The sequence below is a fragment of the Dryobates pubescens genome, chromosome 34 (genome assembly GCF_014839835.1).
Source record: "Dryobates pubescens isolate bDryPub1 chromosome 34, bDryPub1.pri, whole genome shotgun sequence".
Classification (NCBI taxonomy): Eukaryota; Metazoa; Chordata; class Aves; order Piciformes; family Picidae; genus Dryobates; species Dryobates pubescens.
Window position 1 is genome coordinate 3,805,074 of NC_071645.1, and position 141,751 is coordinate 3,946,824.

The following is a 141,751-nucleotide window of genomic DNA, read 5'->3' on the forward strand; positions in this document are numbered from 1 at the left end:
AGCAGACCACTGAGATTGCTGCTGTTGTTGTTGTTTCTATTTCTACTCCTTTTCAAGTTTTCCAGTGCCAAAATTCCAGTTCACTGTGGGGCTCGTGGTGGTCTTGCAGGGTGGCGCAGCTCTGAAGCCATCTCCACACCCCTCCCTGCACCAAGATGCCCTGAAATCACTCAACAAATGGCTCATGGGAGGCCTTTCTCTGCTCCAAGGCCCTACCTGCTCCTCCCAGCCAAACCTTGTGTAGGGACAGGGGTGGGATAGCCAGGGAGGAAAAGTAGGGAGGTGGATGAGGAAGGTAGAAGAGGGAGGTTCATGACCAGCAGATCGCTGAGGTTTCTGCTGGTTGTTGTTTCTATTTTTGCTCCCTTTATGTTGTTCCAACTTCAAAATTCCACTTAAAGCAGAAAAAAAAAAAAAAAAAAAAAAAGAGAAGAGAGCAGGGGGGGTGGGGGGGGAAGCAAGCAAGCAAAAGAAGCCCTTGCCTGGAATTTCTTTCATGCCCTGTTCTCAGCCTGCGTGCGTATTTCCCAACGCGTTGTCAAGGGTTGCGTTGACTCAGCGGGGACAAGAGCCAGCTCTGGTTTCTATTATCCATGATTAATGCCAGGGAATATGTTTAGACTCCCAGGGCTTACACGTTGCTCAGGGACTTGGGGAATTTTTGGTACCAGCTCTGGTCAAGCCCTTCATTCCTAAGGGGGCGCCTGGGTTCACGTTACCAGCCGGCGTTTTGAAGTCCTCTCCCTGGGAGGGTGGGAGAAGGGCAGTGGGGCAGGGCACCCAGAGACCTGGGGGCTGCTGGGGCACCTCCCACTTTCTTGGCTCTCTGTAGAGGATTTCTTCATACTCAGGCCCTGGTTTATTTGTGAGAAGCCCAGTAATGCAGTGTGGGGAGGAATGGGAGTGAGTACTCTCACTTTGAGTCCTGTGTCCAGTTCTGGGCCCCACAATTTAAGAAGAACATGGAGACCCTTGAAGGTGTCCAGAGAAGGGTAGCGAGGCTGGGGAGAGGCTGAGGGAGCTGGGGTTGCTTAGCCTGGAGAAGAGGAGGCTCAGGGGAGACCTTCTTGCTCTCTACAACTACCTGAAGAGAGGTTGTAGCCAAGTGGAAGTTGGTCTCTTCTCCCAGGCAAGCAGTGCCAGAATAAGAGGACACAGTCTCAAGCTGTACCAGGGGAGGTTTAGGCTGGAGGTGAGGAGAAAGTTCTTCCCAGAGAGAGTTGTTAGCCATTGGAATGTGCTGCCCAGGGAGGTGGTGGAGTCCCCATCCCTGGAGGTGTTCAAGAGGGGATTGAGCAGCCTTCCAGTACTTGAAGGGGGCTACAAGAAACCTGGGGAGGGTCTTTTAACAAGGGCGTGTAGTGCTGGGATGAGAGAGAGTGGATTGTAGCTTGAGGAGGGCTGGAGATTAGGAAGCTTGATTTAGACTGGAGATTAGGAAGAAATTCTTGACAGTGAGGGTGGGGAGACACTGGAACAGGTTGCCCAGGGAGCATGGGGATATCTCCTCCCTGGAGGTGTTCAAGACCATGTGGGATGAGTCCTTGAGCAACCTGGGCTGGTGGGAGGTGACCCTGTCCATGGCAGGGGGCTTGGAACAAGATGGTCTTTAATGACCATTCCAGCCCAAACCATTCTGTGGATCTCTGAATATTCCTCCTTTCATCTCTGCTAGCAAAGTCCTAGGGACATCCAAAAACCCACTTCCAGGACCAGCATTTTCCTCACCCCCAGCACTTTCAGCTGACTCCAATCCCTAGGCTCACTACATTCAATTTTATTTTATTCCTTAGAATTTTATTTTGCTTCACTTTTCCCTCTTGCTTTCAAATTCCAAACTCAGCTGCTGGCTACTCCCAAATCCTAGCTGACAGGGGGGATTTTAGGAGGCATCAGGAAAACTGGGAAGATCTTCAGGGCCATGGGGTGAAAGCAACTCCAACCCATGTGCACCAAGCTCGGAGTTAGGATTCTCCAAGCTCCTATGTTTGGGCTTCAGAGTGAAGCCTCATCCTGGCCAAAGGACCCATGGCAATCCCAGGCACGCTTGGAAAGCTGTCCTCGTGCTGAAATTAATTGGATTATCCCTGGGAGGAAATGTCCAAGCTCCCCAAACTCCTTTTTCAACAGATGTTCAAACAATAAAGCATTAAAAGATGAAGTTTCCTCTTCCAGGTAGCTTTAGCTGTCAGAGACGTAGAGGTGAAGTTTATCCATCTGCTCCTGATGGTATAAATCCTTCCCTGGGCTTCAGGCCAAGGCAGCTGCTGTTGAGGGACAGAAAGATGCTTGGAGAGTGAATTCCTGCTGCCCTCACGCCAGCCACCTGGACCTACAAGGGGAAAAACCCCAAGTGCCTCAAAACCTCATGGGCTTGCCCCACTTGCAGCTGCTGGAAACAAGACTTCTTCCTGCCCAGGAAAATAAGAAGGCTTTGGAAGTGCAGGAGCTTGATGATCTTAAAGGTCTGCTTGACCACCTTAAAGGTGAACTTCGTGACCTTAAAGGTCTACTTGATAATCTTAGAGATCTCTTCCAACCAAAATAATTCTGTGAATCTCTTCTAAGTCACTCAGGGTGAATTGGTGGCATCACCTCAGCAAGTTAGTTACCATAGTCATAGATTCAGTCAGGGTTGGAAGGGACCACAAGGATCAGCTAGTTCCAACCCCCCTGCCATGGACAGGGACACCCCACACTAGATCAGGCTGGCCAGAGCCTCATCCAGCCTGGGCTTAAACACCTCCAGGGATGGGGCCCCAACCTTCTTGTAGGCCCCCTTCAGATACTGGAAGGCCACAATTAGGTCACCTTGGAGTCTTCTTTTCTCCAGACTGAACAGCCCCAACTCTTTCAGTCTGTCCTCATAGGAGAGGTGCTCCAGCCCTCTGCTCATTCTCGTGGCCCTTGCTTGGGTCACCTCATGCTTCATTGCTTGGTCAGGCATTGGAACAAGCTGCCCAGAGAAGTGGTGGAGTCACCATCCCTGGAGGTGTTAACAGCTTAAGTAGGCCTGGCTCTTCAAGACAGTGGCCACAGTAATGCTGGGCTGATAGTTGGACTTGATGATCTTAGAGGTCTTTTCCAACCTCAATGGCTCTGTGATTCTCTCTTTGTTTTCCCCAAAGCCTTGGATGGCCACCAAACCCTCCAGTCGTCACACTGGATTGCAAGCCCTTTGGCAAGCTCATTGTGATTTCGGTCTCCACCTTTTCCATTTGCACCTCCACCCTCTTCCTCCTGCCAGAAAGATCCTCAGGGCTGCACTGTCTTTGGAGACGGAGATTTCTGCCACCCAAACTATCAGCACAGCATTGCCTAAAGACCTGGGGGAGCTGCCAACAACCAAATCATAGGTGAGTTACTTTCCCAGTTACTGATCACCTGCTTCACCTGCTTATCCTTCTGCCAATCACTGATGGGTAACCCCTCTCCACTTTCATCTTATCTATGTTGCATTATCAGGTTCATCTCAGAAGATGCAGCTCTTAGTACCTCCCTCTGGTCAGCTTCTGAGGGTGGCAGCTCTCAAAAGCAACATCAGGGCTCGGTTTTGCAGGCAGAAAGGGCAACAAGATGTGGAAAGGATGGAAGAAAGACCCCCTGGGCCATGCTGGGAAAGCTCCATGGATTGCAGACTCCAGCACCTTCAGGAGAGAACGCTGGTGGGATATTTTGGAGGGCTGGCCAAAACATGTTTGCATTTAATTTAGCTCCTCTCCACCCCCAGAAAATGGTTAGTTTTCAGCTAAACCCCAAACTCTGCCCAATTTCTGCCCACACAGTGAGGATTTCAGTGTAAGGCTGTGTGGATTCCTTCCTTCCCCTCCTGCAACCTCAATCCTAGAATGTCATTGGAAAGCAGAAAACCTCCCAGTGTATCCCAAATCCCAGAAAATTGTCTTGGGGGATTATTGCCTTTTCCAGGAATGCCAGTTATGCCCTTTCCAGGCTTTTCTTTCACTCAGGAACTCAAGAAACCAAGGAGCTGGCAGAGCAGTGGAGCTGCAGGGGAGACATGTGCTGCTCCTCCGAGTATCCGGCGTGGAAGAGGAGAACTAGCTGGGGCTGCCTTGGCCCCTTCAACCCTCTTTGAGGTCATGGTCCCTTGTGTTCATCTTCCATTCCTGGAAAGCAAATGGATATTGTCTTCTCCATCCTGACTTTCAAACCAGGCTTCTTGCTTCCCAGCCCACCCCATGCTCTGCTACGCAGAGCCTGAGCGACCAGCTCAAGCTCCTCTGCTGCTGGGGCTGAAGAACCAACACTGCCTCCTCCCAGCTGTCCTCCTAAGCAGTAACACAACACACAACTGCCTGCTTCCTGCTGACTTGGGCCAGACCTCTTGTCTGCTGCTTGCCCCCCCTCTTCTCATGTCCTTCATGAGGGGAGAGAAAGTGGTGGGAAAGTAATTTCCCAGGGCACCCAGCTGGCTGCGGCAGCGTCTTCAGGCTTGGAACAATGCTTGGAAGGGAAAGATGGGGGGGAAAAAATAGACTGGGATGACGGTGAGAGGACTCATCCAAGCAGCAGCAGTGCATAGTTTGTGGTGGAAATGTCCCCAAGTTATTTCCTACAGCAATCTGGTTTAGGTTAGGCAGCCCTGCTAGCAGGCTGAGATCTTCACAGCTCCAAGTTCCTTTGCTGGACTTTCATTCATTTACCACCAGCTTTTCTTCTACAGGCTTAGCTTTTCCCAAAGGAGATCTACTGGCTTCCTCCCTGGCTGGTTTTCAAAGGGATGCTCCCAAAAACACATCTACTGGTGATGGATTCATCCATGGGAGGTCACCATGGGACTCCTCAGCCGAACGTGCAGGGCTGGCTTCCTACCATCCTTCCTATCCCTGTGTTGGGGCTTCAAGAAGGAGTCAGAGACAGTGCCAATGATTTTGGTGGCTGCAGTTGGGTGAGATGAAACTCACAGGGAGGGTTTGTCCAACAGAAATTGGGACATGCATGGCTTGGACCTCTCCATGCCACTGGGACGTGACAAGGAAGCGAGTGGACAACTGAGCCTGGGTAATTCTCCAACAACTCTCAGGGTTTGGTGTGGGGGAAAACAGAGAAAGCAAGAACTGAGTTTCCATTTGTCAGCATTTCTAACACCTGCTGGGACATGAACCGTACCTACTAAGTGCTTTATGAACATGTCAGCCCTTGCAGACTGCCTTCATCCTGCATAGGAAGTGCAGAAGGGGAAGCACCACCATTTTTTCCTTCTTACACCTTGCTAAGCTTAGACCTCCCCCATAGCTCCACCAGCTCCTACTCAGAACATAACTCATAACTCATGTCCTAAATCTGGGGGCCTCATTTTGAGTGGCTTTAAGCAGCCCTGCTTCTCCCAGCTGATGTCACCAGAGCTCTCCAAAGAGCCTCCTCCTCAAAGCATCTGGAAGCTGACTGCACAGAAGTCGGTCAGTCAAAAACCACAAACCTTTTTTACCCACCAGCAGCAACTTCTGTTTATTTCTGTAGCTACATCAGCCCAGCATGAAGATCTCTATGGTAAAAGGAATGCCTGAGAAAAACTATCAATGGGTCAATGGGTCAGTTGTCCATCTAAAGATCATCTAAATACAGGAGGGATCTGCTCACAGAGAAGGATTCAGGTCCTCATGCCAGGCAGGGCTGGAGTACCATTGCAAGCTCCATGCTGCTTCTCCCCCCATGCAGTTTGGTGGTGGTCAGGGTAAAATGAGCTCATTTTTCTCGTGGTCAAGACAAGATTTGAGGTTAAATTCATTCAATCCTTCTTGTGTCTGCTCTCCTGAACTAATCCAGGCCCTGGGTCATCTCCACACATGCACACGGGGCGTGAGGAGCAGCCTGCAGCTGCGTGCAAAGCCATGCAGCGAGAGCAGGCTGATTCCTATCAGCTCTGCTTGTGTGGTTAAGCAAGTTTGAATCATCCACCAAACTGTTTATTAAACTAATTGAGCTAAAATGTGCAACTTCTGGAAGCAGCCTGCACTCTGGTTTCTTCCCCCCCCCGCCACCCCCTTCCTCTCCTACAAGCCTGACCCTCATGGTGGGAGAACCAAAGCCTCCAGCTGTCAGGGGATTCCTAAACCCACACATTAAACTTTCTTGGCTGTTTCTGCTCAGAATCACAGAATCATTTTGTTGGAAAAGGCTTTCAAGGTAGAATCATGGAATCAGAGAAGTGTTTGGGTTGGGAAAGACCTCTAAGGTCATCGAGTCCAACCCTAGCTCTAACACCAGCATGGTCATTAACCCATGTCCCTCAGCACCACATCTCTGCCTCTTGCCAGTTCTCCCAGGGGAGGTTTAGGTTGGACATTAGAAGAAACTTCTTCACTGAAAAGGTTCTCAAGGGCCACTAGGATGGGCAGAGGGCTGGAGCACCTCTCCTGTGAGGAGAGACTGAGGGAGTTGGGGCTGTTCAGTCTGGAGAAGAGAAGGCTCCCAGGACACCTAATTGTGGCCTTCCAGCATCTTGAGGGGGAGCTATAAGAAAGCTGGGGAGGGACTTCTGAGGGTGTCAGATAACGATAGGACAGGGGGGAAGGAACAAAACTAGAAATGGGTAGATTCAGATTGGATGTTAGAAGAAGTTGTTCCCCATGAGGGTGGTGAGAGACTGGCACAGCTTGCCCAGGGAGGTTGTGGAAGCCTCATCCTTGGAGGTTTTTGCAGCCAGGCTGGAGGTGGCTGTGAGCAACCTGCTGTAGTGTGAGGTGTCCCTGCCCAGGGCAGGGGGGTTGGAGCTGGTTGATCCTTCAGGTCCCTTCCAACCCTAACAGTTCTACGATTCTAGCACTGGCAGAGGCTGCCCAGGGAGGTGGTTGAATCCCCATCCCTGGGGGGGGGGGGGGTTACAAGCTGCAGAGATGTGGTGCTGAGGGATGTGGTTCAGCATCAGCCTTGGCAGAGTTGGAGAATGATTGGATGATCTTAAAGGGGTTTTTTTTCAAACTAATTCCATGATTGGAATATCCACAGCAGCCAGCAGTTCCTTGGATCCTCAAGCCGTCCAGCAGCCCAGGGAGTGCCTTTCACTGGCCTTTATTTATTTACTGAGCATCTCATCCCCTCTTTCTCCTCTTTCCCTTGCTGGCATGAGGCCCTCCACACTATTTTTATCGTCAGGGATTGGATCTGGCATGAAAAGTGCTGCGTGGGACCTCACAGAAGCAACAGGACCTCCAAAACCTGGGGGGGGGGGGCAGGGAGGGGAGAGAGGGGAGGAGGGGGAAAAATAAACAGACACGTTCCCCCTGTGCCAGGCTGGGGGCTGGTTCTCATGGGGGGGAGGGAAAAGCCAAAGGCAGGTTGTGCCAGCTCTGTGCTGAGAGTGACTCTTCCCCCATTTGCTGGTTTTTTTTGGTGGCTTCATGATGAAAAATGAGCCCCCAGTGATGCAGAGCCTGGTGATTTATAGGGAGCTCTGCTCCTACAAGAACTTTCTGCTTGCCCAGAGCAGGGAGAAGGAGGGGGTTGGAGAAGGGGGTTTGGGTTGGGGGGGGGGTCACCGGGAGAGGAGCAGGAGCTGACAGGAGAATTGGAAGCAGATGTCGACGGTGCTCCTGCAGAGGGCTGTAAAATGCCTCTAAACCAAGCCAAAAAGGGTCACCTTCACTCAGGGTATGGGATGTGGTGCCTCCAGCTGCCTACACCATCACTGAGGGGCAGCCATTGACTCCATTTGGAGTGGCCTTGAGCCCAGCAGACTCTGAAATAACAGGATGGGTCCAAGCTGGATGAAAGGATGCTGTGCAGAGCAGAGTTTGGCTTTTGCACATCATTGAGGGCCCAGATCCCCCAGGTTAATTTTTAATCCTCCATGTGGGCTGTCTGCTCTCTCTGCTGTTCCCCCTCTTCCCAGAAAAGCATTTTGGGGACCCAGGGGGATGACTTTGGAAAACCAGAACCACCAGCAAATGCTGCTTGTAGGCTGAAGTGCCCTGAGCTCTTCAGACAGAATGCCAGCAACCTTCCCACAGGACCCTGATCCCTATGGAGGATCCCAGCCCCCAAGGAAATCCCAGCCAACATCCCTCAGTGACCTCTGTCCTGCTCTCCTGGGAGATATTTGGGGTAAAGATGGAGAAGGCTGCCAGAGATGTGGGCATGGGCTAACTCTTCAGCTCTGGTTTGTGCTAGCCAGGTGTGTGGGTAACTGGAAAAGGCTTTGAAGACACAGCCTGGCAATGGTGGGGCTGGCAGGAGCAGCCATCCCATCCTGCTCCCAAACAGGGATCCTTGGTGTCCATGTGGGCTTTTTAAGCCAGACAGGGAAGGCTTGGAAAACAGGTTTGCACTCAGGGAAACCTAGGCAGAGAGGGTGCAAGAGATCAGATGTCCCAACAGCTCCACAAGTCACACCTTCTACCTCATAAACCTCCATAGCAAGACACCTGCCAGTCCCTCCTGCCCTGTCTGATGGGCAGCAAACCCCTTTCCTGCTGCCAGACCCTTCTGACTGATTCCTTGGGTTCATCTAGCAAAGCATTTGTGCCCCTCAAACAGAGCCCATGGCATGAGGACATCACCAGCTGGGAGTTTTGCATCCCTGAGAGGATGAATATTCCCCTCTCCAAAAGAACCCCCTTCCTCTGCCAGGCTTTCAGCTCTGCAGCACTTTGCTCTCCCTTCCATCCCTCCCAGCCCACGCAGCTGCTGGCTCCCAGCTCCTTGTGAGCCCCAGGGCTGTTGGGATTGGGCTCAGGGCCCTGGGCTCACCGGTGGTCTGTGGTGGGCATGCTGGTGGTCTGCACTGAGCCAAGGGATTGCCTGGCTCTGGCTTCCCCTCCTCATTTCCAGCTGGCAAATGTCATTAATGGAAGCTGAGAATCCATGGCAGAGTTCCTGCCATGCCTCTTCCAGGAGCTGAGTGGGAGGAGATGAGAGGGAGGGGGCCAGGGGTGACCCTGAGCAGGAGGAGTAGAAAGAGATGGTGGGTTTGGGGTGCTGGGAAGGGTGAAGGAGAAGGGGATGAGAGGGAGAGGGGAGTGTGGGAAGGCAGCTGAGAAACAGCACAGAGCTGGGTTGTGCTGTGGAGTGGGAAGCAGCAAGGCTCATCACTCTGGTTCCATCAAGGAGAGGGAATTAGGACATCCCAGTGTGATCCCATGGAAAGGTGCTGCTGTCTGAAGGAAGAACCTAGTTCAGGCCAGCATGGTCAGGGCTGTGAGTGTCTTGTTTCTGTCCCCAAAACATCACAGAATCACAGAATGTTAGGGGCTGGAAGGGACCTCGGGAGATCATCCAGTCCAACCCCCCTGCCAGAGCAGGATCACCTAGAGCAGATCACACAGGAACACATCCAGGTGGGTCTTGAATATCTCCAGAGAGGGAGTCTCCAAGATGCTGCAGTAAAGAAGGGTATACAGCATTTTGGGGAGCAACCTTACACCAGAGATGTGGCACTTTGGGGAGCATCCTTATCCCAGGCATACAGCACTGTGGGGAGGATCTTTATCCCAAGGATGCAGGATCTTGTGGATCATCCTCATTCAAGGGACACAGGATTTGGGGAAACATCCCTTCCCCAGGGATACAGCATTCTGAGGGACATACTTACCCCAGGGATACAGCATTCTGGGGAGCATCCTTACCCCAGGGATGCAGCATTCTGGGGCGCATCCTTATCCCAGGGATACAGCATTCTGGGGAGCATCCTTACCCTAGGGATACAGCATTCTGGGGAGCATCCTTACCCTAGGGATACAGCATTTTGGGGAGCATCCTTACCCCAGGGATGCAGCATTCTGGGGGACATCCTTACCCCAGGGATGTAGCATTCTGAGGAACATCCCTTCCCCAAGGATGTAGCATTCTGGGGAGCATCCTTACCCCAGGGATGCAGCATTCTGGGGGACATCCTTGCCCCAGGGATGCAGCAGTTTGGGGAGCATCCCTTCCCCATGGATCCAGCATTCTGGGGAGCATCCTTACCCCAGGGATGCAGCATTCTGGGGGACATCCTTGCCCCAGGGATGCAGCAGTTTGGGGAGCATCCCTTCCCCATGGATCCAGCATTCTGGGGAACATCCTTGCCCCATGGATCCAGCATTCTGGGGAGCATCTCTGGCCCTGGGCTCCCCAGGAGACAGCTGGGTGCTGGCAGGCACACGGATCCCCCCTTTCCCAGCAGCTGGATTTTGGCCTCCCCCCTCCCCGCCCCCGGGGCAGCCTGGCACAATGGCTCATTGTGGGACCAGCTTTTAAGCGAGGCCAGGGAACGGCAGCGCTGGGCCGGCGTGGGGGGAAAGGCCGCTGGAGGAGCCGGAAAGTTGCTGTTGGACCACGTTCAGAGGGCTGGGAGCAGCGGGAGGGAAGCGGCTGCGGAAAGCAAACAGCTCGTGGGACGGAAAATGCTGACTCCAAAAGGCAGCCCTGGCACCCCCGGCACCACCCCCAGGCAGCATCGCCCCGGGCACGATGGAGGAGAAAAAAAAAGGCTCCAAGGGGCTAAGCACCTTTCAGCAGCACTAAACCTCCAGCTGTGCTGGTGGAAAGCCCTTGCTGTCCCCAGGATGAGAAGAAAAGAGCAGCTAGCAGGGCAAGGGAGGTTCTCATCCTCCTCTGCTCTGCTCTGCCCTAGTCAGGCCACATCTGGAGGACTGGACTGGACTCCCCAGTTCATTAGAGAGAGAGGAAACTACTGGAGAGAGTGTGGCAGAGGCTCTGAAGATTCTGAGGGGCCTGGAGCATCTCTTTGAGGAGGAAAGGCAGGGAGACCTGGGGCTGTTTGGCCCAGGGAAGACAGCCTGGGAGGGGATCTGATCAATGCTCAGCAAGAGCTAAAAGGAAGGGCAAGAGAATGGGGCCAGAGTCTTCTCCATGGTGCCCAAAGGTCAAGGGGCACAAACTGGAACCCAGGAGGTTCCATTGGACCAGAAGGAGAAACTTTGCTGTGGGAATGCTGGGGCCCTGGGGCTGTGACCGTGGCAGTGCTGGGCTGATGGTTGGGCTTGCTGATCTTCAAGGTCTTTTCCAATATAAATAATTCTATGAATAATTCCATGCTGCTTTTCCCATGGGAAGAGAATCATAGAATCAGCAAGGCTGGAAAAGACCTCAAAGACCATCAAGTCCAACCTGTCACCCAACACCTCATGCCTACTAAACCGCGGCACCAAGTGCCACATCCTCTTGAACACCTCCAGGGATGGTGATTCCATCACCTCCCTGGGCAGCACATTCCAATGGACAATTCCTCTTTCTGGGAAGAACTTTCTTCTCACCTCCAGCCTAAACCTCCCCTGGCACAGCTTGAGACTGTGTTCTCTTGTTCTGGTGCTGCCTGCCTGGGAGAAGAGACCAACCCCCACCTGGCTACAACCTCCCTTCAGGGAGTTGTAGAGAGCAAAAAGGTCTCCCCTGAGCCTCCTCTTCTCCAGGCTAAGCAACCCCAGCTCCCTCAGCCTCTCCTCACAGGGCTGTGTTCGAGGCCTCTCCCCAGCCTCATTGCCCTCCTCTGGACACATTCAAGAGTCTGAAGGTCCTTCTTAAATTGAGGGGCCCAGAACTGGACACAGGACCCAAGGTGTTTTATATCCCTCCCCAAACTCTACTTCCCCATCCCAAATCTCCTGAGCAGGTTAGTACCCCCAGCTCAGTGTGGGAAAAGGACATGGTGGGATAGGGCAGGGGGGTCAAGTGGGGAGTGTTTGCTTTGTTGCCTCCCTCAGTGCTTCCTTTGGGGGAGCAGAGAGTGGGGTGCTCAGGCAGTGAGGCCATTAACTGCTGCCCTCCATTTCCATAGGGGGTACCCCAGGTGCCCTGGGGAGGGTTGTCCCCCAGCTGGTATTTTTAGTGCAAGCTTTGAAGCAGTCATCTGTGACTGCTGGGGTGGGGATGAAGGACGCTGGGTATCCACAGCTCAGCTTCCCCTTCAGTTTTTCATTCCTCTCCTTTCCTTTCACTTTGGAAGGACCATCAGCATCCTCTTCTGCAAATACTCCTTTGCACAGGGGGGAAAACCCTCCTTGAAGTGTTGGGGCATGGTCACCCCTTTGGGTTTTTAAGCTGCTTTACAGCCAGAAGCCACCAGCTTGGAGCAGGCAGCCAGAGACTTGAAAGCAGCGGATGGGAAAGGAGCTGCACTTGCTGTTTATTTACCCAGGGCAGCCAGGACCTGCCGAGCACGAGGCCACATTGCCTGGCCCAGCAGCTCCAGCTGGGATAAAAAGAGCTTCAGCAAGATCAAGGTCCCACAGCAGCGTGGCAAATCCGAGCTCCACTCCTGCTTGGAGCTCTGGGTGGCCAAGCCAAGAATGGAGCAGGTTGGGTGAGACAGAGCAGGCTGGGTGCTGTCCCTAAAGCTGCCCCCGTTTTGGGCTCTCACCCAACCTCTCTGACAGACCCTGGTGTCCTGTGACTGTGGTGAGGACCATCAGAGCTGTGCATGAACACAGGAAGTTTCACTTAAGGGAAAACTTCTTCAATTGGAGGGTGCTGGAGCCCTGGAGCAGGCTGCCCAGAGGCTGTGGAGTCTCCTCTGGAGAGCTTCCAAACCCACATGGACACTGAGATCCTGGGCAAGCTGCTGTGGGTGACTCTGCTTTAGCAGGGGGTTGGACTGGGTCCACGAGGATGATCAGAGGGCTGGAGCACCTCTCCTGTGAGGACAGACTGAAGGAGTTGGGGCTGTCCAGTCTGGAGAAAAGAAGGCTCTGAGGTGACCTTATTGTGGCCTTCCAGTATCTGAAGGGGGCTACAAGAAGGCTGGGGAGGGACTTCTCAGGATCTCAGGTAGTGATAAGACTAGGGGGAATGGAATGAAGCTGGAGGTGGGGAGATTCAGGCTGGAGGTGAGGAGGAAGTTCTTCACCATGAGAGTGGTGAAGCCCTGGAATGGGTTGTCCAGGGAGGTGGTTGGGACCCCATCCCTGGAGATGTTTAAGCCCAGGCTGGATGAGGCTCTGGCCAGCCTGATCTAGTGTGGGGTGTCCCTGCCCATGGCAGGGGGGTTGGAACTAGATGATCCTTGTGGTCCCTTCCAACCCTGACTGATCTCCAGAGGTCCCTTCCAACCCCAGCCATGCTGGGATTCTGTGGTTCTTTGATTCTCCACCCCTTGTCCTTCAGTCCTTCCCCAAGACATCTTGCTTCCTGGCTGGCTGCAAGCTCAGTGGCTATAAATGGAGTTATTGTAAATAGTCCTTATCCTGGATTCATCCGTTGCTTCCTCTTCAGGCTGATGACTTGTGCACCCTCCTTGGTATTCTGAACACTTCTGTCTACTCTACTTTGTGCTGATTCAAGCAAAGCAGTATCAAGGATGTTCTCCTCAGGGAATTTCCCACCCCACAAACTCCCCAGCCCTATGAATCAGCGTCGTCTTCTGGCCCATGAACCTCTCTGAGATGGAAAGAGGATGCTCAGTGAGCATGAGCTGGTGGCTGCAGGGCTTTGGGGATTTGATACATCTACTTCACAACAGCCTGCTGAAGAAAATGCTGCTCTGAAAGTCATTTGGGGTGGCAAACCACAGATATCTCAAGCTCACTGTAAAAAGTCTTTCCAGTGAGGGTGGGGAGACACTGGAACAGGTTGCCCAGGGAGGTCGTAGATGCCACCTCCCTGGAGGTGCTCAAGGCCAGGCTGGAGGAGCCCTTGAGCAACGTGGGCTAGTGGGAGGTAGGAAATAGATTATCTTCAAGGTCCCTCCCAATCCCAAACCATTCTGTGGATCTGTGGACTGCAGAGTCCTTTATAATTAGCAGAGATAACAATGATGAATCTCTGAGGCCTTCAGCAGTCAAGCCTAGTTGAGAGGTGTCCCTGCCCAGGGGCAGAGAGGTTGGAGTAGATGATTTCTGAGGTCCCTTCCAACCTAAGCCATTCCATTCAATGATTCTATGACTCTATGATTCTATGACTCTGATTCTCTCATTCTATGACTATGATTTTGATTCTATGACTCTATGATTCTGACTCTATGATTCTATGACCTTATGACTCTATGATTCTATGATTCTGTAACTCTATGACTCTGATTCTATGATTTTATGACCTTATGCCTCTGATTCTACGATTCCATGATTCTGATTCTATGACTCTATGACTCTAATTCTATGACTTTATTATTCTATGACTCTGTGATTCTGATTCTATGACTCTATGACTCTCATTCTATGATTCTATGACTCTATGACTCTCATTCTATGACTTTATTATTCTATGACTCTGTGATTCTGATTCTATGACTCTATGACCCTCATTCTATGATTCTATGACTCTATGACTCCAATTCTATGACTCTCATTCTATGACTTTATTATTCTAGGACTCTATGATTCTGATTCTATGACTCTATGACTCTAATTCTATGATTCTATGACTCTATGACTCCAATTCTATGACTCTCATTCTATGACTTTATTATTCTAGGACTCTATGATTCTGATTCTATGACTCTATGACTCTCATTCTATGATTCTATGACTCTATGACTCCAATTCTATGACTCTCATTCTATGACTTTATTATTCTAGGACTCTATGATTCTGATTCTATGACTCTATGACTCTAATTCTATGACTCTGTGACTCTATGACTCCAATTCTATGACTCTATGACTCTCATTCTATGACTCTATGACCCTCATTCTATGATTCTATGACTCTATGACTCTCATTCTATGACTCTATGACCCTCATTCTATGATTCTATGACTCTATGACTCTCATTCTATGACTCTATGACTCTCATTCTATGACTCTATGACTCTCATTCTATGACTTTATTATTCTATGACTCTGTGATTCTGATTCTATGACTCTGTGACTCTCATTCTATGACTCTATGACTCTGATTCTATGACTCTATGACTCTCATTCTATGACTTTATTATTCTATGACTCTATGACTCTCATTCTATGACTATGACTCTGATTCTATGATTCTGACTCTATGTCTCTAAGCTCCCACGACTCTATGACTCCGATTCTACGGTGCTGACGATGAAAGACAGGAAGAGTTGGGTAGGGCTTTGGAAGCTTTGGGGTGGTTTTTATGCACCGTGTGCTCCTTGAAGTCCGCAGAGGAGAGCCAACAAAAGCCAAGGACACCAGGGCAGCTTTTATGAATTATTCCTCTTTTTAATTTCACATGGTTTAAAATACGATATGAAATAAGGCTACAGCATATAAAAAACTCTCCAGCAAAATGATGTGCCAGCATCAGCAATTAAAACAAAACCCCATCCCTTCCTTTCCTTTCCATCTGGAATTCCAAGGCAGGAGGGACTCTTTTTTTTTTTTTTTTTGGTCTTTCTTTTTTGTCTTTTTTTTTTTTTTTAAATCTTTTCTATTTTCTTTTCTCCTTTTTGTTCTTTTTTTTTTTTTTTGTATCCTCTTTATAAAACAGAAACAAACCCACGACTCACAGGGACAGACACACACACACACACACACACACATCGCTACATCTCTAAGCTACCTCAGCTCAGTTTTTGTTCAAAAAGCACCTGCTTTTTTTTTTTTTTCTTCTCTCCTCTGTTTTGTTTCTTTTTTTCCTCTGTTTTTTTTCTTTGTTTTGTTTTTTCTCCTGTTTTTTTTCCCTTTTTTTCTGTTTTGTTCCCCCCCCCCCCCTTTTTTTCCCTTTTTTTCCCCCCTTCGCTTTTAAAGTCTTTTTTTTTCCCCTCCCTCCCTCCCTCCTCCTCTTTACAAAATATAAATTATCTGAAAATACAAGTTGGAAAATAGTCAAACAGCACAATATAACTCTCTCTCTTTCTCTCTCTTAGTTTGTTTTGTTCTTTCTTCTAAGATTATCAGCTTAAAAAAAACCCACCCCAAATCCCACATGTAATAAAACCCCAACCCCCCTTTTTTTTTGTTGGTTTTTCTTTTTATGTGACTGAGGCAGAGCTATTCCATTATAACATATAGGCATACATAGACTTCTCAGTTATTTCGACCTCTTTGGAATGTAGACATCAGCTCACAGGTGTTATCTAGACCCTGCCAGAGAGCAGAGCAGGCCAAGGCAGCTGAAATTCTGCAGCTAAGCCCTCAAGCTTGGCAGAAAACCCCTCCAGCACAGCAAGAGGCAAGAGGATGGGGATGCTTCCTGCAGCACCTGAGTTTATCAGCGCTCAGGGACCTCTGTTTTGGAAGAGATGTTGGTTTGGAATGATGTGAGGAGGCTTAACCTTAATTATCTTCTCTTTCTTGCCCTTCCTGGCTACTTCACCACTAGAAAATATCACCAAAAGCACCTGAGCCATTCCAAAACAAGACACAATGACCCCAATTCCACAAGCCATGGGTAGCTGTTGTGGGTGAAGCTTGCTCCCTGCAGAGAAACCAGCACAGGAGTGAGCTTCAACCCCAGGAGATCTCAATCATCCTTCCCAAAGCCATGGATAACTGTTGAGGGTGAAGCTTGCTCCATGAAGAGAAACCCGCACAGGAGTGAGCTTCAACCCCAGGAGATCTCAATCATCCCTCCCAAAGCCATCCTTCTGGGTGTGAGTTAACCAAATTGCCACAGCCTGGAAGAGGAGGAGGTCAGAGGGTTTGGGTTCCAGCATGTCCCTCACCAGAAGCCAACAAGCAATTAAAAAGCAGGAAGAAATAAAGAGCAACAAAAGCACATCTGCAATTTTCCAGTGTATAAACAGCACACAGCCCTCTCCAGGACGGTCTCTAGGTTGGGAATAAAAATTAAGAGGAAAATAGAAGGTGAGGAACCTGCTCTCCCTTGGATTGACCTTTTCCTGCTCCACTCACACACAGGCTGTGAGCTGGGCTGGTGAACAGCCAGGAGAAGGGATGGAGAAGCTCCGGCCAGGGGCTACTTCCAAAAATCTGAGCTGCTTCCCACACCTTGCCCTTTCTAACCTTTAAACCACCTTCCCCAAATCACTGGGAACACACAGGTTTGGCTTGGAAACTGGGAAGAAGTAAGCCTGGAGGATCAGATGAGGGATTTAGCCTGGCAGAGGGATGGAGTGGTACCCAAATCTGTGGTTCCTTCTATTGGGAGGGAAGGTTTGTCCCTGTGTTCTGCTTGAAAAAGGCACTTTAGCTGCAGGGGAGCATCTAAGCAAAGCAGGAGGCATGTCCTGGGGCACAGAGTGGTAGGAAATGAGATGCCTGGCCTCCTGGCAGCACCTTTTCTGAGGTTGTAAGGGGGATTCATCAAAGTACTACTAGAAGTAGCCTGTGGAGGGTAAGCTAAGGGCACTTTGCAGCTGCAAGTAGGACAGCAACCATGAACGCCTGGCAAACCCCATCTGACTGCAAAAATTCCAGCCCAGACAGCATGTCCTGCTGAGAAGCTCTTCAGCTCCTCCTCCCCTGCACATTTCTGTGCTGTCACATCTTGCCTAACTCCCTTTTTACCCTGCTCAGCCCTGGTGCCTCACTGGTGGGGGGAGTTTCATCCCCGATTCATTTTCCTTTCCTCTCTCCAGCTCCTCCAAGCTGATTTCTCCCTGTCTGCCCGAGGGGCTGAGCTGAAGTTTAACTCCCCAGTGGGCAGTGTCCCTTTCCTCCTTTGGTGCATGCTTCTTTCACCTTCCTTTCATCCCCTTTTCCTTCCATTCCAGCCCACTCTTTTCTTTCCATGTGCTCACTGGGATGATAGACAGCCGCAGTGCCATGAGCACAGCCCAACTAAGAACCTCCCTTACCCCAGCCACCATCTCCTCCATCTCCCTTTGGCTGGAGCTCCTTCTTAGTCTATTCCTCTCCCCTCCACCATCACCTGTTTAAGAATGCAGCAGTTCTGGAGCTGACTTGCCCCAAAATGACCAGCTAGAGGGATACAGAGGTGCCCTGAAACAAATGGAGCCCAGCTCCTCTGAGGACCACTTCACCCCAGGGTTCAGCTTCCCATCCAACACTGTCCCTGTGCACAGGGGTTACATGCCCAAATATTTTGTCTCTTTGCATGCAGTCCTGTGTTGCTGACCTGATAAAGGGAATCCTTTCAGTTGGAAAAGATCTTTAAGATCATCCAGTCCAACCAGATCAGGCAGGCATCACCCAGACAGCATCCCTGGGAGGTCTTCTCCCCACCTCCCACACTGTCTCACAGTGCCTCTGAAATGAACTCAACCATCTAAACCACACAGACAAGACAGACAAACAACACAAAAAGAAGCTACTTTTGGTTCAAATGCTTAATACTGTCTTTAAAAAAGAAAACACCTGCTGGCTCTCAGGGCTGAAAGACCCCAACTGGGCAGCTGGATCCACACGGATCCAGCTTCAGGGCTGTGTCAACATAAGGAACTGCTCACCACCCCACCCTCTAACTCCCCCTGAGCCCATCCCGAAGACATCATGAGCCACAGGGCATCCCAGAAAGTGCTCAGTGCAGCAGGAGCCACCCCAGATGCAAAAGGTTCAGAGGGGAGATGGAGCAGCTCCCCCTGGGATTGATCCTGAGCCCATTTTGGGCGAGCACAGGAGGCCTCTCGTTCACCCCAGTGACATCAGTCATATGCTTCATGTTAATCACACCCCAGTTTGCAGGGCTGGGCTTACACAGAGTAGTAAAGAAGCCATTTGCAAGGACAATTTCCTCCCTGTGTGGTTTACACACATGGCAATAAAGATAGAGCTGGTCAAAAGAGGAAGGAAAAAAACCATTTCCCTTTGGTTTTTCAATGTTTTCCTGATCATTTTTGTTTCCCCTCCCCAGTCAACAAATTGCTTCCATGTACCACTTTGAAAGCATGGGAATGGTTCTATGATTTGATGATTCTGTGATTGGATGACTCTCTGATGCAATACTTCTACAGTTGGATGGTTCCATGATTCAGTGATTCCATGAATTTCTCCTCTTCCCTCTTCAACATAAAGCACCAAAGCATTTCTGCAGCCAATGAAAACAAACAACCCCAAGTGATTTGGAAAAGGCAAAAAAAAAACCAAACAAAAAAGATGTGTTGGCCACATCTCCTGGTTGGTTTCATGCCCTCAAAAGGCAGAAAACCACCCAAGAAAAGTGGGAATTTCAATCAGCTTCACCAGCAAACAGCCAAGGAAAGAGCGCGGGGCTGGGAGCAAGAGTGGAACAGCCCAGCCAAGCGTCACCGGGAGCCACCTTTGGAGTTAATTTGCCTTCACACCTGAGTTGGGAGATGCTGAGCTGGAGCTTTGCCCCTCTCCAGCAGGGTCTAGATAACACTCATTCCTTCTCCTTCTCTCCCTCCTCGCTGCCAGAAAACCTCTCTGCTGGCGTAACAGGTAAACGAGCACACACACACACACGCACGCGCGCGCACACACACGCTATTGCAATACTGAGACCATCTTAGAGCTTAAGACTATTGAAAAACAACAGTTAAAAAAAAAAAAACAGTAAAAAAAATACTGGCACAAAATTTAATAAAATAAAAATCTTTTAACACCCCCTCCAAAAAAAAAGAGAAAAAAAAAGTCTTGATCCCTCCAAACCAAACCAAAACAGAAGTCTGCCTTGCGTAGAGAAGCCAACAGCAAGGCTGTGGAACAAGAACAAAGGGTTCTTGGTTCTGTCCTATATTGCCCCTCCCTGAAGCAGGAATATTTCTCCCCCACCCCGCCTTGTTTTTGGTTTTTTTCCCCCTCCCCTGTTTCCCAGTAGAGGTTTGAAATCCTCAGCTCCTAGGGGATAGCATTTCCTGCACCGGTTTGGGCCCTGAAGGGATCCGCTGGATGGGTTTTTAGCTCCGTGGGCAAAAGGGGCCTGGGAGGGGTTTGGTTTTGAAGTGAGCTACATCGTTCCGGCTTGCTTAAACCCCCAGGATTTCACCTCCCCTCCCTCCCCTCCCCCCCCTCAGAAAAGAAACCCCTCAAATAAAAATGATAAAGCTCATCTTTCTCCAAACCCAACTTCTCAGCTTCTGGCCCGAAGTTTGCCTTTTCCACCACTCTCTCTCTCTCTTTCAATCTCTCCCTCCGTCCTCAAAGCATCGACTCGGAGTCGCTCTTGGCAAACAAACTCAACCGAAACAACACCCAAGAAAATATTACAGCGAGAATAAAAACAGCAACCGAAGAAAAGAACCAAACAGAACAAGTCCCAGCCAGCGGCTCCTCCATCAGCCTGGCCACCTTCACTCGTCGGCGTCTGGCTTGACGTCCAGCATGGCGTGGAGCTCCTCGGGGGTGTAGCCCAGCAGGCTCTGCAGGTCGCAGACGAAGCGGTAGACGTAGCGCTTGCCGGCCGTCTTGTGGATGATGTTCTTGTCATAGTAGTAGCGCAGCCCGCGGCTCAGCTTCTCGTAGTTCATCTTGGGCTTGTTTTTCCTCTTGCCCCATCGCCTGGCCACCTAGGGGAGGGGCGAGGAGGAGAGTCAAGGGGAAGGTGGATATTGCGGGGAGAGGTCAGGCCGGCTTCACCGAGCAGCCTCCTGGATGCGAGGTCTGTGCCTTTAAGGGTAGGGCGCGAGAATTGAAGGTGGGGGGAAACCATGAAATGAGAGAGTCATAGAATCAGAGTCATAGAATCAGAGTCATAGAATCATAGAGTTAGAGAATCATAGAATCAGAGTCATAGAATCATAGAGTTAGAGAATCATAGAATCAAGAGTCATAGAATCATAGAGTCATAGAATCATAGAGTCATAGAATCATAGAATCAAGAGTCATAGAATCATAGAGTCATAGAATCATAGTTATAGAATCAGAGAGTCATAGTCATAGAATCATAGAATCATAGTCAGAGAGTCATAGAATCATAGAATCAGAGTCATAGAAACACAGAATCATGGAATCATAGAGTCACAGAATCACAGAGTCACAAAATCATAGAATCAAGGTGACCTTTGAGGGTCCTTTCCAGTCTGATGCAATCTGTGACTCTATCAAGACTCAAGAGAAGGCCACAACAATGATCTGAGGCTGGAACTACTCTGCTGTAAGGACATGCTGAGAGAGCTGGGGTCCAGCCTGGAGAACAGAAGTCTCCAGAGAGACCTTCTTGTGGCCTTTCAAGGACTTAAAAGAAAGCTGGGGACAGAATTTAAGCAGGGCCTGTTGTGACAGACAAGGGGTGATGGTTTGAAACTAAAAGAGGGAGATGCAGACTGGAGAGAGAGGGAAATTTTTCATGCTGAGGGTGGTGAGACCCTGGGAGAGGTTGCCCTGAGAGATGGCAGATGCCCTATCCCTGGAAGCATCTAGGTCAGGTTGTTTGGGCTCTGAGCAACCGGCTCTAGTTGCAGATGTCCTTGCTGACTGGGGTGGGGGGTGGACTAGATGAGCTTTAAGGATCCCTTCCAATACATTCCATGACATGAAAGTTAGGGAAGGGGATGAATGTCCCATCTGCTCCCCAAAACCAGCAGGAATCCCTCCCTCTCTATCCACACACATCCTTATTGAAGAGCTTTGGCACCAGGCCTCTCTTGACTGTACCTCAGCTACTTCCCACCAACATTGGACACCAATTGCTGCTTCCTGGCTCCTCCCTGCAGCCCAATTTTTAACCAGTTTTCTGCTGGGCTCTGAATCTTGGGAACTTAATCACCTCAAAGCCCTTTTCCAACCAAAATGATTTTATGATTCTATGGTTTCTTTGGCCTTCCCTACAGGTACCCAAGACCAGGACAAGTCCTGAAGGGAGGAGGGGAGGGTTATCCATGTTAACATCCCAGAGGGATCTGGGCTGGGCACTTAATTCTGGGGCATCCTACCTCATCTGGGTCAGAAAGTTTGAATTCCCAGCCATCACCCGTCCAGCTGATGAAGGACTGACAGGACTTGTCAGTGAGCAGCTCCAGCAGGAATTGCCACAGCTGGATGGGTCCACTGCCTAGAAAGACAAAGAGAAAAAGGGAGAAATTAATGACAGGGAAACCAGAGCTCCTTCTGCACCAGAGAGAGATTAAAAATCACATGCAAACAGTGCTCACTGGAAAAAAAACAACACCAAAACCTTTTGTCAAAGAATCATAGGGTCAACCAGGTTGGAAAAGACCTCAGAGCTCATCAAGTCCAACCTATTACCTAATACCTAACACCTCCTGACAACTAAACCATGGCTCCAAGTGCCACATCCAAGCCTTTTTTGAACACCTCCAGGGATGAGGACTCCACCACCTCCCTGGGCAGCACATCCCAGTGGCCAATTGCTCTCTCTTTGAAGAACTGGGGATCAAAAATCCCCCATCAGACCCCCGGGGCAAAACCTGGGGCGGAGGTGACAGCTTGAGAGTTCAATCCTGCAGGTAAAAGTGCTTCCTACTTGCAGCCACAGCTGACTGTTCATGCACTGGAATGCTTCACTTGGAGTTACATAAAGAGGATTATTTTCCTGGCATCTGAACTAGGAGGAGTCATTGTCTTGGCACAAGAGCATCCCCCTTCCCTCTGGGCCAAAAAGCAGTTGGCCATGGTATGAACTCCAGCAGACTCCTGCTTCCTGGCCTTGACTCCTTGCTCTGTGGCTGTTTACCCAGGGAAGGGGGGGAGACCCAGGTATGAAAATCATTTGGCCTCTTTCCAGGGCATGCTGCAGCAGGAATGGGCTACACCAGCCCTTGGAGCTCAGTGTGGGGAACACAAGGGCTGGCTGGCTGAGGGCTGGTGGATCTCCCCACCGTGGTCTTGGCAAAGCCCTATGCAAATCTCCCTGTGGTTGTGGTTCCCCTAATCAGACAATCATTCAGCTGGAAAAGACCTTTAAGATCATTGAGTCCATCCATTATCTAACTCTACCAAGCCTGGTGCTAATCCAGCTGGAGAGCCACAAGCATCCCATTCAGCCTCTCCTCACAACTCCACACTCTTCTTTCCGCCCCCCCCCTCCCCCGGGTGCTAATTTTGGCCACCAGCCATTTGCCTGGGGGCCCTGAGCCACATCCAACCTGCAGCACCCTGCTGACAGCTTGGTTTGTTGGCTGGATTAACAGTGTGCATGGAGGGATTTCGTAATGCTTATCTCTTCTTTGTGCTCATGTCCCAATCAAAAGGTGGAGGAGATGCCCTCAAGCCAAACTCTCTTTGGATGAGCAACTTCCAACTGTGGCCGCACCCAAAATATTGCACTTAGCTCCAGGCAACATGTTTCAGGAGAAGCTTTGCCCTGCTTTAAATGCAGCTTAAAACACAAGCTGAAATACCACTCCCAAGGGTGCCAGGGAATGGAGGTAACTCCAGTTGGCAGCCACCCACAAGTGGTGTTCCCCAGGGCTCCCTGCTGGGGCCAGGCTCACTGCAATACCTCTGCCAATGATCTGGACAAGGGGCTCACAGAATCATAGAATCAACAAGGTTGGAAAAGACCTCAAAGATCAGCAAGTCCAACCTGTCACCCAACACCTCATGACTATTAATTATCACAGGGCATAGAGTAGGACAAAGCAGGGAGCTCACAGCACCTCTGCTGTAAATGGGAAGGTGACACTCAGTGGGGAAAGGCTCCAGCCCTTGGAGCTTGCCAAGACATTGACTCTGTGACCACACTCTCCAGCAGGGATGGATTTGGGTTATCTATGCCAAAACGAGGGAGGAAATTCAGATGATGCTTTCTTCACTTCCCATCTGAATGGGAAGAGCCAAAAGCCTGGCCTGAAATGCCACCACATCTCAGTGCTTCAAGCTATTTATAGCAGGGAGTTTTAAATACAGAGAAAACAGTGGGGGGAAAAAAGGTTATTTTGGCAGCCTGAGGTCCTCACAGGGAACTGCAGCTGAATTGACCTGGGGGAGCTTTCTCCTGGCCCATCTGATTCCACACACACTGAGATCATCCAGCACCCAAATCAGGTTGACAGAGAAACAGAAGACAAGACTAAGCAAGAGCAGGTTCACCACCAGGTTCACTGATTCTCTCCAGCCCAATCAAAGAACAATTCCCTTTCTGTCCCTTCTCCAAACTAAGACTGATGGAAAGCTGTCACCTAAGTGCCACACAAAACAGCAGGGCTCAGACCCACAAAGGGAATCTACACAACTGGGATGAAAGGAGGGTGGAGGAAGGTGGAGCTTGGTCTCTTCTTCCAAGGAGTAAGTGGTAGGACAAGTGGAAATGGCCTCAAATTGTGCCATGAGGAGGTATAGGTTGGACATGAGACACAATTTCTTCCCCAAAAGGGTTGTCAAGCCCTGGACCAGGCTGCCCAGGGCAGTGGTTGAGTCCCCATCCCTGGAGGCGTTTCAAAGCTGTGTAGATGTGGTGCTGGTGGACACAGTTTAGTGGTGGCCTGGCAGTGCTGGGTTAATGGTTGGACTTGGTGACCTCCAAGGTCTTTTCCAACCAAAACAATTCCATGATTCCAGGTTCTCAGCTAAGGAACTGCCTTCCAAATGTCACCTTGGGCCACTCTGGTTCTGCAGAAGCCTTCAAGCGTCATTAACCCTGGCTGGTGCAGCTCATGGCTTGGCTGCCAGCTGGCACGGAGAGGCATCAGGAAGCCCAGGAATGTCTTGTCCTCTCTCCAGCAATGAGGTAGGGTTCCTGTCACCGTGCTGGGTGCTGCTTTGTTGGGTATTTTGGGATTGGGAAGGAAGCAGTGTCATCCTTGGAACAGGGATTCCCCAGGTCTATTCTGGGCTGCCTGCGGGACAGGCGTAAAACCCCAACTTCTGCCGCCTTGGACGAGCAATTATGTCAAGAATGTGTTTACTGCTGGGCTCCAGGCATGTCCCAGCTCCTCCACACACACACCCTGCCAGAGGGGAACAGCAGAAGTCCTGCAGATGTGCTGCCGTGGAACGGCTCCGGACCGGCATGAGGTAGGCCACGAAAGGGGTGGCAAGAAGCAAAGCCTGGCACAAGCCCCAGCCTGCTCCCCAAAGCAGCTCTGGGGAGAGGGCAGGAAGGTGAAAGGCTGAGGGAAGTGGGGCTGGTGCGTTGCCTGGCGGGCCAGCAGAGCTGTAAGGAGTTTTGGGAGGGCTACTGGTAGAGATGAGCTTCTTTTGCCTGCTCTGCACAGCAGTAAGGGGCATAAAAGGGCATCAAGGTGACCCTGGGCTCATGAAGAGTTTCCACCCCACCGATGCTGCATCCCCAAAGCAAGCTACCATGAAACTGCCAGGCTTGTCTCTGCACCCCAAGCCTCCACCCTCACAGGAGCTGGGAGCAAGGCCCATTTTCCATCTCCTCTGCTCCAACCCTTCCACATATCCCCAGATGGGACTGGAAATCCCCACCAGGATGCCTGGTCCAGATCCCTTCACGGTGCAAGCGCTCAGGGCCTCACCAACTGCCCCAAGGCCGAGTGCCTCCCAGCACGTGCCCTGTCGCCTTGGCTCTCTCCAAAAGCAACCACCACTGCAGTGTTCTCACAGCCTCCTTTTGGGATGCAGCCCCGAGGCTGGAGTGAACACAAGCCACCCTGTATGGCCCCACACATCCAGGGGGTTCCCAGAGCAAGGGCAGCCCCAGCTCCACAAAGGACAAGGCGAGGACTCAGAGGGTGTTGGGATGTGCTCCCACTCTGCCGTGACCTCCAGCACCCGGGAAGGCTGCTAAGAATAGCACTGCCCCAGGGGCTCGCCTGCCTGCCTGGGCCACAATGGGGACCCTGTCTGGCCTTGGGTGGCACTGAACAGGGTCCTTCAGAGGGGAGTGTCACACCCCAGGAATTCTTCTGCGTCAGGGGGAAAATATGTCTCTTAAGCCGGATGAGGGCCAGCTGCCCTGGTGGGAATGGCTGGCTGAGTGGTGCCTTCTCAGCACCAGTCTTCTGAAGGCACCCATGGGTGTCCCCAGAGCAAAGGGTTTGGTGTCATGCCACCCCTGCACCAACCTCCCTTGGTCGGGACTGGAGGTCATAGAGTCGCAGCATGGGTTGGGTTGGAAGGGATCCTCAAAGCTCCTCCAGTCCAACCCCCTGCAGCCAGCAGGGACATCTGCAACGAGAGCAGGTTGCTCAGAGCCCCAAACAACCTGACCTGCAATGGTTCCAGGGATGGGGCAGCTCCCACCTCTCTGGGCACCACCCTCAGTGTCAAGAATTTCCTCCTTCTCTCCAGTCTAAATCTCCCTCCTTTAGTTTCAAACCAAAACACAGGACCTGCTAAAAAATCTGTCCCCAGCTTCAAGGCCACTGTGGTCTCCCTGGAGCCTTCTCCTCTCCAGGCTGAACAACCCCAAGTCTCTCAGCCTGTCCTCACAGCAGAAGGCTTCCAGCCCTCCCATCATGGCTGTGACCTCCTCTGCTCCCACTCCAACAGGTCCCTGCCTGTGCTGTGCTGTGGACTCCAGGGCCGGCCCCAGCACTGCAGGTGGGAGTCTCACCAGAGCAGAGAGGCAGAACCACCTTGCTGAACCTTCTGGCCACAGTTCTCCTCCCACCTTCCTACTCATTGGTTCTGGAGGGATTTGAAACCAAGCTGTGCACAACGGCCACTTTCACTGCTGCACTGCTGGGGGCACCACCCAGCTGGGGCAGCCTGGCATCTGCGCTGGACTGGGGAAGGCACCACCCAAACCACGTCATCTCTCCAGACGGTTTCACACCCCCACTCCTCTCAACGGCCTTGTTTGGCTTCATTTTGCCTTCTTTCAAGCAGTAAGAAGACAAAGAAAGAAAGAAAAACACCCTCCCCAAACCCCCTCCCTCCCCACCCCCCAGCAGCACACCTAAGCTCCTCACCCTGTGGTTTGTGGTTCCAACCCAACAAAACAACTGGGCATAGCAACAGCTCCAAAACAGCCTTCACCTCACCCAAGAGCCTGCCCTGCCCCAGCCTGCTCCCATGGCACTGTGGCACTGAAGGTCCCCAGTTTCCCCCACTGCACTGAGGGACAACAGAGCTCGTTCCCATGGCTCCCTTGTTGGACCAAGCTCAACCCCAGCTCTTGCCCAGAGTGGTGCTGGTAGTCAGGACACCATGAAGTGCTGGCTTTGCAGGGGTGAGATGGCAGCAGTGGAGCTCAGACAGAAGCACCTCAAAGAGCAAGCATGGGGAATGTGAGAAAGGAGCCAGAATGTACCTTGCTTGGGTGCCACATGCTTCTGGCCACATTCACAGACAGAAGAGCAGCCAGGTGGCCACTCTGGCCACTTCTGCTTTCCTGAAGCACCTCCTCTGTTTCAAGGATGAACATGCTGGGGGGGTCTAGTCTCCCTCCAGAGGCACGTGGCAAAGCACAAGGGGCTTTGTGAACTTCACATCTCCCCCTGAAGGTGGTTCTGTAGGTCAAGAGTTGCTGTGCAACCCTCCAGTTTGTTGCTGGAAGGAGCCACAAAGCCACAGTTGCTGCTGAGGAGCAACTGCTGGTGTCTGTAGCAGCTCTGGTGGGATCCAAGCTGCTGTCACAGATGGGCAGTGTTGCATGGGGCTGATTTCACTGTTGCTTGCACACGGCTGGCAGGTGGAGCAGAAGGCACCAAACCAACCCTGAGCCCCAGCCTAGAGCTCCCCACCTTGGGGAGGTGAAAAGGGCAGTGGAGCCCATGGAGTTTCTGCACCAAAAGCAGAAAGCAGGCAGGAGCTGCTGGCTTCTCTCACCTGAAGCCACCCTGCAAGGGCAGGTAAAGGCTATGACCCAGAGGTCACAACATCCCTACATGGCACAGGGGCCAGAGGTGCCAGCAGGAAGGATGATGATGTTTCTAGGAAAGCTGCTGCACAGACTCTGGGTGTCAAGGACAGAGAGCAGCCCGGTGGAGTAGGACTTGGGGGCTCTGAGCAACCTGCTCTAGTTGCAGATGTCTCTGCTGAGTGCAGGATGGTTGGACTAAATGAGCTTGAAAGATGCCTTCCAACCCAAACCACGCTGTCGTTCTGTGATCACCAGTCCAGGAAGGCAGCTGCTGGTGGGTGCTTGGATGCTGATGGGCACAGCAAATCCAGGAAGCTCCCTGGTGGAAGCTTCAAGCCAGCAGCACAAGCAACAAGACAAGGGGAAGCAGCACGCAGGCTCTCTTGGAGAAGCCCACTTTCTGGGGCACCACTTTGACTCTCTTGCCAAACAGCAGCTGAATGCTTTCACTTCTGTGTCCCAGATAAGCATCACCCTGAAGCAGAGGCTTGCAGAAGCCTTCAGGCTCTACACCACAGTTTGGACAGGGCAGATGGGTTGAGGAGGCCAATTTGGGCCCTATCAACATGGTGCTGTGAATGCTGATAGCCAGGGTCAGGGTTGAGAATGGACTGGGCAAAACCATGCTTGGGTGAGATAGTATCTGTGAGAGGTGGCTACTCCCTGCAGTACCTTCTGCCTGCTTTCAGAGCAGCATGATAAGGATGATAGCATCAGTCTGTGCTAAGAGAGACCTCAGGTCATGTGTGATATTAGCTGGGAAGGGAGCAGTAACTCTTTAGGTGCTGGGGTGGTCTCTAAAGACACCAGAACTCTCCTAACCAGGTCCATAAGAAAGGACAGCAGCAGAAATTCAACATCAGCCTTGCAGAGGAGAGCTCAAGGCTTGGTGGGTGCTCACATCGCCCTTCCCATCCTTCTTTCCTCCCTTCACCTCTCAAGCACCAGGGGAAGGGCTCTGCTCTGCCTCTTGAGCTCTGTGGAGCAGCAGCTTGGTACATCACAGCTCTGCTGAGGTGGCAAGGCAGAGCTGGAAAACTGCAGCTTGCAGAGGCCATGCTGAGGGCCTACACACCACAAAGCAAACATCAGGGCTCTGCTCTGTACACCCACACAGGTGCTTTGGGGTGCTCAAGATAACCTGAAAACACTTCAGTCCCATGTGGCTATGGCCAACCACAGGGTCAGAGAGAGGGTCTGAACCTCTGCTGGACCTGTGTCACCATGAGGACAGCAGGACAAGTAGGTCAGAGTCACAGAAAAAAGAATATAGGGCAGAAAGGTCAAAAATCAATGTGGTCAGACCCACACTGTGGGACCTCTGTCTTCTCTGCTACATTTGCTGGAGGGGGTCCAGAGAAGGACAAGAAAGCTGGTGAAGGGTCTAGAGCACAGGTCTGGTGAAGAGCAGCTGAGGGAGCTGGGGTTCTTTAGTATGGAGAAGAGGAGGCTGAGGGGATACCTTCTGGCTCTCTACAACACCCTGAAAAGAGGTTGGAGCCATGTGGGGCTTTGACTTGATGATCTGAAAGGTCTCTTCCAACCCAACTAATTCTAAGAGTCTATGATTCACTCACATAGTGCCAGGTCTCATGAAGGATCCTGGTGGTCACAGTAGCTGTCAGAGGCAGTGGCTTGCAAGATGCAGCTATGGCAGAGCTGCAGGCAGGGCTGTGGGTGGCAGAGAGGCAAAGTTGAGCTTGGTTTAGCCCAGCTGGGCTCAGATGTGGAGGGATCCACCATTCACACCAACTTTGCACTGCTGCATGAATGATGGAGCTTAACCCAAGCTCAGAGCTCAACACCAGGTTTAGGACATCTGCCAGCAGAGAAGACACAGCCTGACACACCACCTGCCTACAGTTCATAGAACCAGGGAATGGTTTGGCTTGGAGGAGACTTTTCAGGGTTGTCTAGTCCAAGCCCCCTGAAGCCAGCAGGGACATTTTCAGCTAGAGCAGGTCACTCAGTGCCTCATCCAACCTGACCTGGAACAGGGTTTCTACCACCACTCTGAGCATCCTGGGCCACTGTCTCATCACCCCTGGCATCAAATATTTCTTCCTTTTTTGCCTAAACCTTCTTCCCTACATCTGAATTGAACAGATACAGCTCTGTTCCCAAGCCGATGTCAAATAATGCCTTCCTGTAAAGACTCCAGCTGGCCAAGAGCTGCCCCCAAAGCTCGAGGTGTCCAGAGCCGGCTCTGCTTGCAGCTGTGAAAACCAAAGCTCACCAACTCCCCAGCAGTTACATGTTTGGTTTGGTTTTTTTTCTTTCTCCTTCTAGAAGAAGATAAGAAAATTGCATCAACTTCTATCTGAGCAACCATAGCAACTTGTTCATTTAGGTCAAGATGTGGGGGGGAGATAAGGTAGCTCTGACAAGCTGCTTCTGAGCTGGGCGAAGAACACATCAAAGGCCAACGGAGCTTCCGCCAGAATGCACCTTCTCAGCCAGGCATGCACCTCCTGGGGCAGATACCATCAGAGATCTGCCCTGCCTGTGCCAAAGCACTGGGCCACCTCCCCTGGGCCACCAGCAAAACAGGCACTTGGCAACGAAAGCTGAACAACGTCGGCAAGCTCTTAAAAGTCAACCCACAGAGCCCTGGCGACGCGGGACGTGGTGTCCCCCAGGCTTCACACTGCCAGCTCTGAAAGGTGCCCAGCATAGAATCATCTTGGGTAGAACCTCTCCATCAGTGGAGGGAAGAGGTCCTTGGGTTGCCCACTGTCTGTGAGGGAGGGGTTTTGGGGTGTCTCTGAGGTCAGCCACACGTGGGGGCACAGGGCTCAGCCCTCCAGAGCTGTGTGGCATAGACTCACAGAATTGGCAGGCTTGGAAGGGACCTCAAGGATCAGCCAGTTCCAACCCCCTGCCATGGGCAGGGACACCTCACACTAGATCAGAGGTGAAGCTTCCACCACCTCCTTGGGCAACCCATTACAGGAGCAAAGGCTGAGAGCTCTGGGGATGCTTAGCCTGGAGAAGAGCAGCCTTAGAGGGGTCTGATCAATGCTCAGCACAAGCTAAAGTGTGGGGGGCAAGAGGCTGGGGCCAGACTCTTTTCTGTGGCACCCAATGAGAGGACACAGGGCACTGGACACAAACTGGAACCAGGAGGTTTCTCTTAAACTTAAGGGGAAACTTCTTCAGTTTGAGGGTGCTGGAGCCCTGGGGCAGGCTGCCCAGAGAGGCTATGGAGTCTCCATCTCTGGAGGGATTCCAAACCCACCTGGATGTCACGAGCAAGCTGCTGTGGGTGACCCTGCTTCAGCCTGAGGGTGCTTGGATTGGATATCTCCAGAGGTCCCTTCCAACCCCAACCATGCTGGGATTTGGGGATTCTGTGCCTGTTGGGTGCTCCACTGGTTGGTGGATGTGTGCTTGAGGCACCATTTGAGAAAGGGAAAGCAGAGGTCCTGGTTGCTTTGGGACCCTGGGCTGGTAAATTCCCTGCTCTGCTTGCTTGGAGGCTCCACCTCCTCACCAGAGCTGCAAACAGAGCTCAGACTTAAAGTTCCTCTGCTCTAGCTAATAGACAACACTTCCTCCTCTGAGCAGACTAAAAGCAATGTAAAGCAAAGCAAAAAAGAAGAACCTATGAGTTCTGCCTTAGAAGCCTCACACTTCATGCTCAGCTGGCCCAAGAGGTCCAGCACTTCTGGGTAGCCAGCCTGGCTTAGTTTTTGTTTCTGCAGAAACACACCAGCTCTGAGGGTTCCCAGTTCTCCCACATGAACTAAACCAACATGCCCTCACTCATTCTTGCTTCCACAGCAACCCCCCTTTGCTTTGCACTCATCCAGGCCCCCTTTGCCCAGAAAACATGAGGTGCTGACTGGTAGAGGTGATAGAGGACATCTCTGGAGTCACGGATCAGCAGAGATTCAGAGATTCATAGAATGGTTTGGGTTGGAAGGGACCTTAAAGATCATCCAATTCCAACCCCCCTGCCATGAGCAGGGACACCTCCCACTAGCCCAGGCCCAACCTGGCCTTGAACACCTCCGGGAAGGGGGCATCCACAACCTCCCTGGGCAATGTGTCTCACCTTCCAAAGATTGTTCCTCATGGTAAATGCAAGCTGTGCTGGTTTGACAATGAATTCTTGCTTAGCAGCCTTTGGAGCAAGCCAGCAATGCTCCAGCTTAAGGACATTCAAGTGATTACTACTTCTGGAAACCTCTGGTGTTCCTCTCCCCATTTGAAGTCTCTCAAGTGAAGCAATGGACACCAACAAAACCCCTGCTTATTGATCACACCGAAATACCTGTGCCAAGGAATTGTCTTCCCAGCTCCAAAGGGGCTTGGGAATGAGGCAAAGGAAAATGTTAGGCAGTGCAGAGCTGGAAGCCTGCTCTGGCATTGGAGTAAGGGAATTGTCCCCTTCTCCGTGGCACAAATCCAAGGACACTCTTTGGGGTGCTAATATTCCTTGGCAAAACACCGGCTCCAGACTCCAGCGTTGGCTCCTTGCTGATGGAGGGAGCTGGGAGTGCTGCCTTGCTCTGGGGGTGGCTCTTTTCCATCAGCTACAAGGAAACGTGGAGGGAAACATCTAGCCTGGAAAATCCAGCTCCTGGGTTTGCCTCCCATGCCTCAGTTTCCCCAGCTGATAATCACAGAATCTTGACATTGTTTTGGTGGGGAGAGACCTTTAAGACCACCGAGTCCAGCCGTTAACCCAGCACTGCCAGGTGACCACTAACCCATGGCCCTCAGCACCACATCTCCACAGCTCTGAAACCCCTCCAGGCCTGGGGACTCCACCACTGCCCTGGGCAGTCTGTCTGAGGGCTTGACAACCCTTTTGGGGTGCATAACATGCAACCAAGGCTCCTGCCCAGGCACTGGGTACCCAAAACACTCCCCCAGGGTGTAAGGGCAAGGCAAAAATAGGGATAAAGACTGCAAATTGTCCTCACTGGTCTCTTTTCCTAGGCACTTCTGTGGCATGCTGGAGCATGGTGTCTCAGGGCAAGACCTCTGCTACCACTTGTGCCTCTCTCCACCACATCCCCCCCACAGCCAAAAGCCATTCAGGAATGGCAGAGCACACTGTGATGTTGCACAGACCTGGTGGAAAGAGGCTCGCTCAGCAGGCAGGGCTGAGCTCTCCTTCCAACTTCAAGCTGCAGCGACAAACCACTTCCTTTTTTACACATAGCTCCTAAAATTATCTCCCCACCTCTCTGCATCTCTCTCTCTCTCTCTCCCCCTCACAAAAAGCTCAGAGAGCTGTGCGTGGGAGGAGATTTTGGGGACAGTGGCACCTCAGGATCTGCTCTGAACCTTTCTGGTGATCTTTATCTGCCCAAACTATTCTGCTCCACCACAGCTGCTGCCAGCTGGGGCAGGAGAGATCAGAATGTACAAGGGAAAGGGGAGCTGGCAGGAGGCTGCCCTGTGGCTTGCACTTCCAGCACAGGGAAAAGACATGGCACAGAAGGACTGGAAAGGATTATCTCAGTTTTAGCTGGAAGCCACATCCCACCAGGTTTCTCCCCGTGGAGATGCCAGATTGCTGGAGGGCTGTCATATGAAAAGCAGGAGTTTCCATGGCCTATCACCTCATCTTTCCCAGGGCAGGGAATGGAAAATGTTTGGGTCTGGTTTGGCACCATCCCATCTCTGCCTCACACCAAGGTAAAGAGCAAACCCAAGTGCTTCCTCCATGGCAGAAGAGAAGATCACTGCACATCACACACAGCGATGCCCAGGGTGGGAAGCCACAAGCAGGCAGCCAGCACGTTGCATGACAGCGCCAGAAGGGGAGATGAGGGCTCTCTGCTACCTCATGCTCTCAGCAACACAAAGCAGGCACCAACTCTGGCCAGACCCATCTAGGTGTGAATGAAAATACGAGGCATCAGATGCCCACATTCAGCCAGGTCCTACATCCTCCACAAGGGCTGGAATGCCCAGGCTTGAAGGACACCTTCATGAGGATGAGCAGAGGGCTGCAGCTCCTCTCCTGTGGGGACAGACTGAGGGAGTTGGGGCTGTTCAGTCTGGAGAAGAGAAGGCTCCCAGGAGACCTAATAGTGGCCTTCCAGTATCTTAAGGAGGCTACAAGAAAGCTGGGGAGGGACTTTGTAGGGTGTCAGATAATGATAGGACTGGGGGGAAGGAACAAAACTAGAAATGGAGAGATTCAGATTGGATGTTAGGAAGAAGCTCTTCCCCATGAGGCTGGTGAGAGCCTGGCACAGGTTGCCCAGGGAGGTGGTGGAAGCCTCACCTCTGGAGGTTTTTACAGCCAGGCTGGATGTGGCTGTGAGCAGCCTGATGGAGTGTGAGGTGTCCCTGTCCATGGCAGGGGGTTGGAACTGGTTGATCCTTGAGGTCCTTTCCAACCCTGCCAATTCTGTGACTCTATGCCACACAGCTCTGGAGGGCTGAGCGCTCTCAAGTGTGCCCCCATGTGCGGCTGACCTCAGAGACACCCCAAAACCCCTCCCTCACAGACAGGACCTCTTCCCTCCACTGATGGAGAGGCTCTACCCAAGATGGCCAGCAGAAAGGAGGTTTCCTGAGGAGCAGGAGCCTACCTGTGTAGCCAGCCAGGGCGGCAGCAGGAATGACAGGCTTGTCCTTGTTCATGTCAGCCCGATCCCGAACATAGTCCTTGAAGGTGCCCTTGGGCTTGTGGTTGGGCAGGGCAGCAGGGTAGTCCTCTGAGTCGAAGCTGTCATAGGAGGGGACACGCTGCAGGCTCTGGAAGGAGGACTGGCTGCTCCAGGACTGCGTCAGGCGGTCGCAGCTGTCGTAGCTCTCTATGCTCTCAAAGGAGTCCTGGCCGCCCAGTTTACCTGGCAAGAAGGGGAAAGGGGATATGAGATCTGCCTGGGGAGTTTGCCACAGCCAGGACAGCTGACCAGGCAACCAAGTACATGTGGTCACCCCACCGTGCCTCATCTCCAAGCAAACTCATAATGATGGCCTGAAATTGGGACACTTTCATCATCTCCATAATTCTGAGCAGGACTATCTGAGCCCTGGAGAAGTTCAGACAGCAAAGCAAGGCAGAAGCAAAGAGAAAACCCAAAGTCCTCACTCTCTACCCAAGAGTGATGCCTGGGGCTAGCTGCAAATTGTCCTCTGTTTCAGAAAGGCAATGGCTGATAAGTGGTAACCCTCTTTAGGCAGATACTGAAGGCTCAGTTCAGGTGGCAGCACATCTTGCTCTTGTTGCTGAAGGACATGGGTCTCCAGTAGGTACCATATTGTATCTGCCAGCCCCATGTAAATGCCACTCAGGCACAGAATCACAGGATCACATAGAATGGTTTGGGTTGGAAGGGACCTCCAGTGCAACCCCCCTGCAGTCAGCAGGGATGTCCTCCACTAGATCAGGTTGCTTGTTGAGCCTGACCTTGAATATCTCCAGGGATGGGGCTTCAACTGATTTCCTGGGCAACCTGTTCCAATGTTCCACCACCCTCATGGTGCAGAACTTGTTCCTCATATCCAACCTTAATCTCCTCTTCTCTAATTTCCAGTCCCTGCCCCTTGTCCTGTCACTGCAGGCCTTTGCAAACAGTCCCTCTGCAGCTTTCTTGTAGCCCCCTTCAGGTACTGCAGCAATTTTGGTTGGAAGAGACCTTTAAGATCCTGGAGTGCAACCATTAATCCAGGGGCACTGGACACCCAGCTGCTTTACTTTTGATGTTTCCTGTGAACCTACACAGCAGCCTTTTACTGCCATATGTTACAACCAGCTTCCACCCCCAAATCCCCAACCAGCAGCAGATTTGATGGAGGAGGAGAGCAAAAGGCTGAGAGCTCAAACAGCTCTTTTTTCCCCGTTCTGGTAAGGTGAGCACAGCTGGGTTAGATCAAGGCTGCTCTCTGGGGTATTTTTAGTAAAGACCAGAACAGAAGAGGCCAGATCCTCAGCAGTGGTATGCTGCTTTACACCCACTGGAGCCAGCACAAGCCTACCCTCTGTGCTGAAAGCAGAGAGCTAAAAAAAGGCTCCACAGAGCAAACTGCAATCTCTCTCTCTCCCTCTCTCTGATCTCCCCGTACGCTGCCGATTGCTCAACATCTTTACTGACAAACCCAGAGCGTAACAGGATCATTCAAGTTCACTCATTTCCCAAACTGGGCTAAAAACAGCTGCTGGGGATTGTGCAAGAACTCCTGGAGAAGTTTCCACTGGCAGAGCTACCAGGCAGCTCGGGCCCAAGCGAGTAAGTCCCAGGGGAGCAGGAACGTGGAAGGACGCTGGCACGCTCGCCAAATATTTGTTGTGTTGTAGTTTGAAGAGCACTTGCTGCAGAAAGCCTCCAGTGCTGTGGGCTCTCTACAACTCCCTGAGGGGAGGCTGGAGACAGGCAGGGGTTGGTCTCTTCTCCCAGGCAACCAGCACCAGAACAAGAGGACAGAGTCTCAAGCTGCGCCAGGGGAGGTTCAGACCAGATGTTAGGAAGAAATTCTACAGAGAGAGAGTGATTGCCTATTGGAATGTGCTGCCCAGGGAGGTGGTGGAGTCACCATCACTGGAGGTGTTTAGGAGGAGACTGGATGGGGTGCTTGGTGCCATGGTTTAGTTGATTAGGTGATGTTGGATGATAGGTTGGACTCGATGATCTTGAAGGTCTCTTCCAACCTGGTCTATTCTATTCTATTCTATTGAAAAAAAAATGAGTCTGCCCTGATGGCTGGCCCAGAATCACACTACAAGTGTGGAGCCATCAGCTTGAGTCTGTTGGAAGTATCCAGGCTGCAAGCTTGGTTTAGTTCTTTTGGTTTTGTTTCAGAATTTCCCTTTAGGCATTTTGGGATAGGATGGGATAGGATAGAATAGAATAGAATTAACCAGGTTCGAGATCATCGAGTCCAACCTATCACCCAACACCATCTAATCAGCTAAACCATGGCACCAAGCACCCCATCCAGTCTCCTCCTAAACACCTCCAGTGATGGTGACTCCACCACCTCCCTGGGCAGCACATTCCAATGGCCAATCTCTCTTGCTGGGAAGAACTTCTTCCTAGCATCCAGCCTAAACCTCCCCTGGCACAGCTTGAGACTGTGTCCTCTTGCTCTGGTGCTGCTTGCCTGGGAGAAGAGACCAACCCTCACCTGGCTACAACCTCCCTTCAGGGAGTTGGAGAGAGCAAGAAGGTCTCCCCTGAGCCTCCTCTTCTCCAGGCTAAGCAACCCCAGCTCCCTCAGCCTCTCCTCACAGGGCTGTGCTCCAAACCCCTCCCCAGCTTTGTTGCCCTTCTCTGGACACCTTTAAGAGTCTCAAAATCTTTCCTAACCTGAGGGGCCCAGAACTGGACACAGGACTCACCACCAAATGCTGCAAGGGGAAAACTTTTGGACATGAGGAAGAAGTACTTCACTAGGAGGGTGATGGAACACTGAGCAGATGGGTGAAACACCAAACAGGTTGGTGGAACACTGAAACAGGTTGCCCAGGGAGGTGATGGAAGCCTCATCCCTGGACACATTCAAAGTTAAGCTTGATAGGGCTCTGAGCAACCTGATCTAACTGGGGGTGTCTCACTGCAGGGGGGGTTGGACTAGATGACCTTTAAAGGTCCCTTCCAACCCAACCCAACCCATTCTATTATTCAATGAGAATTAACCCCATTCTTAGCACGTTCCTCGAGTGGCACAACCACTTCCCTGAGAAGCATGAGCTCATGTAGAAAAAAGATTGAAAACCTTCTTCATTTAAGCTGCCAGATGAACAGCCACAGAGTTGAGGACGTGACTTAAGGCATTTCATTGAGCATTCACCTCAGTTTGACCCAAAGAGTGGAAAAATCAGACCTTGCACCTACTCAGGAGAAGCTTGTTATGCATTTGGCAGCTGCACTTTCCAACCAGACTGATAAGGCAAAGTGAAACAACTCCTGTGGGACAACAGATTTAACTCCTGGAGCTCACACAAAGAAAAGCAAAAGGCAGCAGTCTGGAAAACCTTCTTCATCCAGAATTTCCCACTGCTGAAACATCTCAATTCCAGGCAGACTAAACTTGTCACACAGTGAAAGGTAAAGATGCAGAAATATCAATTAAGTGGACTCTGCTTTATGTCAAGGTCTCTTCACACCACCCTGGCAGGATCTGTGCCACCCAAAGTCCTCTCTACATGGCTGAAATGTAGCCTTAGTCTATGCACAGCCATAGTCTGTGCCTCCTCACTGCAGGAAGGACATTGAGGTGCTGGAGTGGGTCCAGAGAAGGGCAATGGAGCTGGTGAAGGGCCTGGAACAGAGGGCTGGTGAGGAGCAGCTGTGGGAACTGGGGATGTTTAACCTGGAGAAAAGAAGGCTGAGGGGAAGCCTCATTGCTATCTACACCTCCCTGAAAGGAGTTTGGAGCCATGTGGGGATTGGTCTCTTCTCCCTAGTAACAAGTGATAGAGAAATAGAAAATCATAGAACCAGGTAGTGATAGGACATGGGGGAATGGAATGAAGCTGGAGGTGGGGAGATTCAGGCTGGAGGTGAGGAGGAAGTTCTTCACCATGAAAGTGGTGAAGCCCTGGAATGGGTTGTCCAGGGAGGTGGTTGGGGCCCCATCCCTGGAGGTGTCTAAGCCCAGGCTGGATGAGGCTCTGGCCAGCCTGATCTAGTGTGAGGTGTCCCTGCCCATGGCAGGGGGGGTGGAACTAGATGATCCTTGTGGTCCCTTCCAACCCTGACTGATACTATGAACCACAGAATGGTTTAGGTTGAAAGGGATCTTAAGAGATCCAATCCCCTTCCATGGGCAGTGATGCCTCTCCACTAGATCAGGTTGCTCAAGGCCTCATCCAGCTTGGCCTTGAACACCCCCAGGGAGGAGGTCTCCACAACCTCCCTGGGCAACTTGTTCCAGAGTTTTACCAGAGTCATACTGAAGAATAAATGGCCTCAAGCTGCACCAGGGGAGGTTTAGGTTGGATATTAGAAGAAACTTCTTCACTGAAAGGGTTCTCAAGGCCTGGAACTTCCCCATGGAAGTTGTTGCATCCCCATCCCTGGAGGTCTTCAAAAAAAGTGCAGAGATGGCACTTCAGGACATGGTTTAGTGGCCATGGAGGTGTTGGGTGGATGGTTGGGCTCAATGATCTTGGGGCCTTTTCCCACCTTAACCATTCTATGGACGTCCGATTTCTTCAGCTGCAATCGTTATGTGCAAGCGCTGGTTAACAACGGAGTTCAGGGCCCTTTCTTCCCTCCCCTGGAGCTTTTTGAGGCTTGCCAGTGAGAACAGGCTCAAGGTAGAATTGCAAAAGCATGCCTGAATCATTGCGTGCCAGGGAGAGGGATTATGAAATCACCTATGTTAGAGGCAAGGTCAAGAAAAGGGGAAGATCCTGCTGAAAGAGCCAGCAAAACAACCCCCAGGAAGAGGAGCTTACCTAAAATGATAACATTACTGTCTCCCCTGGCTCATCATCCCATCCAAATCACCTCTCATTTAATACTCAGCCAGCAGGAGCAGAGGTAATGACACAAATAACAACTTTCCTACCATTCACTCTCCCAGCTCGGAAAAAGAAAGGGGGAGGGTTGCACTGAGATGGAGCAGACCTGCAAACAGCCTGTGGCTTTCACAGGGAGCCAGCACATCTTCAGCTCTCCTTGCTGGCTGAGTGAGTTTAGATGTCCAGCATCAAACTTGGCTCACAGCAACATGTTCCTGTGATGAGTTTGAGGCATGGGGACACCTGGATTCTATGGCAGGCAGGTCACATCTCCTCCCTGTGCTTCAGGTTCCCTGCCTGGAAGCAGGAGATGATGCTAGCACTTTGTAAGTGACTTTGTGGTCTGTGGGTTGAACTCTTGCCTTGAATATGTTCTGTGAGCTTTGCATCAAGCATCTGGGCCCCATGTGCTCGGGATTTCATGATACTAATTGCAAAAGCATTGGAGCTCAGCTCCTCAGAAGTGTTTAGGTGTTTAAACCGCATCAGCTCAAACAGGAATCATGTGTCTGTAACTATTTGGAGATGCAGGGCTGTAGTACAAGGGTTCAAGGGGTTCTTGAGCTCTGTCACTGACTCAGCTCACAGCATCTGCATCTGCTGATGAAGCACAGGGCTTGGGTTCATCAGAACAGGTATCAGGTTTGAGCAAGCAGCCATCAAATCAGTAGAGATCATGGATAAAGGCTTTGGATCATGAGTAAAACCCTTCAGAGCCTTGGGCAGTAATTCCTGGTGAGAACTTGTGAAGGATTTGTGGGGTTTTGCCTGGTCTCCTAGGAAAATGAGATTCAGACAACCACACTGCAGTCTGTCCTCCCAATAACCCTAAGCCTATCTCAATTTCAACTCCAGTTTGCCATCAAACCCCAGCCCCAGCAACGCTGTGCTGTTGAAGAATGTGGTAAAAACAGGCAGAAAAGAAAGACCTTCTCCATGTTTGCTCTGCAGAGAAAGGCAGGTAGAGCTCAAACCACCAGAGAATCCAGCTGGGAGTTGAACCTCATCAGCTAAATAGCTTCATGACATTTCATAGAATCATAGAATCAATAAGGTTGGAAAAGACCTCAGAGCTCATCCAGTCCAACTTGTCACCCAACACCATGTACTCAACTAAACCATGGCACCAAGTGCCACATCCAATCCTTTTCTGAACACCTCCAGGGACAGTGACTCCACCACCTCCCTGAGCAGCACATTCCAATGGCCAATAACTCTTTCTAGGAAGAACATCTTCCTCACATCCAGCCTAAACCTGCCCTGGTGCAACTTGAGACTGTGTCCTCTTGTGCTGGTGCTGGTTGCCTGGGAGAAGAGACCAATCCCCTCCTGGCTACAACCTCTCTTCAGGTAGTTGTAGAGAGCAATAAGGTCTCCCCTGAGCCTCCATCTTTTCCAAGCTAACCAGCGCCAGCTCCCTCAGCCTCTCCTCACAGGGCTGTGCTCCAGACCCCTCCCCAGCTTTGTTGCCCTTCTCTGGACACCTTCCAGCAACTCAACATCTTTCTGAAACTGAGTGGCCCAGAACTGGACACAGGACCCAAGGTGTGCTCTGATGGCCTTGGTCACCCAAAGCACCATCTCTACAGCAGGGAAGGTGGCACTCCTGCTGGTAGGGGTGGATCAGGAGGGGGGACAGCAGAGCTCACCTCTGCTGGCGCGCCCCATGCACATGTTGTCTGGCGTTACAACTTCTTGCTTGATGGTGAAGTAGTCTGTCTGCAGGGAGTCTGTCTGCACTGGGTCACGCAGGATGACTGAGGGATAGTCATTCTCGTACTTGAGGGACAGAAGCTCTTCTGAGCTGATGGGATGGAGGGTCTGGTAGGACTCAGTGATGAAGCTGGGCTCGGAGAACTCGGAGGGAGGCACACACTGTGCGTGCTCGATGCCGTAACCTGTTGGCAGAAAGGGAGCGTCAGGAAGCAAGCCAGACCCAAAGAGCTTGAGGAAATCAGACCATTGCTCCCTCCCCCACCAGTCTCCCTGTGAGATTTGGGGTCTGCAGTGCGAGAGGAGACTGCCATGGGTATAAAACACCCACCACAACTGGGTGGGTCTGAGTAAAAGCTACAGAGATGGAGTGTTACTGCAGCTCTCAACAAACAGAAGACATTCTCAACTCTCAACAATGTGCCTTAGGCCAAACTCCACTCTCAAGCAAGCTGCTGGTGGGACAAAGCTGGAAAATCATGAAGAGCACTGTTTCAGCAAAGGAGATAGCAGACAAAGAAGTCTCATTGATGGCTGTGATTTCCACAGCCACCTCTCCTCATTGGCCAGAGTCTGGAATCCCAATCCAAGTGAATTGGGCTTTCTGCTGGCTCATGAAATACATCACAGACTTCTAATGCCCTTCAAGAACACTCCCAAACCAATATGCAATGGGAAGTGCAGGAGTCCAGATTGATGACTCAGCCCTTTTCTTCTAGGCTGCTATCCAGCAATCCAGAATTCAGCCTTCCTCACCCTATTCCCTCCCTTTTTTTGCTAAGATTTTTTTTTACATTCCTAATCCTGGAGAGTTGAGGTCACTTTTCAGGTCTGCTAAGCCATAGCTTTAAAAGGTGCTGGTAAAGTTTGCAGCACCTTAAAGCAGCCACCAAAAAGTTGAGGTCACTCTTCAGGTCTGCTGAGCTACAGCTTCAGAAGGTGCTGGCAAAGTCAGCTTGCAGCACCTCAAGGCAGCCACCAAAAAGTTGAGGTCACTTTTCAGGTCTGCTGAGCTACAGCTTCAGAAGGTGCTGGCAAAGTCAGCTTGCAGCACCTCAAGGCAGCCACCAAAAATTACAGCCAGCTTCTAAATAAACCCCAAACACTAGGAAAGACAACAGGACACCTTCTGCATGCTCTGCCATGCCACAGCAACAACTTCCTGATGTGGACAGATCTGTTAGGTGGCTCTTCCATGCCTGGAAGCACCAGAATGCCACTGAGAGCTGAGACTTACTAATAAAGTAGTCTGAGGTGTAGCGGGACTCTGGGTACGTCGTGTTGACTCCGTTGGCTGGGTAGGGTTTTACCTCTTCTGCAAAGAGGAAAGGAAGGAAATGTTACACAGCCCTAGGCACAGGGTGCTTGGCAAGGCTTGAGGGAACACAGAGAGCTCTGAACTTCCTAGAATGTTCCTCTCTGGGTTAAACTGTGACGTTCAAAGGAATAAAAATGAGTTGGGAGGTGAAATGTCAGAATCCCGGCATGGGAGGGGTTGGAAGGGACCTCTGAAGATCATCCAGTCCTGCCCCCTGGATAATGCAGGGTCACTCACAGCAGTTTGCCCAAGATCTTAATGTCCAGGTGGGTTTGGAATCACCAGGAGACTCCACAACCACTCTGGGCAGCCTGCTCCAGGGCTCCAGCACCCTCACAGCAAAGAAGTTTCTCTTCGCATTCAGATGGAACCTCCTGGGTTCCATTCTGTGCCTATTGCCCCTTGTCCTGTCCCTGGGCACCACTGGGAAGAGTCTGGTCCCATCTCCTTGCCCCCTGAGGGCCCTTTAGCTCTCACTGAGCATTGATCAGATCCCCTCTCAAGCTGCTCTTCTCCAAGCTAAGCAATCCCAGGGCTCTCAGCCTTTCCTCAGCATTTTTGTGGCCCTTTGCTGGACTCTCAACAGCAGTTCCCCGTCTCCCTTGAAATGGGGAGCTCAGAACTAGACACAATACTTCAGATGTGGCCTAATTAGGGCAGAATAAAGGGGAAGGAGAACCTCCCTTGACATGCTGGCCACATTTTTCTTCATGCACCCTAGGAGACCATTTGCCTTCTTGGCCACAAGGGCACTTTGCTGCCTTGTGGAGAGCTTGTTTTCTACAAGCAGTCCCACCAAAACAAGTGCTTGATGCACTCTGGTTCCTTTGGGAACTCTTTCTGCAGACAGGGCCAAATTTAAACACAACAAAACAGGACAGCAACATCTTTCCCAACCAGAGGCACCAGGTGGTTCTGAAACACCAATTGCATCATTTCCTTGCTTGCCTCCATTTCTGTTGCCTTTCATTCTCTTGAGGATTGCTTATCACACTTCCAGGTCTGAGCTCAGGGGGAACAAAATCATATAAGGACTGTTTTCCTGGCAAAAAAAGGCTATTTTTAGAGCAGCTGTAGATGTGCCCAAGTGTAATGGACACCCAAACCAGCTCCTCCAGCCCCAAATTAATACCAGTTCCCAGCCTAGGTGGAACCTTCTCCCTTACACCTGGTGCAGGCAAAGGATCTCCTGTGCAGAAAAGCTTTGTCACACCATGCCTCACCCAGCTCCATGGACTCTTTGAGTCCATTTCACTTCTTATTCCGTGGTCATTTTGTTTCTTGACCCTTTGGGCAGCACACCAAAGTGCAGCCTTTCTGGAGGTGTCACTCACTGGGCAGTCACAGAATCATTTTGGTGGGAAGAGACCCTTAAGATAGAATCATGGAATTGCTTTGATTGGGAGAGACATTCAAGATATTATCATGGAATCCTTTTGGTTGGAAGAGACCTTTAACATATCATCATGGAATCATTTTTGGTTAGAAGAGACATTTAATACATTATCATGGAATCCTTTTGCTTGGAAGAGACATTTAAGATAGAATGATGGGATCTTTTTTTGGTTGGAAGAGATCACCAAGTCCAACCTTTAACCCAGCACTGCCAGGTCACCAGGAAATCATGCCCCCCAACACCACATCTCCCTGGCTTTTAAACCCCTCCAGCAATGGTGACTCCACCAGGACGAGCATGGATCACCTCAAATCATTGATTGTCCTCTTTCTGTTGCTTTTTCCAAGCACTTTGGTACTCCTGGGCTTGGTGCTGAATTTGCTTTTCCCTGTCAAAGCCACGTTGCTCCCACCCTGACCAGTTTTTCCATGCACACCTTACTCATTCCAGCCCAGCCTGTGGGCAGAGGTCCTGGCATGGGAGAATTAATTTCCTTTGCAGAAGGGAACCAAAATAAAAAGCCCCACAGACAACCTGGGGTTATGTTTGCCTTCTGCTGAGGTTGGAGAGAAGCAGGCTGAAGACAAAGCACGTTTGCTGGTGAGGAGCCTAATTTTGGCCCCATCCCCTGGGGACTGCAGGGTGGAAAAATATTCTCTGACAAGAGGAGGGTTTGTGCAAACAGAGAGACCTGATGAGAAACGTTCTTGTCCTCTCCCCACGGTGTCTGCCAAGGCACAGGGTGGGTGGCCACAGAGAAAAGGGAGAGACCTTCAGCTAGGCTTACAGTCAAGCAGAGGGCACTGCTGACTGCTGGTAACTGAGGAGGTTATTTTAAGAAGGAATATGGGGGGGGATAGAAAAAGGCCTGAAAATACCCAAATCCAGGCAGGGATCGCCCATCTGCTGCCGTTTTTAAACTGAGGTCCATGAGTCACTCTCAGAAAGCTCTCACAAGGGAGCTGGAGGGACAGCAAGGTCACAGCCTGTCCCAGCATGACCCAGCTATAGGTAAAGCCAAACCTTTTTGGGGTTAACCACCAATCCCAGCATCAACACCCCCAAGGGATGATGGTGGCTGGCTGGAGAAGTTGGAAGAGATGGGAGCTGGCAAGCTGGACTGACTCCACGGTTGAGCCTGGGGAAACCTTGACCTCCTCATGCTTCACATCCCCACTTGCCAAGTGGAGGCAACCAGCTCCTCTTGTGTGGGGCAGGGACAATTTTCCATGCTATGTTTGTAGAGCACCAGCACCTCAGGTCTTGTCTGGGGTTTGGAGATGTGCTACCAGAAACACAAGCCCCATGACTTACAGGGAAAAGAAATTAGGGCTTGGGGTGAGGTTGGTTGTTTCTTGGAAGCTACACTCCAAATACATCACAGATATTGCCTTTCTGGGAACTGTGTTAAGAAGCCACCAGAGAAGCCAAGGCTCAGCTTATGCAAGAAGTGACAAAGCCACCAGTAAAACAGAGACTTCTTGGTTCCCAGGGCTACAGGAGGAGTGTTGAGACACAAAGAACTTCAGCTTTATCAATTGTCATCCTTTTGGATGAAAAGCTGCAACAGGCACAAAGGTTTCCTGCCCATCACAAGCCTCTCCAGGAGGTTACACCCCAAATAAATCAGAGAATCATAGAATGGTTTGGGTTGGAAGAGACCTTAAAGATCATCTATTTCCAATCCCCTGCAATGGGCTGAGACACCTCCTGCTAGACCAGGTTGCTCCAGGTCACATCCAGCCTGGCTTAGAACACCTCCAGGCAACCTGTTCCAATCCCTCACCATGCTCATGAGGAAGAATTTCTTCCCAATGTCTAATCTCAATCCATCTTCCTCCAGTTTGAAGCCACTGCCCCTTGTCCTGTCACTCCATGCCTTTATAAATCACTCTCCAGCTCTCCTGTAGCCCACTTCAAATACTGGAAGGCTCCTCCAAGTTGACCCTGGAACTTTCTATTCTCCAGGCTGAATAAGCCCAGCACTCTCAGCCTGTCTTCATTCTCCAGCCTTCTGATCAGATTCATGTCCCTCCTCTGCATTTGCTCTAACAGTTCCAGGTCTTTCTGGTGCTGGGTGCTCCAGAGCTGAGCACAGTATTAGAGCTGAGCTACCACCAGAGCTGAGCAGAGGAATGGAATAGAATGGAATGGAATTAACCAGGCGGGAAAAGACCTTTGAGATTGTCAAGTCCAACCTATCACCCAACACCATCTAATCAACTAAACCATGGCACCAAGTGCCTCATCCAGTCTCTTCCTAAACACTTCCAGTGATGGTGACTCCACCACCTCCCTGGGCAGCACATTCCAGTGGCCAATCTCTCTTTCTGTGAAGAAGAGAAGAATGAACACAGGCCAAGGGGATGAGGTTTAACAAGGCCAAGGGCAGGGTCCTACGCTTTGGCCACAACAACCCCATGCAGGCCACAGGAGCAGAATCCCCTCCCCTGCCCTGCTGGAGAAGCAGCCCAGGAGATGGTTGGCTTTCTGTGCTGAAGAAGGGCTGCAAGGAGGCACAGCTAAATTCCAAGAGATGGGTTAGAGCAAGGAGAAATTGGCCTGACCTCAAAGTTTTGCTCTGTTTGCTTAAGCTGCTGGCTGTTGATACAAGCACTCAATAAAACCGATGCGAAAGGAGAAGAGCAGGACAGAGGCAAAGAGTCAGAAAAACAGCAGCCAGAGCCTGGGAAGAGCCATGTTTACCTTCTGCAAACCACAGGTAGCAGCAAAATTAGTAATCAGCAATTAACATCCATTTGTCAATGGTTTCCTGGAAGGCAGATCTTTGCACAACCCCCCCCCCCCCCCCCCCCCCCCCTCTTCCTGCCACCAGCACAGGTCTGCTGACAAGCACACAGGGTCAGGATGACAACACAAGGGATATTCCAGGAAAGCAAACAGCTCTGGGCAAGAGGAAGCTAGAGAATGAAGACAGGTTTGCTGCTGCTCCTGGCCCAGTGAAAGGTGTTAAGCTCTTCACCTGCTCTTTAAAAACCACCCCAGGCTAAGTGTCTCTTGGGCATCCACACACTGTGAGAGCCAACACCCAGGAGCTGACACACTGGAGGGATGGGAGCCAGCCAGAGGGACCTGGGCAAGCTGGAGAATGATGATATGGGAACTTGATGAGGCTCAACATTGCCAAGTGTAAGGTTCTACATGTGGGTTGAGGTAACCTCTACTATCAACACAGGCTGGGGAATGAAGGGCTGGAAAGCAGCCCTGTGGAGAAGGACTTGGGGGATGCTGGAGGGTGCAAAGCTGGACAGGAGCCAGCACCAAGCACTCCCAGCCCAGCCCCAGCCTGTCCAGGGCTGATCCCCAGCAGTGTGGGCAGCAGAGGCAGGGATAGGATTCTGGACCTCTGCTGTGCTCTGCTGAGACCTCCCCTGCAGTGCTGGGGCCAGATCTGGAGTCAGCAGAGACAGGGACCTGTTGAAGTGGGGCCAGAGGAGGCAACAGCAAAGATGAAGCCCTCTACTGCAAGAACAGGCTGAGAGAGTTGGTGTAGTTCAGCCTGGAGAAGAAAAGGCTCCAGGGAGACTTTCTGGTAGCTTTTCAGGGTTTAAAGAAAGCTGGGGACAGGCTTTCTATCAGGGCCTTTTGTGACAGGACAAGGGGGATGGTTTGAAACTAAAAGTGGGAGATTTAGACTGGAGAGAAGGAAGAAACTTTTTACTGCAAGCATGGTAAGACCTTGGTCCAGGCTGCCCAGAGCAGTGGTAGAAGCCTGATCACTGTAACAATTCCAGGTCAGGCTGTTTAGGGCTCTGAGCAACCTGCCCTAGCTGCAGACGTTCTTCCCAGAAAGAGTAATTGGCCATTGAGATGTGCTGCCCAGAGAGGTGGTAGAGTCCCCATGCCTGGAGGTGTTCAAAAAGCGATTGGATGTGGCACTTGAAGCCATGGTTTGGTTAGTCATGAGGTGTTGGGTGCTAGGTTGGACTTGATGATCTCTGAGGTCTTTCCCAACCTTACTGATTCTATGATTCTATGTCCCTGCTGACTGCAGGGGGGGTGGACAAGATGAACTTTAAAGGTCTCTTCCCACCCAAACCGTTCCCTGACTCTGTGATCAGTCAAGGTGTGTGTGAACCCTGTCGGCGCACGTGAACACCCTGAGCGCGGTCACACAGGGAATGGGAAATCAGGGTGGGACTGGGGTGGGATTGTTGTATGCAGCTGTACCAGAGGAAGTAGTAAAATTCATGACGGGAGCTGAGCGAGCTGAGGAAGAAAGCTTTGGAAAATCCCACCATGGTTTCCAGGCAGGCTGAGTGTCCCTGCCCACCGTGGACTCCTGCCAAGCAGCCACTGCAAACACCCTTCCTCTTTCAAGCAGTGCCAGGATTTGGATCCCACTTCCATTTGGGATCTCCATTTGAAACTCTGATGGGAAGATGGGCTTTGAAAGCTGCTTTTAGTGGGATCGAAGCTCGGAGTGAACCTCTCAATGGAGAGCCAAGGTCTTTGGAAAGACCCCAAATCAGGCTAGCCAGGATGGCAAGAGCCTTCAGAGAAGGGCAACGAGCCTGGGGAGGGGTCTGGAGCACAGCCCTGTGAGGAGAGGCTGAGGGAGCTGGGGGTGTTTAGCCTGGAGGAGAGGAGGCTCAGGGGTGACCTCATTGCTCTGTACAACTACCTGAAGGGAGGTTGTAGCCAGGAGGGGGTTGGTCTCTTCTCCCAGGCAACCAGCACCAGAACAAGAGGACACAGTCTCAAGCTGTGCCAGCGGAAGTTTAGGCTAGAGGTGAGGAGAAAGTTCTTCCCAGAAAGAGTAATTGGTCATTGGGATGTGCTGCCCAGGGAGGTGGTGGAGTCACTGTCTCTGGAGGTGTTCAAGAGGGGCTTGGATGTGGCACTTGGTGTCATGGTTTAGTAGTCATGAGGTGTTGGGTGATAGGTTGGACTTGATGATCATTGGATGATAGGTTGGACATGATGACCTTGAAGGTCTCTTCCAACCTGGTTTATTCTATTCTATTTTTCCTACCTCTGAGGTCTTTTCCAACCTTACTGATTCAGTGATTCCATGATTCTGTGATCCCAGAGCCTCCAGCACTCACCTTTCTGCAGGATCTCCAGATGTTCCCAAAGGATATCTCCCACAAAGTCAGGTGCTAGCTCCAGGAAGCACTCCTTGCCCAGGGCACAGAGGGCAGCTCCATTCATGCAGAACTTCTGGAAATCCACTCCCTTCAGGCTGAACTCATTCACTGCCCACATCACCCAGTCCCGCACGTGTGTCTCCGTCCACTGCTGGGGATCTGGGTGCAGAAGAGAGCCACTGGTGAGCAACCACCAGCCACTTCCCCAGGGAAAAAAGTGCTGCAGCTGCTCTGTGCTTCCACAACCTCATCCCAGCAATGGTCCCAATGTCCCACTGGCAGGCCACTGGCATAACAAGGGTAAAATGTGGTGGGGGAGCATCACATCCCCAGTCTGGATCAGCCCTGTTGCTGCCATATTTCCTACAAGGAATAGGATTGGGATTTGTTTGGGACTCTTAGCAATCCCACCTGTCCTCTGACTTTCTCCCACCCATTTCCCCATTTGGCTTGCTTTCTCCCTATCATCAGCTTCCACTGAAGGATTCCTGCTTCTTCTCTGTCTAAATGGGAGGTGACTTGCAAACTGAAGTCCTGGAGCTGCCTCCAAAGGAGGAGCAGGTCTCTAGAGCCTCCAGACCGGTCACCCAGCACAGCAGGACAGACAGACGTGATCTGTCAGACAGGTGTAGTTTGTAATGGGTACTGAAAGGTTTTCCCTGCATGTCCAGATTTTTCCAGCTGAAGCTGCCAAGAAATGAGGCAAAACTACACGAAGAGGAACATCAGCTGGGGAGAGGAGCAGCCAGGCAGGAGGCCACCCTCCCTGGGGCTCCCTGGGCAGCCATGCCTTACCTTTGGGGATTCCTAGGCGCTGCTGCTCTTTTGCAAAGCCGCTGAAGGTGGCTTTCAATGCCTGAGACATCATTTCTTTGCTGCTGGGAGTTAACAAAGGCACATCTGCACATTCCATGTCTGCAAAGAAGCAGGAGAGAAAAATGGCCATAAGGAGGTGGGACTGGGAAAGACACCAGGAGTTGTGCTGGGCAGAAAAACAGAGAAATCTTTCTTGTTTCTGGCATTTTCACACTCAGACCCTCTAATCCAGCATCTACACCCTGCAAGACCACAAGCAGGTTCTTAAACACAAGAAGAAGACTCTTTTGCTTACAAAAATCCTATGCTTCAAGAATATAAATGAGTCATGGTGACATGGTGCACATGAGGCTCCACACAAGCCAGCCAAGAATGGTCACAGAATTGTTTTGGTTGGAAAAGACCTTAAAGATCATTGAGTACAACCAGCAAGCCAACACCACCATGGCCATTAAACCATGTCCCCAAGTGCCATGTCCACAGGTTTCTTAAACACCTCCAAGGATGGGGACTCCAGCACCTCCCTGGGCAGCCTGTTGCAAGGCCTCACCACTCTTTCCATAAAGAAATTTCTCCTAATATCCAATCTAAACATCAAAGACCTTTCCAGTCAACAGACTGCTGGGCTTCATCACCTCAGGTGGCACCTGGAGCCTGGGAGGTAGCAGAAAAGGTCCAGGTGAAAATGAAGATGGTGACTCACAGAATCAGAGAATCACCAAGTTTGGAAGAGACCTCAAAGATCATCAAGTCCAACCTGTCACCACAGACCTCATGACTAAACCGTGGCACCAAGTGCCACATCCAATCCCCTCTTGAACACCTCCAGAGACAGTGACTCCACCACCTCCCTGGGCAGCACATTCCAGTGCCTAACAGCTCTCTCTGGGAAGAACTTTGTCCTCACCTCCAGCCTAAACTTCCCCTGGTGCAGCTTGAGGCTGTGTCCTCTTGTTCTGGTGTTGGTTGCCTGGGAGAAGAGACCAACCCCCACCTGGCTACAACCTCCCTTCAGGTAGTTGTAGAGAGCAAGAAGGTCTCCCCTGAGCCTCCTCCTCTCCAGGCTAAACAACCCCAGCTCCCTCAGCCTGTCCTTGGAGGGCTTGTGCTCACACCAAAGTGAGCAAGAAAGCAAGGAGGAAAGCACCTCTGAATTCCCATTCCACCTCTGGGCTCCCAGTCCAAAGAAAGGCAAAAGGAAAAGATGAATGGTAAAGAATCCCAGGCAATCCTGGAAAAAGTAAAGCTGAGCAGGGTGAAGGAGCAGCAGAAAACCCTTTGGAAGAGGAGGGAAAACAAAGAGCTGGAAAATCCCACATTAGCCCCAAATGACATCATGAGCACGGAGCGCTGCCACTCAGGGTGAGTCACCGAACAATGCTCAGCCACCCCCATGGGACAGCTCAGGGCCAAGCCTTGGAGTAACTGCTGAGGAGCAGCAAAGCTCTTCCTTGCTATTTTTTCCTTTTTTAAAACTTCTGTCTAATTTGGAAAGAGGCAGCAATTTGTAGCCAAAAAGTTCCATAAACAACAGCAAGCACTGAAACAAACCCTGCTCCGTCGGAATAAAGCTTTGGCTCTTCCAAGCCTTCCTGAAAAACCTTCCTCCAGAGAAGGAAAGCCTCACACAACAATCACCTTGAGTGAACTTCAGCAGCCTCATAAGCTTGGGCTACACCTCCCTCAGCATCCTGCCTTAGATCAGCAATAGTGTGACCAGCAGGCATTGTCCCCCTGAACTCAGCACTGGTGAGGTCACACCTTCAGTACTGGGTTCAGTTTTGGGGCCCTCACTCCAAGAAGGACATTGAGAGGTTGGGGTGGGTCCAGAGGAGGGCAATGAAGCTGGCAAATGGTCTGGAGAACAGGGCTGTTGAGGAGCAGCTAAGGGAAATGGGGTTGAGAAGAGAAAGCTGAGGGGGGACCTCATTGCTCTCTACAGCTACATGAAAGGAGGCTGCAGGGAGGGTTCAGGTTGGCCTTTTCTCCCAAGGAAGAAGTGATAGGACAAGAGGAAACAGCCTCAATTTGCACCAGGGAGAGTTTAGGTTGGACATGAGGAACAATTTCCTCCCCAAAAGGGTTGTCAAGGCCTGGAACAGGCTGTCCAGGGCAGTGCTGAAGTCTCCATCCCTAGAGGGATTGGAAAACCACGGAGAAGCGGTGCTGAGGGACATGATTTAGTGATGACCTGGCAGTGCTGGGTTAATGGTTGGACTTGATGATCTTAAGAGTTCTTTTGCAACCTTAATGATTCTGTGATTCTATGAAATTGCACTTCATTAGTTACTGAATTTAGCTGGAGAGGGCAGGAAAAAAAAATGGAGCAGGCAGCCTCACTATCTCTGTTCTCCATCTGCTGCCCTGAGATAACACCAGGAGAAAGTGGTTCAGTGCCCCTTTCCCTTCATCCTCATGTTACATTTGAGCACTCTGCTTGCTGTGCTCTGTGGTTGCAGAGACCACCCAGGAATCCGCTCCCCTCTGCCGCCTGGTTCAGCAGCACTGCACTGCTCCCCGGTGCGCCGGGAGGATGAGTCAGAGGTGGGGCAAGAAAACATCTCGAGCCCCACTTTTAACACTGAACCACTCAGGAAAACCTGGGTGGAGGTGACCTCCTTTGGGCAAGCCACAGACAGCAGCAGGGCAAGGTGAGGTGGGTGCAAAACCCTGGCTCGCTCTCTCGCTCTGCAGCTCGAGTACCTCTCGCAGCCGCCTTGCTTCGTGCGGCAGGATCCGTGGGGCTGGGTTTGCACAGAGCCAGCAAATCAATTGTTCAGTAGCAGGGGGGGATAAGGTTTCGGTTGAGTAAGGTGAATGCTGAGCTCTGCACAAACAGCATGTCAAAACAGGGATGACTTAAAAGTGAATTCCCAGGGAGAGGTCGTCGGAGAAGCAAACAGTCTGCTCCCAGATGTGGAAGCGAAGAGCCAGAGGAAGGCCTCTGTTTAAACACCACAGTGTGCATTTCAAGGCTTCTCCTGCACACAGAAGCACAGAATGGCAGGGGCTGGAAGGGACCTCTGAAGCCCAAAAACCTCAGAATCACAGAATCACCAAGGCTGGAAGAGACCTCAAAGATCACCAAGTCCAACCTGGCACCACAGACCTCATGACTAAACCATGGCACCAAGTGCCACGTCCAGTCCCCTCTTGAACACCTGCAGGGATGGGGACTCCACCACCTCCCTGGGCAGCACATTCCAATGGCTAACAGCTCTCTCTGGGAAGAACTTTCTCCTCACCTCCAGCCTAAACTTCCCCTGGTGCAGCTTGAGGCTGTGTCCTCTTGTTCTGGTGCTGCTTGCCTGGGAGAAGAGACCAACCCCCACCTGGCTACAACCTCCCTTCAGATAGTTGTAGACAGCAAGAAGGTCTCCCCTGAGCCTCTGCCTCTTTTAAACACCTCCAGGGATGGGGATTCAACCTCCTCCCTGGGCAGCCTGTACCAGTCTTTGAGAACCCACATGGCGTTTGCTGCCCAGATGCCATCTCCTCCTCCCTGAGAGGGAGCTGCATTTGATTTTCCTCCTGGGAGAGCAGGCAGGGTGTTATGGTTTGATTTTTAAATAGTAACAGGAGGTGCAGTCACTCTGGAAAATGTTGTCACCAGCATCTCCAGCAGCTGTAGAGCAAAGAGAAAGGAATTTGCCTTGTGGGGAGGCAGAGAGTGACATTTAATCATCTGGCTGCAGCTTTTCAAAGCAAGGAGGGATCTAGGGGCTCACTTGGACATCCATAGGTTCATAGATTGGGTTGGGTTGGAAGGGAGCTTAAAGATCATCTACTTCCAACCCCTGCCATGGGCAGAGACACCTTCCACTGGACCAGGTTGCTCAAGACCTCATCCAACCAGGCCTTGAACAACTCCAGGAGGGGGCATCCACAGCCTCCCTGGGCAAGCTGTCCCAGTGTCTCCCCACCCTCACTGGAAAGAATTTCTTCCTAATCTCGATCTCAAAGATCTTGAAGATCTCAAAGGCTTCTCAAACCCAGACTCTGTTTTCCCTCCAGCAACCTGGATGAGACCCCACAAAGCCAAGAGGATAATAACAACTCTAACAAGTGCCAGGAGCCAGCACCACATCAGGAGGATCTACCCAAAACTCACCACCCTACTTGTGCGAGGTGCCGGACCAAGAGACGTGAAGCCTGGGAGCAAAGCAGCCTGCAAAGAGGCCAAGATCACCGAGTTCATCACCCAGCCAAACCCTGACTCTGCTCTCACCAGGCTCTATAAACTATTTCTACCATTCTGGTCTCTGTGCAGGACGATTTACAAACTTTGGGGCTTTTGACCTTCCGAGGCGAGCGGCCGCGCTCGCACGGCAGAGCAGCCACAGCTGATTGCGTAAGCACAAGAGATGGCAGCAAAGGGGGGAAAAACCAACAACCCTGCTCTGAGCAGCAGCAAAGTCATTTTTCACCCCAGTTTCCACTCAGGGTCAGTGCCTCTCTAAAGCTCCCTTCGGCCACTCACTTTCTTTCCCATCAAAAAGCCCCAGTGTGTCCTTGTCTGGTCCCTGTTATTTGACCCAGCAGCCTGTGTGTAAATGGATGTGGCCAGAGTGGAGCCAGATGACCCAGTGGCCTCTTCCTGCCCTGGCTCTGATGGATGGACACTAAGGTCAGGAACCCAACGTGCTGTAGTCTCAGGTAAAAGCCTCCTCATCCTCCCCTTTCTGGACCAGAGGCTAACTCCAATGTATGCTGACACTGTGAAGGTTTCATGCCCTTTGGTGCTTCCAAATAGCATGGGGAGATGTCTGTTGGTTTCAAACCAGACCTTTAGGAGACAGCCCAGAAAACCACCTCTCTAAGATGCTAATTTGTACCTGTCTCCCTCAAAAGACCTCAGTCCTTGAGCCTTGAGCTAGCTCAGATGCTTCTCTGAGCCACCAGTGATGCCCACTGTGAGGTGTCCATGGTCCAGGACATCCTCCCACCCTGGATGCCTGTGATGGAGCAGAAGTTTCTCAGAGGCTCAAGAAAGGACAAGAGTCTGCTCTCCTGCCTTCTTTCTGTGTGCCCACAGTGAATCTGTGACCACCAAGCCCCAAAACTCCCCATCTCCAGCCCGCACCAAGTCCGACACTGCCTGAGCTCATCCCACCACTGTGCTGATCCCCTTCTGTCCCAGCCTTCCTGAGGACCAAACCCAGGGTAGAGCCAGGGATGGGGGAAGCTGAAGGACAGAAGATTTCCCAGCAGCCCCCAGCTAGCAGGGTTCAGCCGCTGAGAAACCTTTCTCAGGATAAGAGGAGGCTGGGAAGAGGGGAGCCAGGAGCCGAGACCCTTCCCACGCTCCCCAGCCAAGCGCTATGGAGGCACCACCTCCCCAGGTCAGGTTTCCACCACCAACACCAGGCACCTCCATTCCCCCTGGGGCAGCTCTGCCTTTCCCAGGTGCCCCCAGCTTTGGAGCAGGGACACCCGGGCAGCTAACCCCGGCTGAGCCCCCTGTTATTTAGGCAGGATTAGGCAAAAATTTGCCTGCACTTTTGAACTGTTTTCACAAGCCTTGCCTCTCACTCCCACGCAGGAAGCAGGAGAGGAGCCGGCCTGTTCCAATTAGGGCTCCTTGGCCCAAAAGGGCAGAGAAAATTAGGGGGAGGGGGGGAAAGGGAAAGTGGGATAGAAAGCTGGAGAAAAGGGAACAGAGGGAAGCAAGGATGGAAGGAAGGAAGGGTGGAGGGAAGCAAGGAAGGGTGAGCACAGGGCTTGCTGAGGATGGGCAAGGAAGAGAGAGGTGGAGGGCAGGGTAGAGGAGAGATTTGGTTTCCCTTCATGCAGCATCTCAGCAGAGATCAGCTCTGCTTCCCTCACAAAAAGCACAAGACATTTGCTATTTTAATTTAAAATAAATAGAGTACTTTAAAAGAAAAAGAAATAAGTAGGTGTGGGTTTTTTTTTTTCCCTTCTCTCTCCTTCAAGCAGTGAAAAATAAATATTCTGAGATGAAAGCTGGGCTTCAAGAGAAAAAAACAAGAGAGGAAACCAAAAGCCCACACTGCTTAGCGCTGCAGAAAGCACAACAAAGCAGGCTTTCTTCCGGCATTCAGCAGCTTTCTTATGGAGATGTGGTGTGTCATGGGGGCCAGAGCTCTGCCCCTAAACAGAGGGCCTGGAAACTCTCTTCCCTAAATGCAGATAAAAGCATTTCTTCCAAGCTGGGACTCCTGGCACTTAGAGCATCACAGGGAGGGAAGGAAGGAGGGGAAAGGTTGAGGTGAGGGTGAGATGTTGGGATGCTCTGCTCGGCCTCAGGTCTCTGTAAAATGGAGACAGCTTTGCTTGAGTGCAAGGAGGCACTCAGGGGAGATGTGCCCACGAGGAAAACTGGACACAAGAGGTGAGGCAGTGCTTGTCTCCTGGTGAGGAAGCAGGCAGCAGCACCAGCAGGTGAAAGGATGCTTCCCCCACTATCAAAGTCCCAGGCTTTGCTCTCCCAGCCTGCTGCCCTCCTTCAGGCTCCTTTCCATTCCCTCTCTCCCAGCTTTATGATGTGGGTGTTGGACGGAGATCCTGGGAAAGCAGCATCCCCTCCAGTCCCAGGAGCTCGCAGGGGAACAGCAGCTTGGTGGTCACAGCTTGTTTGTGGGGCTTTTGTGGGGAGAGGAGGGGAAAGAAGTGCAAGAGAAACCCCTGGGCTGAAGTGAAGCAAAACCACAGGCCTTGAGTCAACGCTTGCTGCTACGGTGGGAACATTGCCTCAGCTTCAGCCTCAGCAGCAAGGACAGGACCAGCAGTAGGGCTCTCCTTGGTGGGGAGCTTTGCTCTGTCCCCCCCATTTCAGCTACTGGAAGGAGCACAGATGGATACAAGCAAGCATCAGCCACCTCTGAGGTTGGGGAACATGGCCATGGTTTAACAGTTCTCAGAGAAACTATGCAAAGCAGTCAGCAAAAAGATTTTTCCACCAAGACCAAGCAGCAGCAGAGGTTAAGCTCTGCTGTGAGGCCACCACTGTTAACCCAATGCAAGCCACCACCACCAAGGCAAACACTCCTGAATCGGCTTCCAAATGGCTTCAAATTTAACAGCATCTTGGCTACCAACTTCCCAAGCCTTTGGTGAACCCTGCAGCCTGATGGCAGAGCCTGGAATTAATTACACCCCTGGGGAGGCTAAGGTCACAGCTCAGGAGGCTGCAGCCACCTGCCCAAACCTGCTCTGGAGTTGAAGCATCTTCTTGCAGTGCTCAAGCCCTCATCACCCTTCACCATCCCAGTTTCACAGAATCATAGAATGCACTGGGTTAGAAGGGACCTTTAAAAGTCAACTTGTCCAACCCTCCTGCAGTAAGCAGGGACAACCCCAACTAGATCAGGCTGCTTGGAGCCACATCAAACCTGACCTTGAATGCCTCCAGGGACAGGGCCTTCCCCACCTCCCTGGGCAACCTGTTCCAGCATTCCATCACCCTCATAATAAAGAATTTCTTCCTAATGTCCAACCTGAATCTATCCTTCTCCAGTTTCAAACCATTGTCCAAGCCTCTTGTCCTGTCACTACAAACCCTTCTAAACAGCCCCTCCCTGGCTCTCCTGTAGCCTTCAAACATTGGAAGTCCCCCAGCAGTCTTCTCTTTTCCAGGCTGAACAGTCCCAACTCTCAGCCTGTCAAACAGCCAGGGTGTCCCCCTCTGAAACTGAGTTAGGAGCTCACTTCCAGGCTGTTTGAGCCTTGTCCTTCCTCAGCAGGGCTGGGAGGACACTTCCTTGCCTCGCACAGCCCCATGAGGCTGCTTCCCCCAGTGCTAATTCGCTCTAATCCCTGTGAACCGCAGTGCTCCACAGCTCTAATCCCCCTGCTCAGGCACACGCTGCTAATGGGGGCGTGGGGTGGGCGCAGCAAAGCCTGTAATGGACACCCGGCCCCGAGTGAAAGGAGGTCAAGTGGAAACACCAAGGCCAGGTCCTGCCCATGTCAGCTGCCCTGTATCAGTTCTCCAGCTCTGGGAGATGCTCCTCTGCAAAGAAGAGGCTCAAACCCAGCTCCTCACATCCCAAGTGCCAGCAGCAAAGCTCAAATTGCTCCTCAGCAACGAGAAGAAAAGAGGTCCCCCAAAGGCAGCGATCCCCACCGAGCAAACTGCCAGATAGGCTGTGCTGCTTGGAAGGCTGCCTGAGGTATTCCACTGGCTCCTGCCTGGGACCAGAAGCTTCTTGAAATTCCTCACTCTCTTCAGGCTGGGCTCCTCCACCACCCTGGATGTTTCCATTGCCACAAGACCACAGCCTGAACCCTCCCAAAGTGAAGCCACAGCTGAGGTCTGGCGCTCCATGGAGGAAACGGTGGTCCTGGTCAGCCCCACCATCTGAGAGAGCACACACTGCTGCCCAGGCACACGCTAAACTGGACTTCTGCTGTTCCCACCTTAAATCTCTGGCTGATGATGCCATTTCTGCCATCTTCAATGAAGAAGTGATATGACTTTTGCCTTCCAGGATTTGAAAGGGGAGCTGGAGAGGGACTTTTTACGAAGGTATGGAGTGACAAGACAAGGGGAAATGGCTTTGAACTGCAAAAAGCCAGACTTAGATTGGACATTAGGAAGCAGTTCTTCCCCATCAGGGAGGTGAGACCCTAGAACAGGTTGCCCAGAGACATTGTGAAGGCTCCAAGCCTGGAAGTGTTCAAAGCCAGGTTGGATGGGGCCTTGAGCAACCTGGTCTAGTGGAAAATGTCCTTACCCATGGCAGGGAGGTTGGAACTTGATGATCTTTAAGGTCCCTTCCAACCCAAACCATTCTATGATTCAATATTAACCTCCCCCTCCATCATCACCCAGGGATACAGACAGACACACAATGGAGACTCAGCTCCAAAGCCTCCAGCTGCTTACTCCAAGGAAGGGCTGGGATGCCAAACCATGTGTGATCATCCCCCAGCAAAGGGAGAGCCCAGATTTTGCAAGTCTGGGTTGAGGTTAATCGACAGAACATTGTGTGAGGAAGATGCTGTTAGGATGGGAAGTGTGAACAGGGAAGGCTGAGATCTCTTGGCAGAGCTGTCCCCTTTGCAGCAGGGCTAAGGGCCAAAGAACCTTCACTCATGCTGAGCTTTCATCACCCCACAAAGGGATCCCAACCCCTCCACGCTGGCTCAAATGCACCTGAAGAAGCCTCCATGCCAACACATTTGCAGGCAGCTCCACATGACCTCACAGCTCAGGATGGTTTCGTCTCCACGGCCACGTGAAATGACTCCATGCCCAGCATGAAAAATCAATTATGTGTGCTGCCCAGCACCACAATATGACACACTTCTGATGCAGATGGACTCCACAGATGTCTCTGCCCACTGGTCCCTCAACTATCCTTGCCTCAGGAAGGGATTAGACATGCAGACACTCAGCCAAATGCCTCCAATCTGTCTGTCCCAAGGAATTCCCCAACCTTCACTTGATTTTCAGCTCAAATCCTCCAGAAACTGATCTCTCTGTGTCCTGGCCTTAGCCCTTGGCCCCAGGCTGAGTCAATGCCACATCACACCCAGCCACGAGGGTACCACATGGCAGGACACAGGCTGAAGTGCCCTCAAGCCAGGATGATGTTCAACCCCCAAAACATATCCCTCCACATCAAAGTCATTCTCCTCTACTCCCCAGCTCCCTCATTCACAAATGAAGACTGTTCAAACTGGAAGGGCTGGACCTGCTGTGGAGTCACACTGGTGGTGTCCATATGATAAGTGCCACTTGGTCATGAGTGGAAGGTGCCCATGGCCATTCCTATGGCATTCCTCAAGCCCAGGATATCTCCACACAGATTCATAGAATGGTTTGGGTTGGAAGGGACCTTAATCTAGTTCCAACCCCCCTGCCATGGGCAGGGACACCTCCCACCAGCCCAGGTTGCTCAAGGCTCCATCCAGCCTGGCCTTCAACAACTCCAGGAAGGGGACATCCCTGGGTAGCCTGTTCCAGGGTCCCACCACCCTCACTGGAAAGAATTTGTCCCTAATCTCCAGTCTAAATCTGTCCTCCTCAAGCTTCAATCCATTCCCTCTTGTCTTATCACATGATGCAGAGACCATGAAGGCAGTGATGAAGGGATCATAGAATCCTAGAATGGCTTAGGCTGGAAGAGACCTTAGAGATCATCTAATCCAACCTCTCTGCCATGGGCAGGGATGCCTCTCAACTAGACCAGAGCTGAGCTGATGGTGAGGAAGGGAGGCTCAATTGAGGGCAAGAAGGGAGTCTGGATGATGAGGAAGGGAGGCTCAATTGAGGGCAAGAAGGGAGTCTGGATGATGAGGAAGGGAGGCTCAATTGAGGGCAAGAAGGGAGTCTGGATGATGAGGAAGGGAGGCTCAATTGAGGGCAAGAAGGGAGTCTGGATGATGAGGAAGGGAGGCTTGGCAGCTCTGGGTCACCTCCCAGGCACAGATGCCGCCGCAGGGCAGCAGGGTACGGGGGCGAAGCTTGCCACATCTCTGCAGCTGCAGATTCCTGCTGCTGTCCCACCTCCACCTCCTTCCTGGCCAACCCTTCCCTCCAGGGCAGCGCCAGGCAGACGTAGAGCTGGGCAGGCACAAGAAACCCTTACGCAGCCGATTCCTCAACGGCAGGGTGCAAGTTGCAGCACATCACATCCCCCACGGATTGCAGAGGATGGCTGCTGCTGCCTTACTCAGAGAAAACCCTTCTGCTAATGTTCAGGCTTTGGTATTACCTTTCTGTTTCTCTGTATACAGTGAGGGAGTGTTTTGGCTCTGCCCAGGAAGCATGAGCAGGAAAAGAGTATGTGCAGAGGAGGAGAAGCCCAAAAGCTTTACCCTCTGCTCAGCCAGTGACCACCAGGTCCCCACTTCACCACTCCATGCACAGAATCACAGAATGCCAGGTTGGAAGGGATCCCAAGGATCATCTGGTCCAACCTTTCCAGGTAACAGAGGAGTTGAAACAAGCTGGCCCAGCACCCTGCCCAGATGAGCCTTAAATCTGTCCAACATAGGGGAATCCACTGCTGCCCCTGGGAGAGGATTCCAATGTCCAACTGTTCTCATGGGGGGAAAATTGTCTTCTGAGGTTCAATGGGAACCTCCCCAGCAGCAGCTTGTCCCATCACCCTTTCTCTTTCCCATGGGACTCCTAGTAAAGGGAGTCTCCACCCTCCTGGTAGCCACACTATTTGTGCTGGTCCATGGTAATAAGGGCTGCCCTAAGCCTTCTCTTCTCAAGGCTGACCAAAGGCAGCTCTCTCAGCCTTTCCTCACACAGAAGAGCTTCCATTCCCCTGAAATCCCTTTCTGCCCAAAGAGGTGCCACCACACAGGAGGACTCCAGCCCTGCCCTCCCTTATCAGGCCAAGCTGTCCAGTGGTCTTTGCAATCAGCAAAGGAGAAGAGGAGAGATTAGGTTATTTATTCAAAACCAAACAAATAATTGCAGAGGCTTTTTCGCAAACAGAAGAGGGTTGGGAGGTCAGAGCACGGCTGGCAAATCTCAGCCCTGTTTGCTCTGACTAAATAATATCAGAGCACAGACAATCAATCACTGTAATCAAGAAAATTATTTATAATTCCTTGGAGCAAACAGTCAGCTCTGCTGGCAGCTGCCAAGAGACGGCAGGCAGCGCAACGATCCACACAGCTCCAATTCCCCTGCACTAGATACAGATTCACCTCTTTGCATCGCTGGATTTGCTGCCCTGAGGACCTGCCCTCACAAGCACCTTGACCCCCCTCTCTTTAAGGTATCCTTCCTCCCTTGCTGCAGCTGACAAAATGCACACAACAACCTCCAGCAGCTGAAATCAAAGCCAAAGTTGCTCAGGAGATGCTGCGTGCCCCGAGTGTCTTCCCAACACCAGCTGCACCTCCCAGCACCACAGTTCAGGTAGAGTTAGAGAATGGTTGGACTTGATGGTCTTAAAGGTCTTTTCCAGCCCAAACCATTCTGTGGTTGTTTAACAGGAAGAGAGAAAGAGTCAACTATCACAAGAGGTAATAGATGCTCAGAGGAAAGGATCTGTTCTCTTTGCTCTGCTGCCTGAGCCAGATCCATCTCCTTCAAGAGAGAGTCTCATGTCTGGGATGAAAGCCATGCAAGTGAAGGCATCACTGAGGCAAGGCAAGTGAGGGTTAGCTTTGTAACTGTCCCCTCCTTGGGGCCAGAAGGACAAGGGACAAAGTCATGCTACCTATCATCTGGACACTGTTTCACCTCCCTCTTCTCTGAGAGTGGACCAAGTGCTCAGCTTTTCCAGTGATGGAGACCAGGAAGGGCCCTGGGAGGAACCTGGGAACCAAAACTCTCCATCTCACATCAGTCAGAGTGCTTCAAAAGCACCAGTGCCAAATCAATTTCATTCCACAGCATCCCAGGAATGATTCTCCTGAAGACAAGGAAAGGAAAGCAAAGAACAAGAGGATTTTCCAAAGCACTCCAGGCAGCTGAAGAGCCCTTATTACACCTCCTCCATCCAGAGTTCCTGGGCTTTGCTCCTTCTGGGCCACACCTTTCAAGCATCCCCATTCACAAGAGCAAGGGTTTTCCCAAAGAGCCCCAGGAAGGTCTTCTTTTCCAGCTCCAGCTTCTAGGAACCTTCCCACTGGAGAAGGGATGAGCACACAGATTGGGCCAAACGAAGCCCTGGGAAGATGAAGAAGGTGGGAGTGAGCTGAGGAAGGCAGCCAAGGATGAATTAGGCTGCCCCATCAGCTTCAGTCATCCCCAGCCCAGAGCCAAGGGCTGTCCAGGACAGGGATTATGTCACCTATTGGCCTCAGCCTGGAGAGAAGGGAGAGCGAAGGGCGGGCAGGGATAAATCGGAGCGGCTGGAGGTGCTTGGATTTGTCCAGAGGAAGCTTGAGCTTGGAAACCTCAGTGAAGGCTGGAGGGGGGTGGGAAGAGAGGGTGAGACACTCACAGCCCTCGCATCCACCCCGCACAGCATCCGGAAGCTATTAAGGAATTACAGCCTGCCTGGCCCCGAGCCTTCCCCGGCAGAAGTGCCTGGGAGCAGATGGTGAAAGGGCTGATTGAATTCGGCTGCTCAGGCCAAGAGGCTATTAGGAGGAGACATAAATGGAGGATGGGGGTGGAGGGGGTGTCATTTGGAGACTCAGGAGCTGGGAGCCCTTGCCAGGAACTCTGGGAATCCTCCACCGAGTGTAACAAGCTTGGAGAAGCTGCAGCAGGGCCCTGGATGGGTGGCTTAGGGGTGCAAACCCCACTGCTGCCCTTGCTGGGAGGTGCTTTAGGGCTGGGGTGAAACCCTAAGTATATGGGGAGTGAGAGATTCCTCTCCTCAGACACCTCCATTTCAAAAGGCAGCAAAGCCACCAAGGTGGACAAGAACCCTTCCAGGAAGGCAGGATGCCCACAGAGACTTTTGTCCCTGCAGTTACACCCCCAGGAGCTGTGTGCTCCTGAGCGTGGATCCCAGAAGCTAATGGAACTGGCAGCTCAGCAGCTCTGCCCACCCACAGGGCCAACTTTCCTCCCTAAAAGCTGCAGGTTTGCAAAGATCCTCCAGTGCCAGCCTGGTCTCATCCCATCTCCAACACCAATGGGAAGGCACTAGGCATAGGACCAGACCTCCCAAAGCGCCTTCAAAAGGGGATGGGGACTGAAGTGACTCTGGGTGGGGAGGAGGTGGGAAGAAAAAGGCCAGAGAAACACGTAGGATGAAAAGAAGCCAAGAGCCAAAAAAGCACAAATGGCACTCACAAGTCATCCAGGGTGCTGCTGAGGGTACTGCCAGTGCCTGAGGAAAAACCCTGATGGAAGAATGCAAATTCCTGGGGATGAAGGAAGGGTTTAAACCCCTCCCTGGGAAGCAAGGGAAGAAAAAGAAGGAATGCCCCCAAACTCAACACAGCCCCAAGCTATCTCCCTGCCTTGGCAAACCAGCTCCCTCACAGCCCTACGCCCTAGGGGGGTGCCAGGCACCAGCTCCAAATCCAGCCCTCATTTTACCAAGGGGAATAAAAGGTCCAAATGAACCCCCTGGGGCTCCCTTGGCTGCCTGCCCCAGCTTCCCGAGGTTGGGAAATCGGGATCCTGGTCAGGGCCGTGCTGGAGGGGCCGGGCAGGGAAGGCTCCGTGACCGTCAGGGGAATCTTTAGGAGCAATCTTTTCCGAGACAAGTCATGAGATTATTCCTTGCCTGGAATTTGCTCCCGCGGCTCCCGTCGGCCCCGGAGTGCTGAGTCAAGAGACCGCCGGGGCTGTGCCCTCCAGATGAGTAAATAAATTGCCATGGGGAGCGGTGGGGTGGCTGGGAGGAGGGGTGTAGAGGGGAAAGATGAAAGGAGGGAGGGGACCCAATGACTCCTGGAGCTTTCCTCCCCGGGACGCAGCCCAGCTTGGCAAGGGGCTTCGCTGCTGCCTTGCAACGCACCGAGTTAGTCACCGGATTAAGGAGCGCGGTTACACATGCTGGCGCTCAGCTCTTTAAAGGCAAATCATCCTCCCAGCTTTGCTGCTCTCTCAGGCTCTTTACCCACCCCCCTTCTTCCCTTCATTGTTATTGATTTTAAACTATTTTTAGGTCTTTTTTAGGTCATGTGGGTGTTGATCAACAGCCAGTTGAATAGGAGCCAGCAGTGCATCCAGGTGGCCAAGAAAGTCAGCAAAGTCCTGCCTTGGATCAGCAATGGTGTGGCCAGCAGGACCAGGGCAGGGATGGTTCCCCTGTACTCAGCACTGGTGAGGTCACACCTTGAGCATGGTGTGCAGTTTTGGGCCACTTACTCAAAGAAGGACATTGAGGGGCGGGAGCACATCCAGAGAAGGGCAAGAAAGCTGGTGAGGGGTCTGGAGAGCAGGAGCAGGTGAAGGAACTGGGGTGTTTAGTATGGAGATGAGGAGACTGAGGGGAGACCTCGCTCTCAACAACTCCCTGAAAGGAGGTTTGAACCAGTTGGGGCTCCTTCTTGCAAGGCACGAGTGACAGGACAAGAAGAAATGGCACCAGGGGAAGTTTAGGGTGGATATTAGAAGAAAGTTCTTCATGGAAAGGGTTCTGAAACACTGGAATGAGCTCCCCAGTTGAATTCCCATCCCTGGAGGCATTTAAAAGATGGGGAGGTGTGATGCTGAGGAACATGGCTTAGCACCAGCCTTAGCAGAGTTATGTAATGATTGACCTCGATGATCTGAAAGGTCTTCTCCCACCAAAACCATCTTATGAGTCTAATCTGCAGTGAGTGCTTGGATTAGCTGCCAGCAAACCCCTAGAGATGCCAAGGAAGAGGCAGCCCTCAAGCAGAGCCTGGAGAAACCAACCAACCAGAAGGTTGGTCTGCTCCCTGCCAAGCCCCCTTCCCTCCTCACCCTGCTGACGTCACAGGGGTCACTCTATAGGCTCCATATGGCCCTGGCTGCTTGGGGCTCGGCCATCGGAAAGCAGGAAGGCACAAGAGTCATCCAGCTCCCAGGCAAAGCAGGCGCCCAGCCGGGGCCTTTCAAGTCGCAAGCTTTAGAAGCCAGCTTCAAATCTGGAGCCGCTTAGAGGGCTGGGAAGCAGCCCCAGTGACTAACCAGCCCGCCGGGCCGCGGCTACCGTGACAGCTCCGAAACCCCACGGCTGGCGCTGGCAAGCCAAACGTTCCCAGCGCCGCCGCGGCACCGGCCTTCCCAGAACCAGGGACAGCCCTCGCACATCAAGCCTCAATGTCCTCTCAGCCCTTCCAAAGGCTGGACCCAGGGAACACCAGGAGGTGAGGAGGCAGGATGGGGAGGTACAATGCTACTGTTTGACCTGCTGGGCTCATCGTGCTGCCTGCGGCTGATGCTGGGGGTTGAATAAAGGAGGTTTCTTTTCCCCGTTCCTGGCTGTAAATGAGTTGGAATTGTGTGTGCTGACCTCATGGAGAGGTTGGGTAACATGCCTTGAGTGTTTTAAAAGAGAAAGCACTTGGCATTGCCTTCTCAAGCTGCTTCTAACAATAATGTGTAAAAAAAACAACCCACCAACATAAAAAGGGGGGAAAAAAAATCCCCAAAGACCCAAATTTCACGTGTTCCACTCCATCTTTTTTCAATTTTTCCAGTGGAAAAAGCCAGGAGGACTCAGCTTTTGCAAGTTGTTTCTTCTGGTGGCTCAGGTTTCAGTAAACAGTTTCTCAAAAGTAAAAGGTAAAGGGAAGGAAAGAAAGAATGAAAGAAAGAGAGAAAGAGAAAGAAAGAGAGAGAAAGAAAGAGAAAGAGAGAAAGAGAAAGAAAGAAAGAGAAAGAAAGAAAAAGAATGAAAGAGAGAAAGAGAGGGAAAGAAAGAGAGAAAGAAAAAGGGAGAAAGAAGGAGAGAAAGGGAGAAAGAGAGAGAAAGGGAGAAAGAGAGAAAGAAAGAGGAAGAAAGAGAAAGAGAGAAAGAGAGAGAGAGAAAGAAAAAGGGAGAAAGAGAGAAAGAGAGAGAGAAAGAAAAAGGGCAAAAGAGAGAGAAAGAAAGAAAGAGAGAAAGAGAGAAAGGAAGAAAGAAAGAAAGAGGAAGAAAGGAAGAAAGAAAGAAAGAGGAAGAAAGGAAGAAAGAAAGGAAGAAAGGAGGAAAGGAGGAAAGGAAGAAGGAAAGAAAGAAGGAAAGAAAGAAGGAAAGAAGGAAAGAAAGAAGGAAAGAAAGAAAGAAGGAAAGAAAGAAAGAAGGAAAGAAAGAAAGAAGGAAAGAAAGAAAGAAGGAAAGAAAGAAAGAAAGAAAGAAAGAAAGAAAGAAAGAAAGAAAGAAAGAAAGAAAGAAAGAAAGAAAGAAAGAGCAACAAACCAACCCCTTTGCAGCTCCCAGAAGACTGACCAGTATGAAGTGGTTTTGCACAAGCACAAGCAAACACCTATGAGTAAAATAACTTTCATGTGGGTCAAAAAGCCACATTTTGATGACTGTGAGAGATGGTGATGATGGGGAGGGAGAAAAGAAAGCCCAAAGTGCTTTCCCAATGTTCAGCTCCACATTTTAGGGTCTACAGGATGCAAGAGCAGTGGCAGCTCTCCCTTAGTCAGCAGTTTCATCCAGGACATCCCAGGAGAGACAGCATCCCAGTGGAAATCCCAGCCCAGGATTCCAGCCACCACAAGGATATGCAGCTCTCATCCTGCTGTGCAAGATGTTTGGATCCTAGAAGGACAAAGGGCTCAGCTGTTTCTCTTCTCTCCAAAAGGTCCAGCTCCTAGCCCAAATCAGAGTCAAACAGTCCACCCAAGCTGGAAATGCTGAGAGACAGATGGGTCCTTGGCCTGCCTGGTGCTGTGGAGGAGCCAGAGAGGTAGGGAATGGCTCCACATAGATCACAAGAAAACCTGAACCCTGCAAGTAGAGGGAGACCTGGAGCACACAGCTGAGGACACTCCCACATTCCTGCTGGACTGTGCCTCGATTTCCCCCAAAACCAGGTCTTGTCAAGCCCTTCCTCAACATCTTCTGCGGTCAGAGCCCCAGAACTGTGCTGGGTTTTCACTACAGCCAAGTCGCACTGGCTGGCTTCTCCTGCGCTCCCCACCAGCCATCTGAAGAATGCCTTGGAATCACGTCAAATATTTGAAATGGGATGGGGGGGGGGGGGGGAGGGGAGGAGAGAGGGGGCACAGGGAGGGGAGAACAGGAGGGAGCTGCTCTGCTTTTGACTCAGTGTCTGGCTTCTTTCATCAAACCCACATTCCTGCTCACGCCATCACCCTCCGGGAAAGTGTGACAACCTCCATAATCCATGTGGAGCCAATTTAAAATCCCCTCCCTGTAAGAAAACGCATTTGGGTCGGTCATTAACAAGCTCCCAAGGTTTAGGAGCCAGCCTGAAGCTCCACAGCCACCCCAGCAAGACGTGGTGGTCTTCAGCTGGGAAGGTTTCCCACACGCAGCCGTGTGGTACAGGAGAGCAATTTCCCCCTGCCCAGCGATGTCATGGATGCCCCCTCCCAGGCAGCCCAGGCTGGATGAGGCCTTGAGCAACCTGGTCTGCTGGGAGGTGTCCCTGCCCATGGCAGGAAGGTTGGAACTGGATGATCTTGAAGGTCCCTTCCAACCCAAAGCATTCCATGAATTCTATGAAACCACCCCAGGGTGCTAGATGCTTGTTGCAGCCCAAATAATGTTAGGATATCTGCCCCAGCCCCACCTGAGATGGAGGTCTCAGCCTCTTCTGGTTTTATAGGAAAGGTTCAAAAGGAGGGGAAAAAGCTGGAAAGCAAGGGATTGCTGGAGCAGTGGATTGTTGCTGTGCCCAGCACCAGCTGTGAGGTGATGGGATGGGAATTACAGCTCCCCCCAGCTCAGACCCAGACAGAGCCCTGCGACTTTGCACATCCCAATCCACAACTGGGGCTGGCAAATAGCTGAGGGCTCAGTGACCTCTGATCTTCGACTCCCAATCCCAAACCAGAGGGAGCCACAGAAAGGAGGGGATTTTCTGCTGTGGGAAAGCAAGCTGCTATTTCTTCCTTTGCAGTTATCATCGGGTTTGGATGGGTTGTATTTATCCAGTGGCTGTGTGGTTGAAGGGACCAGACCCAGGACTGAACAGCACCAGCACAACATCCAGCGACTGGTACCAGCGCACAGAGCAGGACACTGGGTGGAGGCAGCCAAGTATAAAACAGCATGCCAAAAAATTTCTGCATGGTCAGCAAGAAAAATGTATCATCTGCCAGGTCCTGCACATCCAGATATTGCCCCAGTGATGTGATGCTGTTCAGGGGCCAGCAGAGCAAACCAGGTCTCACTTTTGCCAGATGAACGCCGACAAAAAACCCGACCACAAACAAAACACAAAATGTGCAGCTTCACCTCACAGTTCAGAAGGTGGAGAGCTCTGGGTTTGCCACTACCCCATACAGGGCCAAATAAGCTCACAGTTACTTTCAGCCTTACCACCACCTTGGAGATAGGGACGGAATAACTCTGAGCATTTTAGAGTGCAAGAACCCAGAGCTTCATCTGAACGCCTGCAGCTTTGCAGGAGCTCAGGCTTGGCTTGGCTTTGCTTTGCTTTGCATGCAAACATTTGCAGCCTGTTCATGTTACACTTTCAGATCCTACAACCTAGATACCAAGGCTGAGGCTTTTAACCAAATTACAAACTGAAACCACCCTGATTTAGGGGGGTGAGGGGGTTATCCACCTCTCTCTGGACCTGAAATCGAGTTGCACCAGGGGAGGTTTAGTTAGGTTGGATATTAGAAGAAACTTCTTCACTGAAAGGGTTCTCAAACACTGGAAGAGGCTCCCCAGGGAAGTGATTGAATCTCCATCCCTGGAGGGGTTTAAAAGATGCAGAGATGTGGTGCTGAGGGACATGGTTTAGCACCAGCCTTGGCAGATTTAGAGAATGGTTGGACTTGATCTTAAAGGTCTCTTCCAACCAAAGAGATTTGATCGAACTATTTATCCCCTGGGAAAGTGAATCCCTCCAAGGAGATCTTGAGGCAGGAAAGGCAACTTGCAGATGTGCACATTTTCACATCATCACCACCAAAGAGGCCCAGGTCACCCCAACTGGGACAGACAGGCTGAAAACAGCAGGCTCTATAAGTTGAGCCATACAGCAGGACTGAACCCAACTTCCCAAGGGTCACCTTCCCATCAGAGACCCCTTCCAGAGCCGCAGCTATCTCTGGAGCCATCTCACAACTCTTGTGGCAGGATTTAAGTGCCTCCCCTGGCAGGATTGAAGTGCATCCCCTTCCCACCCCCTCAAATTCCAAAGCACCTGGGAAAAATGTAGGAGCTTGTAGGAGAATCAATAAATATTTATTGTTTAACCAGCAGTATTTTGACTGGAGATGTAAGCATGGCCCCGTGCCAGTGAAACCGGAGCCTTCTTGGCCAGCGCTGCAAACAAGTTTTTTTTCTCCCTGTATCTAGTTGGAAGATTATAAACTACACAGTGAAGGGAGTGGGGGGGGGGGGGAGGGGAAAGAAACCCAACACAGGCAGCCAGCAGCTTAGTCACGGAAAAGGAACAAAAGGGCTGAAATGTAGAACCATGTCTTGGGTTAAAAAAAACAAGAAAGAGGGGGTTCAGACCCAGTTTTTGGCTGTGAGACAGCTGCAGAGCTTCTATCAGCTGCAGATTTGTGCCACTGGCTTCTGCAGCGATGCTGGAACCATCTCTGCTGGTTTAGGCAAGCTGCAAACTGGTCCAGAACTTGCAGCCAAAAAAAAAAAAAGTGAACCTGAGGAGTCAGGTCTTGACCTATGGAGGAAGAATCTTGCAGGCAGCAGGAAGATCCCAGTTGCTGTGGGGATCCCCAGCTTCACCGTGCAGCAAAGAGTCACTCCCTAGCTCCAGGGGCATTGTAATGCTCAAGGTAAATCATCTCCTTCTTCAATTAGTCCCCTGGCACCATCCCACCAAGGAATGATGGGATTTTCCTCTTTGCCTGAGGAACATCTGTAAGCCTGAAAGATGCCAGCAGCTCCATCCTTTGGATGCATTCCAGGGGCAGCAATGACACTTGCTCCCTTAAATCCTGCAATTCGCTCACTCTTTCCCTGTCTTCAGGGATGAATCCACCTGGATTTGTTCCTTTCTCCCCCAAAATCCCAGCTGCTATCAGTGGCACAACTGAAAACAGCCCTTTGGGGGGGGACAGAAGTGCCAAGTTTACAACCCTAAACCAGGTCTTGCTCACACCTACCTCCTCCTCGAGTGCCTGAGACGTATCTGCTCTCACCCAAACACCAAACCACCTTCCATTTTGCCTCCAGCACCAAACTATCATCCCAAGATCTAACCACAGGACAACTTAAACCCTGTTCCCACTGCTTCCCTCCCAGCTCAGCCACAGGGCAGGATCCATCCAGGAGGATGCTGCTTTTTCACAGCAGCATACCCCAAGAGTTGGCTCTCCTGATGGGAACTCAGCATGCCACAGACCTGTTGCAAGAGCTTGCACACTCCTGGCTGCTTGCTGCCTGCCTGCCAGCAACCCACTATGGATTTGGGAGAGCAGGATGGGATACAACATGCTCATCAGCTCCCTTTGGAGACCTCAAGCACAGCATTCCAGCATGAAACTGTGTGATCCCTTCATTTTATAAGGTCTCTCCGAGCAGGCTGTAATTACATGGCAAATTAGCGGCCCCTTGGTGTAACAAACGCTGTAATGACACAGTTGTTACATGCTTTGGGGACTTCAAGACGAAAAAAACTGGGCTTTGCTGCTCTTTCCTGGAAATCTTACTCCCTGTAGCCACATTCAATGGAGTCAGGGATGAGCTTTAGCTGGGGATCCCTGCGGGAAAGGGCTCCGGAGTTGCACCCTCTTTCCACAGCTTTGCGCCTTAAGCAGACAGAAGTTGACACCTGAAAAAGCTGGAGCCGGTGGCGAGCTGGTGCAGCCAGTCCCCTCCCTCCTGGGAAGTACTCCTTCCCCCCATCCTAGCTGGATACCACAGTAATGGGCATTTTGTAAGTGCATAGAAAGATAATTGCTCTTTTTCAGTTCGAATTCTCACCTCCTCCACAGGCAATCAGCATGGAAAACACCAGAGGAGCCCCAAGCCCTCCATTTATTAGAGTCTCGCCCTGGCTGGCTGATGATTCATGGCCACTCCGAGCAATCCACAGCCAAAGCACAGCTCCCACCTTTGCTGCTACCGCAGAAGCAGTCAAGAGGATGCTGGATGCAATTCCCTGCTTCCCTGAAATCACTTCACCTTGTTTCTTTTCGCCAGGCTTTCAGGCAAATGCTCCAGTATTTAGTGTGTGAGGGCAGGGACAACTGATGGAGAGAAAGGGATGGAATATATCTCAAAGCAGAGAGAGAAATGCTTGTGTTCTGCTGCTGAGTTTCATCCCACACATGAAAACTTGACCATGTAAGCCACCAGAAAGACCAACCTCTTAACAGCAGCGGGGAAACTGAGTCACCCAGCAGCTGGCACAGCTGTGGGGACCAGCCTGGAGAGATGTGAAAGGGATCAAACCTTCCTTTTTGGAAGGGATGATGTTCCAAGTCCCTGTGTGCTACCCAACCAGCTCAGCAAATTGAGTGTCCTTGAGTGGGCTGATCAAGTTGTGACCATATTCTGTGCACATATATAAAGACTTGGGAGCAGAGGTGTGGCTGGAAACTTGTCCTCTCTAGAAAGGACAGAAGGAAGGATGAAGGATCTCATCCTAAGACCACAATAAGATGCATTCAGAGCTAGAAACTTGCCCTTCCTTGGTAATAGAGAAAGAAGGATGAAGGATCTCATCCATTGGAGGAGATGAATCCAGAGCAGGAAACTTGCCCCTGCTAGACAAAACAGAGGGAAGGATGATGGATCTCATGCTAGGACCATAATAAAGACACATTCAGAGCTGGAAACTTGCCCTTCTCCTGGGCAAGAGAGAGGGAAGGATGAAAGATCCCATCCCAAGACCATAATAAAGATGCACTCAGACTTCATAAAGCACTTTGCCATTTCCCAAGGCAGGGGAGTGGAGACTTCTTTCAAATGCAACCTCCCTTATCTGCCTGCATTGAAAGCAAAAGCAAAGGACACAAAGATTGACCTGAGAAGGGGAAGCAGCACAATGCAGGTGGGTCCCACATCCCAGTACACACAGTGCAGAAGCTGGCCGCTTCCCTGCAGCAACCACAGCAGGAGAAATCTTGCCTTCAGCCCTGTCCCAAACCTTAAACCAGAAGGAAAAGCTCTTGACAGATAAAACTTCACCCCTGGGATGCCACCCACGCACAGGCCAGTGGAAACAAGGCGTTTGTCTCCCAGCTGTCCTTAGGGTACGCATGGGAAGAAGAGTGGAACGTGCAGGGTCCTTCCGCAGCCAGCATTCCTGCGCTGCACATCAACAGATCAATTCCTCTTTTCATGCCGGGCAGGAAGAAATCCACCACCCTGTAACACACCTCCAGAAAGAAGAAGCAAGAGGAGGAGTGGATGCAGGAGGAAGGGGAGCCCAGTCCCTCATCTGGGATGCCAAACATCATCACCTGCCATGACAGCCCTTCCACGGTACTTGGTAGGTTGCCTCAGGGGTTGCGAGTCACCTCGAGGGCAGCAAGGCAACAGCTTCATTAACAAGAAATTATCTCTCGGTACTTAGGAGGCCCAATTCCACGCCGCCAGCTTCCAGCAAAGGTTGAGGAGCTGCTTTTAACTCTTGAGCACAGCGAGCAAACAGCTTTGCAGAGATGGAGGAAACAAAGCGATTTGCGGAAGGCAGCGTTCACCAGTCGCAGGGTGAAAGTTCCTTCTGTTGTTGATTTTTGCAGGGTTTGGGGTTTTTACTCTCTGAAAACGAGCCAGTCAACTCAATCCAGTTGTATCTCTGCAATCAAAAGTGATGTTACCATCGCTGTCAGATCCTTGTAATGAAAACCCACGCTCTTGTATACGAAAAAGAGGAACCCACCACCGTGGATCTTGGGCTCCTGCCCTACTCATCTCACTGACACATTCTTGCTGGCCACAGCAGAGTGTGTGTGGGGGGCAAGAATTTGGCTTTGGAAGCTATGTACAACTTCCCAGCCCTCTCAGGTTATTTTTAAACCCTTTGGACACACCACAAATCCCATCTAACTTTTAGCAGTGGAGGCTGCCCGCACGTGGGGGTTGGAGCAGGGTTTTCTTTCAGGGGATGTTTGGCCGCTGTATATCTCAGCAGCTTTATAGGGCACCAAGCACCTGGCACATTAAACATCTTGCACAATTGAAAACCTCTGCCTGCAACGACTCTCCCGGCACACAGTTAACCCTATGGATACCTTGAGGCAAATCTGCCTTGCTGCATGCTGCTGTGGGAAGGAACCGGGAGCTGGAACCCCTTCAAATTTGTCCACTTGGAAAAGAAGGAAAATTGGGTGGCGGGTTTAAGACCGAGGGCTGAATGAGCCATCCAGGAGGAGCTGAAGCCTCAGGTGCAGCCCAAACCAGACAGAAGTTGTGTTCCCTACACAAGGTGCTGCTGGATTCTAGCAACCAGCAGCATCCATGGTCTTTCTCTCCACATCAATCCAGCTTCAGCATTCCCTAAAAAGTTGGAGGGGAAATGAGGTTAAGCCAGCTAATTGACAACGCTGACCTTTCTGGCTCGCACACCAAAACCAGAAGCGACTGAAGCTGACAGAGAGAGTCAGCTCTTCTTTACCTTTTCGGTTTGTTTTTCAGTCCTCTTCCTGCCCAAGTTTCAACTTTAGGTCAGCTTGCAGAACTGCTCGCTGACCTAAGCTGCAAAAAGAGCTTTCAGGGCAAGAAGCAAAGGAGCTGAAGGCAGCACCAAACACCAAGTCCTCCCCAATTACATTGATCGAACACCTCAACAGCACAGACGCCTCTGTAACAGACTCTCAGCCCTGCGAGGGGAGGTGTAGATTTAAACTGGTTTCAAGTGAAAAACAAGCCCCACAAATCCAAAGGTGAGGGTTTTTTGGTGGTGCTGAGGGACGTGGTTTAGCACCAGACTTGGCAGAGTTAGAGAGTGGTTGGACTCTTGTGATCCCCAAGGTCTTTTCCAACCAGAATGATTCTGTGATTCCCATATCCCACCCCCAGCCCTGCCCCAATGGATCAGGAGTTTCTTTCCCATCACATTTTCTTCTCCTGAAAGAGGAGAGAATCACAACTTGATGCACAGGAATGAGTCTGTTAAGTGTTCTTTCAATCAGAGCTTCAGGAAATAGGCTCCAAGAGGTCCTCAGCCTATCATTTCATCTCCAATGTGCTTTGGAAAAATCATCCTTCGTGGCCTTACTGCATTTTGAAGCCTGGCTTTCCAAACCCACTCCTAAAAGCCAGGCTCAGCCTTGCTGTCAGAGACACAGAGCACCGAAATAGTGATCAAGACAGATCTATACAGGTAGATCAGGAAGATGGATCATCAAATCTGCAAGCAGGCACCACATAGTTCAAGAGTTGAAGATCTGACTTTCTAGAGACTCCCTGCAGACAAAGCTGCTCCTCCACAAGCACCTGAAAGCCAAGCCCTGCACCACTCCAGCCCCTTTTGCACTCCAGCAGTCAGCTGTCAGTTCATTCCCCACATGCAGCCTGAAATCCCACTGCCTAGCAGGCGCTGAACACTCTTGGGGGGTTTCCTTTGCTAACTGGCAAAGAAACACTCGAGTCTATATTTAATCTCATTTTCTTTGCTACACACAATCCACTTGAGCACAGTGGGGTTTCCAGCAAGGACAGATGAAGCAACAGGACTCATGTCACCTTCCTCTGCACCCCAAAAAGAGAGAAGTTTTTCTCCCTGAAGGCTCTCTGAGCCGCATCCTCTACCACTACTGAGCAAGGCAGAAATCATGCTGAGCATCCAGGCTCAGCAGACGACATCAAGTGTGCGAAGAACCGTCCGAAAAGGCTCAACTCTTAACCTTAACCACAGCCAGCAGCATCTAAACTTACCACTACAACAACCCCACCCCACCCCCCCATACACACACGCCTGGTTTCACAAACATGCTGCTGTCTTCCCTGATAGCTCCTGCAGCCTTCCTCCACCCATTTATCCAGCTCCAAACGGGGGATGGCGGGGAAGAGAGCAGGAAAACATAATCAAAGCAGAGGGTTTTCCTGCTTTAAACGTGGCCAGTCTAAAGAAGGCACCGATGGAGTTTTGCTGCCTCAAAACCCAGGAGCGCTTGGACCACATTAGCGAGGGATGTGGGGATGTACATCCCAGAGAAGCTTTTGCAGGACTGCCTGTCCCGCTCGGAAAAGCAGGGGTGACTCGGGAAGCTGATGAAAAAACCCTATCCGAGCGCATCCCTCCCGTATCCCGGCCGGAGGTGTCCGCCTAAATCCCAGAGAAAAGGAGGCTGGAGGGGCTGCGGGTTGTTTTTGAAGAGGAGGAGGGTGAATGGGGGTTGAAAGTCTTTAAACAGCTCGGGAAGCAAGTTCGACTTCCCCCAGGCTGTGCTGAGAGGCAGAGCCGGGACAGAGCCGCGGCTGAGCTGGGGCTGAGCAGGGGCAGAGCCAGAGCAGAACCGGAGCTGAGCCGGGCGGCAGAGTCCGTGGGGGGAGCCCGGGCGGTGCCGCTCCGCTGCAACTTGGCGATTGAGGTTCATGTTCCCTTCCCCTCCCCAAATCACCCTCTCGCCGGGCAGATCTTTCCTCCCCGCGCCGGCCTCGCTGGGAAAAAGAAAGAGGGAGAAGGGCTGCAGGGGGCTTCCCTGTCGGGGGAACACACGAAAGGGTGGGGGGGCTCACCGGGGGACGGGAAGAGCTCGATGTCCACCTTCTCCGTCTTGATGATGGTCAGATCCACCGCCGCCTTCATGGCTGGGGCAGCGCCTCGGGGGCGTCAAACCGAGACCGGGAAGGGGGGGAAGCAGCGGCGGCGGCTGCTGCTGAGCCCCGCCGTGCGCGGAGCTGGGCGCCCGGGCGCCTGCCTCCCTTCCTTCCCTCCTCCTCCTTCCTCCTTCTCCTCTTCCTCCTTCCTTCCTTCCTTCCGCGCTCCCTCGCTCCTCTCTCTCCCGCTCCTGCTCCGCTCCTCCGCCGCCCCTTCCGCGCTCCCTGGCAGCAGCCGCTCCGCTCCGCCTCGCCCCGTCTTTCCCCCCCCCGCTTTGCTCTTGCCCGGGCTGGGCTGGGCTGGGCCGGCCCCGAGCGGTGACAAGCGGCGGGGAGGGACTCGCCAGCCCCTGCCTCCGCCCCCGGAGGCGGCCCCGGCACCCGGCGCCTCGGGCAGAGGAGCTGGAGCTGGCCCGGGGCGGGGGAGCGGGAGGAGAAAAGTGTCCCCGAGGGCGCATGGGGGATGCGGGGTGATGCCAGCGTGTGCCTCGCTGGCCAAGAAGACCAACAGCGTCTTGGCTTGGACCAGTAATGGCGTGACTAGCAGGACCAGGGCAGGGGTTGCCCCCTGTACTGGGCACTGTTGAGGCTGCACTCGAATGCTGGGTTCGGTTTTGGGTCCACTCTCTCCAAGGACAAGAGGAAATTACCTCAGAGTGCACCAGGGGAGGTTTAGAAACTTCTTCATTGAAAGGGTTCTCCAAAACTGGAACAGGCTCCCCAGGGAGGTGGTTGAATCCCCATCCCTGGAGATGTTTAGAAGATGCAGAGACGTGATGCTGAGGGATGTGGTTTAGCAGCAGCTTTGGTAAAGTTAGATTAATGGTTGAACATGATGATCTTAAACCAAAACGATTCTCTGATTCAATGATGGAGGATAAAGTGTGATGGATGTAGCAGGGTGATGAGGGTTATGAGGTGATTGGGGATGCAAGCTGCTGGGGAATGCAGGCTCATAGATGGTGTGGAATGTTGGGAAATGCAGTGTGATGGAGAGGGGTCTCAGCACATCCAGCAGAAAGTGAGGTGCTGCTACACCTCTGCCACAGCCTCTGCTTGCATCCCAGCCTGAAAAGATGGAGAGAGAAGAGAGCTGCAGCTTTAGCATGTGAAAATGCTGCTGGCTGCAGGCAGCCCTGAGCTGAAGCCATGGTAGCCTGCTGAAAAGTGATTCTTGAAACCAGGTCACCCTGCCTGTCTCAAGACAGACTAGAACAGAACAGAACAGAACAGAACAGAACAGAACAGAACAGAACAGAACAGAACAGAGTAGAGTAGAGTAGAATAGAATAGAATAGAATAGAATAGAATAGAATAGAATAGAATAGAATAGAATAGAATAGAATAGAATAGAATAGAATAGAATTAACCAGGTTGGAAGAGACCTTCAAGATCATTGAGTCCAACCTATCATCCAACCCTATCTAATCAACTAAACCATGGCACAGAATCACACAGACTGGCAGGGGTTGGAAGGGACCCCTGGAGACATCTAGTCCAATTCCCCTGCTAGTGAAGCATCACAGAGTAAATCACTCAGGACACACATCCAGACACGAGGTTTTCGCACTCACATCACCAGCACTGGGATCCTCTCCCACCTGCAAGCACATCCAAGGGCAGAGGATGTGGGCACCAAGTACACTCAGTCCTGTGGTGATGGGCAATGCCTGGGGTGGCTGTTCACAGGCTGCTCACAGGTGGGAGGCCAAAAATGTTTGGGCACTGGCTGGGCAAAGAAAAAAAGCTTCTTAGAGATGCAAGATGAGAATCACACCAGCAGGGCATGAAGTTAACAGAAGAACGTTGGTTTTCACGTGAAACATGTTTTATTGTAGCTAGGTAGCGCTGACTTCAGACCACAAACGGCAGAGCAGGAGGGAGATTATGACTCACAGATGTCAACTTACCGGTACAAGTGTTAGAGAGAAAAAGAAAACACACAACAAAAGTCATTAGCAACCATCTCTTGTGGTTCTCTCACTCTGAAAGTCTTAATAGAGTCTGAATGCCTAGTAGAGACTTGGCTGCTCTCATGCAAGATGGGCTCAAATGAACGTCTGGGTTGTAATGGGGTGGGGGAGAGGGCAGCCACAGGAGTCAGGGGCTCAAGGCTCCCTGCTAAGCCATGGGATGAGGCAGGGTCCTGCTGACAAACAGCACAAAAACCTCCAAACACACAGACAGCTGAGCTGCAGATGCAAAGCTAACAGCTCAGGATTATTTCTAGCCTCTTCAGCAGTGCCTTTCTCAGTCGCCTGAGGCGTGCTAATAGAAGGAAAGTTCCTGTAAGTAAAAGAAGCTGTGAGGTGCTGGGGCCACAAATCAAGAGCCTAATTCTGGCTTGCAGGAGCAGCCAGTTTTTACCCAGGCAGATAGCTCAAGACACAGCCAGAAGGAAGTTTGGCCAGGATCACAGTGTCCAGGTGGGTTTGGAATTTGCCCAGATAAGGACTCCACAGCCTCTCTGAGCAGCCTGCTCCAGGGCTCTAGAATCCTCACACCAATGCAGTTTCTCCTCCTGTTCAGATGGTACCTCCTGGGTTCCAGTTTATGCCTGTTGCCCCTTGTTCTGTCACTGGACACCACTGAGAAGTTCTGGCTCCTTTGCCTCTCTCTGTAAAGGAGCTTGCACCTGCCCTTCTTTAGGGGTTTCTTCCCCACACAGGGATGGACAGCAGTGACTGAAGGAAGAAACTGCAGAGAGGGAGCTTTAGCAGAACATTTCCCATTGAAAATCAAAAGGGGCTGCAGGAGAAACAGCTGCCTTTCCATATGATCCCTTCAGAGCAGGCTTGGGAAAAGAAGCCTGATGAAGTCATTGCAGCCTGACAGTCTTTCCCTTCCTACACTCTGCAAACTCCTGAGCGAGCCTGTGCACAGACAGGCTGAGATCCTCAGCCAGGTGAGTGGGAGAGTCTGTGCCTGTGTGTGCTGGCATGGTGGGGACCAGTTCATGCAGCCAGCTATGAGCTCTTGGCTGTGGCCATGAAGCCATCTGAAAGCACCTGCAGTCCCAGCAGGGCTGAAATGATCCATGGTGCTTGCTAAGTCACCCTGCTCAGAGCAAGCTCAGCAAACCACAGTCCCCAGACTGAAACAGGAGAGGAGGAGCATGGTGATGTGGAGCTTGCCTGAGTGGACACTGATGGGGTGTTGATGTCATGTGAGAGAGGACTTTCATGACCAGAGATGGTCCTGGTGTGATTAAAAAACAGCACCAGAGGAAGCAGTGGCTGCCCCTGTGGTGTCGATCAATTAGCCTTGCTCCCGTGGGTCAGTGTGTTTGGCTTGGTCTCTCCTGCAAGCTTTATGGTCTTAAGGGCTGGCTGGGCTCCAGTGCACCTGTAATGGGGATCCTTCTCTCCTGGACCATCACAAAAGCTTTCATAAAGGTCCTTGTCACAGCTTGTGTGGGTTTTATTAGGAAAGATACACAAGCTCCTGGCATCTCACTCAGCTCTGATCCCACAAAGCCGACGACACTAAGCCAGAGCTTGGTGCAGCATGGCTGCGGTGGAGCTTTGAGCTTCTTCACTCTCCTGCCTCATGCCCCCACCTCCCTTACATGCTCTCCCAAACTTCTCTTCCATTTTGCTTGTGCAATGCCTGGCAGTCCCTATGTATGGGGAAAGTAGAAGTGCTTCCAAAAGTAGCACTGGGACAAAAATTCCCTGAAGTGGAGAAAAAGAACAGAGAGCCTGTGGACAGAGATTTCCTCCCAGGGCAGCTGAATCCCTCCGTAGAGCTCGACTCCATCCTAGCAGCCGCCTTAATTTGTGTTCACTTCAGAGCCTGCAACATGAAAGCCCTGGCTCTGAACTCCAGCTGAGCTGCTCAATGGCTCAGTGTTCGCAGAAGGCATGGAAGGAATCCATTGATTAGTTTCTTCAGCTGGGATGTGACCATTTGCAGTCCAAGACCTGCCAAACATGACTTCGCCTCAGCAACTGGTTCCTATTTGCTGCTCGCAGGCTTCAGAGAAATCTTTCCTCTTCCACATCCAAGTCTCACCCTCCTTTTCCATTCTGTCGTTGTTCAACATTAACATCTCTTTGGGCTCTCTCCTGTGGAGGGAGGATGCTGGGCTGCGGAGCACAAGCGCTCCTGCCGTGAACGTAGCCAAAAGACTTCGCCGTTGAGCAGAGATAACCATCTGCCCTCCTTCCACAATGCAGCCGGGCTGTTTTTCAACAGCTTGAAACAAAGAAAGGACAGGCGGTAATGCCGCATTGTTCCCAGGGATGCTGACTAACCTTGCTTTAAGAGAAGAAGAAGAACTATTCCTTTGGTGTTGAGGAAAGGTATTACGAGAGGGAGCCTTTGCCGTGGTTTCCGAGCACGTAGTGAGGACAGGATTGCTCTTCCACAGCCTCTCTGCTCACAGAGGCTGGGTCTTTCCCTTCATCAGGGCCAAATGCGCTCCTGTCATAGTGCTTTCGCAAATGGGAAGCTGTTGGCTTTCCTCCAGGAGCTGGGACCGCTTCTCCTCTGCCTCGGATTTGCCCGCTGTCCTCGCAGCAGGCTCGGGATTAGGCGCTGCAACGGGAGCTTTGCCTAGGACCACTGCTACCGAAACGCCGCCACCTCTGGGGCGCAATAGAAGGGCTACGGAACGACAGGGAGCAGCACCAGCCAGCTGTTCCGGGCAGGAAATGAAGAACACCATGTCCAATTAAAACTGCGGGGGGAATATTTATGGCAGAACGTAATTAGCCAAATTGGAGCCTTCCCAAAAACTGCCACGGCGTTTTCTTTTCCCTTTTTTTTGGGTTGTTGTTGTTTTTTAATGACTGCGAGCTTGCTCAGGGCTGGGGTTTGATGTTTGGTCAAGTAAACAATATCCAGAGGGCACGGGGCAAAAAGAAGAGGAAACAAAAAATAAAACCAGGAGCAAAGGGGAAGGGAAAAAAACCAAAACAAACCAAAACAAAAAAAGCCCAACAAAAGCGTCGTGCAATTCCAGAGAGAAACAGGGACATGAAAGGGACTTATCGCAAGGGGGACATTGTTGGAAGGAGCAGCGACCGCTACTCCGCGAAAGGAAAGAGCAGGGAGGTGGCTCTGGGTGTGGAGGTGGCCCTCTGCAATGAGAGGAAAGAGCAAGCAGCTGCCATGACCCTTCCCCAGGGAGATACCTTTCCTGGAATTTAAAATGATAGGAGACTTTTTTTCTTTCGCCAAAGCTGGGAAGTATCTGAGGGAGTTGTTTGAGGCTGGTGAAAGGAGGCTGGCTGACTACGGCCTCCCCTTTTTGGCTAGGCAGCAGGCATGGAAATAGAGTTGTCAGGCAGCACGTACCGCATGTGCCCCTTGGGTTGTCTACAGAGAAGGCACACGATGACCATCACAAAAGGGTTGGCTCCTCCATGACCCAGATGGTTGTGGCCTCTGGGGTGCCCTCCCTGCTCTGTGCTGTAGGGCTGGAGTCCCGGAAGGTTCCCATCCTCTGCACTGCCTACAGTAAAATCAAGTTTCTGTTTGCTGTGGAGATGCAGCCTTCAGCCCCGGGACGTCGCTGCCACAATACCGTCCTCTGATTGCCCTCCGGGTGCCAGCAGAGGAAGCCGCCTCCGAGCCTCCCCGAATCTTGCTCTCATTAACTTCCCAGTGGAGATGGCTCACAAAAGCATCTTTGTGGCCAGCTTAGGAGTCAGGGCTCCAGCACACACACATCCCAGCGTGGCTGCGAGGGAGCGCCGCGCCGGAGCTACCTCAATCAACAGTCTTGAGCATCTTCAAGTGCCTCCAGCTATTGGTTTCCCAGAGGTCCCATGCTGATTCATAACCTGATTAGCTAATCTGGGCCCTGGGCAGTGTAATTCTGCCGTGGATTTCGTTGGTGGGGGGTGCTGTCACTCACTGGTTACCCTGCTGGAAGAACTGGCTGGATGGAAAATCCGTGTAAGCTTATTCTGCAGCGCTGCTTGCTCTCGCTGCTTTCCCCTTCTCCTCCTCGAGTTACAGCGTGGAGCTCTTGGTAAACATCACCTGAAGGGTTTTGCTGTTTTAACTCCCGGTGTTTGCAAGTCCTCTGAGCAGGCATGGATGAAACTCACCAAACTTCACCTCTCAAGTTTGTGCAGATCTCTTGGGCAGCCTTCTTCGTAGCAGAAAGGAATGCAGCCAGCTCAGCCTTAAGCAGCACATCTCTGCTTGTGACTTCACTCTTGGCACTCTTCACCCTTCCAGTATTTGAAAGGGCCTCCAGGAGAGCTGGAGAAGGACTTTTTACAAAGGCATGGAGTGACAGGACAAGGGATAATGTCTTCAACCAGGAGGAACTGGACTGAGATGAGATGTTAGGAAGAAATTCTTCCCCATCAGGGTGGTGAGGCACTGGAACAGGCTGCCCAGAGAGGTTGTGGAGGCTCCAAGCCTGGAAGTGCTCCAAGCCAGGTCAGATGGGGCAACCTGGTCTAGCAGGAGGTGTCCTTGCCCATAGCAGGGGGATTAGACCTAAATGATCTTTGAGATCCCTTCCAACCTAAACCATTCTGTGATTCTATGATTCACTGATCTCTGGTGACTATTTCTGATGGTTCTTGAGATTCCTTTCCCTGGGACACAGGTGAGGGATTACAAAGGAAAGGCAAAGGGATCATTGCTGACAAAGCAGATCTGGACAGCCTGACTGTGTTCACTGACAATTATCTACGCTTTTAATCTTCCAGAAAAGCCACCACCACCACCAAAAGACCTACTGCTTCAAGAAATACCAGGTAACAGCTGTATTGCCCTTTTGTGAAGGTGACAGGAGCCCCACGAGCACCTTCCAAGCAAGGTCTGTCCAGCCCCCAAACCCTGGTATGCAAATTCACAGGCCAAGGAATGGCAGCCACCAGAAAAAAACACAATTTTCACAGCCAAGTGGAAGTGGTCAGTGTGGAGAAATAAAACACTTGGCTACAATGACTCCCAGGCTAATTCTGTGACCAGGGCAGAAAGGTTCAAGAGATGGAAATTTAATCCCTGGTCAATATTTCCACATGAGGCTGGAGAGAGGCCTTGAGCACAAGCCCTACAAGGAGAGGCTGAGGGAGCTGGGGTTGTTTAGCCTGGAGAAGAGGAGGCTCAGGGGAGACCTTATTGCTCTCTACAACTACCTGAAGGGAGGTTGTAGCCAGGAGTGGGGTGGTCTCTTCTCCCAAGCAAGCAGCACCAGAACAAGAGGACACAGTCTCAAGCTGCACCAGGGGAAGTTTAGGCTGGAGGTGAGGAGAAAGTTCTTCCCAGAGAGAGTTGTTAGCCATTGGAATGTGCTGCCCAGGGAGGTGGTGGAGTCCCCATCCCTGGAGGTGTTCAAGAAGGGATTGGATGTGACACTTGGAGCCATGGTTTAGTAGTCAGGAGGTGTTGGGTGACAGGTTGGACCTGATGATCTTTGAGGTCTTTTCCAGCCTTATTGATTCTATGATCCTATGACCTCATACAAAGTTTTGTGCCTCCTTCTTCCTTTTTTAATGAAAAGACACAAGGGGAGGGGAGCATCCACAAGAGAGTCCTGAAGGAGAAGACATCAACCCCTGCCTGGCTCCAGCCTCCTTTCAGGGAGTTGTAGAGAGAGAGAAGGTCTACCCTCAGCCTCCTTTTCTCCACGATGAACAATCTCAGTTCCCTCAGCTGGGTCCTCCCCAGACCTGTTCTCCAGACCCTTCACCAGCTTTGTTGCCTTTCTCTGCACCTGCTCCAGCACTTTGCTGTTTTGCTGGTAGTGGTGCCCTAAACTATGGAGATAATCATTCAGCTATGGGCATGTTTACTCCTTGCACACCATGCCCAAAGTAGGGGAATCACAGGATGAGACCCATGCTAACAATTAAAGCCCTAAAACTCCCCTCCCTAGATAGGTTCTGCTGGTGGAAACACCCCATTCATCCCACCACATTGCTCTTGGGTGAAGGACTCGCCTGCATTAGGTGTTTCCAAGTGGAAAAACTCTCCCAGCCTTGGAAAGCTCCTGGCTTGCAATTGTCTCTGCTTGGCAGCCCGACCCGCTGGTGAATAAAGGACAGGGAAATATTCCTCCCTACACGTGTTTGGGTTTTTCGGGGTGGTTTTCTTGGACGGTGATCCTGGCTCTCCAACAATGCCCGGCTTGTTCAGCCTTCGCTCCACAGAGCAGGCTTGAATAGATCTGTCTAAAATTATAAGCGGGCAGCCCCTGGGCTCTGAGAGATCACAGGCCACATGCTGGGGCTGAACAAAGCCTCCGCTATTTCCTAACAATTAGCCCAGCTAAAAGGACATCTATCTCCTTCCATTAGAGCCACCACGTGCCTCCCAGTCAGTCCATTGTAAAGCTAATTAAATAACACGCCTCTCTCCCCATGAGGGTCTCCTGATTAGTTCGCCTTGGTCCTAAATCCTCACTGGTGTAAATGGGGGAGAGGCAGATGGGCAGCCTTCAGTGGGGAGATGGTCACCCAGCTCACCAGCAGGCCGAGGGAGGGGATTCTCCCTCTCGACTCAGCTCCTGTGAGACCCTGTCTGTAGCATTGCCTGCAGTTCTGATGCCCCCAGAACAAGAAGGGCATTGAATTTTTGGAGCGGGTCCAGAGGCCATGAAGATGACCAGAGGGCTGGAGCACCTCTGCTGTTGGGAACAGGCTGAGACAGCTGGGGCTGTTCAGCCAGGAGAAGAGAAGGCTCTGTGGAGACTTTTGACTGGCCTTTGAAGACCTGAAGGTGGTCTATAAAAAGCTGGGGAGAAACTTCTTAAAAAGGCTCATAGTGATAGGATGAGGGGCAATGGCTTTGAGCTGGAAGAGGGGAGATTTAGACCCAAGATTAGGAAGAAATTCTTGACAGTGAGGGTGGTGAGACACTGAACAGGTTGCAGGCAGGTTGTGGATGCCCCCTCCCTGGAGATGTTCAAGGCCAAGTTGGATGAGGCCTTGAGCAAGCTGGGCTGGTGGGAGATGTCCCTGCCTGTGGTGGGGGATTGGAACCAAATGATCTTGAAGGTCCCTTCCAACCCAACCCAATCTATGAGTCTGTGATCTCCTAGCATCATAGTACTGTGTCCAGTTCCGGGCCTCTCAACTTAAGAAGGACATTGAGACTCTTGAACGTGTCCAGAGAAAGGCAATGAGGCTGGGGAGAGGTCTGGAGCACAGCCCTGTGAGGAGAGGCTGAGGGAGCTGGGGTTGCTTAGCCTGCAGAAGAGGAAGCTCAGGGGAGACCTTCTTGCTCTCTGCAACTCCCTGAAGGGAGGTTGTAGCCAGGTGGGGGTTGGTCTCTTCTCCCAGGCAACCAGCACCAGAACAAGAGGACACAGTCTCAAGCTGTGCCAGGGGAAGTTTAGGCTGGAGGTGAGGAGAAAGTTCTTCCCAGAGAGAGCTGTTGACCATTGGGATGTGCTGCCCAGGGAGGAAGTGGAGTCACCATCCCTGGAAGTGTTTAAGAGGGGACTGGATGTGGTACTTGGTGCCATGGTCTAGTAGTCCTGAGGTGTTTGGCGACAGGTTGGACTTGATGATCTTTGAGGTCTTTTCCAACCTGGTTGATTCTATTCTATTCTATTCTATTCTATTCTATTCTATTCTATTCTATTCTATTCTATTCTATTCTATTCTATTCTATTCTATTCCTATTCTATTCCTATTCTATTCTAGTCTAGTCTAGTCTAGTCTATTCCATTCCATTCCATTCCATTCCATTCCATTCCATTCCATTCCATTCCATTCCATTCCATTCCATTCCAGTGTGTTGTATTGCATTCTATTCTATTCTATTCTAGTCTAGTCTAGTCTAGTCTAGTCTATTCCATTCCATTCCATTCCATTCCATTCTATAATTGTCACCAACTGCTTTGTCTTTACTTATCTAAATCACCCCCAGAAAGCTGTCAGGCAGACAACTAGAGATGCAAGAGGGTTCACCACACCAACTGCTTTCCCTCCCTATCCATTTCCCCACCACCTGCAGCCAAAGCTGTGAAACCAGCAGATTTATTGATTATTTTGTTGGGGATTTTTTTTAGCTGCTGGTGGTCAGAGGCAGAGAGCAGACATAAATATTATTTCTAAATATGATCTGAGTCGATGCAAACCACTTTGGGCTGGGGTTTTTTTTTGGTTTGCCTTGGGTTTTTTTTTTCCACACACAGGTCTCATTGGGCTAAAAATAGCCAACAGAAAAAAAAATAACCCCAGGAAAATGGTGTGTCATTTCACCTGAAACTTGCTATTTTTGCAGGTTGAAAAGGGGCAGAAAGGTCCAAATGGGAAAAGTCCATCAAAAAATATTCTGTTAACAAAGCCTCTTTGCACCCAGTTAAGTTCCTGTCTTCAAGGAGTTTTCTGTGAGAAGGAGAGGCTCATAGAATCACAGACTCCTTTAGGCTGGGAAAGGCCTCTCAGATCATCAAGTCCAACCCTTAACCAAGACCTCTCAGGTCATGAAGTCCAACCCTTAACCACGACCTCTCAGATCATCAAGTCCAACCCTTAACCCAGCACCTTAGTTGACAACTAAACTAGGTCCCTTAGCACCACATCTATATGGCTTTGAAACCCCTCCACGGATGGGGACTCCACCACTGCCCCTGGGCAGCCTGGTCCAGGCTTGACAGCCCTTTTGGGGAAAGAAATTGTTCCTGTTGTCCAACATAAATCTCCCCTGGGGCAGCTTGAGGCAAGTTCCTCTTATTCTATCATTTGTTCCCTGGGAGAAGACATCAACTCCCACCCGGCTCCAGAACAGGGCTGGTGAGGAGAGGCTGAGGGAACTGGGAATGCTCAGCCTAGAGAAAAAGAGGCTGAAGGGAGACCTTCTAGCTCTCTACAACTCCCTGAAGGGAGGTTGTAGCCAGGTGGGGGTTGGTCTCTTCTCCCAGGCAAGCAGCACCAGAGCAAGAGGACACAGTCTCAAGCTGTGCCAGGGGAGGTTTAGGCTGGATGTTAGGAAGAAATTCTTCCCAGAAAGAGAGATTGGCCATTGGGATGTGCTGCCCAGGGAGGTGGTGGAGTCACCATCACTGGAGGTGTTTAGAAGGAGATTGGATGGGGTGCTTGGTGCCATGGTTTAGTTGATTAGGTGGTGTTGGGTGATAGGTTGGACTTGATGATATCAAAGGTCTTTTCCAACCTGGTCTGGTCTATCCTATCCTATCCTATCCTATCCTATCCTATCCTATCCTATCCTATCCTATCCTATCCTATCCTATCCTATCCTATCCCTTGTCCCTGGAGGAGGTTGACATGGCTCTTCTGCAGTGCCCAACATGCTCCTGCTCAAGCCTAACACTGCTAGTGGCTTTTCTCTCCCTCCAAGCATCCTGGCTCTTTGAGGTGAGCTAGATCTGTACCACCACAAGTGCACAGGCTCCTACAACAGCACAGAGCTGCTAAATCATTCCAGATGTTCAACACCTTTTCCTCACAGGCTCCCAAGACCCGGAAGAAATGCAGTTTCCTTCTGCCAAGTCTGAAGTCTAAGTTGTGAATATCCCCTTTGCCCCCTTTAAATCATTATTTCCCACCCTTGGCTATTTAAATCATTATTTTCACACCCAGAGAGCATGGCTGGAAAGCTGGAGAGGTGGGTCAACAGCCTAATGAGCTGATTTCCTGTGGACCTTCTGCTCCAGGCTTGAAACAGCTGGACCTGCCACTACACACAGAGCTCCATGCAGCCAAGGGAAAGAGAAAGACTCCGAGGAGGCAGTCAGGGGAAGGACACAGAGGTGGAGGCAGAGCCTGGTTGGATTCTAATGGGAACAAAAGCTTGCTCCTGTTTTCCAAACCCACAAAGCACCTGTGCTGCTCACACCCATCCTGCTGTTGGAGGCTGAATAGGAAAAGCAGAGAATCATGGAATTATTTTGGTTGGAAAAGCCCTTTCAGATGATCAGAAACAATCATTCTCTAACTCTGCCGAGGCTGGTGCTAAACCAGGTCCCTTGGCACCACATCTCTGTGGCTTGAGAACATCTCCAGAGATGGGGATTCAGCCACCCCCTGAGGAACCTGCTCCTGTGTTGGAGAACCTTTCAGGGCACAAATTTCTTCTAATATCCAACCTATACCTCCCCTGGTTCAACCTGAGGCCATCTTCTCTTGTCCTGTCATTTCTTACTTGGGAGAAAGCACTGACCCCCACCTGGCTCCAACTTCCTTTCAGGGAGTTACAGAGATCCAGAAGGTCTCATCTCAGCCTCATTTTCTACAGGCTGATTGAGCCCAGTTCCCTCAGCTCCTCCCCACAAGACCTGTTCTCCAGACACTTGGCTTTGCTGAACCCCATTGATCTCAGCTCATTGGTCCAGCCTAGTCAGGTCTCTCAACACTTCCTCCCAGCTTAGTTTCACCTGCAAACTGGCTGAGGATACCTCAGTCCCTCACTTGAAGGCCTAGAAGGGGGTAACAGAAGAGCCAAGCCCCAAACACAGTTTTGCTGTAACCTAGGGGCAGGTTACACAGCCCTTTGTCTGCTTTCAAACCCCAACAGCCAGGTCTGACTGCTTCAATTCATCACAAACCTCCTGAGAAGAGGGGTAGGAGCCAAGAAAAAGCTGTCTTGTACTAACTGCCTGCCTCCCCTCACCCAAGCTAGTGCCCTTGATCCCCAAGCTATGGGAATGGCTCCACAAACCACTTGATTAATAAGAGCCTGGAGTGTGGAGGGCGGGGGGGGGGGAGGATGGGAAGAGGGGAGGGGGGAGGATGGGAAGAGGGGGGAGGGAATCGTTTATATAACCTCCTCTTCTCTAAACTTCCTAAGTGCTTTAGAAAGTGGCTGCCCTGGAAACCCCAACTGGAAACGAAAAAATATTATCTCTTCCATTTATAAACATCTCGGGCGCTAATGAAGTGAGGAGCAGCAGCAGCAGCAGCGGGGAGCCAGGGGGGAGAGAGGCGCTCGGCAGGCGTGGGAGAGCCCTGCTGAAAGCATTGCGTTTCAGGTGGGGGTGGAGCAAAACCAAAGTCCTCCCACCGCGGTCCAGTGCCACTGGAGCCTGCTGACTGCAGCGAGGAGAGGCTCCCGGGGAGGGATGGGAGAAGATGCCAATGGCATCCTGGCCTGCGTCAGGAATGGTGTGGCCAGCAAGAGGTCATTCTGCCCCTGTGCTCAGCACTGGTTAGGACACACCTTGGGTCCTGTGTCCAGTTCTGGGCCACTCAGTTTAAGAAGGACACTGAGACACCTGAACGTGTCCAGAGAAGGGCAATGAGGCTGGGGAGGGGTCTGGAGCACAGCCCTGTGAGGAGAGGCTGAGGGAGCTGGGGTTGCTTAGCCTGGAGAAGAGGAGGCTCAGGAAAGACCTTCTTGCTCTCTACAGCTACCTGAAGGGAGGTTGTAGCCAGGTGGGGGTTGGTCTCTTTTCCCAGGCAACCAGCACCAGAACAAGAGGACACAGTCTCAAGCTGTGCCAGGGGAGGTTTAGGCTGGAGGTGAGGAGAAAGTTCCTCCCAGAAAGAGGAACTGGCCATTGGAATGTGCTGCCCAGGAACCTGATGGAATCACCATCCCTGGAGGTGTTCAAGAGGGGATTGGATGTGGCACTTGGAGCCATGGTTTAGTAGTCCTGAGGTATTGGGTGACAGGTTGGACTTGATGAGCTCTGAGGTCTTTTCCAACCTTGTTGATTCTATGACTCATGGGGAAGAATTTCTTCCTAATGTCTCATCTCAGTCAAGCTCCATCCAGTTTGAAGCCATCCCCCCTTGCCTTGTCACTCTGCCTTCGCACAAAGCCCCTCTCCAGCTCTCCTGTAGGTAGTAGAAGGCTGCTCTGAGGTCTCCTCAGAGCCTTCTCTTCTCCAGGCTGAGGAACCCAAACTTTCTCAGCCTATCCTCACAGGAGAGGTGCTCCAGTCCCCTGGCCATCTTGGTGGCCTCCTCTGGACCCTCTCTAACAGCTTCTCCATATTCTCTCCACGTTGGCATTTCCCACGGCGCTTTGTTTTTGCACCAAGAGGCAAAACGCTGAGTTTTGGCTGCAAGTGTTTGGATTCCCTTTTGACAAAATATTGATGCTTCCCACAGAACAATCTGTCACTTTTGGCAGCAACAAGAAGAAAAGGGGGGGGGGGGGTGGGGGGGGGGTGGAAGATAAAAAAACACAACAAAAGATGGATTCCATTTAGAGAAGAGAGTGAGCTGACACCCAGCCTGCAGCTCAGCACCAGTGGAAGGCAGAGCAAGCTACTGGGTTGCCTCCTTCTCCTGTCACTTCACAGTATCACTAAGGTTGGAAGAGACCTCAAAGATCATCAAGTCCAACCTGTCACCACAGATCTCATGACTAGACCATGGCACCAAGTGCCACATCCAATCCTCTCTTGAACACCTCCAGGGATGGGGACTCCACCACCTCCCTGGGCAGCACATTCCAATAATGAATGACTCTCTTGGTGAAGAACTTTCTCATCACCTCCAACCTAAACTTCCCCTGGCACAGCTTGAGACTGTGTCCCCTTGTGCTGGTGCTGGTTGCCTGGGAGAAAAGACCAACCCCCTCCTGGCTACAACCTCCCTTCAGGGAGTTGTAGACAGCAATGAGGTCACCCCTGAGCCTCCTCTTCTCCAGGCTAAGCAACCCCAGCTCCCTCAGCCTCTCCTCACAGGGTTGTGCTCAAGGCCTCTCCCCAGCCTTGTTGTCCTTCTCTGGACACATTCAAGTGTCTCAATGTCCTTCTTAAACTGAGGGGCTCAGAACTGGACACAGGACTCAAGGTGTTGCCTAACCAGTGCTGAGTACAGGGGCACAATGACCTCCCTGCTCCTGCTGGCCACACTATTCTATTCTATTCTGCCAGGCCTGGAGTTTCCAGGTTCCTCCATCCGACCCTTCTTGTGGATGGGGACCACACTGGCCAGTTTCCAGTCATCTGGGGCCTCACTTGGATTACTCTGAAGCAAAGAAGCTGCTTCTGCTTTGGTGGAGTTGCTGTTTGCCTGGATAGAAACACAACCAAAGCCTCCCAATGAAGGAAGCCTCTGGTCTCCTGGGGGCTAGGCAGTAAGCAGATGCAAAGAAGAGGAGGAGAAGGTCCTGATCAGCACTGGAGGGCTTTCACAGGGGATGCAGACAGCCCATGGCTGCAGCGTGGCAAAGAGCTGGTGCAGGGCAGGGCTGAGATGCCAGCTTTATTTCCATCACTTCCTTCCATAATTATTCCTGCCTTTGGAGCCTGCAAAACTGGGTTGAAATCTCCCCAGTGTGGGCTCTTCTGTGAGCTGCCTGCAACTGACCAAATTAGAATTTTTCCATGAACAGGCTCCCCTGGGGCATCTCCTCCTCTTTTTTTTTCCTTTCTTTCTTACTTTGGTTTTTTTTTTTTCCCCTTCCCTATTCTACCTCAATGCTGACATCAGCCTGGCCAAGACAAATGCCCTCTGGCCCCACTTGAACTTAGGATGTGGAGAGTGAATCATGCAAAGCAGGGGAAAAAGGCATTTCTGGCTCCTGGAAAAGAGTTGTCGAGGAGTTAGGGACGAGGAGTTAGGGACAAGGATTTTGGGCCTGGTCTTCTCAGAAATCAAGCCTCCACTTTTCTTGGGCAGTGAGCAGTTTCTTCAGCTCCATCCCACAGAATCCCAGCATGGGAGGGGTGGAATGGGACTGAGAGAGTCGTTAGCCATTGGAATGTGCTGCCCAGGGAGGTGGTGGAGTCACCAGCCCTGGAGGTGTTCAAGAAGGGATTGGATGTGGCACTTGGTGCCATGATTTAGTAGTCATGAGATACTGGGGCTCTCCAGACTCTTCACCAGCTTCATTGCCCTTCTCTGGACCTCCTCCAGCATCTCAATCTCCTTCTTGGAGTAAAGGGAAGTAAGCCTGCATGCAAATCCCAGCCTCCATCCCAAGCTTTTCCCACATCTCACCCGAGGCATTTGGAGGCTGCTGCAAGCCTCCCATGGCTCTTCTGCAGAGAACCCTTCATCCCAACATAGACACACAACCTCATGTGCCTTGCTTGCTGCTAGAGAGGCATCCTCCCTTCTCAGGAACCAGCTGCAGAGAGAGAAAGCTCCAATTCCATCTCTTGTGAAGCAGCCAACAATTGACCTGCTGCAGCTCCTCCAAAGCCTATTGATACAAAAGCCCAGAGGGGCAGGTCCGTCCGGTGAACCCCAGCACGTGTTCAGCAGCTTCAGGGGCTCAGCCATGCCAGCAGCTCTGTGTCATTTAAGACATCTCTTTTGTGTGTGTGTGAGAGATGATTTCAAGCACTTGTACACCACCATTCCCCAGGGACTTGCAGCCTCTCACCTGACCTCGGTGAATTAAGCACCGCCATAAAATGTGCAATGAATTAATCATCTGCAACTCCAACGTGAGAAACTGCTGCACAGTGGCTCACAGGCAGCTTTTGGAATGATTTGGATGTCTCACTGCTCCAGTGGAAGGCAAGAGGAGTTTAGATGCCTAAAGACTTTCTGTGCAGTGATATGGCCATGGTCAGCTGGTAGGTCTCATCCAGATCCCAGGATCTCAGGGTGGTAAAGGTTTGAAGGGACCCCTGGGGATCATCTAGTCCAAAGCTCCTGCTAAAACAGAGGCATCTAGAGCAGATTGCCCTGAATTGCTTGGAATCTCTCCAGAGAAGGAGACTCTCTCTGGGCAGCCTGCTCCAGGGCTCCAGCACCCTCCTGGCTACAACCACCCTTCAGGTAGCTGTAGACAGCAATAAGGTCTTCCCTGAGCCTCCTCTTCTCCAGGCTAAGCAACCCCAGCTCCCTCAGCCTCTCCTCGTAGGGCTTGTGCTCAAGGCCCCTCACCAGCCTCATTGTCCTGATCTCTTAAATCTGCCCTTCTCAGTCCTGAGAATGTTTCCTCTGCAAAAAAGACCAAGCAAGGTGAGGAAGAGCCACCAGGATCTAGAGCTCTGGTGAATGAAACCACCCCATGCTCTGGAGATGTTTTGTTGTATGGGTCCTGTCAAGCAGATGACTACTTCAAAGCAGGGATGAAGAGGAGAGATGCTAAGAGAGCATGAACCCTGTACCTTCTCCCAAGAGCTCCAGACAAGGTGAGAGCCTTCATGTGCAGAAAACACACTGCAGTTGAGAAAGCTCAGGCCTGGCTTTGCTCCCAAAAGAAGGAATCCTTTCAATCCATGATTGGCAACAAGGGCAGCTCGAGTTTATTTCTAGTCTAGAAAGAGAGCTGAGAGTTGCAATCCCTTAGAGGGCTTTCAAGGAATATTCATCTCAATCCTGCCCTTATTTAGAGCCTTACATGGCTCTAAGCATGATATTTCTCCTTCCTGCTCGTCACCTCTCCAGCCTGCAGAAAGCTCCTTGAGCTGTGTGGGGCACAGGAGAGTCCAACCCTCCTGGATCTAGATGTCTGTGCTAGAAATCACAACTCAACAAAAAGACAGACCATCCTAGACAAGCTGCCCCCCTCCCCAGTTGTCTGACAGCCTGGTTTCTCAGACTGAAGTGATGCAAATAGCTCAGATAAGGTTCAGATAAAGTATCTGAGCTCTCAAGGGCTTATCTGAGCTGAACACCAGCTCCAGAAATTCTGAAATTTGCCCTGTGGGACTATCTCCACAGAGCCTGATTTCCATCTGAAGCCTCGACCTCCAGAGGCTGCAGGGGCAGCTACTGTTCAAATGCATTCTTGAGATAGCAGGGTGGGACGTGGCAGGTCTGCAGCTCCCCTGTTGTGAGCTATCTGGGGATTTGCCTTCTGGTGGGAATGTCACAAGGGCTGGGCTGATGGCTCAAGGAACCGGTGACAGCACCTTTCACTGCCAGCCCTTACACTGTAACAGATGAGGGGAAACCTTCTCCAGCAGAGTCACTGTCAGAGGAATCACTTTCCCTTGGCTACAAAGTGCTCTGTCTTAGCTTTTCCTTTCAGCCCTGCTCCTTCTCAGCAGCTGCTAGCAGAAGGCTTGTGGGAGAGACCTGCTTTAGGATGCTGGGCAAAGAGCTCCATCACAGACAGTCTCAGCATGGGTATCATGTGAAGATTTGAGGCTTCCAAAGCAGCCTTTGGAGATGGGTGAGGAACTCATCCAGGCTTCTCCAAAAATCACAGCCTGGCAGGAGTCAGCAATCATGGTGAGGAGCTCTGATCAAACAGAGCCAGGGTCACGGAGGGGGACAGCCTCTAATACACATTTACAGTGATAAACATTCATGCTGAGAAATGCTGTGAAACACAGATAGCTGCTGTGGTCTCAAAACGTGTGAGACCTGGTGGTGAGCATCCATTTATAGCAGGCAACTCAGACTGTGAAAGGAGCCAGGGGAAGTCCAAGGCCAGGCACAGAGAGGGGAAATTGAGACCTCTTTGTAAAGTTGCCACTTGTTGGCACCACTGAGAAGAGTCTGGCCCCATCCTCTTGCTCCCTGAGGGCCCTTTACCTCTTGCTAGCTACCCTTACAGGTAGCTCTTCTCCAGGCTCAACAGCCTCAGGGCTCTCAGTCTTTCCCTCTCACAGAGATGCTTCAGGTCCTTCAGCATCCTCATAGCCTGCACTGGACTCTCTTCAATAGCTCCTTGTCTCTCTTTAACTGGGGAGCCCAGAACTGGACCCAGGACTCCAGCTGTGGCCTGACTATGGCAGAGCAGAGGCAGGAGGAGAACCTCAGCCTGCCAATCACACTTTTCTTCATACATCCCAGAAAACCATTGGTTTTCTTTGCCCTGAGGACCAAGTGGCCCTTAGGACGTTGCTGGCTCATGGGCAACTTGCTGTCCACCAGCACTCCCAGGCTCTTCTCTGCAAAGCTGCTTTCTAGCAGGACAACTCCACTACACCTGGAATTATTCTGGAGGAGCATCAAGAGTCAGCCCAACTCCTACAGCCAGATTCCATATGCTGGGTACCCTATGAACGGAGGAGTGGAAGGCAGCAGGGAAGAGTCCTCACCCTGAAGGTTTGCAGCCTTGGATGTGGCACTTGAAGCCATGGTTTAGTTAGTCATGAGGTGCTGGGTGACAGGTTGGACTTGATGATCTCTGAGATCTTTTCCAACCTTATTGATTCTATGATTCTGTGATTCTAACCAAATGATCAGTGAGCTAATCATAGAATCATTTTGTTTGGAAAAGACCTTTCAGATCACTGACTCCAATCGCTCCCTAACTCTACTCAGCACTGGTTAGGCCACACCTTGAGTCCTGTGTCCAGTTCTGGGCCCCTCAGTTTAGGAAAGATGTTGACTTGCTGGAAGGTGTCCAGAGAAGGGCAACAAAGCTGAGGAGGGGTTTGGAGCACAGCCCTGTGAGGAGAGGCTGAGGGAGCTGGGGTTGCTTAGCCTGGAGAAGAGGAGGCTCAGGGGAGACCTTATTGCTGGTCTCTTCTCCCAGGCAAGCAGCACCAGAACAAGAGGACACAGTCTCAAGCTGTGCCAGGGGAGGTTTAGGCTGGGTGTTAGGAAGAAGTTCTTCATAGAGAGAGAGATTGGCCATTGGAATGGGCTGCCCAGGGTGGTGGTGGAGTCACCATCCCTGGAGGTGTTTAGGAAGAGACTGGATGGGGTGCTTGGTGCCATGGTTTAGTTGATTAGATGGTGTTGGGTGATAGGTTGGATTCAATGATCTCAAAGGTCTTTTCCAACCCGGTTAATTCCTATTCCTATTCCTATTCCTATTCCTATTCCTATTCCTATTCCTATTCCTATTCCTATTCCATTCCTATTCCTATTCCTATTCCAGTCTATTCTAATTTCATTGTAATTTCATTCTATTCTATTCTATTCTATTCATTTTTAAATTTCTATTTCTATTCCAATCTACTAAGTCTGGCACTAAACCATGTCCCTCAGCACCACATCTCTGCATTTTTTTTATACACCTAATGCAAATCCAGCAAGGATTAAAAAAAAAAAAAAAAAAAAGGAAAAAAAAGGAAAAAAAAAAGAAGAAAAGAGCATGCTGAAACCAGCCCAAATCTTGCTGATTCAAGCAGAGAAAGATTTCCTCTCTGTAGAGGCAGAGTTCTCAAGCAAGAATAACTAGGAAATTCTATAGGATGGCTCATAAACTATGAAACAAACAAACGGGGGTGGGGGGGAAGGCAAAGAGGCTTCGTTTCCTCCTAGAAGATTCCCAGGGGCTCAGTCCCCGCGGGCCAGCATGCCGCAGGGCTGCTGGGGAGCGCTGGCTCCCCTTCCCCAGCGGCGCTCGGGCCCCGGCGGAACGGCGGGCGGCGGGGAGGCGGCGTGGGCAGCTCGGCGGCTCCGCCGCGCTGGCAGCGGCAGGGTTAACGGCGCCGGGCTCCCTGGCCTGCAATGATTTCTGGTTTATTTCAGCGGGGGAAGTGTGTCCCGGCCTGATTAGCCCAATGGTTTCCTCTTTTCCCATAACCTCCAGACCCCCACGGCCTAAGTGTTTACTTTCTGAAATAAAAAATCTGCTAGTGTTGTTCTTTTTTTCGTTCTTTTTTTTTTTTTGGGGGGGGGGGCATGTGTATTTTGGGAGGATTCGGGAGGGGGAGCGGGGGAGGAAAGTGGAGAAGGGGGAGCTGAATGGGATGGAAGGCTTGCATACACCTCCCTACTCTCTTTCTCTCTCTCTCTCTCCCACCCCTCACCCCCCAGCTCCTTTCCAGCTGCAACCTCTGAGCTGAGACTTCTGGCTTCAATGTGAGAGAGAGAAAAACGTATTAATGAGAGAGTTCAGCCTCTTGCTGCAGCAGCTATAAACACACTGAACATCTGGAGGGAGAGAGAGGTGCTTCACGCTGCCAGCAGCTGAAAGAATCGGGCTGTGTTCAGGGTCCCAGCCCCCTGTGCTCCCCACGTCCCCCTCTGCTTGCCCTGCCATCACCCTGCCATCCAAGGAGAAAAGAGCAGCTGATCTCCATGCCAGCACAGCAAAGCCCACTAAGGTGCTAGTACAAGAAGGGCTGCCCATGTGCAACCCAAACCCTCTGCTGCCCACTATCCCCAGTGGCAAGTGCTCGTGTAGCAAAGGAGGTTGGGAAAGGTCAAACCAAAAGCATCTGTGCTTCGTGTGGCCTCTCTGAAACAAGTGTTTGAGGTCGTAAGACAGCCTCCCCTTCTGGAGAAAGAAACAGGTACATCCATCCCTACCAAGGGAACAGTCCTACTCCAAGATCAACCCAAAACATCTTCTGCAGTCATTCTCAAGGCACCACAGCAGCCCTGTTGCTTAGTCCCTTTCCTCCTCGACTCTACATGGAGCTATTTCTTCCCCATGGCATATTGGAGCTTCTTGTTGCAGCGTGTTCCCTCTTGCTGGGCTCCAACACCCCTGTTACACCTGAGGACCTCAACAAATCCACAAGCATCACCCCAAAACCCAAGCAGCAACCTTCCAGTTTTCATTCAGGGGACCAACACCCTGCTCAGAGGACAATTCCTCCCTTCATGGCAGCTGATCCCTAGCTGACACCAGTCTAGAGCTCAAGTGGGACAAGCGCTCAGTGCTTATTCTCTGGTGATCCAACACACAGGGAGCTCCCCTGGGTTTTGTCTTAGAGAGGCAAGAGAGGGATTTTTCCAGAGTGGGGAGGAAACAAATGGAAAAGTGAAAGCCTGGATTTTTGTCATTCTGCTGTTCCAGTGCAAGTAAAACCTCTCCAAGTGCTGATTTGTAACAGGTTACAGTGGGGAGGAGTAGCAGAGGCAGCATCGCTGCGTATCAGAGCCACCTGGGTGTGATCCACACAAGTCAGACACAGCATCCAGCTCTTGAAGAGCAAACCAGTAGCTGCTCAGCATCCTTCACAAGGCCCTTGCAAAATGACCAGGAGAGTCTCAGACACCAACAGGGAGCTCATGGCTCTTCAATTCATTAGCAAGGCACAGAGGGATCTTTTCTTTCCATCAACAGATAGGAGTTAAGTGCTCTTAATGGAGAAAATCATGTGTGTCCTTCCACAGACCCAGAGCACCCAAGTCTAGCAGGTACATCACTCTTTTAACTGGAGCCAAGGAAACACCCAAAGGCTGCCACAAAGAAAAAAGGGCAAAGAAAATCCCATTCCAACCTATAAATTATGCCAGACCCTGCAACCTGAGAGAATCTGTGCTACCTGGGATGCAAAAGCACAGCAGAAAGGACTCATTCATCCCTTGGTCCAGAGTGAAGAACCAAGGAGGGCTGCAGATCCGCAGGAAGGACCAGCAGCAAGTTGGGAAGAGGCAGGATTTTGTGCACAGATTGGTTGAAAATGAACCAGCAACCATCAGCACCTCAGCTCTCGCTCATCCCTCCCTGTGCTCCCTCGCCCCTTTATTTCTCCCCCTATTCTGTTTCCCTCCAACTTCCTTGCCTGCTCCTCATTTTAAGGAGGGAGAGAACAAACTGGCCTGTCCAGAACTGCCTGAGAAGTCCTGCTAGGTCTGGAGCCACAAGCAGATGTGCATGCCCTGTGAAGACGCCCATTCATCTCTGCAGAGAGCATGCGGGGGAGGCAGCAGCAGCGCAGGGGAGGGGGGAAGTGTTGGAGGAGGCTGAGAAAAGGAAGGAGGCTGCAGTTAAAAATAGGATAAAAGGACATGAAAAAAAAAAAAAAGGCAGATTTTTTTGTTGTTGTTGTTAAAAAAAATAAAACAAACCAAAAGCCAACAAGCTTCGCTCGGAAAATGTGCTGCAGCTGGAGAAGACATCGGCCTGAGCCTGGTCAGCTTTCACCTTCCCCCCTCCCCACTCTCTCCTCCTCCCCAAGCCCCCTTCCTCTGAGCGTGGGCCTGGAAGACAGCCCAGAAACCTCTCACAGAAAGCTTTCCTCTGGAGATCTCCACCAGGGAAAGAGCAGGTCTCATGGAGAAGGAGGGAGCAACGTGGGGAAAAGCAGGGAGGGTTCTCCATGGATGCAGGGGGGACTCCTGACTGCAGTCCAGGCTGAGCTAAGAGCTGGGCTTGAAGGAAAATCACAGCCAGATTTGGCAGGACTGGGGCAAAGGAACAGCATCCTGTGCCTGCCTGCACACTGCAATGTGTTGCTCCAGCTACAAGGGCTTTGCTTTCCTGCAGGGATCCAATGTCCATGAAGCACCAAGGGGTTGGATGCAGGTTTGCTGCGTTAGGGACATGCCACCCCCAAAGCTGATAAACCCCAACTGTTGTGTGGTGAGAGGTGGCACCAAGATAATGTGGCCAGACAGCATCAGCCACAGAGTGGGTAAGGCTGCTCTCTACACCATGCTCTCCCACAGCACTGGCCTGAATCACACTGGGTGTTAGGGATCATCAAGTGCAGCTCCCTTGACAAAGCAGGGTCACCTAGGGCAGGTCACACAGGAACGTGTCCAGGTGTGTTTTGAAAGTCTCCAGAGAAGGAGACTCTACAACCTCTCTGGGCATCCTGCACCAGGGCTCCAGCACCCTCCCAGTGAAGAAGTGTCTCCTCAGGTTGAGGTGGAACCTCCTGTGCTCCAGCTTGTACCTATCACTGGGCACTACCAAAAAGAGCCTGGCACCCTCATCTAGACCCCCACACCTCAGCTACTTATAAACATTAATAAGATCCCCTCTCAGCCTTCACTTCTCAAGACTAAACAGCCCCAGGTCTCTCAGCCTTTCTTCATAAGGATGAGCCTTATGAAGGTGACTCATGAGCTGGAAAAAAGGTGACTTTAATTTGTGAGAGTCAATCAATGCAAGAAGCCTGACCAAATTCAGCAGGGCTGCCTGGGAAGCACGGTCAGACTCACAGCTCCAATTTCCCCTCTGAAAAAAGACTTCCATTTCATTTCTAGCCTTGTAAAATCCCAAAGCCAATCCCATTTGCCTCAGTAAAAGCAGGATTACTCCCTCAAACACTCCTGTTATGTCCAAAAGACAGGGAGGACCTCCAGTCCAAGTGTGCTGATTCAGTTCAGCAGTTGTAGAAACATCTTCATTTCATCCCTCACTTGCCATTGACAACAGTTTTATCTCCCCTATCACTAAAGAAAACAAACTCATTCAGGCTGGAGGAGGTTGTCAGAGTGGCCTTGGCTCAAAAAGCTAGTGTTGTGTCTGTGCTGAAATTATATCACCCCCATCAAATCTTCTCCTCCACTCCAGTTGTGTGCCCATCAACCAAAAAGCTATTACCAGAGGGGTAGTATCAGGATACTTTTACCTTATGAATTAAACATGCGGCACTAAGTGTGGCTTTCAGCATCCTTTCAGCAGCTCTGCTGCTTTGGGCAGACACATGGCACCCTTAATTTTGGGCTGCCAGATGGTTCAGCTAAGGTGCCTTTTCATTCCTGTTCCCACCTGTCCAAGGAGCAGAGAAAAGGATTTGATAAAGAGGCAGCAGCTCCCTTAGAATCGTAGAATCATTCAGGTTGGGAAAGGCCCTAGAGACCATCAGGTCCAACCATCGGCCCTGCACCACCAAGTGCATCACTAAGCACCACATCTAAATCAACTTTAAACACCATCAGGGATGGTGACCCAGCCACCCCCCTGGGCAGCCTGTTCCAACGCCTGACCACTCTTGCAGTGAAAAAAATGCTTCCTAATGTCCAGCCTAAACCTACCCTGGTGCAGCTTGAGGCCTTTCCCTCTTGTTCTGTCACTAATTGCCTGTGAGAAGAGACCAGCACCTACCTCTCTATATGGACACAGAATCACAGAATCACCAAGGTTGGAAGAGACCTCAAAGATCATCAAGTCCAACCTGTCACCACAGACCTCATGACTAAACCATGGCACCAAGTGCCACATCCAATCCCCTCTTGAACACCTCCAGGGACACTGACTCCACCACCTCCCTGGGCAGCACATTCCAGTGCCTAACAACTCTCTCTGGGAAGAACTTTCTCCTCCCCTCCAGCCTAAACTTCCCCTGGCACAGCTTGAGACTGTGTCCTCTTGTTGTCCTTTGGGTCTTTTTATTTCTACCTCTCTGGGGTGAAAACTGGGTCCACCTTTGCATGCTGTGGACCCAGTTTAAGTTGGTTCTTTGGGGAAATAACAATTCCACCACACATGCAGCACAGGTTGTGGCAGCAAGCCACAAGAAGGAGACTTGATGGGGTGCTTGGTGCCATGGTTTAGTTGATTAGATGGTGTTGGATGATGGGTTGGACACAATGATCTTGAAGGTCTCTTCCAATCTGGTTTATTCTATTCTAAATAAAACTGACCCTGTGTCTTTTCCAAGCTTCCAAACACACCACCACTCCTTCTTGTCGTTTATCAACAAGCTAAATCCACACCAGGCTTTCCTTTGGCCATATCACTGAATAATCTTATCAGGCTTCAAGCACAATGTAAATAAACTCACCCCAGCTTCAAAGGCCAAATATCTTCTTTAAAGGCAAGCAGCCCTAAAACTAGTAGAAAAGTTGTGGGTTTCTATTGCAAGGGGATATATTCACACTTGCATTTTCCTTGTTGACTTGCCTCTTTCACCAGCATCAGGCCCATGAAAACCAAAATAGCCTCTAGTACACCAGAAGAATAGATGACAAATGGTTTTAATAGGCACCCGAAACACAAAGGAGAAATGAAAGGCCGTTCCTAGCAGCCTATACAAATGAGAGTTTCCTCCCTTTTAAAATTAGAAACGCTTCTAGACTGAGCAAACAGCAGCAGGAGAAGCAGAAATCAGAGAAAGAGTACCTTGCATTGCCACAGGAAGGACTCAAAAGTGACTCTAAAGTGTCGGGAGAGAATCGAGAGGCCTGTCCTGCCCATCTGAATCTACCAGAGGTTTGATCAAAACCTATTTAAGACAAAGGCAGCTCTATTTCTATCTTCTCTCTTTTTTTTTCCCACTGTCTTTACTGAGGTTTGAACCAGGCTCCAGCCTCTGCAAGGAGAAATTTCACAGACCCAGCATGGGGTAATGAAGATGTGGGTTGCAGATATGTTGGTCCCTGGAGAGAGCACTTTCACAGAAAAGGGGAGAGGGTAGGGGAAAATAGTAATAATAAAAAAACCCAGCAATGCAAAGAAAAAACTTTCCAGGCACAGATTTGCAAACTGTTTGAGCAAATCCAAATGCTACAAGGGCAGATTTCATCAGAGCAGAGCTGACATCATGCTGAGAGAGGTCACCCACAGGAGTTGAGCAAATAGCTGAAATAAGAACGGCTGGGAATATGCAACAGAGCTCTGCTCCGGCCACAGGCGCAGCGCTCTGTGTCCGTCTCCTGCTCACACACAAGTGCTCACCAAAGGGAGCAAAAGAGGGGGGGAAAAAAAAGCTATTCCAAATGCCTGAATATTTGCCAAGGAGAGATTTCAAACTGCACATTTTGACCACAGCAGTTGCTGGTTCTGCTGAACTCTTTAGCTGCAAAACGTCTCTAAACGTCAGGGCTTTTGCCCTCCCAAGGGGCCAATGTGCATAGCTAACGAGCCGGGAACAAGTCACAGAAGACCAGCACATGCCATGCAAAAGCTTACTTGGGATTTAAGTGCTTCATGATAGGCTTATGTGGGACTTAAGTGAAACATAAACTTCATATTGGCCCTTTGCAAAGGTCACATTCGTGCAACTTGAGCTCTTTCACTTAGTTCCTGTGGTTGGTTCGCACCACAGCGTACCTGAGCCCTCTCCTCTGCCGCAGCACAACCAAGCTCTTTGCTGAGGCCTCATCACCCATCCCCACAGGCAGGAGGACCAACTGCCCAGCCACCATCTGTGCTGCCAGTTGGTTATACAAGAAGCAGCCTGAGCTGCAAGCTCAGCTTGAAGACTCACGGGTTGAACAATGTGCGGGGCAAGAATTAGTCACCAGCGATTTTGTAACGACTTTCAAACTCTGAACGTGTTAGGGGAGAGGAGCATCCAGGCCACGCTGGTGAACTGCTTCAGCTGTGCAGCACGTTGCAACCATGCAGCCCTGACAGCTCAGTGTGGCACATCTCCACTTGTGGTTAGCTGGAGACCAGGCCACCACGCTCCCGAGAAACAAGGCAACGAGCTACAGGAGGAAGAGACCCAAGGCTCCACAGGAATTTAATGCCAGAGGAATTAAAGAACTCAGAAATCTGTAGCTTCTTGCCACCCTCCATGGAGGCCATGTCAGCTTTTCAGAGCCACCAGGGAGGACATCATTTCTGTAAATGCTATGGGAAAAGTTGGAAGGGCTGAAAATGGAAGCAGAAGGCTGCCAGGTCCACCTTGCCCGTGGTATCTTCCCATGCCTCTCAAGAGGGCTGCAGTCCCTAAATGCAAGGGAGGTTCATCAAAATCACTGCCCAAAAAGCAAGAGAGGTTCTCCTAGTCAGGCACCCATGCCATGGCAGGGAAGAGGGCAGCTCAGTACCTTGTTGACAGAGGAGAATAACTAAACACAGCAGCCTTAAGGTTTTTAGATATTTTCTGGCCCCATCTCCCCTGAGGGAGACGCTTGGCAGCCAAGCAATGCAGCTACCAACCTGCATGTGCCTTGTGCTTGCATTAAGGGTGAAATACCCCAATAAATTAAGTCAAGACTGGGGCAGAAAGGGAATATGTGAGGGAGAAAACAAGAGGGGCACTCTGGACAGCAAACAAAAGCACAGTGGTCCTTCAAGTCTCTCCTTCTCAGCCAAACACACTGCCTCCTGGCTCACAAACCCAGCCCCAAATGGTGTCCTACCTGTGCTGTAGTGCTCCAGGCCAGTGGGCACTTCTTGTGTGGCTGGCTCATCCCAGACTGGACAGCATGTCCGTGGCTGGCAGCAGGTGGACTGAAAGCCGCAGGTCACCCAGGGGTCCTCGCAGGGACCAGCAGCACCTTGCTTCTGGGAGCAGGAGAGGGAAAAGGGTCAGGCAAGCAGGACCACAAAATGTCTGCCCTGGGTGTGGTGGCAGAACAAACAGACACAAAGCCCAGGGCTGGCAGAGTTTGATCAGACAATACAGAGTCATCCAAACTCACCTGGCTGAGGGCTGCTGTGATGAGGCCGAGAAAAGCCCTTTTAAAATCAAATATGAGGCACAAAATGCAGACCCACAGCAAGGCTATGCTCAGCAGGATGGCAGCAGGGAGGGGGCTCCCCTCAGGGCTGGCTGTGTGAACACATCCTCCATCAGAGGGGGGTTCTTTCAGCCCCTCTAACCAGAACTGATATATTTGGCAGAATGAGGCCAAAGGTCCCATATCCCCCCTGAAAATGTGTGTGTGTGTGTGTAGGAGGCTGTGAGGGGATAGAAGGGCCATGGCCCTGCCCTGGGTCACAGCCCTGGCACCATGGAGGCCACAGGCTGGTTATTTCTGTTCATGTTTTTGCTTCCTAGCAAGTCCTCTCTGCAGCCTGGTGCCTCAGCTCAGAGTTACAGCTTTCATTTGACCTCAGCTAGGCTCTTTTGCACTGGCCAGCACGTCTTGGGTCTGTTAAAATGTGTGATTTCCCTAAAAAAAGGGTCTGATTTCTCTAAGTAAGGGTCAAAGCACTGTCACAGGATCACAGGATGTTAGGGGTTGGAAGTGACCTCAGGAGATGCATAGAGTCCAACTCCCCTGCCAGAGCAGGACCATAGAATCCAGCACAGGTTGCACAGGAATGCATCCAGATGGGGCTTGAAAGTCTCCAGAGAAGGAGACTCCACAACCTTTCTGGGGAGCTTGTTCCAGTGCTGTGTGACCCTCACAGTGAAGAACTTCCTCCTCATGTTGAGATGGAACCTCCTGTGCTGAAGTTTCTATACATTGCCCCTTGTCCTATCACTGGGTACATTGAGCAGAGCCTGTCCTCTCCCTCTTGACATCCAGCCCTCAAGTATTTATAAACATTTATTAAATCCCCTCTCAGTCTTCTCCAGCCTAAAAAGCCCCAGGGCTCTCAGCTTCTCCTCACAGGGCAGTGCTTCAGTCCCTTCATCATCTTCATAGCCCTCCACTGGACTTTCTCCAGCAGGTCTCTGTCCCTCTTGAACTGGCGAGCCCAAAACTGGATGCAGTATTCCAGGTGAGGTCCCACCAGGGCAGAGTAGAAGGGGATACCTCTCAAACCTGACCCATAGCTGCTATGGCAGTTGGTCTGAGCACAGCCAAGACCACATTTTACACATGACCACACATCAGCTTGCACGGCCCGAAAGGAGCTGATTCAGGAGTGAGAGCACCGAAGTTGTCCAAAAATTCCAGAAAACAAATCAAACCTATTTTTTTCCCCCCCAAAGGCTGATCACTTCCAGAGTGCTGATCCCACTGCACTCATCCCCGGCAGGTGAAGGTCACCAGGAGGAGCGGAGGCGCCGGGACAATGGTTTCCCTAACGATCCTCCTCCCAACACAAGCGCAGGAAATCCGACGCAGCAATCCTATTTCCAGCGGGGGGTTTGCGAGCTCCAGAGGTTCAGATAAGCGCTGGGTAAACACTCAGCACTCAGACACTGCTCTGAGCTACGTGAAGCCTTGGAAGTGATTCAGTGGTTGACATCACGGGCTGGCAAAAATCACAGCAAACAAAGAGAAAACCCCCTCCCTCCCCCCTGCTAGGGGCAGGGAAATAACCCCTAAAATCCTTTCTTACCATCAGTCCTGGGCGAGGCAATGGGTAAGGGGCTGTGGTGCCGATGGTTGTGTCCATGTAGTAACTCATCATCTCTGAGGTGCCTGCAGAAACAGAGGGGGACATTGGATGCCCTGCCGCAGAAGGTGTAAATCACAGACTTTTCATAGACTCATGGAATCAGTAAGGTTGGAAAAGACCTCAGAGATCATCAAGTCCAACCTAGCACCCAGCACCTCATGACTAATTAAACCATGGTTTCAAGTGCTACATCCAAGCCCCTTTTGAACACCTCCACAGACGTCAGCTCCACCACCTCCCTGGGCAGCACATTCCAATGGCCAATTATTCTTTCTGGGAAGAACTTTCTCCTCACCTCCAGCCTAAACTTCCCCTGGCACGGCTTGAAACTGTGTCCTCTTGTTCTGGTGCTGCTTGCCTGGGAGAAGAGACCAAACCCCACCTGTCTACAACCTCCTTTCAAGTAGCTGTAGACAGCAATAAGGTCTCCCCTGAGCCTCCTCTTCTCCAGGCTAAGCAACCCCAGCTCCCTCAGCCTCTCCTCACAGGGCTGTGCTCCAGACCCCTCCCCAGCTTTGTTGCCCTTCTCTGGACATGTTCAAGAGTCTCAATGTCCTTCTTAAATTGAGGGGCCCAGAACTGGACACAGAACTCAAGATGTGGCCTAACCAGTGCTGAGCACAGGGGCAGAATGACTTCCCTGCTTCTGCTGGCCACACTATTTCTGATGCAGGACAGGATGCCATTTGCCTTCTTGGCCACCTGGGCACACTGCTGGCTCATGTTCAGCTGCTGTCAACCAGCACCTCCAGGTCCCTTTCTGCCTGCCTGCTCTCCAGCCACTCTGACCCCAGCCTGTAGCACTGCATGGGGTGGTTGTGACCAAAGTGCAGCACCCGGCACTTGGACTTGTAACAATTGATAGCATCAGCTAATCCTGTCCTTTCTCAGAGCTAAAGACCAGACTACCATCTTAATGAGTTGAAGCTGGAAAAGTGAGGAGGAAAAATAGCTGTATTAATAGCAGATACCATGATTAGATGTGTTGCATCAACAACACAAGCACACAGGTCCTCTAGTGTAAACTGCTGAGCGCCCGACAATGGTGAATGAATTATCACCTGGAAGCTGATGGAGCTACTCTGAGGGAAGATGAGATCATGTTTCCTTTGCTGTAGGACTGGTGGGAAACTGCTGCCAATTTTTTTTTCTCCTTCAGAGACAAAAAAAGCACACCAGTTTGTTGAGATCAACACCTTTCCTGTTGAAGTTTTGTCAGAAACAATCTGTTGCACAAAGCACTGCGCTGTTTTCAAGAGACATCCTCTGTTTTCCCACATTAGTTACATTCCTCTTGCTAAAGCTCTCTCTTGCAAGGCTGAGACTCCCATTCCTGAGTAATTGGCAGTGTGCTAAACCACCCTGGCCCACAAGAACACGTCATGGTTTCATGTGTCGTTGCTAGCATGGGATTTACTCCTCTGAGCCAGTCCTTCTACCAGGGCTGTTCATTAAATAGGATTTTTAACCATCCATGAGCCCATCTGGGTAGCTGGGGTGAGAGAGCTGCAACCTGCCTCTGGTTTCAAGCATGTAAATGTTTCTCCTCCACACTCCCAGTGTTTCAGGGAATATGACTTAAAGGTGTTGGAAAGAAAGAGTAAAAGGGGAGTAGCCTGGGCTCAGAAGGGCTCCCTCAGGCAGGGTATGACTTGGATCCAAGGGGAATGGCTGTTATCATTGTGCTGCTACATGGCACAGCCTGTGAGACAGAAGAGCTGCTGCTGCTTTAACCTCTCTGAGGACACAGCAGCTCTGAAGTACCTCCCTTTGGATTTCTGCAGACCTGTGCTACCAGCTGTAACCTCTGCAGATGCAAACACCAGTCTGAGTCATCTTCTGGACAGAGACAGCTCAACCACATTACCTTCAGCCTCCCACTGCACACCCACCAATAGCTCCAGGACACACTGGGACCCTCCAGTCCTTCCCTGCTGATGGGGCTGGGGGGTTGGGGGTGGGTGGGTGGTTCACTGCTGCTGGGGGCCAGCAAGGCTATCCAGGCCAAGGGCAGAGCTTCAGCTGGGCCTCACTCACCACTTCAAGAGACTCCAGAGAACATCTCTTGCCCTGCTCTGTGACTGCTGGCCAAATGTGGAACACCTGCATGTGTATGAAATTATTGTCATCATTTCCTGCTCATTGTTACTAACTTTTGCTCTAACACCCCCATTATTATTATTATTGTTGTTGTTATTATTATTATTGTTAATTATTGTTGTTGTTGTTATTATGTTAAACTTCTCTTTTTAATTCTCAGACCTGGAAACTGCCTACATGGTGAGAGAACAATGAGCTTTGCAACCCCAAAACACATTAGATTACAAGTGAGTGTGGGTGAGGAGCCTTAGCTCAGCATCTGTGCACACCTTCCCAGCCTGCTCTAACTAGGTGTTAAAACACCCTGTACTCAAATCTCACTGCAGCTGGGTCAGCCTGCAGCTGGGGAAAGCCAAGGAGGTGTGTGGAGCTCATTTCTGCAGCTCAGCTAGTGAAGGGTCCATCACACACCCATCCCATGAGGGCATCCTAAACTTAAACTTTGGTAAAACATCCCACCCAACCGTGGGCTGAGCTCCTTCTTTGCTCTGAAGTAAAGTCTGACGCTGCCAAACTGCACCAAAGTGAGGCAGATGCTGCAAAATGAAGACAAAGAAATCTCCAGGCATGATTCACCTCTGCAGTGTGCCCAGGTGGCCAAGAAGGCCAATGGCATCCTGGCCTGCATCAAGAATAGTGTGGCCAGCAGGAGCAGGGAAGTCATTGTGCCCCTGCACTCAGCACTGGTTAGGCCACACTTTGAGTCCTGTGTCCAGTTCTGAGCCCCTCAATTTAAGAAGGACATTGAGACTCCTGAATGTGTCCAGAGAAGGGCAACAAAGCTGGGGAAAGGTCTGAAGCACAGCCCTGTGAGGAGAGGCTGAGGGAGCTGGGGTTGCTTAGCCTGGAGAAGAGGAGGCTCAGGGGAGACCTTCTTGCTGTCTACAGCTACCTGAAGGGAGGTTGTAGCCAGGTGGGGGTTGGTCTCTTCTCCCAGGCAACCAACACCAAAACAAGAGGACACAATCTCAAGCTGTGCCAGGAGAAGTTTAGACTCAAGGTGAGGAGAAAGTTCTTCCCAGAGAGAGTTGTTAGCCATTGGAATGTGCTGCCCAGGGAGGTGGTGGAGTCACCATCACTTGGGGTGTTTAGGAAGAGTCTGGATGAGGCACTTGGTGCCATGGTTTAGTTGATTAGATGGTGTTGGGTGATAGGTTGGACTCGATGATTATCCAACCTGGTCAATTCTAGTCTAGTCTAGTCTAGTCTAGTCTAGTCTAGTCTATTCAAGAGCTGCTTTCATGCCTCACTGAATGTCTTTTGCATCATTCTGAGGATGCTGATGTCAGCTGTACCTTCCAGCAAAGCGGCGCACACTGCTGGGAGCAGCACTTGCTTCAATCACAGGAGAAGCACTAAACCCACCCTGACACCCAGGACAAGGCTTCAGGGAATAAGGAATATCAACAAGATTACCTGAACTGTAAAGCGGCACCAGTAACCCAAACCCTGGACTGGAAAAGGAGAGTTATCATCTCTAGATAGTGTCTCCAAATGGAGTTGCAGCAGAGGCAGTTTGCTTTTTGGTTTCTTTTCTGCTGTGAGCATAAGCTGGGGTCAGAAATGCAGTGCAAACCTCAGCAAGCATTTGCACCCCCAGCCCTCTCTGTTCTTAAAAGCAAGTTAAATCAGCCCCTGGCCAGGTTTTTGTGTGTGTAATAATCACAAAATCATAGACTCATAGAACCATTTTGGCTGGAAGAGACTTTTAGGATCATCCAGTCCCACCATTCTCTAACTCTCCCAAGGCTGATGCTAAACCATGGCCCTCAGCACCACATCTCTGCTTTTTTTAAACAACTCCAGGGATGGGGAGGAGCCTGTTTCAGTCTTTGAGAACCCTTTTTAGTCAAGAAGCTTTCTTCTAATGTTCAACCTAAACCTCCCCCAGCACAACTTGAGGCCATTATAATGGTTAAACACCAGAGAGGTGCTGCTTTTAGGGTGTGAATGGGACTTGGAAGTCAAACCCTGCTTGCAAAGGGCAGGTGAGCAGATCTATGCGCAGAATAACTGCGCTCTGGAGATACAGACACACAAGGCCAGCAACTGGAGGCAAGAAGACAGCAGAAAAGCAGCTCTGGTGGGCTTTGTCCAGGCTAATTTTAACAGAACTTCCACCACTTCCCATAGGAAACTACTTCACAGCCCAAAATGTCTCTCACTGTCAGCAAGTTTCCCTGATGTTTGACTGATATATTTCTTCTCTTTGGCTTCCTCTAATAAGAGCCTAAATAGTTCCTCTCCTCCCCTTGGATGCCATTAGAGAGCTTTAATGACCACTCAGGAGCTTGCAGCCCAACCGAACTCCACGATCCTGCTCCTCTGGGCAGGCAGCTTGGCCAGAATGAAGGAAATCACTGCAGATTTACCCTGAGATAATCAGGATCCATGGCGTGCTGTGAGCTGTTAATAAATAGAAGGGGATCAGAGCCATTTGGTGAAATCCTTAATGACTTAACAGCTTGACTTCAGCCTTATTGTTTGCTCCTATTATGCCTCTCTTATTGTGGAACCATGTGTGGGAGAAACAGCATTTATTCTGGGGGCTTGATCGAGTAGCAGCCAAAGCTATTAGACTCTTGGGCCATTTTGAAACTGAATTAAAATGTTAATTGCATTTCCACAGCCATCCCTCCTCTTTTTGTTTTGTTTTGTTTTGTCTTGTCTTGTTTTGTTTTGTTTAACAAGAGATTTTGGAGTTTAAACTTATTACCCATCTTAGTTTAATAAAGGAGAAGCTGTTTGTCCTCATGATTAACACCACCCCCCTGCCCCCCCCATGCAAATTTGATTTGTTGGTCTTCTTATGAGGACCTTTTGCAATATTCTTGTACAATATTTTAGTATGATATTGGTTTAAGGATGGGGAAAGGGATGTGAGGCCACAGTGACTTCCCCGTGGCAGAGTGAAGACCAGCAGCTCAAATCTCTGTCTTCCCATTTAGTGCTCTCCTCTCTCTCTTGTCAAACCTTGCAGCTCCCATTGCCCCCCAGTTTCTGACCTGTAGGACCACACTCAGCAGCTGCCCACCCCACAATCCTCAGCCCCAGACTGGCAACCCAGTGAAGGTGTCACTGAGGGGTGGCACAACTGGGACAGCTGCATTCACTACTGTCCACATCGCTAAGCGCCACATCTAAGCCACCTTTGAACACCTCCAGAGATGGTGACTCCACCAGCTCCCTGGGCAGCCTGTTCCAATGCTTGACCACTCATTCAATGAAACTGTCTGTCTTTATGTCCAGCCTAAACTTGCCCTGCTACAGCTTGAGGCCATTCCCTCTTGTTCTATCACTTATTACCTGTGAGAAGAGACCAGCACCAGCCTCTCTCTGTTGTCCTTTCAGGTAGTTGCAGGGGGCCATAAGGTGTTCCTTCAGCCCCTTCCTCAAACTAAATAGTATCAGTTCCTTCAGCCACTCTTCATGAGACTTATTCTCTAGGCCCTTCATCAGCTTGGTAGAGTAGGGTTAGTGGTTGGATCTGGTGATCTCAAGGGTCTTTTCCACCCTGAGTGATTCTAGGGAGCTTTCCTCCATCCCAATAAACCAACCAGTTTCCATCCTCGTGGGGACAGACAGGGAGCCAGGAGGATGAGGCAACACCACCTTTTAAGAAGGTGAATGAAGACTTTGCAAATGAGAAGCAGCACCTTCAACAGGACCATCCTGCTGTGCTGGCAGCTTGCTGACCCCCAAGCTGCTCAGTGATAGCCATTTTATTGTCATATCAAGTAACCATTTATCATCTTTGAGGGGGTGGGGAAACAGGCTGGTGGAAATGACATTCTTCCGCCAGGCTTTTAACCCTTGAAATCCTGGCACTTTCCAGGCTCCCTGCCAAGCTGCTTCCCAAGGGAAGGAGTGTTTGTGAAACTGTCAGCACGCTGAAGACCTCTTTCAGTTCATCAAACCCTGTGGCACCAGCTTAAAATAAAAGCAACATCCCTAACACAGGGATATGGGAGATAGAAACGAGCTGGATTCTTTGGCTGCCTGTTTACAGACGGTGAGGTTTAAGGCACCAGCCACCTCCTCTCTCTGTTTCATACCAGGAGATTTCAGTTTGTGGTGATTTCCAAACTTTGCCATGCTCTCAGAGATAATAGTGCCTGATTTACAGAAGGGAAGCCAAGCAGGGCAGTAAACAGCAATGCTCTGGTGAGTAAAGAAACATAACAACTGCCCTCCTGCTCCCTCTGTAAATACTCCAAGAGGTTACATGACTTGCATAAGGTCATACAGAGAAAGTGAGGATGAGAGGCTGAGGGTCTGAAACTCTAAGCCACTATCTTAACAACCCAGAGGTGATAGCAGTTGGATTAGTGTGGCCATGAGAAGGTTGTCCATGCTGTTTCTAGGAATGATGTGGCTAGTGGGGGCTCTGCTCCGATGTTGTGTGCTCCTTCTTTTCCTAATAGATGAATTAAGTGGTAAAGGAGAAGGCTGAACCAGAAAGCAGTTTGCCACCAAGCACAAAGAATAAAGGCTCATGTGTAGATGAGACTGGTCCAAACTTTAGCTGTCCCAGCACTCATGACCACTCTTATCCATTCCAGCCAGAGTTCATCCACCCAAACGGGAAGGCTCTTAAGGTATCATCACATCTCCTTCAGATCTGACAGCCTGGGGATGAGGAATGTGGGATGTGCAGAAGCTGAGTGTGGTCCTACTAGTCAGAAACTGGGGGGTAATGGGAGCTGCAGGGTTTGACAAGAGAGAGGAGAGCACTAAATGGGGAGACAGAGATTTGAGCTGCTGATCTTCGCTCTGCCACAGGAAAAGTCACTGTGGCCTCGCTCCACTTCCCTTTCCCCACCTTCAAGACAACATCATAATAAAACACTGTCTAGAAATATTGCAAAAGGTCTTCACATATCCCCAGGCCAACTTTGCTCTGTGTTAATGTGCATCTTAAACTTCTTCCTAACTTCTGCTCCTCAGCAGCTATTTGAGAACTGAAGCTAAACCAATGGCACAGCCCCAGCAAATCCTGAGCAAGCTGACAGCTCATGGCAAGGAGAGGGCTTTAGGTGGGATCCCAAACCAGAAAGGATGTTACCATTAAATCCTGTTGCTCTCTCTCAGGTCAAAGCAGCTATGTGAAATTGCAGGAAGATGTGGAGGGGGCGGTGGTGGTGTTAATTAGGTCATCTGTTATTTCCCTCCTGAATTTCCCTCCATGAAATAACAGACTCCCACCAGCCCAACGCCACGGGCCAGAGCCTCTGATGGTGCTTTGACAAATCCCACCTAGCACCTCTCTTCCTTAGGCATCCATTTTCTCTGAGCCTTGACTTACCACAGGTATAAGGAGGAGAGTAGCACTGGGCTGTTTTCTCAGTGCCCCTCAGCCCTCAGACACACACACATCCCGATGCTGTGTGCACAAAATGCACCATGGACTTCTATGCACATCCCAGCCACTGTGTGAGCAGTGCCAGTCCCAGCTGCCCAAGGTGAAAATGTCCCAATAGCCCCAAAAATCTGGCTTGCCAGAAAAATTCAACGCACAACAGGCAAGGAAGCCTTAAAACCAGCTGAATTAGAGGCAGCATGAACAACCCATGAGCAGGAAACCACTCTGGACCCAGCCCACAGCCCCCAAAGGTGTCAGTTGACAGCACAGGATGGGAAGTTGATGGTAACTGTAATACCAAATGAACAGCCACATGCAAAGCAATGATTGAGAGGGAAGGGGGAAGGCCTTGGCTGTGCTCCTCAGGGACTCACAGTTCCCACTGGCTGCTCTGGGCGGGGTGAGGGGTGCAGGATTGTGCCCTTCCCACAGACTGGCAGGGGCTCAGCAGCACATCCCTGCGGCTGTGGCACACTCAAGGCTCCCAAAAGCAAATGCTGGCACCTGTGGCACTTTCCCCTCCTTGAGGGATGAAAACACAAGGAGATGTGGCAGCAAGCCCCTTGCAAGCACCCCTCCAAAGACAGCTATCTGAGGGGAGTCCAGTCCTTGTCTGCCTGTCTGTGTGCAGAGCTGGAGGGAGCTGAGTGAGCATCCAACCCCAGGCACCTCGCTTCTCCTCACAGCAGAAACAAACCCCATCCAAACCAGCATGCAACTCAGAACATAAGATAAACTGCTAATTTAATCTGCCAAGGCACAGCCTTTTACCTAGACAAGGAAAATGCCCCTGTTCTCCTAAACAGACATAGGAAGATTTATTAATCTGTATTTAAGAAGGGATTTTTAAAGGGAAGCACCAGCTCAGACATTTGTAGAAGACCCTACAGTACTGGGTGAAACTGGAAATAGAGAGAGCCAAAGCAAATCACCAGCAAAGCAAGCAGTGGATGCCCTCAAAAAAGAGCAACAGGTACCTCCAGCCCCCAAAAAGAGTTTTAAAGAGCCTCTCTCCCCACCGCCACTTACTACTTAGCTGCAAGACCAAGGGCAAAGCTTATGTCCTCCACGGCTTCCCACACTTGTCTCCGATCTCTTTGCAACTACCTGGTGCTATCCTCTGCGCTGGAGCTGGAGAGGATGGAAATGCCATAGTGTTTGCAGCAGGGCTGCCTATTCAAAGGGAGGGGGAGTGGTCAGCCCCGCATCCAGGGCGGTGGGAAAGGCGAGCTCCATGCTGCTCACGCTCAGCCAGCGAGAAGCCACCTCTGGCAGATGTCACGCCGGTGCTGGGGAAGGCAAATCGTGCCTTTAGAGGTGGTCGCGGGGACCTGCCAACCCCCCAGCCCATGCAGTGGTGGCCTTTGGGTCCTCGCTGCTCCTGTGTCCTGCAAAGCCATCCGAGGACTTCAGGGGACTTTGCAAGTCATGCTCCAGCCCCTCAAAATCGCTCTGCAGTGGAGGTGCATGGTGATTATTCGTGCATGGTGATTAAAAAGAAGGCACACAGGATGAAATTCATCCAGCCCCGAGCCCTGAACTTCAGCTCAGCTGCTGCCTCTGCTTGGAGGTGTCTGCAAACCTGCTGTTTCCTCCTCAGAGGTCCCCTGGGCACCTCTGCCTTTCCTGCTTCCATGCATAGCCCAGGACATCATAGTGCCTGCTTTACTCCTAACCCTGGGAAGAAGGCAACCTGGTAACAGATCCTGAACCCCCTCACCGTGTACCTCCGGTACTAAGCATGCCAAAAGAGACAAAAAATAAACCAAGCCATGGTAGCTCCTGCTTGCCTTTGGAAGCCCGAGGGCTGAAGCAATCTCCCCTTCTGCAAGGCACCAGACAGGGGAAATGCTCAGGCAGCACTGAGCCACTGGTTCACCTCCCAGCTCCAATCTGTATCACCCCAAAGCCTGCTTTGAACGCAAATGCTAAAGGAGGCCAAGTGCTCAGTGGAGAATAAAAGTCTGTGGGGACCAGAAAGGCAGGAGGGCAGGAAAAGGGAGGGAGGCAGAAACAGCAAGTTGCAGCAGGTTTGCTCCGAAATCTCAATACAAACTCCCTGCTCCACTCTGGGAGAGCAGAATTGGGGCTGCCCTCTCCTAACAACTCTGCCTTTCCCATACCAGCCTTCCCGACCCTCAAAACCTGGCCAGGGACCCCCAGATCGTGGAAAGAGGAGGACCTGCCCGTCCTGCCTCTCCTCCTCTCGCCCTCCAAGCAGCAAAGCTGCTTTTTCCTCCAGGAGAGGGCTCCAGGCTGAAAATCCTCTCCAGCTCCAGCACAGATCCCAGTCACGTTGCCTTCATGAGCTCCTGCCAGCAGCCCCAGGAGTGGGGCAAAGCCCAAACACCAAGGGTTGCATATCTGCTGTTCTGGGACGTCTCACCACCGGGGAACAGCTGCTGTGATTTTCCCCTGGAAATCCTAAGAGGAAGCTCGAGCACAAGAGCAAAGAAAGAGGACGCAGCCCCGAGACTCAGCCCTGACTCAGAATATTCTGCTTGCCAGGATATTTGCACAAGTGTCTGGTTTTCAGCACAAGAATAAGATGCAGGACCATCACTGGAAATCCAGGCTGGAGCACTGGGCAGTCTGGGGAGAGAAATACCTCCTGGGGACAGCCTTTCTCCAAGCAAAACTGGGAGGTTTGGGTACTGTCTGCTTAAGTGCACGTTTGCAAAGTGCAGACCAAACCTGCGTTTGCTCTCACCTGGATGAGTTCGCAGACTGCTTCGGGTTGGAAGGGACCCTCAAAGGTCATCTTGCCCAACCTCCCTGCAGTCAGCAGGCCCTCCTCCAACCACATCAAGCTGCCCAGGGCCACATCAAATAATTTCTTCTTGTGCAGAGCTTCTGCACCGCCAAATCTTTTGCAGAGGAATCAAATGTGCAACCCCAGCGGTCACCAGGTATAAAAGTCTCTCTTATTCTACACCCTCCAGCCTAGGAGGCTGTTCAAAGGTGCATAGTGACAAACACCAAGACACCCCCAATGTCTCTGTACATAAAATGATAAATAGGTTCCTCTCCAGCTCCTAAATGAAGAAGGAATCTCTCCTTTAGCCCTCAGCTCAGACACACACAGCTACAGGTGGCCCAAATAGATGTTACCTGTTGAGCTTGCAGCCGTAAGGCACCGATCCCCTCCTGGAGCTCTTTTAATGCAGGAAATTCCTTACAGGGTTCCCATCTTCCTGGGAAGGTTTCCAGCCTCCTGGGCTTTGGTACAAAGGCTCAGTCACGTCTGAGAGCCAAAGGAAGGCGAATGCATCCAGCCATCAATTTTGATCTGGGCAACTCTCTCGGAGGCTGCAGGATAACCTCGCTGGCAGCTGTGAACAAGATGTTTTTCCCTGGGCTGCATGCTCTGCTCTGCAGCAGACAGTCCTCCCAATACAGTCATCTATATATTAATAGCCTCTGCATTATGGCTGTCCAATCCAGTGTGTGTCTGCAAAATGGAGAGGCTGCTGGTTTCAGCTCTTGCTCACGAGGCAGCCTGATGTCTGCTGGGTGCAGATCACCTCCCTCAGCTCGCAGGTGGCCGCCTGGTTTGGGGGTCGCTGCCGCCCCATCAGTCGCCTTCAGCTTCCTATGCCTTCAGCTGGCAACACAACCCAAAAAAGCTGAGTTCAGTTTTGGGTGGCTCATGGAATTCATCATAAAGCCATTGTGAGAAGTACTTTCCACCCCAGATGGTTTGGATTTTCCTTGTGCTCATAAAAAAAACCCAACTGAAATGATTCCTTAATGTTTCGCTTAAGGAGTTATTAGGGTTTGTACCAAATCTGAGATGTCTTGTAGGCATTGCAGGAGTTGTGCACTGGTAGGCTGCTTAATTTTCATAGAAGAAGAATAGAATAGAATAGAAGAATAGAAAAAACCAGGTTGGAAGAGACCTTCGAGATCACCGCGTCCAACCTACCACCTAACACCATCTAATCAACTAAACCATGGCACCAAGCACCCTAGCAAGTCTCCTCCTAAACACCTCCAGTGATGGTGACTCCACCACCTCCCTGGACAGCACATTCCAGTGGACAATCTCTCTCTCTGTGTAGAATTTCTTCCTAACTGCCAGCCTAAACCTCCCCTGGTGCAGCTTGAGACTGTGTCCTCTTGTTCTGGTGCTGGGTGCCTGGAAGAAGAGACCAACCTCCACCTGGCTACAACCTCCCTTCAGGGAGCTGGAGAGAGCAAGAAGGTCTCCCCTGAGCCTCCTCTTCTCCAGGCTAAGCAACCCCAGCTCCCTCAGTCTCTCCTCACAGGGCTGTGATCCAAACCTCTCCCGAACTTTGTTGCCCTTCTCTGGACACCTTCCAGCAAGTCAACATCTTTCCTAAACTGAGGGACCCAGAACTGGACACAGGACTCAAGGTGTGGCCTAACCAGTGCTGAGCACAGGGGCAGAATGACCTCCCTGTTCCTGCTGGCCACACTGTTCCTGATGCAGGCCAGGATGCTATTGGCCCTGTTGGCTGCCTGGGCACACTGCAGGCTCATGTTCAGCCTACTGTCAACCATTACCCCCAGGTCCCTCTCTGCCTGGCTGCTCTCCAGCCACTCTGACCCCAGCCTGTAGCACTTCATGGGGTTGCACCCAGGCTCCTTCTGGAAGGTGCTGCCAGCAGAAACAGCTCCTTTCCCAATAAGCTAAGAAAGCACAAAAAATACTTGGCTGGAAGAGACTTTTGAGATCATCCAGCCCGACCTTCGACCCAATACTGCAAGGTCACAACCAAACCATGTCCCTAAGCACCAGGTCCACACACCATTGAAACACCTCCAGGGATGGTGGCTCCACCACTGTCCTGGGCAGACCCTTCCATTGTTGGAGAGCCCTTTCAACAAAGAAATATTTCCTAATAGCCAGCCTGAACCTCCCCTGGGGCAGCTTGCATCCATTTCCTCTAGTCCTGCCACTTGCCACCAGGGAGAAGACTGTCACCATTGTGGAATGGGTGGGAGAAAGGAAAGCAGCATCACACTGAAGGTGTCTATGACTGGAGAGGGTCATGGTTTGCATCCTGGAGCTGGGCAGTGAGCTTCACAACACCTGAGCAAAATTCCTCACAGCCACTGCTCTGAGTCTCACTGACAACTGACAGCTCACCTCCTTGCAGCCCTCAGATGACTTTCCAGGGAGAGATCCTGCACATTTGTGGTCCTGCTTGAGGATCACAACCCACTAAGCTGCATGTAATAAGCTCCCAGCTCCCTTTATGGATCTATAAGTATTATCATTTCCATATTACATGGGAAAACCAGAGCAGGAATTGATAAAAAAGAGCCTCAGCACCCAAATCTGTCTGCTTTTAGTTGGTGTTACGTGCTGACCCCAGTACTAGGGAGAAAAGAAAAAGGATCTTGATTTGGAGCCTCTCTCCTGGCCTCTCTTTGCCCTGGGAGAAGGTGATCAAGGAGCTGCCTGTGTTTGGAAATACTGTGGCAGATTTGCCTATGTTACAGCAGCATTCCCTCCTACCCCTCCTCAAAAGCAAGGCAATGACACACGCACAGTCTGTGCCCCAGATGCTTCTGCAGTGGTCCACCAAGAGCTGTGCACATCTGGTCTCCAGCTGCTGAGGCTTTCTGTTGCTGGCTGCCCTCGAAAGCAAACTAGAAGCACCAGGAAAGCTCATCTCTTCTGGCCAGTGGGGCAGGGATGAACACCCAATTAATTGCCCCTTTGTGTGGAACACAAGGGTGCTGCATGCCCTGTCCGAGCTGAGGGGAGATATCTGTCCTGTAAAGCAGGACAATATGAGTTTTGCCATCCTTAGGTCAGGCAGGAGCTCAGATCCATCATCTCAGATATGATGCGATGGATACAGGATAAAAGAGAAGCTGCTCAGGGTACATGGGAGCATCTTGAATGCTTAAAATAGGTCCACACATGACTTTTGTGAGGCTGGATTAGGTTAGAAGCTGCTCCAGTTAAATATCCCTCATCTGGGTTGAGTTAATGGCTATAAACTTGCTCATACGTGGTTTATCTCACTTCTAAAAGGAAGACCAAAAGCAGGCAGAAAAGGGCTTTAAATAACGTTGGCATCTGAAGATGTTAGACTGGCTTGGGTGTGATGCAGCCTGCAGAATGATTCCTTCCTTCAAGTCTGAGTTCTAATTTGGAGGCTATAAATCCAGGTAGAGGTGATAAAGCCCAAATAACACCAAGCCCCAGCCACGTTTTCGTTCTGGAAGAGGGAGTGAGACACTTCCACTCAGCTCTAATGCTGATCTTCACATCTCTTGGGAAGTTCCAGCCATGCCACTGCCAGGCAGAGCCCTTAAAGATGCAGATTCGGGACTTTTCACAGAATCATGGAATCAATAAGGCTAGAAAAGACCTCAAAGATCATCAAGTCCAACCTATCACCCAACACCATCTAATCAACTAAACCATGGCACCAAGTGCCACATCCAATCCCCTCTTGAACACCTCCAGGGATGGTGATTCCACCACCTCCCTGGGCAGCACATTCCAATGGCCAATCTCTCTTTCTGTGAAGAACTTCTTCCTAACACCCAGCCTAAACCTCCCCTGGTGCAGCTTGAGACTGTGTCCTCTTCTTCTGGTGCTGGTTGCCTGGGAGAAGAGACCAACCCCCACCTGGCTACAACCTCCCTTCAGGTAGTTGTAGAGAGCAAGAAGGTCTCCCCTGAGCCTCCTCTTCTCCAGGCTAAACACCTCCAGCTCCCTCAGCCTCTCCTCACAGGGCTGTGCTCAAGGCCTCTCCCCAGCCTCCTTGCCCTTCTCTGGACACATTCAAGTGTCTCAATGCCCTTCCTAAATTGATAGGCCTTGTAGGCACAAAAAAATTAATCACTTTCCTAAAAGCCAAAGTAAAAATCATCATCACAAACTCCTGCCTTGCTCACACCATCAACACCACAGAGGAAATGTGCAGAGAGCTCCTCTAGCTCTATGAATCTATGAAATGTAGGCTGGAGATGCTTCAGTGCTCTAATTCCAGGTCCAAGCTTACCCCAAAGTGTCTGCATCTTACCTATATTTTTTGTTGTTGTTTTTTGTTCTGAGAGCAAACAGAAGGGAGCTAAAAAATACAGTAGCCCAACTGTGAGGCTTGCTTTAGTGGAAATGAGTTATGGCTATGTCCTTTACCTCTCTGTTTACTTTCCACATGGTTCCAGGTCAAGGAAAGTTTGTCTGTGACAAAGATTAGGCTTTGGGAACAGCTGTGGCTTCTCATATTTAATTCCTGAGCTCCACTGAGCATGTTTGGACAGATTCTCTTCTGCATCCTCTGCTGGTTATTGGGAGAAGAGGACACAGGTGAGATGTTCTCCTCTGTGAAGGACTCCAGGAGGAAGAAAGAAGGAGAAAGAATGCTTGTCCTGGCAGGCTTAATGCACGCTGTCACCATGCCTGCCTGGCCATGGAGGGGTTATTTATGGCCAGCCAGGGGATTGCAGGGCTGGGTCCCACATGTGAAGTGAAAGTGGAAGTGTGTGGGTGGGAGGGGAAGCAGCAGCATCTCATTTATCAGCATTCCCGGGGCTGAGCAGGTTTCCAGCCGGACCCAGGCTGTGTTAGGGAGCTCTTTGCATCTCCCAAGGCATCTCTCTGCACACACACAGGCAGAACTACGTGACCCTAGGAGCGTGACCACATCTCAGCATCCATCCTCCAGGGATGGTTGAGGCACGTTCACCCACCCAGGAGAAGGACCCTCAATGACATCTATGACCTGCACTAGGTGCTCCCTTAACCTGCTCATCCTTATTGTGGCTCCACAGCTCTCCTATCAGGGACCCTCTGGGCAGCTTGGGATGACTTCTTCACTGAAAGGGTTCTCAAACAGTGGAGCAGACTCCCCAGGGAGGTGGTTAAATCCTCATCACTGGAGGGATTTAGAAGATTCAGAGATGTGGTGCTGAGGGTTAGCACGAGGGTTGTCAGAGAATCACAGAACCACAGAATCCCTTGGTTTGGAAGGGACCTCTGAAGGTTGACCTGGATGATCTCTAAGGTCTTTTCCACCCAAACTGATTCTATGATTGCCTTTTCCCAGCACTGGCAGAAGTCTGCAGGAGCCAGTCTGGGCCCTGGGGTTTTAAGCAGAGCAAGGGAGGATGGAGGGGAGGTCACGATGGGGTTAGCTGATGAACAGCAAACAATCCTAATTTATGCAAAAGAGCAGGCTGGAAAGAATGACATTCCTGGTTGTCTGCATATATAATCTAGAGAAATCCTCAATAAAGGAGCCAAAGATGGGCCTATGAATTAGATCTTTATCCTTCCAGCATCCCAGAGCTCAGCCCAATGGTTTGGGATTTCTCAGCCCATGGGTTTGGGTGAGTTTGCCTTTTTTCGTTGCTCTGTCTTTCCCAAGCAGGCCATTTAGAAGCTGCATGAACAATGTCCTCTTGGAAATCAAACAGGTCACTTGGGCTAAAGCTTTTATCTGTGTTTCCACCATCTTAGACAACAAACCAGTCATTAATGTCTGGAAGCACAGCTTTGATTTCAGCTTCAAGATCCACAGCCTGGATCGCTGCCAGTGATGCCCAGTGACACATGTGAGGCCAGCTCGTGTCCCATTTCTGATTGATTCCTCCCTGCCCTTATACCTGGATGCCCTCCCAGAGCTGTTCTGGGGTTACAACTCTGGCAGCAAGACCACAGCACAGAAAGTTCCAATAGGAAGCAAGTAGAAGCTTTGCTTTTGGCCCTGTGTTTGTCTCACCAGTAGGATGAGGAGGTTTGCAAAGGAGCTCTGAGGCTGTTGCTGGACCAGCTGGAGCAGACAAGCTGTATCTTCATCAAGACACATCTTCTGCTGCTGATTCTCCATCTTTCACTGCCTACAGGGCCTCTGCACAGCCTTGCCCTGTTCCAGATGCACCTTAGGAGACCCAGCATGAAAATTGTAAGCTGCAAACATTTGGGTGTTCAGCACCAAACCCAGGAGACCATGAATCCCAAAGGTACCTCTGAGTCTTCTGCTCCTGCTCCCATCACTGGGCACCCACATCCAGTGTCAGCCTGTGGGAACCTGCATCCCAGCAGATTCTCCCTAAGGTTTTCCCCTGATGTCCCCAAGGCACAGCTGGGCACCGTGCTGGAATCTTGGTTCAGGTTGAGAGCAGGCAAGAGGAGGAGCCCAGCTCACAGGAAAGGCTGATGAAGAGCACTGTGGTGGAGAGTCACCAGGCTGTCACTCCCACTGCAGACGCTATTCCCAGATGGGGAACGCCTCAAGCTTCAACAGACAGTGATACAATAGTGTTGGCTTCCTCTCATTCCCTTGGGCAAGCTCCAAGTCTCAATTTTCCACTGACAAATCTCTCCTCTGTCAGCCCTGGCAAGTGGCACTGTAAGCCTTTGGGACCAGGGTGTACATGGCAGCGAGGGGTTCACCGAGGGCGAGATGCCACCACTGCCCAACCCTTCCCAGGCCTGCAGGTACCAGATGGTGTTTGTATTTCCCACCCACAGCCTCATCCCATGGTGCAAGCATGAGGCTTCTCCTGTGGCTGAAGGAAGAACACCCGGCTGGGGACATCAACCCTCGTCCTTACCCGGGAGGTCTCGCTCAGCTGGTACCAAGCCCTTGGGCTTTTGAAGTCAGCAGGAGTCTGGCCTGGAGAAGGTTTCTGGGATGAGTTTTGGCTGTCCTGCTTGAAACTGTTTCCAAAAATCAAGGCTCACAGCATCGCTTCAGTCCAGGACCATAAATCTCCCTGAGACTTGATAAATCTCAGCCAGGAGCTTGGGTTTAGTTTGGCCACCCTGGGCACAAGCACAGGACGCTGCCATGAGCAAGGACCCAACCTTGCTCATCCTGATGCAGCTAGGATGAGAAATCAGAGATTTGTGGGGTTTTTTTCACCCACCTTGAGCATCTGTGGGCTGAAAGGGACCTTGCTGAAGCACAGAATCACAGAATTGTTAGGGTTGGAAGGGACTTCAAGGATCATCCAGTTCTAGCCCCCTGCCATGGGCAGGGACACAGAATCACAGAATCACCAAGGCTGGAAGAGACCTCAGAGATCATCAAGTCCAACCTGTCACCACAGACCTCAAGATTAAGCCATGGCACCAAGTGCCATGTCCAATCCCCTCTTGAACACCTCCAGGGCTGGTGACTCCACCACCTCCCTGGGCAGCCCATACACCTCACACTACATCAGGTTGCTCAGAGCCACATCCAGCCTGGCCTTCAACACCTCCAAGGATGGTGACTCCACCACCTCCCTGGAGCAAGCACCTTGCATGTGCTTCATTAGCTTGTGCAGCCAGCTCCACATTTTCATGGATGCAGCAAATGGGAGAAAGAAAAGGAATCCTCCAATCCAAGTGCTTAAACCTGGGGCCTGGCCATGCCAACACAAACCCTGAATGGGAGGAAGCATGAGGGCTAAATATAGATCCTCCAGCAAAATCAGAGAGCTTTTCTTCTGTTTTTTCTCCTCTTTTCTAGGTTCATACTGTAAAACATCTGCTGAACAGTTTCCTATAACTGTTTTTGGCTTTTAAATCAAAGAAAGAAGAAACAATGTCCTTTTTTTTTTGTTGAGAGAGAGAAAAGGAGGGGAGGAGGGGAGGGGGAATAATAGACCTTCCTCTTAAAGCAGGATGACAATAAGGATAGAAATAGAAAGGAGAGAGAGCTTTGAAACATCTTGAGTCCAGACAAGAAGTGGGTGGATGGTAGCTTCAGGTATCTCTGCTTGCTTTGGCTGCTTCCCAGTTGGAGAGAGAGATGCCAAAGCTGCTGACAGCCCAAAGGGAAAACCCACAGGCAAGGATGGATCATGCCTGGTGACTGAGAGTGAGGAAGGAGCTGAGAAGAGGTTGCTGGGGGTGCACAAAAAGGCACATGAGGCTGTTGTTTAGCAGGAGAAAGAAGAGGAGGAGATGTGCTGCAGTTGCAAAGGCCATTTCCCCATCCTGGAAGAAAATCCCCTGCTCCTTCCAGCATCTCACAGCCACAGCCAAGCTCTTCGTGGTGCCTGCAGCTGCAGCTGCCTCCACCCACCTGCAGCACCCAGAGGGGTCCCCTAGCCCAGGGGTGGATGGCCCTGAGCTGCCACATCTGGGGTTTGTCCCCTACCCCAGTGTGGATGGCCCTGAGCTGCCACATAAGGTTTTGGTCCCCTTGGCACAGCCAAGGTGTCAGATCACAGGCAACCTGCTGCCTGAAGCCCCCTGGAATCATAGAATGGTGGGGGTTGGGAGGGACCTCTGGAGATCATCCAATCCAACCCTGCTGCTGAAGCAGGGTTACTCACAGCAGCTTGCCCAGGATCACAATGTCCAGATGGGTTTGGGATCTCTCCAGAGAAGGAGCCTCCACAACATCTCTGGGCAGCCTGCTCCAGGGCTCCAGCACCCTCACACCACAGAAGTTTTTCCTTATGTTTAAGTGAAATGTCCTGGGTGCTAATTTGTGCCCATTGCCCCTTGTCCCATCACTGGGCACCACTGAAAAGAGCCCAACACCATTTTCATGACCTCTACCCTTTACAAGTGGAACAGCATTGATCAGGTCCCCTCTCAGGCTGCTCTTCTCCCAGTTAAGGAGCCCCAGGCCACTCAGCCTCTCCTCCACCTCCTTCCCACCACCTCCACCGAGGTCACCAACCCCTTGAGGAGACACTGGGGGGAGGTGCAGGCCATGCTGTCACACCTCTTGAGCTTCTTGGCCTGCTCGGGAGCCTTTCCTGCCAAGTCACAGGATGCGATGACGGGGCGGCTGGGGAAGAGAAAAAACACTTCAAAACATCCCAAACAATCAGAGATTGTCTGCAGAGAGAGGGCTCTAAAATTGGCTCCTTGGATTAGCACCAGGCTCACCCCTGGGGCCTTTGTCAGGAGAGTTGGGCTCGGCAGTGATGACGGAGAAGGCTCTAATCTTGCTTCCTATCTGTGATATGGGTCAGATTTAGCCCAGCCAAAGCTGTTCTCGTCCCTCTGTGACCTGCTGCCATCCAGGCACCCAGACAGTGGCTGGCCACAGTGACTTCCCACTGTCTGACCCCTCCAGTGCCTATAGAATCATAGAATCAATAAGGTTGGAAAAGACATCAAGGATCACCAAGTCCAACCTGTCACCCAACACCTCATGACTAACTAAACCATGGCTCCAAGTGCCACAGCCAATCCCCACTTGAACACCTCCAGGGATGGTGACTCCACCACCTCCCTGGGCAGCACATCCCAATGGCCAATTCCTCTTTCTGGGAAAAACTTTCTCCTCACCTCCAGCCTAAACTTCCCCTGGCACTGCTTGAGACTGTGTCCTCTTGTTCTGGTGCTGCTTGCCTGGGAGATGAGACCAACCCCCACCTGGCTACAACCTCCCTTCAGGTAGTTGTAGAGAGCAATAATGTAGCAGCTGAATGACTCAGGAGGCTGAGATCCCTTTTCATTTATTTCCCCCCCAGGAGTTGCTTTGGAACCTGCATCCCTTCCATGGCACAATTCCAGGGCAGGTCTGGAGGGTGGGAGTCCAAGAATTGTTCTTTTCTGTGGGCTTCAGCACGTTTACTATGAGGGTGGCAGGACACTGGGACAGGTAGCTGGAGCAGGTTGCCCAGGGAGGTGGTGGAGGTCCCATCCCAGGAGACATTCAAAGTCAGGCTTGATTGGGCTCTGAGCAACGTGATGTAGTTGCAGATATCCCTGCTGACTGCAGGGGTGTGGACTAAATGGGCTTTAAAGGACTCTTCCACCCCAAACCATTCTGTGATTTTATGTTGTGGTGGATTTGCTCTTTTTAGGGCAAATCCCAGTTAGGCAGGGCTGGGGACTCACAGTATCACAGTATCACTAACGTTGGTAGAGACCTCAAAGATCATCCCCCTTCACAGGGTTTTCTTAGCACCTTTGCTCTCCTTGGCATGAGGATCTTCTGCCACAAAGCCTCTGCCATCAGCACCAGGGCCCAGCCCAAGTGGGGCAAGACAGAACAGCTTGCTTGTGCATTTGGGTCTGCACAGGACACCTTCCCTGCTCTGGCCTCCATGGTGTCCCCAGGGATGCAGCCCCTCGGGGCAGGGTGTCCTGCCCTCCCACCCCCCGGGGGTGATGCCAGGAGGGTTTCTTGCAAAGCCAGCTTCACAGGAGGGGCTGATAGCCTCACAAGCATTCCTTTGCCAGAGCACTGACTGCAAGCAAAGGTTTGCAGCTTGGAAACTTGGAAGGGTTGGGTTATTTTCACTCTCTCTCTCTCCCAGGCTCTTTCATTCATGCTTCCTCCCTCTTCTCCCCAGTGCATTTCTCACTCACGCTCTCATTCATGCTCACTCACTCATTCTCCTTTTCCTGGCTGTATTTTTAGCTCCCTCGCCGTGCAGAGGATGTGAACATTATCCCTGAGTCATGACTTTGTGAGGAAACAGGCAGCCAGGGCTCCCATTACAACCCGTGAGGGCTCTTATCAGCTGCAGCCCAGGCTTGCTGGGGAGGGGGCTTTATCTCCCAGCTCCTCTCCTCTTCCTTTCCCTCCAGCTCCTCTGAGGCTCATCCCCTTCGGCTGCGTCGTGAGGCAGAGCTCAAGGAGTTAAATGAAGATTGGCAGCCAGGAAATGGGAGTAAACCGTGAGGGCCAAAGAGCATCCTCGGTGCTGCCACAAGAATTACATCAAGCTCAAAGGTGTCTGGCAGGGCTTTGACACCAAATGCTGCTGGTGTGATTCCCAGCCCGTGCAAACAAACATGAGGTAATGGCACCTGGGGGCTTAGTCTGAAGCTTGCTGCACATTTGGAAAACACAAAAGCTTTCCCCTGAGCGCTTCAGCCTGGCTCAGCAGAGGGCTGAGGCAGCCGCAGGCTCTGTTCCCACACCAGTCACCGAAATCAAAGCCCCAGCCCCTGTAGAAGTGACCAGAGCCAACCTCCTGGCTGGGCTCCCTTCCCAGATGCCAGTGACATCCTGCACACCAGCAGATTGTCTTCTGGAGGGAAGAAAACAAGACTCCTGCGAGGGAGGAGGCAGCCTGCCCGGCTGCTGCCACGGGGGCCCACGCCTGACGTTACAGATGGGTTCCAAGTGACCCTTTGGGTCAACAGTGGAAGGAGGAGGGCACTGGGGGTGGGGGGGTAGCTTTTGGTGTATCTCAGCCAAGCTTCTGCATCACGACTCAGCTTTGCTAATCTGTGCCGGGCATGAGGCTCAGCTTCACCTTTCCGTGACATTGAGGCTGTTTTCGGCTCATTTCCTCTGACTTTCCTCTCTAACCTTTATGTTATCTCCTTAATAGCCTCTCCTCCCTTTTCCACCCATCTGCTTATTTTAGCTGCCTCTTCCTGCCTGCACGTGTGGCTGCTGCCCTGCCCTGTGCCCGGCCCCTGCCTTGTGCCCGGCCCCTGCCTTGTGCCCGGGCCCTCTCGTGCCCCAGTGTGGCACAGGAGAGGTCACTCCCCTGCCCCTCTCCAGGGGAGGCTTTTGCCCCTTTTTCATGCTTTCCAAAGTAAATCCCTTCCTGCCACACTCCTCCTCACCAGCTGTGACTTCACCTCCTCATCCCCACCCAGGAGTGGGACTTTCTGCCCTCTTTCCATGCACTGGGAGTCCCTGCAGCCTTTTACTCCAGCAGGAACCAGGGTGTGGGTGGTTGTAGCCAGGTGGGGGTTGGTCTGTTCTCTCAGGCAAGCAGCACCAGAACAAGAGGACACAGTCTCAAGCTGCACCAGGGGAAGTTTAGGCTGGAGGTGAGGAGAAAGTTCTTCCCAGAGAGAGTTGTTAGCCTTTGGAATGTGCTGCCCAGGGAGGTGGTGGAGTCCCCATCCCTGGAGGTGTTCAAGAGGGAATTGAATGTGGCACTGGGTGCCATAGTGTAGTCATGAGGTCTGTGGTGACAGGTTGGACTTGATGATCTTTGAGGTCTCTTCCAACCTTGGTGATTCTGTGATTCTGTGTGTGTATGATTCCCCCAAAACCCCCTCTGCAAGGAGCTGCTTCTGCATCCCAGGCAGAAGCTGGGGCTCAGCTCTTCCCAAGCACTTAAAACTGATGCTTGTGTTCCTGTCTCCTCATGGACGTGGTTCCACTCCTTCATCTCCAGCATCTGTTGAGATGCTGTGCCAAGAGCCTGAAGATGAACCCTGCTGCACCCCACCTCTGAGCTTGTTTGCCCACTGCAGGACACCAGAATGGATGCTACCACCAACTGGGAGAAGAGATGAAAGGCTGACACAGGGTCAAGAAGCAGCTCAAGGAATTCAAGGAAGAACAATCCACTGAGGGCTACTAAAACCACTTTTGAGGTCAGGAAATCCCAGGGCTGTGGCTATCAGTGCTCAGAGAGGATACCAGGGAAGGATTAGGCCCTTTTCATCTACTTCCCCCTCTGGCTCCCAGTATGAGTCAGTTGTGGGGCCACTGGTTTAGTTTAATGCAACCATTTCAGCACACAGCTCTGAGCTGGTGGCTTTCATCCCTGGGACAGACACAGCTCCTGAAGGGACACTGTGGCTAAAGGGACCTGAGGAGGGAAGGAAGGAGGCTCTTCCATCCTGGGCCATACTGAGAGAAGGGCAACAAAGCTGGGGAAGGATCTGGAGCACAGCCCTGTGAGGAGAGGCTGAGGGAGCTGGGGTTGCTTAGCCTGGAGAAGAGGAGACTCAGGGGTGACCTTATTGCTCTCTCCAACTCCCTGAAGGGAGATTGTAGCCAGGTAGGCGTTGGTCTCTCCTCCCAGGCAACCAGCACCAGAATAAGAGGACACAGTCTCAAGCTGTGCCAGGGGAAGTTCAGGCTGCATTTTAGGAAGATATTCTTCCCAGAAAGAGAGATTTGCCATGGGAATGTGCTGCCCAGGGAGGTGGTGGAGTCACCATCACTGGAGGTGTTTAAGAAGAGACTGGATGAGGCACTTTGTGCCATGGTTTAGTTGACTGCTTAATGCTATTCTATTCTATTCTATTCTATTCTACTCTACTCTATTCTATTCTATTCTATTCTAATTGAGATATAACACAATGGAGGAGATGCTGATGGTGCAGGGTACCTCCCCATGACACTCAGTACTCTTGGACCTACGTGGTAAGTAGGAGAGGACCAGCAGGGGCTTGGAGATGGCTATAGAATCATAGAATCAAGTCAGTTGGAAGAGACCTTTAAGATCATGGAATCCAACCATTATCTGAGTACCAAGTCTGATGCTCAAATGACTTTTATGGCCATGTTTGATCAAGAAACAAGGCCATTTGCAGTCCCAGAGTCAAAATCACTCCAACAGTGGAAGCCAGGGCTTCCTGGGCTGAGCCCTGTTGCTAAATAAAAGACAAAAGAAAGAGCCATTAGATGCCATTAATTGTTGTTAAGAGGAGTTGTGCTGGCGGCCAGCACTCCTCTCGGGAGGACACAGCCCTGGCCTTACCCTTCCCAGCTGCAATAACACTCATGTGTGGGTTGGGTTTATTTTAAGGACCCCTGATGACCCCTTTTCTCCCAACCCAAGCCTCTGCCAGCCTTCTCATCCTCTCCATCTCCTCCAGGCACACTCACAGAGACCAGAAGATCTTGGGGATGGGGGGTGGTAGGGCTGCCCAGGGATGTGGTTGAGGCCCCACCCCTGGAGACATTCAAGATCAGCCTTGATGTGGCCCTGGGCAGCCTGAGCTAGTTGGAGGTGTCCCTCCTAACTGCTGGGGCTTGGACAAGATGGCCTTTGAATCATAGAGTCAACCAGGTTGGAAAAGACCTCAAAGATCATCAAGTCCAACCTAATACCTAACACCTCCTGACTACTAAACGATGGCTTCAAGTGTCACATCCAGTCCTTTTTTGAACACCTCCAGGGACTCCACCACCTCCCTGGGCAGCACATTCCAATGGCCAATCTCTCTCTGGGAAGAACTTTCTCCTCACCTCCAGCCTAAACTTCCCCTGGCACAGCTTGAGACTGTGTCCTCTTGTTCTGCTGCTGGGTGCCTGGGAGAAGAGACCAACCCCTACCTGGCTACAACCTACCTTCAGGGAATTGTAGATAGCAAGAAGGTCTCCCCTGATCCTCCTCTTCTCCAGGCTAAGCAACCCCAGCTCCCTCAGCCTCTCCTGACAGGGCTGTGCTCCAGACCCCTCCCCAGCCTCCTTGCCCCTCTCTGGACACATTCAAGTGCCTCAATATCCTTCTCAAATTGAGGAGCCCAGAACTGGGCACAGTACTCAAGGGTCTCTTCCAAACCCAAGCATTCTGTGTGAATCTATCAGAACAGGATCTGGCCTGCTCCAGGCTAACTGGGACAACAAATCCATGGATGCTCCAAGGAGCTGCATCCCTGGAGAGCTCAGGCATCATGTTTGTGAGGTGACCAAACCCAAGTTACACACTGAGGACGTGTAAAGGGAAGAGTGAAGGGTTAGTCTTGGAGATGCTAAAAGGTTCCTCTGTTCCTGTCCTGCACCTGTGCTCTGGCTTGTGTGTGTGCTCATTAGAGTTAATTAATTATGAAGGCTATTATTTTGTGGTGTGATGAACACTTTGGACAGGCCTTGGGAGACTGCTTGGAATTACAAACAATTTAATAAGGAGGAGCTGAGTGCTGAGGCTCTGCTTTCACTCCTGCCTTCTGGATGAAAAACCCCACTGGCTTCCAGCAAGAGGAGTCCCTCCAAGCTTCATCTGGGTGATTTTAGGGTGATCCTGCTCACATCACAGATTTTCAAGGCTCAAGCAGGGAGCCAGGGCTGCCAGAGCTGGTTCCCAAGCTGCAAAAAGGGATGCAGCCCTAAGGGAAGGAATAAAGGAACTGGGGAGCTGAGACTTTGTCTTTCTCCAAATTATCTTTCTTTTTCCGCTAGTCCTGCCCAGGAACTCCCTCCCTCAGATCAGAGCACCCTGTTTCTTCCCCTTTAGAGCTCACAGTGCAGGTTAGGAGTGGGAAACAGCCTCTAGGGCACACACAGCATGATGAAGAGGCCTTGGCAAACCACCTTGCGTGGGGAGTGGAGATAACCACAGGCAAAGGAGAAAGGAGCATGCATTTAGGGAGCTCTTTCTAAGTAAGATCCCCACTGAGGTTTGGAGGCTTTAACAACCCTTTCCAGGAAGAAATAGTTCCTCATGTCCAAACTAAACCTTCTCTGGTAGCACTTGAGGCAATTTCTTCTCAACCTCTCTCTTTTTACTTGGGGAAAGAGACCAACCTCCACCTGGCTCCAGCCTCCTCTCAGGGACTTGTAGAGACCAAGAAGGTCTCCCCTCAGCCTCCTCTCTCCAGACTGAGCACCCCCAGTTCCCTATCCAGCCCTGTTCTCTAGCCCTTCACCAGCTTCATTGCCCTTCTCTGGTCCTGCTCCAGCCCTCAATGTCCTCCTTGGAGTGAGAGCCCAAAAGTGAACCCAGGACTCAAGGTGTGGCCTCACCAGTGCTGAATCCAGGGGGGACAATCCCTGCCCTGGTCCTGCTGGCCACATCATTGCTGATCCAAGCCAGGATGCTGGTGGCCTTCTTGGCCAGCTGGGCACGTGCTGGCTCATCTGCAGCTGCTGGCATGCAGCACCCTGAGGTCTTTCTCTGCTGGGCAACTCCCAACCACCCTGCCCCAAGCCTGGAGCATTCCTGGGATTGCTGTGAGCAGGCAACAAGCTCTTTCCTTTCTCAATGCAATTGTTTGTAACACTGAAATCTATGGTTTGCTCTTACTCCAGCATCTGACAAGTTGGTTTGGCTTCTTCAAACCCCAAACCTTTGTAGTTCACCATTCAAAGTGGTTGGTTTAGGGTTTTTTTTTTTTCCCTCTTTCTCTTTTAATTCACAGCAGTGACAGGCAGCTCCTTCCCAGAAAGCTCCATCTCCTGCAGCAAAGGCTCTGTGCTTTCAAGAGGCAGTTTGCTCTCACCAGGAGAGACTGCATCTCTGCTGCACCTCCTGAAGCACAAGCACGCCTCCTGAAGGCAAACCTCACCCTGGGGGAGGGTCCTCCTCGGATCCCACTACCTCCCCTGGTGGGGGGCCAAAACAAGGGGGTCCACAGTCCTCTGATAAAAGAGGTTTATTGTGCAGAAGCAACCTCCTGGCCCGGGCAGGAGATTTGTGCTCCCAGGGATCAGGCCTGGAGCACCAGAGGTAGATGTGTTGCTGCTGGGTTATTTCTGCCTCTGGTTGCCCTTGTTGCAGCATCTGGAGAAGCTCACAGTCTCCAGGCCGTTTATCTTTGCTGTACATCTGTAGGGCAGGGAAGTTCTGTCACCTTCACTATAGGAAAGGAGTCTATTTACTTTTGAGGCCATCAGGAGCTGAGCTGTAGAGAGGTCAAGTGACTTGGCTCTGAAAACAGCAGTGGCACCTCCGTGGAGTAATGTTGGAGCATCGTGGGGCATCAAGGGACCCTGCCTAGCTTGGTATTGTCCACTCAGGCTGTCCACAGGGAGCAGAATCTCTGTCCAGAGAGGCAACACCCAAAGGGTAAAGCCTCATTTCTTCTGCAGTGCTTCTCCTCAAGGAGGAGGAATGTTTTGTGATCCTCATGATGCAGCTGGAAGCTGAAGCCCAAGGAAAGGACATTGAGAGACTTGGACATGTCCAGAGAAGGGCAACAAGGCAGGGGAGAGGCCTTGAGCACAGCCCTATGAGGAGAGGCTGAGGGAGCTGGGGTTGCTTAGCCTGGAGAAGAGGAGGCTCAGGGGAGACCTTCTTGCTCTCTACAACTCCCTGAAGGGAGATTGCAGACAGGTGGAGGTTGGTCTCATCTCCCAGGCAAGCAGCACCAGAACAAGAGGACACAGTCTCAAGCTGTACCAGGGGAAATTTAGGCTGGAGGTGAGGAGGAAAGTTCTTCCCAGAGAGTTGTTTGCCTTTGGAATGTGCTGCCTAGGGAGGTGGTGGAGTCCCCATCCCTGGAGGTGTTCAAGAGGGGATTGGATGTGGCACTTGGTGCCATGGTTTAGTCATGAGATCTGTGGTGCCAGGTTGGACTCGATGATCTTTGAGATCTCTTCCAACCTTGGTGATTCTGTGATTCTGTGTGAAAGGGAGGATTTGCCCACCAGCACTGGTGGGTTTCTGCTCAACACACCTCCAGGCTCAACACACCTACCACAGGCTTCTAGTGCTGCCACTTCAGCATGCACACACACACAGAGACACAGACACACAAACCCCTCCCTGATATTTATCTCAGCTGCACTAACAGCAGATTCTTTTTTTTTCAACTCAAAGCACATTTTCCCAGCTCAAAGCAGCAGCAAATCAAATCCTCATGGGTGTTACAGTGAAGACATCCCTGAACCAGGGAATCATGGAGGCATTTGGATTGGAGAAGGCCTTTGAGCTCATCAAGTCCAACCGTTAGCCCAGCACTGTCATAAGACATTAGTCTGGCTGGCTTGCTTGCTTGCATTCTGCTTTCTGCTTGGGTAATGAAAGCAAACATTCTGGCCAGTTTCACTTCCTCTTACTGTCAGCAGCAAACCAACAGCACCACTTCTAACTTCTCATCTCTTAGCACAACCCTTTGGGCTGCAACATTGCAATGTTTGCACTCAGATTAAGAAGAGGAGGCAACCCAGAGTCATAGAAAAGCTCTCTTTTTGTTAAGGTTAAGGTGAATCTGAACCCTTTAAGGCAGTTTCTCAACTGCCAGCTTCACTTAAAAGTGCACTCAAAGCATCTGAGCTGCAGCAAAAGCTGAGGCTGCATCCCAGTCCTGAAGGCTTGCACAAGTTTCCTGGTACCTCTCATTGTTTTGGAGGGTTTCCCCCCCGCCTCTTCTGCAGGACTAACCATATGTGTGTGCTTTGCATTCTGTGCTCTTCCTCTGAAGTGACACTCTCTGCTTCCCCCGCACTTCTGGAATGTTTTAAGCCTGAAAAGCATCATTGGGAGCCGCCTGGTGCCGTCCGTTTGCACTGCAAGCCCTGGGCTGCAGCCAAAGAGCACCTCGAGATGTGCAGCACAAAGCCTCCTTCCTCTAGAGTCGGGTCACAAGGTCTGACAGGTGCAGACAGGCTCGTAGCTGAAGAAAGACTCTTTTTCTGTCCCCTCTGCTCCTTCAGGGAGGCAAAAGGCAGAGGTAGCACACTCTTTTCCTCCTTAGATCAGCTGGGAAACCTGCAGGAGGGTCAGAAACTCCTCTTTGGTCTCCTTTTTGGTTCACCTTTGTGAGCTCTGGAGTGTGACACTGCTGTTAACAGATCTGGATGGTGCTTTTCATCTGCATTTTGCACCCAGTGAGTTCATTCACTCCCAGCTCCTCTGGCTTGCTTTCCGCTTTTCATCTCCCAAGCGCTGAAAAGCGGAGATGGAGCCAAAACTTCAGGGTCTGAGCTCCACTCACTCTGGCTGCTCTGCTTGTGGGGCCAAGGAGGCTGCTCCAGCTTTCCCTGCTGCTGGAATTGCTGGGGGATGGGTTTAATTGGGGTGAGAAGGTGAAAGGGAGTCACCCCTAAGTGATGGAGACTTGGGATGGGGACGAATGGTGAGGAAGATACATCTGGAGTCGTGGCTTGAGTGCTCAGCCAGCCCTGGGAGCCCAAAGCCTTGATCGTTTGGAGGGGGTTTTTTTTGGTGGGTAGCATGAAACAAGCTCAGTGGAGGCTCAGCCTGCTCCCAGCTCAAACCACCACAACCACCAGCTGGGCTCGAGAGGCAGGTGTGGAGCAACGAAAGCCACAGGGAGGGAGGTCGCAGCAGCAGAGACAAAGCCTCCTTGCATGGTGACTACCCGACAGCACTGACTCATTCCTGAACTCTAAACCTGCCTGTCCAACCTCCTTCTGCTGATCAAGGACCTTTACTTGTTATTTCTGTACATCAGTGCAGCCATGACCCCCATTTTCCTCCTGAGAAAGAGGTCCCCTCTTCATGGCAGGCCAGTAAGTGTGAAGGAGATGAGCCCAACACAAGCCAGCACTTGAGATGATGCTCAAAGTCTTCCCCAGCCCATCTTTCACTCTCCCTGGGGTCAGCCCATGGCAGCAGAGCTGGCAAGCCACACTCAGCAGCCTGGTTCAGCCATGCCAGAGCATTTCTTCATGCTAGCATCTCTGTTTGATTCTTGGTCCCTCCAGCATTAATTATCTCCTCATGCAGGGTCGCAACCCAAATCCTACCCTGTCCTGCCTGTCTCCCAGGTGCCCATCTGAGCCCCTCTGAGCTCTTCTACCTGTCTAAAGCCTAGAGGAGGGAGAATTTACTGGGAAATGGCCTTGCTTCTGGTACCAGTGAAAAGAGATCCCTGGGTACTGGGAGCTTTCTGAGCAGTTCAGAGGCTTTGCCATACCCTGGGGTGCTTTTGTTTTGTAGGCACGTGAAGAGTCCCACACTTTGGCTGCAGATCTGAACTTCAATAGATCTCAGAGCCAGAAAGGACCATAGATTATCCAGCCTGCCTTCCTGTCTAACTCAGGCCATATGAGTCCATCCCCTTATCCCCACAGTGAGCCCAAGAATTCCTCCTTGGCTATACATCCCTTCCAACGAGGCATCCGGTCTTCATTTAAAGCCTTCAGGAGATGGAGAATCCATCACTTCCCGTGGCAGCTTGTGCCAGGGCTGGTTTCTAATAAAAGAGGAAGATATTTAGAGCTGAGCTTACAAGTCAGAAGCCTCTTTGGGTAAAGAAATGCTCACAGGCTGTCTCACCCAGTAAAATAAAAGCACAAGAGGTCTCACTGAAGGAGGATCTGGCCCCCCAAAAGTGTGTCTGTCCCTTCCCACTGCTGCAGTTGAGCCAACTTAAGTTGGTCTTTCCTCTGCAAGCATCATCTTTGCAGCCCATAGTTGCTTCAGCAAGTCTGCCTGTTTGCTGTAAGCTGGTTGCCTTACTCAGAAGCAGAAGGTTTTGCAAACACAACATTTCACAAGAAGGTCTGTAGCCACCCTGGTTCTACCACCCTCCACAAGCTGGGAGACAAGCAGATGCTCTGCAGAAAACACCTCATAGAAGCACAGAATCAATAAGGTTGGAAGAGACCTCAGAGATCATCAAGTCCAACCTGTCACCCAACACCTCATGACTACTAAACCAGGGCTTCATGTGCTACATCCAATCCCCTCTTGAACACCTCCAGGGATGGTGACTCCACCAGCTCCCTGGGCAGCATATCCCAATGGATAACAACTCTCTCTGGGAAGAACTTTCTCCTCACCTCCAGCCTAAACTTCCCCTGGCACAGCTTGAGACTGTGTCCTCTTGTTCTGGTGCTGCTTGCCTGGGAGAAGAGACCAACCCCCACCTGGCTACAACCTCCCTTCAGGTAGCTGTAGACAGCAATAAGGTCTCCCCTGAGCCTCATCGTAGCTGGCAGGGGATTTGCCTTGGACTGATGTGGATGACCAAGTCATGGCCTTGCTGACATCCAAAAGTCTGCTTCTAGGGATAAAAAATGAGCAGAATCTCTCTGCTTCTCTCCCAGTGCCACCAGGCTGCAAACCCAGATGTTCTTGCAACCTGCTTTTACCAGGTAATTTATATCCACATCACATTTAATGTTTCCTCTTCTATTAAAGGGCTCCAGGACCCCAAAACCATTTTTGTAGTAAAGCAGCAATGGTGACAGCAGCTCCTGGAGCACCTCAGTGTTTCCATGCATGGATAATCAGGAGCAGGAGGGAGGGATGGGAGTTGTTCTGCAGTATCTTGACAATTTAATGCACTGAGATAAAAATTTGTGTGTCTCTGTGTCCAGACTTGGCACCCACTGAGCACCTGCATGAATCAACCTCAGCCAGCATCTGTGGGAGCTCCCTTGTTCATATGGTTTAAATAACCCTTCCTTTGCTGGAGAAGGGTTGAAACTGAGCTCAGCTGGACCAGCTCTGAGCCAAGCCCACAGGGGATTTTCATCCCTATGATATATCCAGCACTGCTGGCCAGCAGGAACAGAGCTGCCATCAAATCTCAGGTCTCTTCAAACTTCCAAAATCACATGCAAATGATTCATAGAATGGTTTGGGTTGGAAGGGACCTTAAAGGTCATCCAGTTCCAACCCCCTGCCATGGGCAGGGACACCTCCCACCAGCCCAGGTTGCTCAAGGTCCCATCCAACCTGGCCTTGAACACCTCCAGGGAGAGGACATCCACAACCTCCCTGGGCAACCTGTTCCAGTGTCTCCCCATCCTCACTGTCAAGAATTCCTTCCTCAACTCCAGTCTAAATCTGCCCTCCTCAAGCTTCTATCCATTCCCTCTCATCTTATCACTGCAGACAACCAGGATGAAGCAAAATGTCTCATGTGGCCTCAGCTAGTTAACACAGACACCCCACCCCCACCAGCCTAGATTCCACAGGGAGGGCAAGATGTAGCATGGAGGAAGAATTTCAATCAAAGTCCATGTTAGAGGGAGAATCACAACCAAACTCCATCTGAGAATTCATTGTCTAAAAGATGAATAGAATAGAATAGAATAGAATAGAATAGAATAGAATAGAATAGAATAGAATAGAATAGAATAGAATAGAATAGACCAGGTTGGAAAAGACCTTCAGGACCATCGAGTCCAACCTATCACCCAACACTATCTAATGAACTAAACCATGGCTCCAAGTGCTACATCCATTCCCTTTCTGAACACCTCCAGTGATGGTGACTCCACCACCTCCCTGGGCAGCACATTCCAATGGCCAATCTCTCTTTCTGTGAAGAACTTCTTCCTCACATCCAGCCTAAACTTCCCCTGGTGCAGCTTGATTCTGTGTCCTCTTGTTCTGTTGGTGGTTGCCTGGGAGAAGAGACCAACCCCCACCTGGCTACAACCTTCCCTCATGTAGCAATCACATCCTACTAAAGCCTTGTGCAGCCGGGGCAGGGCTGCAGCACACAGCATGATAGGGGGGAGGGGCAGGACTTCCACATCCCTTCTTGGCAGCCTCATACCTTGTGCCCGAACAAATGCACCCAGATTATCTCTCTCTGGTTTATCAGCATTTCCTCCCACCCAGCTCTTCCCCGGGGTCTGGGTTCGGTCTCGCTGCTGTTTGGCCGAGCTGCCACAAGGTGGCAGCATTTCGGTGCGACCGTGCCGGGAGCCGGCTGCTGGCGCAGCTCAGCTGGTGCAGGACCTGCAGCGTGGACTCAACCTCTCTCTGCTCCACCAACCCTCCTCAAGCCCTGCCCAGGCTCCCACAGACCCCTCTATCTCCCCCACGGGTTATGTTTGTTAGAGGGTGAAGAAGGGGAAAGTGGAAGAAAGCGTCTTCAAGGGGCGGTGGAAATAATTCAGGCTGCAAACGGTGGCTGGTTCACTAGCTGCACCGTGGTGATCATCAGCCCGTCAGTACCGTTAGGAGGCACATCCTGGCGAGTACTGATGCAAGAAAGGGCACCCTGTGGAGGACCACGGCTTCTCCACCTGTCTCTTTCCACACTCAGAGGAAACATCATCCTTCTCCTGGTCTGTGCAAATGCTGCTCCTGGACCTCTTCAACAGCATCTGCAGGCACTTTGCAGGAGATTTCCCTCTCACTTCCCCAAACTGAGGGGCAGAAAGAGGAGGCAGTTCTCCATTTTCTTGTATCAATTGTTGCTGCTTTTGGGGGACGTTCCCCAGGCCAGCCCTGGGGATCTCACAGCCCTCTTTCGCTTCTCTTTGTGCCCCATCTGCCCTCCACCACATCCCAGTATGAGAAGAACAACTTTATGGGCCCAATCCTCCTTCAGGAGCCACGACCCTGGGGCAGACAGAGCCTCTTTGATGTCCCCTAAAGCTTAGCAGATAGTGCCACCGAAAAGGAGGAGCTGACAGAGCCTTTCCAACTCAGTTGAAGTTTATTCCTCTTGTGGAAAGACATCCAAGAAATATAGCTTCTCCTTCACACTGATAACCTCCTGACCTGCTGCTCGCCTGTTGGCAGCCCCCTACAAGCCTTTGGTAATTCCTCTAATCCTCAGCACATCCCACTTCCCAGATAGGGACAGAGCTGAGACACCTGGGAGATGGGACAGAGCAACCTGCCAAGGCAGCTTAAACCCTGGGTGGCTCCATGTTTCTTCTGTGGCTCCTTAAAAGCACCCCCCACGGTGGCTGATGGCCCTTGGCACCCCTCAAAACCCCTCTCTCCAATAAGACCCAGCAGCTCTGACCCACAGCTTCCCCTCCTCTAACCTGGAGATGGGAAGATAAGGGAATGAACACATTTCTTTCCATGAAAGAAAAACGCATTTCTTTCCCTTCTGGCTCCTTTTCCTGGATCTTCTTTCCCACACAGGGGGAGAGAGGATGATTGAAGTTGATGGGTAACATGGTAAAGACACGAATCTCCTATTGGTTTGAGGCAAGACAGAGCAAGCAGCTGGTTTGGAGCTTTATTAGTCAGACCACAACCCGGGGAGGACAATTTAACTTGGGAATAAGCCCTCCCAGGGATGGAATTCCTCACCTCGCCGCAGCAGATCTGCGTTGATGTCAGCAGAGCAACCTCAATTTTCACAGCCCAAAGCCCAAGCCAAGGACTTCTGGTACCTTGAAAGAATTCCTTTTGAGGTTTTCCAGCACTCTGCTTTCCACTGCTCCTCACGCAGAGGTGTTGGCTACATTTCCTGCGGTGCTTCTGGAGCCGCAAGCAGCAGCTTTATCAGGGAATATTGAGTGAGACAGAGCCTGCTCCCAGACAATGCTGTCTCCAGAAAAAAAAAGAAAGAGAGAGAAGAGTGGGGGAAAAAAGAGCTGTGGAGTAATGACTTTCCTGCTCACCCCAGGCCAGCAGTTCAAAACCACAGCTGGAGAGCTGACAGTGCCTGTGCTCTCTTGCGACAGACGGTGCTCATAAATGGAGCTTGGCCAAAACCTGTGCATGGGATTTTCCTCCTCCCACCCTTCTTACCCCTCCCCCCATGTAAAATGGACTTCTTGGCTCCAAAGTGGAAAAAACAAATGTTTTACCTCATGCCCCCAGTTTATTTCTGGTAAGGAGCAGGTTAGCTCTGTAAGCAACTTTAACAGATCAATTTGCAGTTTCACAGGGTCCCAGCGCGGTGGAGATGGGAAGGGACCTCTGGAGCTCATCCAGTCCAACCTCACTCCTCAAGCAGGGGCACCCACAGCAGCTTGCCCAATGGCCAGCTGGGTTTGGAAGCTCTCCAGTGAAGGAGACCATTGGAATGTGCTGCCCAGGAAGGTAGTGGAGTCACCATCCCTGGAGGTGCTTAGGAAGAGACTGGATGGGGTGCTTGGTGCCATAGTTTAGTTGATGAGATGGTGTTGGGTGATAGGTTGGACTTGATGATCTCAAAGGTCTCTTCCAACCTGGTTAATTCTATCCTATCCTATCCTATCCTATCCTATCCTATCCTATCCTATCCTATCCTATCCTATCCTATCCTATCCTATCCTATTCTACTATTCTACTCTATTCTAACCTCTCTGGACAGCCTGCTCCAGGGCCCTGCCACCCTCGCACCAAAGTAGTTTCTCCTTCTGTTCAGATGGAGCCTCCTAGCTTCCAGTTTGTGCCCAGCCCCATTCTCCTTGGAAGGAGAGACTGATCCCCACCTGTCTCCAGCCTCCTTTCAGGGAGTTGTAGAGAGCCAGAGGGTCTCACCACAAGGAGCTGGTGTGAGCCCAAGTTTCTCACACTGTGACTGGAGGCCTTGCTCCGATGGTGATCTGAGCATAAGCCAATGCTGGGGGGTGGGGGGGTGGTGGTGGAGGTGGGGGTGGTCCTTGCATCTGCAGACAGCCCTGCCCGGAACTGCTGCACTGTTGGTGTACCTAAAAAGGACAAATGGCCAGTCCTGAGAGCAGAAGGACGTGTCCCCACAGAAGGGGAAGCTCACTGGGTTACATCAGTGCCACTAGGCTGGTGCAATCCCACATGAGGACATCCTGATCTGGTTTTCTGCTCCAGTTAACCTCAGCTGTTCCAAAGTGGGGCCAGTTCTCAGCTTACACCCAGTGCCCCAGCCCATCTTCTGCATTGTTTTAATGTCATTGGCTTAAGCTCAGAGCCCTCATCTTGTGTGACATTTGTACCTTGGTTAAGCTTCCAGATCTGCTCATCTGTGCCATGCTGCTGATAAATATCCAAATATCCAGTGCTCACCAAGATCTAAAGAGTGGGGGTCAAGAAGATGGGGTCAGGCTCTTTTCAGTGATGCCCAGTGACAGGACAAGGGGCAGTGGGCACAAGCTGGAACCCAGAAGGACCCATCTGAACATGAGGAGACTCTTCTTCGTGGGCACACAGCTCATTCATGGTATGCAAGTCAGTTCAGGGTGGTGCCCACACCTGCCTGGCAGGTGGTGTCACCTGCTCCTGACCCAGCCTATTCCCAGACGCTCATGAGCGCTCTGGAGCAAGTGGTCTGGTTGCAGCTCTCATAGCATGTTAAGGAATAGGAATGATTCAGCCTCCTCCAGCCACTCAGCTTGTGACGTGGCCATGTGCCCAGAGCCAAGATTTCTGCTGGCTGAGGAGGTGTTTTGGATGGCCAGCTCTGGAGGGTAAGGCTCATCTCTCTCAGGTCTTCAGGAGACACAGGGAGCAGGCTGGAATCTTTAATAAGCACTGCAGCAAATCCTCAGAGGGTTTGATTTTATTCCAGGACAAAATCTAGGGCATGGCTTTGGAGAGGAATGGAAAGAATTCACCCCTTGGAGGCAAAGCCTGTCGTGGTGTCACCCTGTCCTGAGGTGAAAGAGCAGCTTTCCATGGGGTGGAAGGCAGGAGGGGGATGGCTTCTATCACAGCCCCATGAATCCATGTGCATGCTGGAGAGGGATGATCACCACCTTGCTTTCCAGTGAAATTTCCTGCTGGTGGATGTAAATCTCCACCCTGGGTGACATCACAGCTGCCTTTATAACACCCAGGCAAACATAGCCTGGGCAGGAAGCCTACAGAGTCCTCTCTGCCCTGTCTGCAGCTCACTCCCTGCCTGTGAAGCTCAGCATCGGGGGTATGGTGATCTTCATCCTTCACCCCAACGCTTCCCAAGTGCACTGACCCCAAAGATGCCTTAGGAACAAGCCAGCATTTGGGAAATGACTTTATTTCTGGTGGTGTAAACACCTCTCAGCTCTCAGACATAAAGCCAGAGGAAGATTCCTGTTGCCTGGCAGCAGGTTGTAGCTTAGCATCATAGAATCATGGAATGGTTTGGGTTGGAAGAGATCTCCAAGGTCATCAAGTCCAACCATTGACCCAAAAGAGAAAGGAGCATCCATTTAGGGACCACTTCCCATGTCAGACCCATACTGGGGTTTGGAGCTTCTCCACATCTTGCAGTCCCAGAATGACTGAGTTGTTTAGCTTGGAAGAGGGCTTTAAGGTCACCAAGTCCAACTGGTAGCCCAACACTGCCAGGTCACCACTAAACCGTGGCCCTCAGCGCCACACCTTCACAGCTTTTAAACCCCTCCAGGAATGGGGACTCCACCACTGCCCTGGGCAGCCTGGGCCAGGGATGCACAACCCTTTCAGAGAATATTTTGTTCCTCATGTCCTCCTCTGGTGCATCTTGAGGCTGTGGAAGCCGACAGCAGCATCACAGTGAGAGCAGGAGAAGGAGCAGGCAGCGAGGAAGAGGGACATTCCATGGGTGATTCAGAAGCTTTGACTAT

The 141,751-nt window shown here is 51.3% G+C and overlaps 1 protein-coding gene across 2 annotated transcripts; it reads right to left on the reverse strand.

Annotated features, from left to right (window-relative positions):
• Positions 1 to 19,773: 19,773 nt before the first annotated feature.
• ETS1 (ETS proto-oncogene 1, transcription factor) lies at positions 19,774 to 104,824 on the reverse strand. 2 transcript variants are annotated; one of them, XM_009906480.2, is made up of 9 exons: positions 104,750 to 104,824; positions 102,871 to 103,012; positions 49,188 to 49,307; positions 48,351 to 48,551; positions 41,805 to 41,882; positions 40,504 to 40,752; positions 33,972 to 34,232; positions 21,614 to 21,732; positions 19,774 to 20,248 (listed from the first exon to the last, which is right to left on the reverse strand). In XM_009906480.2, the coding sequence occupies exons 1-9, from the start codon at positions 104,819 to 104,821 to the stop codon at positions 20,033 to 20,035; spliced, it is 1,458 nt and encodes a 485-aa protein (XP_009904782.2). In that variant the 5' UTR covers positions 104,822 to 104,824; the 3' UTR covers positions 19,774 to 20,032. The 2 variants fall into 2 exon arrangements, with proteins under 2 accessions (XP_009904782.2, XP_009904784.2); XM_009906482.2 differs by lacking the exons at positions 102,871 to 103,012; positions 104,750 to 104,824 and adding an exon at positions 75,317 to 75,568.
• Between the last annotated feature and the right edge of the window lie 36,927 nt (positions 104,825 to 141,751).

Excerpts from the sequence above, each read along its gene's own strand:
- ETS1 (XM_009906480.2), bottom strand. The coding sequence starts at position 104,821 with ATGATGAGTTACTACATGGACACAACCATCGGCACCACAGCCCCTTAC. Across the intron at positions 40,753-41,804 it reads CACCTCAGACTACTTTATTA|GTTACGGCATCGAGCACGCA; the intron begins GTAAGTCTCAGC and ends TTCTGCCAACAG. Across the intron at positions 34,233-40,503 it reads CATGGGGCGCGCCAGCAGAG|GTAAACTGGGCGGCCAGGAC; the intron begins GTGAGCTCTGCT and ends CCTTCTTGCCAG.